Source organism: Delphinus delphis, chromosome 7 (genome assembly GCF_949987515.2).
Source record: "Delphinus delphis chromosome 7, mDelDel1.2, whole genome shotgun sequence".
Classification (NCBI taxonomy): Eukaryota; Metazoa; Chordata; class Mammalia; order Artiodactyla; family Delphinidae; genus Delphinus; species Delphinus delphis.
The window spans coordinates 43,222,084-43,366,262 of NC_082689.1; the positions used below are offsets into that span (position 1 = coordinate 43,222,084).

Below are 144,179 nucleotides of genomic sequence, written 5' to 3' on the forward strand. Positions count from 1 at the left end.
TCATTACATTCAGGAAAATTCTCCACAGCCTCTCTCTCTGGAGAGGATTCCTGGGAAAGAGAAGGGCTCCCTGTGAAGCTATAAAAAAGAGAACCCCTAAAAACCCTGCCTTTGGATGGTGTCCAGAATCACGGTGACCCTAATACCATCAGATGCCATTCTTTTTGGTCCTGCAAGGGAAAACATCTTTCCATTCACACCTGGTGGGGTTCCTGTGTTTGTCCAAAGCATGTTAGAAGCAGAATGCCTAGTTAGTAACCAGTCACCAGCTGGAGCTGTTTTCTACCCAAATGGATGGTTTTTATCTTGAAGCTCCCTGTCCCATTGTTCTTCAGAGCTGTGAAGGGCTTGTAACTTAGCTAACCGCATCTCCCACTTTGTCCTGGGAAACCAAACGCAGATCTGGCTTAAACTTCAAGCAGGCTAGAGGCAAATTTTATTGAGTTTTGTTGCTGTTATTCGTTTTTGAAAGAGGCAGCAGTGGGAGTGGCATTTGAAGTTTGCTTTCAGTGTTTGGGGAAATAGGCACCTATCACTGTAAAAGACATTTTCTTCAAAATGTGAAAGAGCTCCTCACTGTTTCAGCTTAGCTCTTGAAATTGAAGTGTTTAGGGAGAAGTGGATATCTGGTAATAGATGATGATGAACTTAAGGGGGTGAGAGAAGATATGAAAAGTCATCGAATACAATTCCTTGCTTTAATAAGACCACAATCTGTAATTTTCTTTTGAAGTGATGCAGCCTGGAAATAGGTATTGCAGATGAGTCTAGGTCCTTGTACTTCTCTGCTTCTATTTCTTGGAACTGTCATTCACGAATTCTACCCTGCCGTCTCTGAAGATGACTTTTGAATCTGCGGGTGCAGAGGAATTGGCATCAAACAGAGCTGGGTTAAAATCTCAACTTGGCCACTTTACTGCTGACCTTGCATAAATTACTTGCCCACTGTGACTCTCCTGATGAGTCTAATCCAAGTTGATATCTCCCCTGGCTTTAACCTATTACAGTTCATTATTCAGTATTGGTTCTCCTCACCTATAATAATAATAACTATCTTGCAGGGATGATTTTTAAGACTAAATGAGATAATACTATTTCCCCTACTTGGGTAATGCACACAACTCCTTTTAAGTAAAAAATTGTGTGAAATTCAGTATTTACGAAATTATTTTTATCATAAGGTTACTTAAGTCTTGGTGCTGAGCTGTGAATAGTGTCATAGATGCCCATACTTGAGTGGGCTTATGGAACCACACCCCTCTAAAATCCACTGAGAAATCTTCAACAGAGGGGTTATAAGTTAACTGCATCTTATAAAAAGATCACTTTGGCAACCATTTTGAGGATGGCTTGGAGTGGCTGAGAAGTCAGGGGAGGCCAACTGGGCCCTAGAAATACTCCAAACTCATAAGCTTGACACTCAAAACACCACGGCTCTTTCACTGCTTGCTAGCTTTACCCACTTCTGTTTGCCAGTATGAAGCGTCTGCTCCTTCCCCAAACTCACTGTGTTTTCCTGTCTACTTGGCCTTTACTGACACCTTTCTCATCACTTACAACACCTCCCAGTCCTTATCAAGGATCCTAAACCCAACTAGGGTCCTTCTTCTCCACTCAGTCTTCCTTAGTTTGTTCAAATGACCTAATATGAATCACAGGTCACCTTGTACTGAGGTATTTATGTTCAATACTATGATTTGTCTCTTTCAGCAATTGGGATCAAATTTGATGGTAGGGACGAGTCTTTTACAGGTTGGTGTCTCACTTGGCTTTAACCTATTACAGGTCATTGTTCAGTGTTGGTTCTCGGTAACTTACTGAATTAATAATGAATAAATAAGCCACCCACTGACTCATCTTGTAGAGACATCTGTATACAGGTATAAGAAAATTATTTAGTAAATGCCTAAAATCTATTCAAACTGGGTGTTTTACATTAAGTTCATAAGTGAAAAGTGAGAGTTCATTTAAGACATAGAAGCTTGTCAGAGATTTTTAAATGAAGCTTATTTAATGAGCTATTTTACAAAAGAACATGTACAATAATGGAAAGCCACAGAAAGTGGGAGTGACGTAGAAACATGCTTTCGAGAAAAACATTTTACTAATTTCAAGGAAAGTAAAAATAGAAGCAAACAGTGCAAAGACTGAAATAATCTTTTTTCCATATGTTTTATTTTATGTTTCTTTTACTTCTGACCATGACAGAAACAAAGTTGCAGATAAAACAGCACTTTTAGTTGGTAAGAGCAGGGCACTGGTTTGCAATACATAGAAACTATAAAACAGTAAGAAAAAAAGTCAGAAATCTAGGATCTATAGACAAGGCTGGAATGATACTCTACACCGTAAGTTTAAAAAGTCAAAATGAAGCAAAGTCATAATTTAAAAAGCTGTTTTAAGAACTGTTTTTATGAATTTTTGTCCTAGTTTACAACAAATCTTAAAAGTACTTAAGGACTTAGTTACACCTTAGTTGTTATTCTTGGCCACTTTACAATTACTTTGATAATTTTTTAAAATAGAAAAGTCAGTACCGATTAGATCATAATCAAAATGCTCCCCAATGCAGCTGTTCCCATTGGGGAAAAACTTAACGAGCTGTTCATAATTTTTATTTTCTTTACATCTCATAAGGTGCCTTGCAAAAACAAGGCATTTAATAAGCGTTTGGTGAATGAGTGAATGAATGAATGAATAAATGAATGAAGGATGAATAAATAAATAGTACTGCACAAAGCAGTCATCCGCTGACAGCTCTTTGAATGATGGGCAAAGTGTCTCAAAGGAACAAAACCGTCCTCGTTGGTCTGTGGTTGGAAATTCAGTTTTTTAAGGAACAGAAAAAGGCACAACATCTTAGATTAGCTCAATCCCCTTGGTTTTATACCCTGATACAAAGTATGTCACTAGCTGTGGTCTCCAACCCCCCTTACTCCCACCTGGAGACCCAGCCTTGTCATGGCTTCTCAGCTTGGCTGTGTACTCTGCACCACTGGTCCCAGCTCTGACACACACCTATAATTTACCTATTATTTGTCAATAGATTAAAATACTAGATTGGTCTGGGGAAAATGTAGTTCATGTAAAGTCAGTATCTTATTCTAGTCACATCATCCACTGTGGCAATTTTTTCCCTTGCTATAAAAGTTGAGCTTACAGGTCTTTAATTTTTAGAACTAAACCTTTTTCCCTTTTATTACACAATCGTTTTATGTTGGCTCTTTTCCCAGTGTGCGGTCACTTCCTCAGTCCTCCATGAAATGTTAAAGCATAACAGATGTAACTCGGCAAAACTTCAACCAATTCAGCGTGTTCACTGTGAAGTAAGTCATACTCCCTGTAAGTTTGAAGACAGCTTCTTTATAAACAATCTACCATCAGTCTCTTGTTCTCTTTCTGGGGCTCTCTGTCCTTATTTCTAGTCCATAGTGCGGTACTATTTTGATATTCCATCAATCACATTGCTTCTAATAGAAATTCAACTCCAAGTTGCTTAAGGGAATAAAAGGAGTATTCATTTTCTAGGTTAGCCAGGAAGTCCAAAGGTCCACAGCTTTAGATACAACTAGATCCAGAGACATATGTTGGCTTTGTTGAATAACACCTTCCATAGACAGGAGAGGAGGCCACTGAGAGTTCCAGGCTTACATGGTCCTTACCATTCATGATCCTGAAGAGAGAGAGTCAGAGAGATTGAGTGCCCTGACTGGCCATCCTGGGTCCCACCATGAGTCTGAAAACATGCGTGATTCCGAGGAATAAAGCATTGCTGGCTTGAGATTACTGCGTTCTTCACAATAAAGACCAAATTGGAGTAGGAGTCTGACAGCCAATCTGGATAGGCCTAGCCTCCCATCTCCAGATATTATAAAATGCACTTTGAGAATTTGAATTAGCCATATATGTATTCAACATTTGATTGTAAAAAGAAAATACACTCAGGAACAAGATAGACTCTCCAGTTCATAAAAAGAGCAAAGCCTAGGGATGAGAAATCAAGCATTTCAGCTGTGCTATTGAATACATTCAATCAGGTGAATAAATAAGCCGGAAACAATGGCCCTTTCTGAGCCAGAGTTTACACAATACAGTACACAGCAAAGGTGAAAGCCTCTCTAGCCACGAGGGCCCTCGAGGACTTTCCCCCTCGTTGGCCTTGTCCTGTAAAGGTGTTCTCTGCAGTAACCCGACCTTGAGTTTTGCGCAGGCATCATTTACAAGAGTTAATTACATTTCACCAGATACCATTTACTCCACTGGTTATCTCCAAAGAAAAGAGCAGGACTGTGTTGGAAGCTCCCATTTAAGGAATTAAGTAGAGCATGAGCACAGCCGACTAAAACAGATTTGGTGCTCTGTCAGTATTGCCAGAGAAGACAGCACAACGAAGTCAGTGTAGCTCTTACTACTTGGCCCTTTGCCTTAAATAAAGTGTTAGATTCCCTATCTGGGGATTCTGCCCTTGGCTGGAAAGATGAGTTGCCTGGATGATCTAATCATTTTTTCTCCTTTTGCCAACCACTGTATGTAATCCATTGTTATCATTATTAAGCAACACAGAGAGGCTTTCTCTGGGAATGGCATAGGAAGTTAGAAATACAAACACAGGGAATACAGCCTTCCCCTATGATGTCAGCTTCTGTTTTAGTTTAAATATTTTTTAGAGGATCTCCCAGTTAAGCCAGACGTCTTGTTTACAATGGGGCAGTATTACAGAGTGTGAGAGAGAGGACAATACACTTATAGTACAAGTTACCACTATGAAATCATGTCAGAGTTTCATGTTACATCTGGTTAACTGGCTGCTGCCGATACGGCCAAACATGACAAGCTTCTCTGCCCTGAATCTACAGACTGAACGCCATCTAAAAGGGGGTTTGAGTAGCTAGCTAGCTCTTTGGTACATTACCAGGGATCTTAGTATTTATGAGAATGAACATTATTTTTATTAATTAATCTTTGATGTCATAGCAACACTTGATAAAGATGACTACCACCCAAATTTCCCTGTGGATTTTTCTGCCCCTTGTAGCAAATGAGGAAGTGAATGCAGAGGCCTTGCCTTTATATGACAAGTGAATTGGATTATTAGGGAAAGTTCTCTGGAAAAACCAGTGAACCAACAAATAAGCAGTAGTGGCTCTAGAATTTCCATAAAGAGAGAACTTAAAAGTAACACCTTTTCTGGAAAGGACAGCCAAAGAATTTGTCTTGAAGGTGAATTTGCATAGCAAGTACACCATATTTACTTAGATAACGTGTTCTTTGGTGGGTGACGTGGTGAATGTTATGGAAAGGCAAGAGATTCCTGATCTCTTGGCAGTACCGCTCTGGGTAAATTTGAAAAACCCAAGTAAATAAAGTGCAAACAATGATTTTTATCTAAATTGACCAAATTCCTGGCTCAGATCTCACCTAGGCATGAACCTGACAGTGTCACCATTCAGGTATTCAGGTAAAGCCGAGCCAAGAAAAAAGCCCCACCATTCGTTGACCTAAGTATTATTGTTCACATCACCACTGCTCCCCTACACATCCATCCTGGTGTAAAGTACTATCCAATACACTTGCCGTAGAGCAAGTTGCTGGGTCTAGTTTATCAATTCTGTAAACCCTGTGATGTCTCAGGGACAAGGCCGTTATTCAGTCACAGATGACAAAAGCCTAGAGAATAATACTTGTCTCGTTTAAATGTGAAAGGAACTGTTATAGATAAATTCAGAAGAAGCCTCCGTCTTTAGTCGCTCTGTGAGTTGGTTTCCCTGTGAGAATAGTGCCCTCTGGTGTTTCTTTAATGTTCTAGCCTTCAAATTGGCTAGGGAAGAGAAAACCTTTACAACTTGACCAACTGGAACGATTTAGGTAATAGGATTGGCTGTCCTTAAAATAGCACTTTTCCATTAAAGACTGTGTTCTTAATTGTGCCTCAGACTCCCCACCTCCCTTGTTCTGAAATAACATAAAACTAGGAAGGAACTCGGTAGCTGACACAGACAGATCAATGCAGGCAGTAGCCAAGCAGACAAGATATACATTTATTGCAGCTCAGCAGCGCTGATTTGCAAAGTCAAACATTTCTTAAGAGAAAAAAGATAGCAATCCTTCATTTTCAAGATTTAGTTCATTATTTTCACACCCAGTGTAGCTACAGATGGAGGTTCACCATCCGTGGAGACATCTAATTTAGTTTCCTTTAGTTTATATTGGTTTTGGACAGCACAGCCGTTGGTAATTTCTACATATGGAAGAAAAAAAAATGCTATTCCCTTCTCGTGACAGTTTTTCAGAAATCAGATATTTGTTACAGGTGGTTATTTGCTTTAGAGAATTTTTTTTTCTTTCTTTTTTTGCTGGTAGCAAGGAATTCCAAGCTGGTGAAGATGGGATACAGGTTTTTTTCTATAAAGATCTGTTATAACAACTCTCATAATCTCCAGATCTCCAGAGAGGGATACTAGTCTGAAATTTGGGGGGGGGCGAAACTAAATACAAAACTATAGATCCAACCAGTTAAGTCTGCATCTGGTTGCTTCAATCTATTTTTCCGGACGCGCAGGCTCAGCGGCCATGGCTCACAGGCCCAGCCGCTCCGCAGCATGTGGCACCTTCCCGGACCGGGGTACGAACCCGTGTACCCTGCATCGGCAGGCAGATTCTTAACCACTGGGCCAACAGGGAAGTCCCGTTTCCTCGGTTTGGGTTTTTTTTGTGGTACGCGGACCTCTCACTGCCGCGGCCTCTCCCGTTGCGGAGCACAGGCTCCGGACGCGCAGGCCCAGCGGCCATGGCTCACGGGCCCAGCCGCTCCACGGAATGTGGGATCTTCCCGACCCGGGGCACGAACCCGTGTTCCCTGCGTCGGCAGGCGGACCCTCAACCACTGCGCCACCAGGGAAGCCCGCTTCAATCTTTTAAGATCAAGCTGATGAATGAGAGGGGAGAGAAAGGAGCTGTTTGGGTTCATGTCTTCCAAAATACTCACATTCATCCATCTTGCCAAACTGGGTAGTATTTGCCTTGGTTCTCCTCTTCCTCCCTCTTCCCTTTCTCTTTCTTTTTGGGGGAACCCGCAGGAGGTAATATAACTGTGTGTAGAATGATCAGGGCTTGGAAATACTGCTTTAAAACTGAGAAGGCACGCTAGTAGCATTCACGCCTGCAGATGTGTGTTATTTGGTTAGAACAGTGTAAGTCCACACTGTGTATTGTGAGGTGTACCTGTGTGTGCAGGGGGCGGGCTTACACTTTTTTGAATTATGCCAACAGTTGAAATGCAAGAGATTTTTCCTTAAAAATCCGGATTTGCAGCTTCTCCTGAAAGACTTTCCAGAGAAGAAAGATTTTCAGGTATATGTTAGAAAGGTTCTCCACAAGCCCATTATCTTCCTGGCCCAGGAGGCCTTTGAGTTCACAGCACCGGATTTATGGTGGCCATTCCTTTTTTTTTTAATTGAAGTACATCGATTTACAGTGTTGTGTTAATTTCTGCTGTACAACAAAGTGATTCAGTTATACGTATATATACATTCTTTTTAAAAATTCTTTTCCATTGCAGTTTCTCACAGGATATTGATTATAGTTCCCTGTGCTATACAGTAGGACTCTGTTTATCCATTCTATATATAATGGTTTGCATCTGCTAACCCCAAATCGCCAGTCCATCTCTCTCCCACCCGCAGGGCCATTCTTCATTGGTTGCCTTTCTGTTAATATACAGACCATTGGGGCTTGTGTTGAACTCCCGAAGGGTTCTATCAAAATATTCATCCACAGCCCCATCAGCTCCATCTCACTAAACTACTCTGTTCCCTCCAACCATAATACGAAATTTCATGCTTTCCCTTTGCACTCTTTTTTTCCTAGTAGCCCAGGAAAGAAATGCTCATGGTTCAGAGACGATGCACCTTCAAACATCTCCACCTACCTCTCCCCATAGTGGCTCTCACACGGAACCATCTCGGTCAGATGTCCGGAGGTAATTATACTGTGACTACTTAGAAGGAAGGTACCAAAGCTCCCACCCGGAGCCTCAGATGCCCACAACAACCTTAAAATTAGAAAAAGCATCCTTTCCTCTGACAAGATGAGCCCCAGCACTGAGACTTATATCTTGGAAATTAAAACAGTGTAGATTTCAGTCCTCACCTATCCTCCCACCCGGTTCCCCTTGTGCAGTGAACAAACTGAACAACTATTCTCAGAGGCCCTGGTACCAGCTAACTTTGTTTACGATGGCTCTTCCATAGTGTCTTTTTGTTCAGGTTATTTTCTCTGTTGTCCAGAAGGATACCAATCTAAGTCCTGCATCAGCGTCTTACATCTTCAGGCAGGCTGAGCATCACTGTCCCTCCCAGGCCTGAATACAGTTCTTTCATCCTTCACTTTTTCTTGCTAACCATGTCTCCTGGATTTTCTATTTCAGTCCGTTTTGGTCTTTAACTCTTCTGAATTCCTGTGGCATTCATGCCGAGTATTTTAGGTCAACTGAGAATTGATTAGTCTCATATATGCTTATTTTGTCTTCTCTGTCAATCTGATATCTCCTCCTGGAGATCTCTCCCTAAATCATTCTCATTCTGATGAGCACAGTGTAGGAGTTTGGTAAGTATTTCACACAGAAGGGAGTGGATTTCCAAACAAGTATACAGCTCCAGTACCTAAAAGAGTCTATGGGAACTTCTGCTTTGGACATGATGAATTAATAGGGATTAAGGTTGCCAGATAAAATCCAAGAAGCCCCATTAAATTTGAATTTCAGATATAAGTATACTATAAGTGTGGGTTATGATAAAAAGTATTTGTTGTTGGTCTGATATTCAGATTTAACTGAGTCTTGCCTTGCTGAGTTTTGCTACATCTGGCAAATCTTCCAGGAGTGGATTTACCCTCCTGCCTTAAACAACTTTGAAAAAAACTGAAAAATATATGAAACAATGGTTTTCAGACATTGGTGAACAGGCAGTGCAAGAGAATGATCCCTGAGAGAAGTGAAGAAATGAGGCAATTTTTATGATTGCCCTAGCTTACTTTTTGGAAAAAGTTTCCAGGCTGCTGCACAGTAAGAGGGAACTCAAACAGAGCCTGGCAGGCTTGCTGAAGTTGAGAGCTTGGGGAGGCCAAGTTGGCTAGAATCTACAGGACAGAGCACCAGAAAGGAGACTGCAGAAGGCTCCCCTTGATTCTTCAGCTGAGTACTGATCACTACCTGTGTGTGAAGGAACTACCCAAAGTTGGGGGGAAAACCACTAGAAAGGAGAGGGTGGGACAATTTCTGGAGTTCACACAGGGCTAGGCATAGTTCATATTCCCAACAGTCAGAATGGAACAAGCCCATAATACACGACAAAGGCAGAAATTGGCAAACTGGATAAAAAAGCAAGATCCAGTTATAGGCTACCCACAAGAAACCAGCTTCAAATATAAATAAATAAATTAATTAAAAGTAAAATATTAGGGAAATAATATGCCATGCTAACATGAATCAAAGAAAATGGCTATATAAATATAAGATAAATAGACTTCAGAGAAAAAACCATTATCATGGATAAAGAGGGATTTCATAATGATAAAGGGGGAAAGCATCAAGAAGACAAAATAATCCTAAATGCTTATCACTTAATAGTAGCGCTTCTAAATACATGAAACAAAAGACAGAGCAGAGCTGGAAGGAGAAATATACAAATGCAGAATTATAGCTGAAGATTTCAATACTCCTCTGATAATAATAGTTTGAATAAATAGGTAGGAAATCAGAAATGATGTAGAAGACTTGAACAATACTATCAACCAACTTGGCCTAATTGATGTTAATAGAACACTCTACTCAACAGCAAAAGAGACCACCATCCTAAATATTGACCAAGATAAACCATATTCTGTGCTATAAAACAAGAATCAATAAAGTTAAAATAATTCAAATAATTAAAAAGTATAATCTCTAACAACAATGGAAATAAATTCAAAACAGATAACAGAAAGATATCTGGAAAATCTCCACATATTTGGAAACTAAATGACACACTTCTTAAAAAAAACCCATATGTCAAAGAAAGAATCATAAGGAAAATTAGAAAGTATTTTCAACAGAATGAATGAAAATTAAAATACAGTATATCAAAATTTGTGGGATGTAGCTAAAGCAGTGGTAAAGGGGAAATATGTACATGCTTGTATTAGAAAAGAAAGGTCCAATCAATGATCTAAGCATCCACCTTAAGACACGTGAAAAAAGCAAATTGAAACCAAAGTACGCAGAAGAATGGAAATAATAAAAGCAAGAGCAGGGATTAATAAAATAACAGAAAAACAGAGAAACCAATGAAACCAAAAGCTTGTTCTTTGAGATGATCAATAAAATTGATAATCTTCTAGTCAGATTGTCTTGGAAAAAAGAAAGAAAGAAATTACTGGTATCAGGACTGAGAGAGGTGACTTTACTACAGATTCTACAGATGTTAAAAAGAGCAAAAAGGGAACATGAACAACTTTATGTCTATAAATATAACAATTTAATTAAAATGGATACAGTTTTTTAATTGAAGTATAGTTGATTTCTAATATTGTGTTAGTTTCAGGTATATAGTAAAGTGATTTGGATATATATATATAACCAAAAGAATTTTTAAAATATATATTTTATATATAAATAAATATTATATAAAAATATATATTTCCATTATAATTTAGTACAAGATACTGAGTATAGTTCCCTGTACTATACAGTAAATCCTTGTTGTTTATCTATTTGATAGATTGTAGTGTGCATCTGTTAATCCCATGCTCCCAATTTATCCCTCTCCCCCTTCCCCTTTGGTAACCATAAATTTGTTTTCTATGTCTGAGTCTGTTTCTGTTTTGTAAATAAATTCATTTGAACTATTTTTTAGATTCCACATGTAAGTGATATATAATATTTGTCTTTCTCTGCTGACTTACTTCACTTAGTATGATAATCTCTAGGTCCATCGATGTTGCTGCAAGTGGCATTATTTCATTCTTTTTATGGCAGAGTAGTATTCCACTGTATATATGTACCATGCCTTCTTTATCCATTCATCTGTCGAAGGACATTTAGGTTGTCTCCATGTCTTGGCCATTGTAAATGGTGCTGCAATGAATATAGGGGTGCATGTGTCTTTTTGAATTATGGTTTTTTCTGGGTATATGTCCAAGAATGGGATTACTGGATCATACGGTAACTTTATTTTTAGTTTTTTAAGGAAACTCTGTATAGTTTTCCATAGTGGCTGTACCAATTTACATTCCCACCAACAGTGTCGGAGGGTTCCCTTTTCTCCACATCATCTCCAGCACTTATTATTTTTAGACTTTTTAATGATGGCTGTTCTGACCTGTGTAAGGGGATACCCAATTATAGTTTTGATTTGCATTTCTCTAATAGTTAGTAATGATGAGCATCTTTTCATGTGCCCTGTTGGCCCTCTGTAAGTCTTCTTTGGAGAAATGTCTATTTAAGTCTTCTGCCCCTTTTTTGATTGGGTTGTTTCTTTTGTTGTTATTGAGTTGTATGAGCTGTTTGTATATTTTGGAAATTAAGCTCTTGTAGGTCGCATTGCTGGCAAATGTTTTCTCCCAGTCTGTAGGTTGTCTTTTCATTTTGTTTATGGTTTCCTTTGCTTTGCAAAAGCTTATAAGTTTGATTAGGAAAGTTTAGCAAGGTCACAGAATGCAATGTCAATATACTAAAGTTAATTGCAATGAACAAGTAGAAGTGAATTTTTTAAAAAACCATTTATAATCACACCAAAAAAGAAGCAATTTGGCATAAATCTAACAAAAATGTATAGGATTTATATACAAAACACTAATGAAAGAAATCAAAGGCTTAAATAGATGGAAAGATATGCCACACTTTAAAAAATACTCTTTTCATTTCCTTCAATAGTACCACAACAAAAACCATGTTGGTCATTCATGAAGCCTGGAAGGGATGAAGGAGGTGGGCAACAGAGACAAAAAATAACTTGATATAGATTATTAGACATGGGTCATTAGACCTCACTACTCAAAACTTTCCACTGGCCCCCATTTTGAGGCAAGTTTTGTGCCATGTTTTGTTTTCTCTCCCATTCTTTCCCCATCTTCAACTTCCTCTATCTTCCTGTATCTTCCTCTTTCCTTTTCTTTCTTTCTTTCTCTCCTATCTGCTTCATTCTCCCAATTTCTATTTATGTCTTTAAGTGGAGTCCTTTAGCTGTTTTTTTTTCACTTTTTCCTACCACCCAAAACACCTTAACCAATCTTTTCCTAAGTAAAGATTGTGCTCTCCCCAAAATATCTGAATGAGAGAATGAGAGAGAGAGAAATTGAAAGATAACCTACTCTTCCCTCTTTAACTTGGTGTTCAGATAGAATTGATGTACATTAAATCATTATATTAATTTATATAACTATTAATAAATGTATAAATGTGAGATATTATTATACTTTTCAAGTGTAGTGAAAACCGTGGTAGGAATTAAGGGACTCGACAAGAAAAGTCATCAGAAAGAGCCCTTCTCAGGACAGACTATGATAATAGAGCCCTTCATTAGCTCTTCTCTCTGTTCAGTAAACATTCCTTGAATACCTACTCTATGCCAGGCACTGAGCTGGATACTGAAACACAAAGAAAAATAACATTTAGTCCTGACCCCCTAAATATTCTGTCCAGAGAAAGAATTGTATATGAAAAATACACAGAATAGGGTGGTTAAGGGCTATTTAACTGGCCACACAAGCAGAATTTTTTTTTTTTTTTTTGAAGAGTCTACATTCAAATATCCTAGCCTGGAGCTTCCCTGGTGGAGCAGTGATTAAGAATCTGCCTGCCAATGCAGGGGACATGGGTTTAAGCCCTGGTCCGGGAAGATCCCACATGTCGCAGAGCAACTAAGCCTGTGCACCACAACTACTGAGCCTGTGCTCTAGAGCCAGCAAGCCACAACTACTGAGCCCGTGTGCCACAACTACTGAAGCCCTGTGCACCTAGAGCCCATGCTCCACAAAAGAAGCCACCACAATGAGAAGCCCGCACCCCACAACAGAGAGTAGCCCCTGCTCACCACAACTACAGAAAGCCCACACGCAGAAACGAAGACTCAATGCAGCCAAAAATAAATAAATAAAATAGATACAACATTAAAGAAATTAAAAGAAAAAATGTTAAAAGAAAAAAACAACCTAGCCTGCTGTCAAACTTCATTTTCTAATTTGTGGCTCAGCAGAAACAGTCACCTCATGTACAGTATAAACAAGATGCTGTAGAAACACGTCATTTGCTAAATGTTTTGGAACTCTGTTGGCAATGTGTCTACCATCATGATACATCAAGGACTTTTAAATGCATGGCTAGTTGTCCACATGCTCCACAGAAACGCTGGAGAATCAGAGTACATGCATCGTCTCTAACCAATGGACTAGGTAATGAGCCTCTCTATTTTGGAATTTGTTTTTAGATCCTTAAATTTACCTCTTCCATAGCTCTCTGAGCAATTTATTCCTTTTATTATCAGAGTAGATAAGATTTTTAGTAAAGCTGAATGCTTTCAAATGCTGTTTCTGGAGTCAGATAGGCCTGTGTTTGAATCCTAAATCTGCCCCTTACCATCTGATTAACATTGACCAAATCCTCTAGCTTCATTAAGCCAGGTCTCCTTGTCTGTCTTGGAGATAAGAATGATACTTAGTCCTGGCGTGTATTGTGAGGATTAGGTAAAACAATGCATGTGGAGTTCTCAGCACCTTGCCCGCCTTGGAGTTAAAGCTGAAAAAATGCTATTACAAAGGCCCATTTGTAAGTTGCAATGCTGCCTAATGGGCAGTAGAGGGAGCACTGTCATTGGGAACTGGACTTGAGAACTCTTAAAGATAGGTAGTAAGCCCCTGTACAAGACATTGTTTTGGTGGAGCTTGAGTGACCTATACACAGATGAGCTACTAAGACCCACACCAGACCGCCTTGTCCCAATAATCCTGCTGTACCACTCATTTGATACCAGCTACCTTGGAATCCGGTGTATATTTCTGTATGTATTGATAACGTGTTCTGTCAGTCCAGCATCCAACTCTAACTCACTCCAGTTCCCTTGGGACACACAAGAGAGGAAGCTTGGACAGGAGAGGTAAGGTGCCACCACAAAAATAAAAACAAAACAAACAAATGTTTATATTCTTTGTATAAGAATTGGGAGAACGTGGAGCTGGCTTACACCCTGCGGCAGAGAGAGTGATACCTTCTCTTCCAGCCTCACTGCCTCCAAAAAGCAGCTCTACTTAGCACAGCAGAAGAAGCAGTCAGAAGAACTGACTGAATCCTCTCTGCCTCCAATTTACAGGTGTGAACCTGCTTATCTCACTTTACCTCTCTTCATCTCATCTCCATTTGAAACCCCATCTGGACAACGATGGGGAAGGGAAGATGGAGGGTTAACCTAGTGACCTCCAAAGTTTCTTACAACATGGTTATATTTATTACTCTATTAGCAATAGCTGCTGAGCATTTTTCCTTATCTCATTCCTGACATTAGATCTTTGAATCTTCCCAGCAATTTCGTGTGAGCTATAATATCCCCATTTTTACAGGGAGTTTGGGACTCAGAGATTAGGTAGCTTAACCAGCTTGGTACTGCTAGAAAGTGGCAAAATCAGAACTAGAATGTATTTTTCTGAAAATCTATAATCTGGTATTTCCTTCTTAAAATGAGGCAAAAAAAAAAAAAAAATAGCGGTAGGGCTTATAACGAGGGCAATTAGGGGACCATTTAAAGGGGAGAGAGATCCCTGGGTCCTTAGGGCCAGGTCCAGGGTGCCACAGGACTGTCAACCATACCTACTTCCACCTAAATTTAGTAGGCTCTCACAGAAGCTGTTGGTCTGATAATTCAACCTTGTTCTTAATTTGTATATTCTGGATAGTTGTAGTTGTCAGATATATGTACAGGGAATATTTTCTTAACAATGACATTTTTTATAGGTAATCTTTTTTTTTTTTTTTTTTGCGGTACGCGGGCCTCTCACTATTGTGGCCTCTCCCATTGCGGAGCACAGGCTCCTCTGGACGCCCAGGCCCAGCGGCCATGGCTCACAGGCCCAGCCGCTCCGTGGCATGTGGGATCATCCTGGACCGGGGCGCGAACCCGTGTCCCCTGCATCGGCAGGCGGACTCCCAACCACTGTGCCACCAGGGAAGCCCATAGGTAATCTTTTTTTTTAACTTTTTATTTTATATTGGAGTACAGTTGATTAACAATGTGTTAGTTTCAGGTGTACAGCAAGGTGATTCAGTTATACATATACAAGACTTTAAATTTTTTTCATGAAATACAAGTTGTTGGCTTTTTTCCTGTTAGTTTTAGTGTTTTTATGTCCTTTCTAAGAAACATTTGCCTACCCCAAGTCACAAAGATAGTCTTCTGTTTTCTTCTAGAATCTTTATAGTTTTAGCTTTTAAGAACAGTTCTATGATTTAGCCTGAATTAAGTTTTATGAGGCATAAGGTAGGGTTCAAAGTTAATTTTCCTCATGCATTTGTTCAACTGTTCCAGAACTATTTTGTTAATAAAACTTTACTTTCCTTAAATAAATAAAGGGGAGAGAGAAATCTCTGAAGGCCTTTGAGCTTGGGAAACCTTATGAGGATTGCACTTTAGAGTGTTTTTGTTTGTTTTGCTTTGGATTCTTTTGGGGGATATTTTTGGTTTTGGGGTTTTTTTGTTTGGTTTCATTTTGGGGGTTTTTGTTTTGTTTTGTTTTGTTTGTTTTTTGTTTTCTGGCTCTGAGGCACTGATGAGGCCAAGGTCAGTGTAGGGTCAATAAATTGGGAACCTAGCTTTTTAGACTTGATTCTAAGAAAGAGAAGCAAAGTGGATGTAGACATACCCGTTCTTAGAAGCCTGGCTTAGTTCATGAAATAGGAGAGGAAACAGAGGTTAAGCATATGTTTTAACCACGAAAAAGTGTCCATTTGGGTGGAGATTCCCTCATGATCTATACCTCTGGGTGACTGACTACTGTGGACAGGAGATGGTGTGGTGGATGGAACAGGGGTTCTGAAAGTGTTGTCTAAGGACCCCTGAGGATAGTCCCCCAGGTCTTTTCAGGGCGTCCGCCAGGGTAAAGCTATTCTTGTAATAATACTGTTTTGCCTTTTCACTCTGTTGACATTTGCACTGATGGCACCAAAGCAATGATGGGTAACGTTGATGCCTTAGCATGAACCAAGGCAATGGTGCCAAATTATCCTAGTACTCATTGCATTCTTCACTACCACACACTTAAATTTTTCTAAATGCCAGTTTGAGTTAAGAATTTTCAGTGAAGCAGGAAAACGTATTAATTGTATTAGATCTCAGACCTTGAATCCATGTCTCTTAATATTCTGTGTGATGAAATGGCACATACACATATTAATATATGATGGTCATTTCAAGGAAAAGCACTTGTGTGACTGTTTGAGTTGCCCGCCCACTGTCCCGGCCACTTTTACTTGAAAGAATGACTGACAAACTATGGCTATACGGACGTGGGAATTTGGAAGACGTTTTCCTGAAAACGAACAAAGTGAGACTGTCACTTCAAGGAAAACAATTGGCAATATCTGTTGCCAATAACAAAATGGGAGTTTTTAAGCAAAAACTAGAATTTGGGAAGCTTGTATCTGTCATCATGAGTTTAACAGCTTTCAAATACTTAAAATACTTTTCTAATGAGATCAGTGGAGATATTAACTAATGTGATTTTCTGATATTGTATGATGAAGTATGTCAGCATCTGGAAGAGCTGCATAATTCAGTGAGCCAATATTTTCCAAATGGACAGTGTGTGATATTACAAAATTATTAGTGGGTAAGAGTTCAATTCAAAATACAAGGTATACCAATGGATTTTAATGTAACAGTATATATAAAGTTCTGTGATATGGTTTCACATTCCACAGTACAACTAACTCTTAAGGAACTACCACTTTTTGAGTTTTGGTGTGGTATCAAAGAAGAATATCTACATTATCTGAACAGGCTGCTAAAATGCTCTTCCCTTTTCCAATTATATATCTGTGTGAGTCCAGACTTTCTTCAAATACTTCAACCAAAACAATATTTGGCAATAAATTATATGTAGAAGCAGATATAAGAATCCAGCTGTCTTCTCTCAAAGCAGACATCAAAGAGATTTTTTTAAATGTAAATCAATGCTACTCTTCTGTTTTTTTGTGTCTATGTTGGAGAATACGCTTGTTTTCCATTTTTTAAATGTTTAGCACATAATGGGTTTATGACTATAATTTTCGATGAACAGATGTTTTAATTTTTCTCAGATTTAAGTTTAAGTACAATACATTAAAAAATGAATACAGAATAGAAATACACAAAAATTCTTTGGGCTTGTCAACAATTTTTAAGAGTATAAAGTTATCTTGAGACCAAACAGTTTGAGAACTGCTAGGAGTGTCCCAAGGTGAGGTCCTTAAAAGGAAGAAGGGAACAAACTCTCTGCTTCCTACAGCAGTCACTCAACAGTTGAATATAATGATGATAAAGACCTGCAAAACCACTATGACTAATACTATAAGGCAGGAAATGAAAAGTGTTACGTGAGTGGGCTAGGTCTCCACTGTCCAGTATGGTAGCCACTAGCCACATATGGTTACTAAGCACTTGAAATGTGGCTGGTCCTAACTGAGATATCCTTGAACTGCCAAATACACACCAGACATCACAGATTTAGTATGAAATAAGTTTTTTAAATTGAAGTATAGTTTATTTACAATGCTGTGTTCATTTCTGGTGTACAGCAAAGTGATTCAGTTATACATGTATATATATATATTCTTTTTCATATTCTTTCCTATTATGGTTTATTATAGGATATTGAATATAGTTCCCTGTGCTATACAGTAGGACCTTGTTGTTAATCTATGGAATGCTCTCTCTCATTAATAACTTTTTATATTGATTATATGCTGAAATGTTAATATTCTGTATTTTTAATGTGGCTACTAGAAACAAACATATGTGGCTTGCATTTTTTTTCTCTTGGACTGCACTAGTTTGGACGGGAAGTACGATGAGATTTCAGAGCGGGGAAAAGTTGCTTATGGGTTGGGGTCATCAGTGAAATCACTGAGAAGGAGAGGATTTCAATAAGTAGACAAGTTGGGGGAAGAAACTGCAGCTGAAGGGAGCATCAATACTGAAATATGAGAGGTTCACCTAGAGAGCAGAGAAGACTGGTCTTCATCAGATCATAGGCTTTCGTTGCGGGCGTGGGGGGAAGTTTCCAGGAGAGGTTAGGACCAAGTTGTACAGAACTTTGAGTGCCTTGAATCTGGACTTTTTCCCATAGGCGGTGACCTCTTCCCCAGAAGAAACCCAGGCTTTGCCCCATAGCTTACGGAACAGCTCAGAGGAGGCACTTTCTTCAGGTGGGGGCAGATCAAGCGTAAGCCCCTGGAAACCGCCCAGTGAGAGCAAGCGGCCAGGACCATCTCTACCTGACCAGTGAATTTAGAGGGATGACTTTGAATTTAGATGTGTGACTTTGGGGTGGATTGACTTATTTTTTGTGAGTGAGGGAGAGGGGTAGTAAATTTAATCACATGATAATAATGTCTCCTGAAAGAGGAGGAGAATCCTGTGCGATGCTGGTCCCCACGATGGTGAAGCAAGGCCTTTGACCTTGGCAGATGGCTCTAGGCATGTGCATAAGCAGATTGAGTCATTCTTTCTACCTCCTTTTGTCTATCTTCCTTTATTTTTGTCTTTATTTTCCTGAACTTTTGTAGAACTCTTACTGCGTGTCAGGATGTTAACATCTGGCTCCGAAGAGATGAAACGAAAAGAGCACTAAGGAGGGAGTTGAAAGCCCCAGACTCTTACCCAGCCTCTGCAGCTAACTCATTGAGTCACTCTGGTCACCTCTCTGGGCCTCAGTCTTTTCAGATATGAAAGAGGAATCAGAACCAGATGAAGCCAAGGCTCCCTCCAGCTCTGTGATTCTAGGACCAGCCCAAGTCACAATGGGAGAAGGGCCCCAGGTGTGGGGAGGGAAGGAGGATACTGGGCTAGTAAGGGCAGGAGTCCACCTGCACAGGAGACGGCCCAAACCTTTGGGTGAGGTTGTCCTCCTCCTGGCGAGCAGACCCTGCTGGAATCCGGGCACAGTGAAGTCTTCGATTTGCTGTTTTCATCCTGGCGAGGTACCCCTTTCATCCCAGGGGCTGGCTCTTACCAAGATGAGTGGAGTCTGTAAGGAGGAGGCTGGGAAGCCAGGAATGTAGCTCCAGGCAAGTAAGTCTGCAGGGGGTCTCCGATGGTCCGGGGAAACCAGAAGAAAATGACTGTGTGTGACCCCCCTCCCACGCCCCTCCTCCTGACACCCACGGGCCACAGGCAGTGGCCGGAGTGATTGATGGGGATGCGGAAAGGGCGCCCTGCGAAGCGGCTTCAGCCAGACTGTTTCTGGTCTTCAGCTTTTCTAGAAGAGAGAGTGGGTGGGAACGACCCAAGTAAAGTCCCAGACTCTTAACGCTGACGCACAGGAAAGCCTCAAGTGGGAGGAGAAATGCAAATCCCCTACTGACGATGGTGTCAGCGGCTGGGTTCTGGGGAACTTGAAGGGCGATTCCGACTTTGGACTTGAGCACCGCCTGGGACCCGGGCTGAGAGAGCCAGGTAAGGAGGCCGACCACACCTTGGCGTTGCTTCTCCGGAGCAGCGCAGGCCAGGAAATGCTTCTGCAGGACGCTGCGGAGCCTTAGCTGTTCCCTTGCTGTTTTGACAGTTACTTCACGTTAACCTAGCTGAGGATGGGTAGTTTTAAAGAGAAGCGATCGACTCCACGATTCAAAGGTGCGCCGTGGCGGGTCTCTCGGGGAGACTCGGGCGCTCTGCCCCCGAGAATGTGAACGGTGGGTGGGACCGTTGTGGCTGCTGCGGAGGTGTGTCCTGGCGAAGGGCGGAGTGGGCGCTCCCTTCACTTTCTCAGCCGACTTCTCTCAACTGTAATTTCTGACATTAGATTGCGTGCCTCGGTTTCAGCAGACAGCCCCGCAGCTGAGGTAGCTAGTGATTGAGGCTTTGAGGAGAGCAGTGATATTTTAGGGCAGGTCTCCTCCTTTGCACGCTGCGGCTCACCTCACAACTAAAGCGGCACCATTAGCTGCCAGGCGGTGGGACAAAATGCCCGTTTATAGGGATCTTCTAGGACCAGGCATTCAAAGAGACTAGGCAGGCACTCAGTTTTCAAAAGAAATGCTCCATAGTTTTCTTGGGATGGGAGAATTAGCCCGTAGAGAGTGAAAGACGTTTTTAGAATCCTTTAAAGGCATTTCTAGAAGCTGCAACAGAAAAGAATGTCCTAAGACTGTGAACCTATCTTTTCCCTTTTCAGCCTTGAGTTCAGCTCTCTGGAGGATGACTCAGGTCCTAGGAGTGATCTCTCTAACTTCAGGATGGGTTCAGTCCAGTTAATTGTTAGTTAGAAAACAGATTTTCGTCCAAATCATACCAAGGGTTTAACAATAGTAGCAATTACAATTATAAGGCTATTTTCAGCACCTGTTCTCTTGTCATTAACTAGAATAAATTGATAGAGCAGGGCAATGGCAATAGTAACATGGGAACAAATGTTCCAATTTTGGGTGGAATATGGTTACACCCAGCGTCTAGAAAGACGACCATGTCTGGTGTCAGGAGACCTCTGGTTGATCCTGAGGAGCTGTGCACCTTGGGCAAGAGTCGTTTCGCCTATGTGTCCCTCAGATTTTTTACATTTTAAAGCTGGGGTAATACTATCCACCTGTGCTATTCATAGCATCAGGAGTGCCACTCATTCTTCTCTTAATGAGCACTTATTGAGCACTTACAACACACCTAGGATTTTATGTGTAAGTATAAAGTGATAGGAAAGTGAAACATTTCTTTTTCCAGTTGCTTTCTTTAAGCAAAACATTGGCAATAATCTTTTTCTAATACATTTAGATCAGGGAAAAGGTGCCCCCAAATGGTTCCATTTGAAACCTGAGGAATATGTATATGAAATATATGAAATTTATTATCATGATGTTCTGTAGGCAAAAGTAAATCTTAACTTACCTACAAGATAGGTTGAAATACTATCGTGATTGATCACATAAAAGTTTTTTCAGTTTAATCTAGAATTACTGACAAAACAATAAAAATTTTGACTTTGAAAAAAGTAAAATACGGTAATTTCAAGGAGAGATGTCATATTAATTTCCCTGAGTTAAGAAATATGTCTAAAGCTTCTAAACTGGACAGATTAGGGTTATGTTGGGGAAACACATACTTTCATTTTATGACAGGCTGCTAACTATGTATCAAGTGTGGTTTCTTCTTAAGTATCTTGAGGGTTTAACTACTGTCTGATGCATATCAGAGACTAATTAAAAGTAGACTTTAAAAGCTTTGCCTAGCCATAGCGGATCATTACAGAGAGAAAGAAAAATATTTATTTGTCCAGAGGTATTTTGAACTGAAAAATTTAGAGCCCACGAAAGTGTATACATGAAACTCTTCATAAAGATAAGTCTGAATTAGACTAGAAGACTTGGAACATAAGGCTGACTCCAGAAGCCAGACAAATCTGAAATAAAGAAAAAAGGATTAGGCAGTTTTATATAAAAGAAGCTTTTATTGGGTGTTCCTCACACATAAAGCCTTAAGAGGCTCTTAGGACATATACTTGAGTATGTTATTTGCCTTCAAGTTGCTCAAAGCCTAATAGTGTAGAGGCAGCAAGAGATAGGGAAGGAGCTTGTTGAGAATCCAAATCTGTGTACACAGGTGTGGGGTAGGGTGAGGGGTGTTGAGTGGGAGTGAAAGCTTTCTAGAGAAGGCAGAACCAGAGTTTCTGTTAGAACAAAGAAGGACGTGGCTTGGGGGCCGAGAAAGAATCCTGTTTCCTTCACTAGTGATGACGTAGGAAAAAGCTCAGAATTACATTATCTTCGGATTGAAAATGTTTTAGCATTTCTGTTTTCTTTAATTGGGTGACTATAAGAGAATTTTTTTTTACACCTTTATTGGAGTATAATTGCTTTACAATGGTGTGTTAGTTTCTGCTTTATAACAAAGTGAATCAGTTATACATATACATATGTTCCCATATCTCTTCCCTCTTGCGTCTCCCTCCCTCCCACCCACCCTATCCCACCCCTCCAGGCGGTCACAAAGCACCAAGCTGATCTCCCTGTGCTATGCGGCTGCCTCCCACTAGCTTCTATTTTACGTTTGGTAGTGTATATATGTCCATGCCTCTCTCTCGCTTTGTCACAGCTTACCCTTCCCCCTCCCCATATCCTCAAGTCCATTCTCTAGTAGGTCTGTGTTTTTATTCCTGTCTTACCCCTAGGTTCTTCATGACATTTTTTTTTCTTAAATTCCATATATATGTGTTAGCATACGGTATTTGTCTTTCTCTTTCTGACTTACTTCTCTCTGTATGACAGACTCTAGGTCTATCCACCTCATTACAAATAGCTCAATTTCATTTCTTTTTATGGCTGAGTAATATTCCATTGTATATATGTGCCACATCTTCTTTATCCATTCATCCGATGATGGACACTTAGGTTGTTTCCATCTCCGGGCTATTGTAAATAGAGCTGCAATGAACATTTCGGTACACGACTCTTTTTGAATTATGGTTTTCTCAGGGTATATGCCCAGTAGTGGGATTGCTGGGTCATATGGTAGTTCTATTTGTAGTTTTTTAAGGAACCTCCATACTGTTCTCCACAGTGACTGTATCAATTTACATTCCCACCAACAGTGCAAGAGTGTTCCCTTTTCTCCACACCCTCTCCAGCATTTATTGTTTCTAGATTTTTTGATGATGGCCAGACTGTCTTGATTACTGTAGCTTTGTAGTATAGTCTGAAGTCAGGGAGCCTGATTCCTCCAGCTCCATTTTTCGTTCTCAAGATTGCTTTGGCTATTCGGGGTCTTTTGTGTTTCCATACAAATTGTGAAATTTTTTGTTCTAGTTCTGTGAAAAATACCAGTGGTAGTTTGATAGGGATTGCATTGAATCTGTAGATTGCTTTGGGTAGTAGAGTCATTTTCACAATGTTGATTCTTCCAATCCAAGAACATGGTATATCTCTCCATCTATTTGTATCGTCTTTAATTTCTTTCATCAGTGTCTTATAATTTTCTGCATACAGGTCTTTTGTCTCCTTAGGTAGGTTTATTCCTAGATATTTTATTTTTTTTATTGCAATGGTAAATGGGAGTGTTTTCTTGATTTCACTTTCAGATTTTTCACCATTAGTGTATAGGAATGCCAGAGATTTCTATGCATTAATTTTGTATCCTGCTACTTTACCAAATTCATTGATTAGCTCTAGTAGTTTTCTGGTAGCATCTTTAGGATTCTCTATGTATAGTATCATGTCATCTGCAAACAGTGACAGCTTTACTTCTTCTTTTCTGATTTGGATTCCCTTTATTTCCTTTTCTTCTCTGATTGCTGTGGCTAAAACTTCCAAAACTATGTTGAATAAGAGTGGTGAGAGTGGGCAACCTGTCTTGTTCCTGATCATAGTGGAAATGCTTTCAGTTTTTCACCATTGAGGATGATGTTGGCTGTGGGTTTGTCATATATGGCCTTTATTATGTTGAGGAAAGTTCCCTCTATGCCTACTTTCTGGAGGGTTTTCATCATAAATTGGTGTTGAATTTTGTCGAAAGCTTTCTCTGCATCTATTGAGATGATCATATGGTTTTTCTCCTTCAATTTGTTAATATGGTTTATCACATTGATTGTTTTGCGTATATTGAAGAATCCTTGCATTCCTGGAATAAACCCCACTTGATCATGGTGTATGATCCTTTTAATGTGCTGTTGGATTCTGTTTGCTAGTATTTTGTTGAGGATTTTTGCATCTATGTTCATCAGTGATATTGGCCTGTAGTTTTCTTTCTTTGTGACATCCTTGTCTGGTTTTGGTATCAAGGTGATGGTGGCCTCGTAGAATGAGTTTGGGAGTGTTCCTCCCTCTGCTATATTTTGGAAGAGTTTGAGAAGGATAGGTGTTAGCTCATCTCTAAATTTTGATAGAATTCGCCTGTGAAGCCATCTGGTCCTGGGCTTTTGTTTGTTGGAAGATTTTTAATCACAGTCTCAATTTCAGTGCTTGTGATTGGTCTGTTCATATTTTCTATTTCTTCCTGATTCAGTGTTGGCAGGTTGTGCATTTCTAAGAATTTGTCCATTTCTTCCAGGTTGTCCATTTTATTGGCATAGAATTGCTTGTAGTAATCTCTCATGATCTTTTGTATTTCTGCAGTGTCAGTTGTTACTTCTCCTTTTTCATTTCTAATTCTATTGATTTGAGTCTTCTCCCTTTTTTTCTTGATGAGTCTGGCTAATGGTTTATCAATTTTATTTACCTTCTCAAAGAACCAGCTTTTAGTTTTATTGATCTTTGCTATTGTTTCCTTCATTTCTTTATCATTTATTTCTGATCTGATTTTTATGATTTCTTTCCTTCTGCTAACTTTGGGGGTTTTTTGTTCTTTCTAATTGCTTTAGGTGCAAGGTTAGGTTGTTTATTCGAGATGTTTCCTGTTTCTTAAGGTAGGATTATATTGCTATAAATTTCACTCTTAGAACTGCTTTTACTGCATCCCATAGATTTTGGGTCATCGTGTCTCCGTTGTCATTTGTTTCTAGGTATTTTTGATTTCCTCTTTGATTTCTTCAGTGATCACTTCGTTATTAAATAGTGTATTGTTTAGCCTCCATGTGTTTGTATTTTTTAGAGATCTTTTCCTGTAATTGATATCTAGTCTCATAGCGTTGTGGTCGGAAAAGATACTTGAAACAATTTCAATTTTCTTAAATTTACCAAGGCTTGACTTGTGACCCAAGATATGATCTATCCTGGAGAATGTTCCATGAGCACTTGAGAAAAACGTGTATTCTGTTGTTTTTGGATGGAATGTCCTATAAATATCAATTAAGTCCATCTTGTTTAATGTATCATTTAAAGCTTGTGTTTCCTTATTTATTTTCATTTTGGATGATCTGTCCATTGGTGAAAGTGGGGTGTTAAAGTCCCCTACTATGAATGTGTTACTGTCGATTTCCCCTTTTATGGCTGTTAGTATTTGCCTTATGTATTGAGGGGCTCCTATGTTGGGTGCATAAATATTTACAATTGTTATATCTTCTTCTTGGATCGATCCCTTGATCATTATGTAGTGTCCTTCCTTGTCTCTTATAACATTCTTTATTTTAAAGTCTATTTTGTCTGATACGAGAATTGCTACTCCAGCTTTCTTTTGGTTTCCATTTGCATGAAATATCTTTTTCCATCCCCTTACTTTCAGTCTGTATGTGTCTCTAGGTCTGAAGTGGGTCTCTTTTAGACAGCAAATATATGGGTCTTGTTTTTGTATCCATTCAGCCAATCTGTGTCTTTTGGTGGGAACATTTAGTCCATTTACATTTAAGGTAATTATCGATATGTATGTTCCTATTCCCATTTTCTTAATTGTTTTGGGTTTGTTATTGTAGATCTTTTCCTTATCTTGTGTTTCTTGCCTAGAGAAGTCCATTTAGCAGTTGTTGTAAAGCTGGTTTGGTGGTGCTGAACTCTCTCAGCTTTTGCTTGTCCGTAAAGGTTTTAATTTCTCCATCAAATCTGAATGAGATCCTCGCTGGGTAGAGTAATCTTGGTTGCAGGTTTTTCTCCTTCATCACTTTAAATATGTCCTGCCAGTCCCTTCTGGCTTGCAGAGTTTCTGCTGAAAGATCAGCTGTTAACCTTATGGGGATTCCCTTGTGTGTTATTTGTTGTTGTTCCCTTGCTGCTTTTAATATGCTTTCTTTGTATTTAATTTTTGACAGTTTGAGTAATATGTGTCTTGGCATATTTCTCCTTGGATTTATCGTGTATGGGACTCTCTGTGCTTCCTGGACTTGAATAACTATTTCCTTTCCCATATTAGGGAAGTTTTCAACTATAATCTCTTCAAATAGTTTCACAGTCCCTTTCTTTTTCTCTTCTTCCTCTGGAACCCCTATAATTCGAATGTTGGTGAGTTTAATGTTGTCCCAGAAGTCTCTGAGACTGTTCTCAGTTCTTTTCATTCTTTTTTCTTTATTCTGTTCTGCAGTAGTTATTTCCACTATTTTATCTTCCAGGTCACTTATCCGTTCTTCTGCCTCAGTTATTCTGCTATTGATCCCATCTAGAGTATTTTTCATTTCATTTATTGTGTTGTTCATCGTTGTTTGTTTCATCTTTAGTTCTTCTAGGTCCTTGTTAAATGTTTCTTGCATTTTGTCCATTCTATTTCCAAGATTTTGGATCATCTTTACTATCATTATTCTGAATTCTTTTTCAGGTAGACTGCCTATTTCCTCTTCACTTGTTAGGTCTGGTGTGTTTTTATCTTGCTCCTTCATCTGCTGTATGTTTTTCTGTCTTCTCATTTTGCTTATCTTACTGTGTTTGGGGTCTCCTTTTTGCAGGCTGCAGGTTCGTAGTTCCCATTGTTTTTGGTGTCTGTCCCCAGTGGCTAAGGTTGGTTCAGTGGGTTGTGTAGGCTTCCTGGTGGAGGGGACTAGTGCCTGTGTTCTGGTGGATGAGGCTGAATCTTATCTTTCTGGTGGGCAGGTCCACGCCTGGTGGTGTGTTTTGGCGTGTCTGTGGACTTATTATGATTTTAGGCAGCCTCTCTGCTAATGGGTGGGGTTGTGTTCCTGTCTTGCTAGTTGTTTGGCATAGGATGTCCAGCACTGTAGCTTGCTGGTCCTTGAGTGAAGCTGGGTGCTGGTGTTGACATGGAGATCTCTGGGGGATTTTCACCGTTTGATATTACGTGGAGCTGGGAGGTCTCTTGTGGACCAGTGTCCTGAAGTTGGCTCTCCCACCTCAGAGGCACAGCACTGACTCCTGACTGCAGCACCAAGAGCCGCTTATCCACATGGCTCAGAATAAAAGGGAGAAAAAGTAGAAAGAAAGAATTAGTAGAAGTAGAAAGAAAGAAAGAAAGAAGGGAGGGTGGGAGGAACAAAGGAAGGAAGGAGGGAAGGAAGGAAAAAAAGAAAGAAGATAAGGTAAAATAAAATAAAGTAAGATAAAATAAAAAAATAACTATTAAGAAAAAAATGGACGGATAGCACCCTAGGACAAATGGTGGAAGCAAAGCTATACAGAGAAAATCTCACACAGATGCATACACATACACACTCACAAAAAGAGGAAAAGGGGAAAAAAATCATAGATCTTGCTCTCAAAGCCCACCTCCTCAATTTGGGATGATTCGTTGTCTATTCATATATTCCACAGACATCAAGTTGATTGTGGAGCTTTAATCCACTGCTCCTGAGGCTGCTGGAGAGATTTCCCTTTCTCTTCTTTGTTCTCACAGCTCCCAGGGGCTCAGCTTTGGATTTGGCCCCGCCTCTGCGTGTAGGTCGCTGGAGGGCGTCTGTTCTTCGCTCAGACAGGACGGGGTTAAAGGAGCCGCTGATTCGGGGGCTCTGGCTCACTCAGGCCGGGGGGTGGGAGGGGCACGGAGTGCGGGGCGAGCCTGCGGCGGCAGAGGCCGGCGTGACGTTGCACCAGCCTGAGGCGCGCCGTGCGTTCTCCCGGAGGAGTCCCTGGATCCCGGGACCTCGGCAGTGGCGGGCTGCACAGACTCCCCGGAAGGGGGGTGTGGAGAGTGACCTGTGCTCGCACACAGGCTTCTTGGTGGCGGCAGTAGCAGCCTTAGCGTCTCCCGCCAGTCTCTGGGGTCCGCGCTTTTAGCCGCGGCTCGCGCCTGTCTCTGGAGCTCCTTTAAGCAGCGCTCTTAATCCCCTCTCCTCGCGCACCAGGAAACAGAGGCAAGAAAAAGTCTCTTGCCTCTTCGGCAGGTGCAGACTTTTCCCCGGACTCCCTCCCGGCCAGCCGTGGCGCACTAACCCCCTGCAGGCTGTATTCACGCCGCCAACCCCAATCCTCTCCCTGTGCTCCGACCGAAGCCCGAGCCTCAGCTCCCAGCCCCGCCCACCCCGGCGGGTGAGCAGACAAGCCTCTCAGGCTGGTGAGTGCCGGTCGGCCCTGATCCTCCCGCATCCCTGTGCTCTCCTCCGCGGCTCCGAAGCTTTCCCCCTCTGCCACCCGCAGTCTCCGCCCATGAAGGGGCTTCCTAGTGTGTGGAAACATTTCCTCCTTCACAGCTCCCTCCCACTGGTGCAGGTCCCGTCCCTAACCTTTTGTCTCTGTTTTTTCTTTTCTCTTTTGCCCTACCCAGGTACGTGGGGGGTTTCTTGCCTTTTGGGAGGTCTGAGGTCTTCTGCCAGTGTTCAGTAGGTGTTCTGTAGGAGTTGTTCCACGTGTAGATGTATTTCTGGTGTATCTGTGGGGAGGAAGGTGATCTCAGCGTCTTACTCTTCCGCCATATTCCCGGAAGCCCCTCTCTTGAATAACTAGGCTTTAAAATGCTTAGGCCCTGGATTCTGCCTCACCCAGTTTCTGACTAAAACTGAAGTGGATTTAGCCCCTACCTGGCTTCTGAATAACTAGGCTTTAAAATGCTTAGGCCCTGGATTCTACCTCAGCAAGTTTCTGCCTAAAACTCTATAAGAGAAATTTTTTTCTCCGGTTACTTGATGGACAACATTGTCTTTGTCCGAAATCCAAGAAAAAAAGAAAACATGTACCATAGTTATTAATTAACATTATTTTTAAACTCTAATTTTCCCTCTTCTTTGTAGTATGACTCAGTGGAATCAAGTCCAACAGTTAGAAATAAAATTTTTGGAGCAAGTTGATCAATTCTATGATGACAACTTTCCTATGGAAATTCGGCATCTGTTGGCCCAGTGGATTGAAAATCAAGACTGGTAGGATCAAACGTTATTGTATTTTCCCTAGAGGTTGATGCACAAATGCTTTATGCTCTATCCACGTGGATTTATTCTATGGTCCACTTTTGATTCAGTTGATACATTCTTACCAGGTAAAGAACTTTCCTTGAGGATTTGGAAAGCTTCCTTAACGGAGGAGAATCATTGTCCTTTCTGGTTTCATCCACTGTAGGTGAAAAAATGGCTCTAGTGCTTTGTTTTTTAATAAGCTAAACTCCAACGATTTCTAAGTATTAAAAAGACAAGAAGTAAATCTCTTGTTTATATCAATTCTCTATCATAGACTCAATATAAATATTTTTCTTAACATGTTTTACAAACGTTTTTTAAAGCTCTATTCACCTTGTACAATTAAAAACATATTTTGCTTTAAATAGTTGTCTTAAAATTTTTCTTTTGATAAAATATACATAACATAAAATTTACCATTTTAACCATTTGTTAGGTATACAGTTTAGTGGCATTAAGTATATTCACACTGTTGTGCATGCATCTCCAGAACTTTTTCATCTTCCCAAACTGAACCTGTGTACTTATTAAATAATAATTCCTCATTCTCTCCACCCCGGCCCCTGGCAACCATTATTCTGTTTTCTGTCTCTGAATTCAACTAGTCCAGGTACTTCATGCAAGTGTAATCACACAATATTCGTTATTTTGTGACTGACATTTTACTTAGCACATTCTTTCAAGGTTCATTCATATGAGCAGCATGTATCAGAATTTCCTTCTCTTTTAAGGCTGAATAATATTCTATTGTATGTATCTACTACATTTTATTTATTCATGCATCCTTCAGTGGACATCTGAGTTGTTTCCACCTTTCAGCTATTGTGAATAAAGCTGATATAAATGTTGATGTCAAGTATCTACTCAAGTCCCTGCTTTCAATTCTTTTAAGTATCTACCCAGACGTGAAATTGTATATAATTTTTTGTTTTTAATTTGAGGAATCTCCATACTGTCTTATACGGTGGCTGTACCATTTTCCATTGCCACCAGCAATATATAAGGGTTCCAGTTTTACATCCTCACCAAAACTTATTTTGCGTTTTCAATAATAGCCATCCTAATAGGTGTGAAGTGGTATCTTATGGTTTGATTTGCATTTCCCTAACGATTAGTGATGTTGAATGTACTTTCATGTGTACAATTTAATTTTTAAAAACCAGTAAATGCTTATCACTGCGGGGTATATTTATCACTTTAAAATGATTATGGTTAAAAAAAAAAAAGTAGACATTTTACTAAGTTGTTTCCTGCTGTGTAATAGCACTTTTGTTTTTTAGGGAGGCAGCATCTAACAATGAATCCATGGCAACAATTCTTCTTCAAAACTTGTTAATACAACTGGATGAACAGTTAGGTCGCGTTTCCAAAGAGAAAAATCTGCTTTTAATACACAACCTAAAAAGAATCAGGAAAGTCCTTCAGGTGAGAATTCATTCTACTTTTTAAAAATATTTGGATTTACAAGTCCTAAATTTAGCAAAAACAAAAATGTAGCCTCATCTTAGTTCCAAACCAGATTTAAGAGGGAAAAAGCTGAATTCTCTTACTATTTTAAATTTTGTGCTCAATTTTATTTCATTACCCAATGTTTGTTTTGCACCAACTTTTGAATCTAAAATACACTACAACTGGGAGGGTATGTGATTTACATGTGACTGCTTACTAGGTATGATCAAATTGAGAATGTGGATCAGGTATTTGAAAGATGCTAGGTTCATGGCTATCTCTCCATCCTCCCTTGCCTTTGTCTCTTATGTAACAATTTAGACTTGGTATTGTTCTCATTCATAGGTGGAGGCATTATGGTTGTATGTGTCCTTCCAGATTTGGCTCAAACTTCACCTCCTTCAAAAGCATTCTGTGGTGCCCTGTAGCTTCCTATTCCAAAAGTTCACCCAGGCAAAGCCCATCTCTCTGTGTTCCCATAACACCTCCAACACATCTGTACCACAGCATTTAGTATATTCTACATTAGTGTTATTTCTAAGTTTTTCTTCTCCCTCAAATTGTGGGTTACTTGAGGCAAGGACGTTATATTCAGCTTTGAATTCCCAGTGCCCACCACACAGCTGGATATATAGTAGGTGTGTAATATTCATTGATTAAAGGGATGAATGAATGAAGTAAGTGAAACAGAGATCTAAAGAATTAAGGGCAGACTAATAATGACCTAAACCCAGAGATGCTTATGAAACAAACTCTGAACGTGGACAGCTCTAATATTTACTGAGTGCCTATACAACGTATTAGAGAACATGAAATATACATATGTCGTTTCTCAGTGAGGCTTCTTTAGAATCTCAAACTTACAATTAATGCATTTTTACAAAAATTTTCCTAGACTATAATAGAAATGTGCTTGATGTTACTAACACTTGTGAGAGGGACATAGGTATTAATTTTTTATTGTTGTTTGGATTGTTGTTTTTAATTGTTGTTATTGTTTTATTGTTGTTTGGATTGGATTTTTTTCATTGCTGTTTTACTGTTACATTTGCCCTTATAATCCCCTACAAATTTGCAAGACACTTGGCTGGGGGTAGGAAATGAACTTGTTGCCAACAAAACGGGATTTTTCACAGTGTAAAGCAAACTATCTGTTCCAGAGGTAAGACATTTAACCTTGGCTTCGTTAGTTAGTGCTCTAATCAATAAACCTAAAACAGGGGTTTGGTATACTGCTACCCGCAAGTCAAATGTGGTCGCTGCCTGTTCTTGTACGGTCCATGACTGAGAATGGCTTTTACATTAAGTGGTTGAAAAAGAATAAAAGTAAAATAAATAAGTGGCATGAAAATTATAGGAAATTCAAATTTCTGTATTTTAGTGGAATGCAGCTTGGTTAGTCAGTTACGTATTGACTCCGGCTGCTTTTGCACTGCAGTGGCACCGTTGAGTAGTTGTGACAGAGACTGTATGGCTCCAAAGCCTAAAATAAAAATGTGTATATGTGTATTGTGTGTGTGTGTGTGTGTGTGCGTGCGTGCGTGCGCGTGTATGTCTGTATTAAGCATATTTATCTGGCCATTTATAGGAAAGGTTGCTGACCCTTGGTCTTTGCTAGAGGGACATGGGTGGGTAAAATAGGTGATGCATGGTCTTTGGAAATTCTGATTCTCAAAATGTGGCCTTGGGCAAGTCACTTAATTTTTCTAAATTCCTATATCTTTTCATGTAAATGAGGATGATTATTATCTACCTTTTGGGATTGTAAGAAAGACTGAAGCTTTTATTTTGGCAAAAAAAAAATAGGCTTTCAAAAAACAGACATTTTTGTTGATAGGGAAAGTAGCAGGATCTTCTCTGTAAATCAAGGGTAAGTGTCCAGCCCATCATTTTTCTGAGTGGAGATAAGATTGTGAGGGAGCCTAAGAACCCAACGGTAATTCCCAGTCACATTTCAGCTCAAGCACAAATGTCTCTGCTTAGGTCATGGGCCTTCCAGCATCTTGTCTCTGTCGACCTTTTCCAATAAACTGCCCCAAGCTCCTCAACATTCCTGCCCCAGAAAAATAGATCTACTCCTTGTTCCTGAGCACAACCAGCTCACTCTTGAATGACTCTGGGCCTTTGTCCATGACAGTCTCATGGCCAGGAATGCTCTGCCATCTCTCTTCCTCCAGTCCAGCTCCCATTCATCCCTAGAGGAGCTGTGGAGGTCCCAGAGCAGTAAGGGAGCCTTCACCGGTGCTTTACCCCTTATTCTCATTCCTCACGGAGCATGGGCTGCAAGACAAGCAGTATCTCATCTGTGCTAGATGTGTCTAAGCAGGTCACGAGCTCTTTGAAGTTAAAAGTCTGAGTTCCTTTTGTGACCTTCCTCTTCCCTCCAGTACCCAGCATGGTCCTACTACGAACTAGAGACTCCCAAAACAGTTTGATTGGTTAGGATATTTTGTATTTATTTTTATTTATTTATTTTTGGCCGTGCTGTGAGGCTTGTGGGATCTTAGTTCCCCGACCAGGAATTGAACCCGTGCCCCCTGCAGTGGAAGCTCAGAGTCCTAACCACTGGACCGCCAGGGAATTCCCTGGTTAGGATATTTTGAGTGGACAAAAACATTTGTTCTTTCCTTTGATTTATAAACTATACTTATTGGGTATTTATATTGATTCAGAACATTGCCAATTATGTTAAGACAAGTCTTTTTGATAAAACAAGATCCCCCTCCCCTCAAAAGAAAAAAAAAACACCTCCTGCTGAAAGAATAGTGACACTGTTCTTACCTGAAAATGTTTGAACATTTTCATCCTCTGGCATTTTAAATACAACCCATCATAACTATTATAGCATAAAAGAGCAAACAGTATTGTATCAGGGGAGCTAAGCAGGTATAAGGTAAATTTATTTTAGCTCTTGACAGAGCAACTGGGATCTCCAGTTTCAATATTTTAATTTACTATTTATATCCCACCTACTTCTGATAAGAATTTGGAATGGCTTGTTATAAAAGACAAACAAAACCATTGAACCAAGAGTCAAGGCAATCTCCGTGGTGGAAGCAGTGAACACTAATGTCCAGGTCGCCTTAGTCCCTCTAAGGGGAGGTAGCCTCAGGTGAAGGCCAGGAGCAAGGACTATGTTGGGTTGAATCCTGACTCTGTGACTTCCTTGCTGTGTGGCTCAGGGCAAGATGTTTATACTCTCTCGCCTCAGTTTCCTCAGCGGTGTGAGTGGAATCACAATGGTACCTACTCCACAGGGATGTTAGGAGCATTAAAAAAAATTGTAAAGCATGTGGTAAGGACTGTATTAAGGTTTGCTAAAAATAAATATCTGTCCCAGATATTTCAAGAATGCTTCACCCTGTTCTTAGGACTTTTTTAAAAAAAACAATAGACTTTATTTTTTTAGAGCAGCTTTAGGTTCGCAGAAAAATTGAGCAGAAAGTACAGAAAGCTCCCATATTCTCCCTCTCCACCTGCCTCTCCCCAGTTTCCCATATTATTATCTGGCATTGGTTTTGTACATTTGTTTCAGCTGATGAACGTATCGTGGTACATTATTATTAACTTAAAGTCCAAGATTGCATTAGGGTTTACTCTTTGTGTTGTACAAGTCTATAGGTTTTGACAATGCGTTATGTCATGTATTCACCATTTCAGTTTCACTGCCCTAAAAATGTCCTCTACTCCACCAATTCATTTGTCCGTCCCTCCCCCACTCCCTAACTCCTGGCAACCACTAATCTTTTTACTCTATAGTTTTAGCTTTTCCAGAATGTCATATAGTTGAAATCCTACAGTATGTAAACTTTTCAGATTGGCTTTCCTCACTTAGTAATATGCTTTTAAGTTTCCTCCGTGTCTTTTTGTAGCGTGATAGCTCTTTTTAGCGCTGAATGATATTCCTTTTTATGGCAGTTGTACAGTTTGTTTATCCGTGTTGGGGATTGATAAACAAAGCTGATATTAACACTTATGTGTAGGTTTTTGTGTGCATACGAGTTTTCAATATATTTGGGTAAATACCTTGGAGTTTGATTGCTGGATCTTTGTTCTTGGACTTTCTAGTGAGAATCTATTTTCCTTATTCGTCTTCCTGTCTGTGTCTTAGTCTGTTCTGGATGCTATAACAAAAGTACAATTGATTGGGTGGATTTTAAATAAAAGACATTTATTTTTCACAGTTCTGGATAGGAAGCCCAAGGTCAAAGTGCTGGCACATTCAATGTCTGATTCAGCTTTCTGGTTCATGGATGGCTGTCTTTTCCCTGTAACCTCACAGGGAAGCTCTCTAGGTTCTCTTTTAAAAGAACACTAATCCCATTCAAGAGGGCTCTGCCCTTATGACCTAATCACTTATAAGAGGCTCCACCTCCTAATACCATCACATCAGGGGTTAGGATTTCAACATATGAATTGGGGAGACACAAATATTCAGCCTCTAACAACCCTTCTCTCTCTTTGTCCCTCAGAATGACTAAAAAAATTAAAATGGTGCATATTCATAACTTTAAAAATTGAAGCAATACAAAAATATGCAAAGAAAATATGAAATAATCCAAAATCTACTCCCCAGATATAACCATATTAATATTTCATGAACATCATTCCTAACATACATATATAAATATATGTGTATATATATATATGAAGCAATACAAAAATATGCAAAGAAAATATGAAATAATCCAAAATCTACTCCCCAGATATAACCATATTAATATTTCATGAACATCATTCCTAACATACATATATAAATATATGTGTGTGTATATATATATATATATATATATATATATATATATATACACACATATATATATGCAGATAGTAGGGCAAGCTGCTATTGACATTTTTTTTTTTTTTTTTTTTTTTTTTTTTTTTTTGCTATTGACATTTTATACTCAGTTGCTATCAGTGTCTTTGTAGCCTCCTGTGCCCCAACCCCCATCTCAACTCTGCTCTCTTCCCACCTGCAGTAACCACTCATCTAAATTTTAAGTTATAGAACCAAAAAAAATTTTAAACTGTAAAACAGAACTGTGAGTAGGAGCTGACCTTGTGGCTGTCATATATTCTTAGATTCTAGAAATACAGGCCCCAAGCATCATAAATAAAAAGAAACTGCAGGACACCAGAGAGGAAGAAAAGGTCCAAAAAGTAGCAAGGGAATCCAAATCTATTACCTACGTAAAAATGAGAGATAAACTGAAAGCCAAATTTAAAACAGTATTAAGTGAGAGACGAGTGGAATAAACTCTTCACCGAGCTGGAATACAATACCCATCAACTTAGACTTCTATACCCAGCTCAATTATTATACAAAATTAAAAGTTCACTACAAAGGTATGCTCACAGAAGGAGTTACGAAAGGGAATCAGACACAGATGTTAAGCGCACATGCTAAAATTTCAAAAGTATCATTACAAAAAGTGAAAATAGAGTGCATGAAAGATTGAAAGCACCCAATAAGATATCAGAAAATAATATCCATTATGTGGACAAAACTTAGCAATTCTAAGACAAACTGTAGTTTTTTCAAGGATGTATCTAAAACATGAAATAACAAAGTGATGAGATCAAAGAGGTTAGCTGGGCTGTCTTGTATAGAAGCTTGTGGGCCTTGGTCAGGAATCTGAGTCTTATACTGAGTGTGATGGGAAACCATTGAGAGGTTTGAGCAGAGGTGTGACATGAACTGATTTCTGTTTTTTAAGCTTACTCTGACAAATGAATTGTAGTTAGTCAAGGAACAATCAGGGAGATCTGTTAGAAAATTCCATTGATTTTTTTAAAGCAACATACTGAAGTCAATCTTTTTCTATCACTGTGGGTTTATCAACTCTCCTAAGCTTCTAGAAGTTTTTGCTTTGTGTATTTGTTACTATGTTGTGAGGAGCATAAGTACAAGATAATATTGGTGAATGCAACTTTTAAAAAAATCAATGTAAAATATCCTTTTTGACCCATTTATTAAGTTTGCATTTTACTGTGTGGCTTTCTTTTTGTTACCATTTGCTAATAGGCACATAAGTCCATCTCTTCATTTTCATACCTTGTCTGTCACTTTATACTGAGTCTTTTATAAATATCACGTAACCAATCTTATTATCTAGTCAACAAATATTTAATAAGTTCTTATGTTATCAGTCACATATTAAGCACTAGGAATACAATTGGAGGAAATCATGAAGCTTACAGTCTAAAAAATTCACACCTCCTGCATTTTTGTTTTTAACTGATGGGAACTTCTATGGCTATCCCTCACAAATTACTGTTAGGGAAGTAAGGGGAAACAGGCAACAGCAAAGTTGTCTGAAAGTAGAAAAAAACTCCATCTATTAGAAGGCTGAGTTCAGGGTTTTGGTGTTAAGTCTGTGGTTAGTAACCCCACCACCTACAGAGCATTTTTCACCCACCAGGGTAATGAGTCTGTTAGTGAGAGTTTTAGACTCTGTGTGTGAGGGGGGAGTGGGCAAGGGCAACCCACACCTAGCATGTTCTATTCTCTGTACCCCCACGGCCTCTTTCTCAGAGTTGTTTGGATTTGCCTGAACAAAAATACATGTTGGAGTTGAAAGCTCCTCAGAAGTTGGGCAAACAGTGTTTCCTTCCTGTCCTGTCTGTAAAAATCCTATTGTTGGTTCTGAGTATCAGGTGATATGAGATTTTTTTGTGTGTGTGGTATGCGGGCCTCTCACTGTTGTGGCCTCTCCCGTTGTGGAGCACAGGCTCCGGACGCGCAGGCTCAGTGGCCATGGCTCACGGGCCTAGCCGCTCCGCGGCATGTGGGATCTTCCCGGACCAGGGCACGGACCCGTGTCCCCTGCATCGGCAGGCGGACTCTCAACCACTGCGCCACCAGGGAGGCCCATGATATGAGATTTTTTACATGACAAAGTGAAGAATAGGAGACACTATTTTGCGATATGGGGGAGAAAAAAGTTGCTTTAACTGCTGAGCAGCTCTGAGTCTGCCAGATTGTATCCTCTAATTCATGCTGCTTTCTCAGTTCACTCCTCTTCCTTCCTCTCTGCACCACATTGCAAGAGACGCCACCTCAACCTCCAACCTGAACAGAGCCTGGTGTGGCCACTCGGTGTTAACTCTGAAAGAGCTGAATGGAGGGTTCAATCTTTCAGGTCATTTTCTGCACATGGGTGGCAGCCAGTGTGTCATTTTCAGGCCACAGTTATTTCCCCAAGTCCTCAGCACACACCCCCAAAATCTGTTTTCCTCTGAGAAAATTACCTGATGCCAATATCACAGTGCTCATATTTCAAAGGCTAAGAGACCTGCATGTCATGCCATCTAAGATGAAATGTGAGTTAGCTGTCAAGATTTTGTTTGCTGTATAATCTGGGACAGCCAACAGAAGGTAGATGGTGTGCATCACAATCCTTGTCCTGTGCACATCGAACTACACTAGAAGTCCAGAGTGATCAACTCAAGATCCCACCCACCTGAAACTTTCTTCATGGATCATTTTGTGCATATTCACCCAAGCCTTCATCTTAACCAAACCTAGATTGCGCTCCCTCCTTATTAAGTTTTTTCTCACAGTTTATTACTTGTCTATAACAATTTGTCCTTTCCTTCTTTGTGAAACAATTACTTTGTCTATAGTGCACATGTTTTTAAATTCCAAATGATAGTTCGGATTTCTTAAAGTAGGGCTCATATAATTTGTTTAGTAGGTATACTAAGTACCTACTTCACAGACATTTGTTGATCGAATATTGGTTTCATCACATGGATTTTTTTTTCTTTCTTTTTTTTTTTTTTTTTGCGGTACGCAGGCCTCTCACTGTTGTGGCCTCTCCCATTGCGGAGCGCAGGCTCAGCGGCCATGGCTCACGGGCCCAGCTGCTCCGCGGCATGTGGGATCTTTCCGGACCGGGGCACGAGCCCTGCCGGGAGAGGCCACCAACCAACCATAGAATGGCATTCCATGCCATTAAATATTCTTTTTCAGCATCATTTGTATTCACCTATTAATTGGACATTTATTACTTGTTCCTGTTTTTTACCAATATAAACCAGTGAAGAACACATACCTATTGTCAAAATTTCATTAATATTTATGATTATTCTGTTAGAATGGTGGGTTTTAACTCTATGCATCAAAATCGCTTATAGAGTTGTTTTTAATATACCCACTATTGACATGTGTAAACTGATATTAATGAGAATAACACTAGTTACTGTACTAAATAAACTATCAGACAATAGGATTTTATTTATCATGCACATAACAGTTTAATATTGGTTACTCTGTAGATAAAGTGGGTGGCTTTCCTTTTCGTTGCAATTCAGGGATCCAAGTTTCTTCCACAGTGTGGCTTGGCTATTGCAAAGGGATGTCTTTGGAGATAGACAGGAGCTAGAGAAAGAGCATGAAGTCGCAGCCACATCTAAGATTCCTTGGCCTAGTAATGACACACTGTGTATGCATCCCATTAGCAAGAACTAGTTACAAGCCTTCCACACCATGCAAGGAATGCTAGGCAGTGTAATCTCTGAATGGGCTGCCGCTTTCCACCTCAAAGGACTTACTGCATCCTATCACAGAGGAAGCAGGAATTTGAGGGGACAGGTAGGTATGTCTGCCACATTTAGTAAAACCATTTTGGAAAGCAGTTTGTCAATATCAAAGTTTAGTGCAACTCATGAATTCCATTTCTGGATATTTATCCTACAGAAATTCTCACACAGGTAAAAAGAAGGATATCCATACAATGATGTTTTTTGTTTTGTTATTTATGATAACAAAATGTGAAAATGATCTCAGATGTCCATCTTTAAATGATCTCAATGGTTAAATAAATTGAATTATTTACATCCATAAACAGCTATTAAAATATTAGATTTGAATATACTGAAATAGAATAATAACTATAATATATGTTATAGAGTGAAAAAATGCAGAACAACATGTTCTCTGTGATTACCCACAGGGAGTGAGGGGAGGAAGTGGAGGATGGGGAAGGATTTTAACTTTTTTAACTTTTTAAACTTTTTTTTAACTTTTTAAAAACTTTTTTAACTTTCAGCAATTTTAACTTTTTTATTACCTGAAATTAAAAAAAAAAAAAGCCCAAATGACAACAGTATTTTCAAAACCCATGTTCCCAGACCTTGCCCCAAATCCACAGAATCAGAATCTCCAGGGAGTGGGGCCCAGAAATGTAGTTCATAAAAGCTTCACAAGGGATTCTGATAAATTGCCAAGGTGGAGACCACAGCCTTAGGATGAATTTCTAAAAGTGGAATTACTATGTCAAAGGGTATGAAAAATGTCAAGGCTCTTGATAAGAATTGCCAAATTGTCCTTTAGTCACATACCAATTCACATTACCACCAGCAGCGTGTAAAAGCTCGTTCCACCATCAACACTGAGTGGTGCAAAGTGTTTTCATCTTTGCCAGTTTGAATAATGAAAAATGGTACCTCTGATTGATTTCGACAGAAGCGCTCGTTTGTTGTGTCTGGTTCTCTTTCGGAGACATTCTGTCCCATCTGTCTTCCTCTTAAATTTTGTAGAGAGATTCATCACCCTAAGTTAGCATTTCGTTATAAAAATCCCTTGGGGAACTTGTTAAAAGTGTAGATTTCTAGCCCCCGCTTCCAATTCTGATCGAACAGGTTGAAGATGTGGTTTGGGACTATGAAGAGGAGGGGTAGGATTCAGAGAGTTTACAAAGGAGAGATGCATCCCAGGCAGAAGCAACAGAAGAAGAAATGAGCAGTGGTGGATTTAGTTTATGGGTATTTCATATCCCTAGAATAGATGCTTTGCTCATGATTTGCCAGGCCCTCTGCCCAGGACCCAATTCCCCTTTCCTCCCAGCATTCATTCACCAGCCCAAGACCTATCTCCATGTCATTAAAATCCGCATTGATTTCTCCCTCCTCTGCACTCCCCCAGCCCTTAGTGTCTGAACAACTCATCCTGACACTTAATCACATGCTGCAATTACTTTAGATAGATGAGAATCGACTTACAGTAATAAAGATATAGTCTAATGAAAGTTGTAGAAGTATTACTTCAGGACAAGAAGAAATGCCCCAGGGTAGTCTGGAAAATAATCCTGCAATAAATTACTTTTGTGTTGACACTAAATTAGAAGCAATGGCATCTCTATAGAAGACGAAAATTGAAGTCAGGCAGCCTTAAAGAATTGGAAACGAGTGCTTCTCTGTCAAAACAAAATAGAGGTCACTTTTTACAATATCTTCCAAACTGGCAAAGATTAAAAACCCTTGATGACACTCGGGACTGGGCGGTATTGTGGACTGAGCAACCCAGGTGATTCTTATGATCAGACAAGTTTGGGAAAGAGTGCCTCTCAGTCAGTATTCTCAACATTGCCTGCTTATTAGAATCATCAGAAACACATTTAAAAATTAGCCATGCTCAGCTCCATCCCAGAGATTCTGTTTCAACTGGGATTTTTTAAAGCTCCTCAGTTGATTACAATGTGGAGCCAAGGTTGAGATACCTTGCCCAAGGCAATGCAAAACAAAAATCATGTGTAGATGGCACATATAATGTATCTTATTATTTTTTGCCACTTTACATGGAGGGGATAAATGAGTTGCTTTTCTAGTGGAAATGATGGATTCCCAAGGATTTATTTAGTATCTCCCTCAAATCCATTGTCATTTGTGAGACGTTTGAGTAAGTTTACTTTTATTCATTCATTCATTCATCCAACAAGTATATGCATTGAGGAAGTTGTCTGTCAGGAGCATGGCTGATGTTGGGGGTATTGACTTCATGGTGTGTATAATCTACCAGAGCAGATGGAAATTTAAGTAATTGCAAGGAATTACATTGGAGCTGAATCTGTGGCTAGGCTTTAGTGATGTTCTACTTTAGCCAAGAAAGTTAACCGTTATGGACCATTCCCAAAATATGCCACCTTTGTCTTAATTGAATGCATTGTGTTTAAAAAAAAGCTTTTCTAATTCTTTTAGGTTATTTCTTCTAATTTTTTTTGTAAATCTACAGTTATTTTGGGCTTCCCTGGTGGCGCAGTGGTTGAGAGTCCGCCTGCCGATGCAGGGGACACGGGTTCGTGCCCCGGTCCGGGAAGATCCCACATGCCGCGGAGCGGCTGGGCCCGTGAGCCATGGCCACTGAGCCTGTGCGTCCAGAGCCTGTGCTCCGCAACGGGAGAGGCCGCAGCAGTGAGAGGCTCGCGTACCAAAAAAAAAAAAAAAAAAAAATCTACAGTTATTTTATTAGAAGATAATTTTCTATGGTACTCAGGGTTATTTCTTTCTAACCTGAAATAACATTTCTCAACTTTCATTAGGCTATTTTTTTTTATTATGACTAAACTGATTCTTCTTTATCTAAACTTTATATTGCAAAGTAAATTGTATACCAACAAGACCAGCTGACCAGGGCATGAGTCCAGGTTGGAGTGTAGTGGCCAATAGGATCCTGTAGAGAAGGGGGTTACCAGATGGTAGGTCTAAAAGCATTGCATTATCAAACTGTTTCCCTCTTGTCGACATCAGTGGACAAAGGGTACATGTGATGTTTGTCTCATGTTGGGAACTGGAAACAATGGAAGGAGCCATCAAGATTTCCATCTGTCAGTCATGACCTTTACCCAAAGTATTTCATGTTATAAGCAGAGCACATTCCAAGTAAATGCAGTTTTTCTGACAATTCAACATCATTCAAAGTTTTTCTCATGATCATAAGGTTCATTTGAACCATAGGTTCCATGACCATAGGTTCATTAATCCCATTTGACTAATCCCTTACTCCTGCAAGAATTAAGCACTACTATATAATAGACACAATCTTATCTGGCCTTTTCACGTAGCCCTGCTTGAAAACAACAAAGGACCTAATATGTAGAATCAGAGTACATTTTTGGACCCCCAAGAATTGATATATATTGATTACTATAGTCCTGATATAAAGTACGTAAGATGATACCTAATTTATTAAGGAATTCTTCACTGTGCATTGGTAGGGAGTCATTATTTCCAAGGACCAGGCTGGACCCCCAAATACTTAAATGTAGCCCAAGATCCTCATTGGAAACATGGAGCTGGAAGCTATTGCAAGTTTGCTACAGCGGGGGCATCATTCTGTCCAGTTGTGTGCAGATGAATAAGGACCCTAATGAGACACAATAAAAATGCTGCATAGGCTTTTGGGGAGTCTGATAAAGTAGCATTAAGCACAAGACCAATGCAGATGTTTTCAAAACAGTAGAGCTTTCAACGTCTTGAAGTATGGTTGACAGGCTATGACCTGCACAGATGTGCTAGGCTGGGGGAAAAGAGAGGACCCCTGTTATGAAGCTGTGTGTCCTGGTGTGAGACTGCCTAGGTTGCTTTATTGCAAGTCACATTAAGTTGTCCTAGGGCCCAACAGCTGTTTTGGTTTTCTTTGTTTTTTTTTAACTTTTTTTTTTTTTTTTTTGGCCTTGCCACATGGCTTGCGGGATATTAGTCCCCCGACCAGGGATCCAACCCAGGCCCACAGTAGTGAAGTGCCGAGTCCTAATGCTTTTCTTTTCTTTAATTTCCTATCTGCCTATGAGCCCTGGCCCTTCCTCAGCTGAGACACATCCAGTTTCTTGTCCTCTGGGGTTGGCATTGTTTATGAACCTGACAGCGTGAGGCAAGACATGACCGCCAGCTAGAAGGGAGAGCCCAGTGTGTGCACAACTACTTCAGGAGCAGTTGAGGTGTATTACTGAGGTCAGGACTTACCAGCCCATCCAATTTCAGGCCTGTATATGCTTAACTAAGAAATTATGGAGCTGGGAGAATGGAGTTGCTCTTTTTGCTTCAGTGAGGCTGTGTGAGTGAGAAGGCTGTGTTCAAATACCTCTAAAAAAATGATACAAATGAACTTATTTACAAAACAGAAACAGACTCACAGGTTTAGAGAATGAATTTACAGTTACAGGTGGGGGGGAGGGGTGGGGGGAGGGATAGATTGAGAGTTTGGAATTGACATGTACACACTGCTATATTTAAAATAAAATGCCTTTCCATTAAAAAAAAAAGAATTCTTATAAACACAAGGTGAAAGTACATAAGTAAAAGGAAGACCCCCTCCTTGTGCTTAGTTTGGACCAAAGCCTAGAGTTCAAACTAGCCTTTGAAAAACATACCCTTTCTATCATCCTGCTTGACTTCATGAAGAAAAACTAAAGGACACAATACAGATTAAATCCAGCTCCTCCTTAAGAGTACAGATCAAATCACACTTTCTCATTGGATTGATCTCTAACCCCAAAGAAGAATTATTTTCTTCTCTGGGCTTTGAACAGCAACTTTGTTCACACCATTGATAAAGCAGACATGTCATGGCTGTTTACATATCCGTTTTCTATTAGATTGTGAGTTTTTGAGAGCAAACAGCCAGGAATCACTTTGGCAAATGGGCTTTTAGTGAACGGATTTTTGACGAATTGACCTGGTGGTAGAATTATATTTTATTCAACTTTCCCTATTACAGAGCACAATCTCTGGCACATAGCAGATGTTCCATAAGTGTTGGTGGAATTGAAAAACAGATAACATTTTTTTTTCTGTTTATAAAAGTAATGCACTTCCATGCTTGTCAAAAAAAAATGTGGAATGTAGAGGGAAATATCAACAAATTTAACTTTTGAGCACACAAACTAGTTTTGAGAACCAAAAACTAATAGTAGCAATCAATGATGACAACACAGAAACCAAGAAATATGAAACGTTGCCATTGAAAGCGGGACTATATCTTCCCCTGACCCAACAAAACACTGGTTGGCTGCTAAATTGAATTGGAAGCAGACCTCTGTCCTCTTCCATTTTCATATGTGCTGTCTCCCCCTCAAAGGAATCCTCTAATCTCTCTACCCCTCAAGGGGCACGGTCAACAGCACTGACCCTATGGCAGGTGAGATATTTTGGTAGGAGAGCCCCAGTGCTTTGATTGCGATGAAGGTGACGTCACATGTTATAAGTTGTGTCATGATGGTGTTCTCACTAGAAGTGACTTCATATTTCTAATAAATGCTCAGCTGAAAAATACACAGAGGATGGAAAACACAAATTATGCAACTGAGAACTGTGACTTCCTGTTGCACTTTGTGGAGGAGGTGAGAATAGAACAGTAAGAGAGAAACTATTCTTGAATGCTTCTTTTTTGACATATTGTTTCTTCTTTTGCTTTTCCCGCTATCTATACTATACAGAGAGAACACTACATTATCTGTTTATTACACTATATGTATAAGCATCCTAGAAAAATAACATTTTAGATACGGAAAGGACCTTAGAAATAATGAACATCTATGCAACAAATAACCAGCAAAACGTTTTTTTTGTTGTTGTTGTCGTTTTGGTTTATTTTTAGAGAAAGGAACATTGTCTTGATATGTGGTCTCATTATCATGACTTTGATAAGACTTCAGGCTATAAATCTTTTTTAAGTTTTATGTCTTGTTCAGCTTTAAAAATGCTATTAGCAGCTTAGCATTGCATACAGCAACACTTAAGCCTTGAGGTTTTTCATTAATTTCATTGATAATTATTCCCCTGTCTCTATGACAATTCAGTTGCTTAAACTAAGTCTAAAAAGCTACCTACATTGTAAAACAGTTGTGGCCCAGACTAAATTCTAACAGCAGCTTCCTGTATATCACACTTTGCTCAGACCACAGCTTTCTTAAGAAACAGTGTATTTTAAACTCAGATTTGATCAACCATAAACTCTAGGGGAGCCTCCTGTCTGTGGTAGTTTTGAGCAGAAGAGAGAGAGGCAAAAAATACATATGAAAACATTTTCTCTATATAAATCACTTTCTCTATTTTAAAAACCTATAACGTTCATACAACATTCTCTGCTGCTCTTGGGGAGAACTTCCTCTGTGAAAAAGCTGCTTTTAAAAAAATTTAAAATTTCCACAGATTTTCATTATACTGCTTTCTGTAATTATTTTTCCTTGATACTATTTCCCTGGTCCTTTTGCTGAAACTCCCACTTGAAGCACTCTCTAAATTTTACCTTTAAGCTATTTAATCCCTCTTTCAAGTGACAAAAGGTGGTGAAAGTTGGCCCTGGTGGCACCTAGTTGCCTTCCTACATCTCCCTGAGAGGCCAAAAGTTTCCTAGAGTGTCTTAAACCACTTCAGCCTTGTTCAAGTTTGGCTACCTTGTGTGAGTTTCTGAACATTATTTACATCAAACTTTTTTATTATATCATTTCAACACTTTCCCTTCTCTTAAATTAATAAATTTTAAATAAGAGTTTGTCTCCCACATCTCAAGCCCTGTACCATGCACCTGCCATAGCTCTGAAGGTTAAAGGAACGACTACAATATAGGCACTAAGAATGAAGGTCAGATTCAAAGAAGGGGAATATGGAGGAGGTGATGCTTCTTTGGTGTGGTTTTCTCAGCACCCAGATCAGTGCCTGGCAGTAATTGTTGTTCAATACAAATTTGTGGAATGAATGAAGGAATAAGTGGCATCAGTAATGTCTGCAAGCACTGGCAGAATCTTTATAGTCAGAGGTGTGAGCAGGTGTCACAGGTGGACAAAACTATGTATGCAAAGGCACAGAGGTAGGAAAGCAATGTGAGGAGACATAGGAACCTGGACCAGGCAATTTGTGGGCACCCTTGGCCCATGCACTTGTCATGGGAAGATGGATCAGAGCAATGGAGAACTGTGGGGATGCCCTTCACGTGATGGAGCACAGTGAACTGGCATGGGGTGCAGGGCAGAAAATCCTTTTCCTTAATACTGGGTTGGCCAAAAAGTTCGTTCGGGTTTTTCTGCAACATCTTATGGAAAAACCCAAACGAACTTTTTGACCAACTCAATATTTGCTCTCCAAAAACGTATATATAGACATAGGACTACAAATTGTCTATTTAATCTGAGTCACAGAATACTTATTAACTACTTTTGAGAAATGACCTTGAATTTTCTTCCTATGGTTTGTCCAAAGAGCCCTAGACCTGAAGTCAGAGTGTCTGTGTTCCACTCGTTAGCTGGATGACTTACCCTCCTTCTGTTTCAGTTTTCTTACCTGCAGAATGTGGGTAATATTAGGACTTACCTCACATTGCTGTTAAAACTAAGATGATGTTTGGGAAAATAATAATAACAGAAGTTTCATTTTTCATAGATTGATTCATTGCTGCTTTGGGGTTCATCACTATCCTATATTATACATAGATTGTGCCACAATATCTGCTTGTATGAAATATGTACATGCATACACATAGGCGTACATATTCATACATGTGCATGAATAATGGCACATGCTTAGTATACTCCAATGTCTAATTTCATTAGCTCATTTAATCCTCACAACAACTCTGTGAGGTAGCTACTGTTATTTCCCCCACTTTACAGGTGAGAGAACTAAGGCTTAGAAAGGTCACACAGCTAGGAGGTGAGAGAACTAAGATACAATCTCAGTTTTTCTGAATCTAGAGCCTGTGTCCAAAATATTATACACATGTAGGTACTTTCCCCAGTTTTTTCTTTATATTTCTCCGAAAAAATATAGTTTATGATAATTTCAATAAGTTATTGAGTTATAATGATGTACAATAAACACATATTTAAAGTGTACAATTTGAGAAGTTCTGACACAAGTATCCACCCATGAAGCCATTACCACAATCAAGATAATGAACATACCCATCACCTCTAAAAGCTTCCTTGGGTCCTCCCTTCTATGCCTGCCTGCCCTGGGTCCCTTCCACAGGCAACCACTGATCTCCTTTTGCTTACTAAAGATTAGTTTGCATTTTCTCGAGTTTTTATATCAATAGAACCACACCTTGTACTGTCCTTTTAACTGGCATCTTTAACTCAGCATAATTATTTTGAGTTTATTACTTTTTGTTGCTGAGTAGTACTCCATTGTATGTATGTACTGTAACAAGTTTGTTTATGATCATTTTTAATAATTCCCTATACCCTGCAAGAAGTATAGAAGAATGTGCAAGAAGTAAAAAATCACATCAGATTCTTAAACGTGGTGAGAGTCCGTTCCCCTTAATTTATATTTCTTTTAATACTTAGTATCATGTTTCCCTGAAACGTTAAGTAAATGTCTAAACTGAAAAAGAATGAGATAGGGAGTTAAGAGAGAAGAGAACAGAGGATGGATAAGATTTGTCTCCCAGATGTAATATCACTCTGGTCTTTCAAAGCCATGTTAATTTTGAAATTTTACCCTCACAGGCATGCATATAAAATCTATATTTTTGTATTCTCTATATAAAGTTCTACATTTGGAATATTATGTTTACAATTAAATTAATCCAATTTGGTGCTATAAACTATGGAAACTCACTCCATGATACAGTGCTTCAATTGTATCAGTTGAAATTCATACTTCTTTTCTTTGGTGATACAGTTGTAAGTGACCAATAAATTTTCCCACTTTAGATACACTTATACCATGAAAAAACACTTTAAAGAAAGACTAATGACTCTTTTTTCAGAGTTGCAGATTGAAATCAACATGACACCTGGCTCCAGATGATATAGTAGAAAGACCCATGGATCTTAGGCTGGGATGTGGCTTCCCTTCTCCTCAGTTTCCCTGTTTGTAAAACAAGAACAATAGCTCTCTTGAAGGGCTGCACTGGGCTTTAAGTAAGAAGGTGTTTGAGAGCCTATGACACATGGAAGATATTTATAAATGGTATTTCCTCTCCCTGCCCTTCCCGAGTCCTTTTTCCTAGAGACTTCCTTAGGCTCCCAGGGAACTTAAGACTTAAGGACTCCTTTTACCATTCCTGTTTTAGCACGTTTCATATACTTGCTTCCCAACATGTATCACAGAGGCAGGCACATAGCTGGTGCTGGAATATTTGTTGAATGAAGGCCTGAAGGGGACCTTTTTATCCTAGCACTGGGCATCAAACCAAATCCATGGTTGTGCAGACTGAAGAATGGGAGAGATTGTTCTGCGGCCTGTTCCCGTGAAAGGCATGAAGCAGTGTCTCTCTGGGGGAACTGAGGCCATTGTGTGGTTGGCATTTGCTGCGGGGCCTTGTAGATTGTGCTGTCGGTTGTTGGATCTTGGGTGGGAGGTGACAGCTCAGATTGGAAACCAGGGGTTTGCTAATTGTGGTCTTTCTTTGTGCATGAGGCCACCTGGGAAATGTAACAGCTTATCAAGGGCCGTTTCGCACAGCTGGAGTGTTGGCACACCCTCAAAGCCAGTGATTAATAAACCAAGTACCTTGCCATTGTGCGAAGTGCAAATATTAGTTTACAGGGAGACAATCAAGAGACCCTTGTGAGACTTTAAATGCTTAGAAACTTGGGCATGTTGAGTGAGAAAGAGAAAATGACAGAATTGTTGCCAACGTCAATAGGTTTGCTTAGACAGTGTTTCTGGGTCTGCAGTTAGGCCTTTTTCCACCAGTGGTTTGTTCTGTGTGTTCTGAGCCTCCATCCTCTGTATTCGTTCCTACTCCAAAAAAGAAAGCCAGAGTTGAACTCTAAATGACCACATAAAACCAACAGTGGGGTTGTTTGGAGGGATAGAGTGGGACATGAGAAATAAAATGTTCTCAAAAACATTTTTGAAACCACTGGAATCAGAGAAATTCAATGCAATGTAAAACTTAAAGAAAAATGGCTAACCTGTGTAACTTTCTCCCTCCACTATTATAGAAAGACTTCTGGAGGGGCAGGAAAATTTGGTCTGAATTTCAAGCCGGCCTCTAACAAGGTCAATGACTCCAAGGAAGCCACTTCACTTTGAGAATGCTCATTTCCCCCATTTGTGAACTAGTGATTCATGGCATCTATCCTACCGAACTGCTTAGAAGAGGACAGACAAATGCAAGCAAATTGAGGACAGACAAACTGAACACAGGACTTAGCACAGTGTTCAATAGATCTTTGTTGCATGAATGCCTGAAGGAGGCCTCCTCCTCTTAGCTATACAAATGGAAAACATCCTTCTGGCTTCCCCCCTTCTCTTTAAAAATATTTCATCATATTTTGTAAGTTTCTCTGAAAAGCTGAATTTTCATCAGAACTGATAGAGTTTCCTTTCTGCCTCTGTTCTGGTATCTGTAAAATGGGGATAAATCCATCTGCCTCCTAAGGTGTGTGTGAGAACCACAGGAAATCAGCGAAAGTGCTTAATGCACACCCAGCGCACCGCCGCTCAACAAGCATCTAAAAACGCTGCTTTTCTCCGGAGCAGAAACACACGGCTGTTTGCTAATACTTGTCAGTATCTGAAACCATTCAGATAGGGGGAGAGTCTCTTTGATAAATAGGAAAGTAAATAAAGCTAATATTTTGCAATTTTCCATTAGAAACCAAGAGGTTTCTGTTTTTGCCAAATGGAAAAAGATTTGTCACGCATGCAGTTTTAATTTTCAGGTAGTTTAGTAGACATGGAAAATTCAATTAAGAAAAGCTATTTTGTTAGTGAATCTCTATCAAATTTTTTAAGGGCATGTACCCAGAGTTTTAGGGGAGTTTCCATTAGTGAATAGCACTTGTTTTGGCTGTGACCTTTTGGCTGGTTTAAACCTGTCAGGTCCAACCACAGAATCATGGTCCCAGGGCACAAACTTGTTTTCTCCTTTTAACCTATTCACCACCCCTGTTTTGCTGATGCTGACCAAAAGGTTTCCTTTTCTAAGTAAGAAAAATGCATCTGCTTAGCTTCGTATAACTTGTATGCATAAATTGAAGTGAAATAAGCAATATTTCATCTGTCCCTTTTCTTCTTCCCCCACCGCCTCCTCCACTTCATTTCATATTTGACTTATTTGTCCTGAACATGCCAAAATCAGTTTCTGAATCTGTTTCTCAGAGCATCACTGCGTGTAAGTGAAAAAGTATCTGTTTCCAAAAGAATATTCATCTAGAACAATACTGTAACTATCATTACATTTATATATAAATAAGTTCCCTTTTTTTTCCTGTTACATCTCCATAAGTTAAACAATGGATAATCTCTTTATTTCATCCTTGGTATGCTTCATAAATTACATAATAGTTTTCAGAGATCATAGAAACTACCTCTCTTTGTAAAATGTGGGCACTGATCAAGTAAGAAACATTCTATAGAAATTGGGGCCCTTCAGCCTATAGAAAATTTGGGACTTCCCCACATAATAAATACTTGATGAAAAACTAGAGCTATCATTGAGATTCTCTTTCTGTGACCAGACATTAAAACAGCAGGAAGGGGTAATAATAATCCAGATTGAAACAATGTAAAACAAAGAATTATACCTTGAATATTTCCACTTAGCCTAGGTAAACCGAAGCCATACTCACTGACCTGCTAACACATGTATATGGAATCTAAAAAAAAAAAAAAATGGTTCTGAAGAACCTAGGGGCAGGACAGGAATAAAGACGCAGACGTAGAGAATGGACTCGAGGACACGGGGAGGTGGAAGGGTAAGCTGGGACACAGTGAGAGAGTGGCATTGACATATATGTACTACCAAATGTAAAATAGATAGCTAGTGGGAAGCAGCCACATAGCACAGGGAGATCAGCTCGGTGCTTTGTGACCACCTAGTGGGGTGGGATAGGGAGGGTGGGAAGGAGACACAAGAGGGAGGAGATATGGGGATATATGTACGTATAGCTGATTCACTTTGTTATACAGAAGAAACTAACACAACATTGTAAAGCAATTATACTCCAATAAAGATGTTAAAAAACACACACACACATTAAAACTAAAAAGTGGAAACAATTTAAAAACAATAGCATAATGTTTAAGTGCGCATGCATTCATGAATCAGACTACCCGGGTTGACTCCTGGTTCTGATTTACTAGCTATGTGACCTTTGACAAGTTACTCAATCCCTCTGCACCTCACTATCCTTATCTTTCCTATAAAATGGGGAGAGCAGTAGTGCTATGCCCATTATCATAGGGCTGTTATGGACTAGATGACATAATTCATGTAAAGAGCTTAGCATGGTGCCTGGTACTCAAAAAGCCCTCAATACATGTTATTTTATAAATATTACCATATCTAGAACTGAGTGTAAATGACATGTTTCTTTAAGACTGGTAACAGGACAATTACAAAAAAGAAATAAGGATGATTTGGAGAATTTCAGCTCATAAACATGCTTGCAGTACATACAGAGGTCATCACACTAGGTTTGACCTTGGGGATAAAAGGATGACTATCACACCATAGATCTCACAGAACAAGAAGGCTAATCTCTGAAACTTTTAAGCACTTTTCATCTTACTAACTTCCCTGGACACTGCATTAAAAAAAGAAACCTATATTTATTCCGTGCAATCACAAGTTTCTGCTGATGGTAAGTGTGTAGAAGTACTTGAATTCAGCAGCTATGCAGATCAGCAGATCAGTATCAAATGCAATATCACTTGACTGACACACTAGTTATATCACCAAACACTAAACATGTCACCTCTTCAGACAGCAACATCCTTGTGTAGTTTACTTTACCTAGAGGATTCCAGGAATGCTCTCTCATAAAACTGAGGTTTCTCCACATACTGTAATATTCCTAATGGGATCTGGCCTCATTCTAATGCTGGGCATAGACATATGCCGTCACAGGGATACAGTCTTGCTCTACCCCTAAAGGATGTATGTTTGCTTTAACTAAAATGATTTGATGAATCACACACATTTTATTTTTCCGAAAGCTCCTTAAATTGGACACATTTTTATTTTTTTCCTACACAGCCACTAAACCGTGAAACTTAAACAGAATTAGGCCTGTGTTTTGACTTGTCTCCTGCTTTGCCAAGTTGGAAAGTTCCCAGTACCGAGTGATCTGTTTGCCAGCAAAGCCACGAAAGTACAAATGAGACCCCAAGGGTTACAAGTTCTTTTGTAATATCTGTGTTCTAATGGATGGCTAATTATTTTTGGCTTGAGACCCATTAATAACAAAACAAAAATTAGGGGAGCTGGAATTCTAACACCATTTAATCCAACTCTTAATGTTACTGATGATTCAATTGAGGCCATAATGACCTGACCAGAATTCCTCAGTGACAGAAAAGCTGACCGGGGATCTTTCTCCTGCTCATTCTCCTGCAGTCCTCACAGCAAATCCCAGTGATACACCCATAGTCTTAGGCTATCGTAAGCCTCTAGGCTGATGCTAACACTATCCCACTCCAGAAGTTAAGGGTTAGCTATTTTCCGTTCATATGTGTTAGCAAGGATAGCAAATACTATATTTAAAAATCAGGAACAACCTGAATGTTCATAACAGGGTACTCGTTCCATAACTGTGGCCTAGCCAAATAATTCAGTGACACACATTTATTTAGCATCATGTTTTTGAAGGCTGTTTAATGCCATGGAAAAATTATCTTGATGTGTTATTTACTAAGTGAAAACTATGGAATACAAATTTTCATCTCAGTTTATATCATACTATATATACATATTAGGAAAAAATAATTTTAAAAACCTGGAAGTAAATTACATAAAAATGTTACCAATGGGGGCTTCCCCGGTGGCGCAGTGGTTGAGAGTCCGCCTGCCGATGCAGGGGACACGGGTTTGTGCCCCGGTCCGGGTAGATCCCACATACCGCGGAGCGACTTGGGCCTGTGAGCCATGGCTGCTGAGCCTGCGCGTCCGGAGCCTGTGCTCCGCAACGGGAGAGGCCACAACAGTGAGAGGCCCGCGTACAGCAAAAAAAAAAAAAAAAAAAGAGTTACCGATGCTTATCTTTAGTGAGTAAAATTCGGCATGATTTTAATTTTTTATGTATAATTTTCTTGTGTTTTATATATTTTATACAGTAGATATGGATTATATTTATAATCTGAAAGACAAAGATTGTTATTTTAAACAATCCAGTGTATTCATAATCAACTAGAAGAGAGGTGTAGGGACTAGAAGAGCTGTAGGGACCATCCCCTTTTTAAAGTAAGATGTCAGCATGAATATGATGCATGATGTACGTGCCATGAACTCATGACTTTGGCTTGACTAGGACAGTGTAAAGACTGTGGCTTTTATTTTGAAATGAGAAACCACTGGAAGGTTTTGGTAGAGGAGTGGCATGATCCAACTTAGATTTTAACAAGATCACTCTGGCTTCCATGTTTAGCCAGGTTGAACAAGGATGGTCGTGGTAGAGGCGGTGAGAAGGTTTGAATTCCAACTAGTTATCCATCACAATGTTAGGTTTTGAAATCTATTTTCCTACAACCTATCATTTATTATATGGGGATTTATATTTTTTTATACCTTTATTGGAGTATAATTGCTTTACAATGTTGCGTTAGTTTCTGCTGTACAACAAAGTGAATCAGTTATATGTATACATATATCCCCATGTCCTCTCCCTCGTGAGCCTCCCTCCCACCCTCCCTATCCCACCCCTCTAGGTGGTCACAAAGCATCGAGCTGATCTCGCTGTGCTATGCTATATGGGGGTTTAAATATGTATTTTATATATTTTTTTATCAGTAGAACTTGTGATGAACTGACAAAGCATTGGATCTTCTCCATAAAAATAATACCAAGTCTGATTTTTCCTTTCCTTCTCAAACATCTGCTTCTATACCAACAGTTACTCTGTCTCTATGGAGCCAGGTAAGATGGGCCTTTGGGACTTCTCTGTCCAATCACCAGAAGAACCAAGTCTTAGTCCAGGGGGCATCAAGCACCAGCCAGGGCCCATCCTTAATAAAATTTTCACCAGTCAGCAGCAAAATAAGAAAATTTGCAAAGCCAAATTTATTCCTTTTAAAGGATTTTTTAAAAAAATTCTATAACATTGTGTATCCTTTCCAGTCATTTGGGATAGGAATGTTCTGTTTTTTTGAAATGATGATGATATGCATGGAAATGTTTGTGGAGCTTTCCTTATATACTTATTTAAGCAGAATAAAAAGTTGACAACTTTATATCAGTCACCAAAACTTCTACTATTTTCTGGTCCACGAAATCCTCACATCTGGAAAACACAGCATTAGTCTGTATGGCAAAATCTTCTTCACATGTGCCTACTGTGAATGTCTTTTTGTTTGTTTGTTTGTTTTTGGTAACTGAATGAGAAATGACCCCTAATTCTACAATTTTGTATCCACAATCTACTTTTGTCCTTTCCCAGAAAACAAATGTTAGTTGGAACTGAACATGGGAAAAACATAATTCATTGGTTTAATTCCTTCATCATTAACGCTTTGTTCAGTTAGAACAGAGTGGGTTTTTCTTTGATTATATAAGTAATGCATATTAATTATAGGAAATTTGGAAAATAAAGGCAAAAAGAAGATAATTATCCATAATTCTACCATCCAGATTTCTACCATGGTTGATACTTTAATATATTTTTTCTTATCATTTAAAATGTATTATAGATGGATGCATACACTTTTTCACAAAATGGAGATTATATGGTTGTTTCTTTACTATATTACATCAAAAAGCATTCACAGAGGCTCTGATACCTAGAAAGCTTAGCAACCCATTACTCATAGTCTCAAACCTTATTTGCTATCAGAAATGTACAAATGAAATTACATATATTTGAAAGGCTGGGGTGATGAAAAACATAGGCAAACTAGGGAAAAACTACAGATTCCCCAAAGTCTGTGAAACTTCCTTCATGTTAAAATAGAGATTAATAGACATTAAAGACATATTAGCATCTCAGTGAGACTAATATGGTAAAAATAGTGACAGCCATTTTTTAAAAATCAAATTATGCTTCAGCTTGAATAGAACCAACCCTATGAGCAAGAGAAATAGGGCTTTCTAGTTTTGCTATTAGGAACTCTGACAAGAGATTAAATTTTAGCACATCCCTAAAGATGTCTTTTTCAGTCTACCATAGTGCCTGGAAATCATACCTTTGACTTTGGTAACAAAGACTTCAAATTTACAATTGTATATAAAAATCTCTCCAAGCTTTTAGATAAAATACATAAGAGGAAAAAAAGACAAATACATACAACATTAAAACCTAAAATGACTGGACAGTTAAATACCAGAACATGAGTGAAATCTATACCAGTATGAGACAAATAAAACTAAATCAGGAAAATCAACCCCACATTCATCCATTGAAACATTGCCTAAAGATACATGCCCAGGACTTATGAAAAAATCCTGATAACAAAAGACTGGCAAGCTCAAATTGATGTATTGAAAAACCAGCACACTTCTGAAAATGATCTACTCCAAAATATGAAGAGTTTTTTGGAAATCATCTGAATAAAATAGGAACAGAAATCTAAAAGAGGCAAATAGGTTTAAATGAAAATTTCAAACAGATAATATGAAAAGAGGGAGATGATAACTAAGATAGGAAGTGATTTTAAGAGGGAAAAAGAGAAACAGGATTAAATCCATGTTGGACACAGGAAAGGATAGAATTGATACTATGGAGAATAAATAAGTGATGTGGGATGTACGCTTGAAGCACCCAATGTAGTGAAGTGAAGGAAAATGGCATATGGAAATCAGAGACAGAAGGGCCAACACACGTATAATTGGTGAAGAGACCAAAACAAATGGAACAAAAATAACAATTGAAAATATATTCTAGAAGAATACTTTCTTGGGATGACAAAGAAACGACTTAGACATGGAAAGTATGCTAAATTCCTTATTTTGACGTGGGAATTTCAAAGCTTAACTTTTACTCCAGATACTTAAAATGAGGCTTCAATGGCAGTGTCATACAGCCATGGCATCTTGTGACTGGTGCAAGAGAAAATGGCAGAATTAGAGATGGTGCAACTGGGAATTGTACATAATCCACAGCCCATTCTATTAATGTGGCGGTGCACAGAGGAGTATGTGGTGAATGTGAGGTTATCCACCAGGTGACTGTGGTGAAAACTAAGCTGTGAACTATTGGGTGCAAAAAACAGTTTTGATAAATTCAATGATAATTGCTATAAGTATGTAAAACTGTATTTATATCTTCCAAAATAGTGGAGAGAGTGACAGAAAAGATGTATAGACTATATAGCAAAAGACAGGCAAAGGAAAGAGAAAACTGGTGACGAAGTAAAACCAAACATATTAAATATGGCAGTGAATGCAAGTGGATTGAGCTCTCTTCTTAAAAATAAGAAGATTCTCACTTAGAATCAAAACAGAAAATTCAATGACATGCTATTTACAAACAACCCCTAAAATGAGGTATAAGAAAAGCTGAAAGTAAAAGGTTGGGCAAAGGTATATCAGGCAAATGGAGAGAAAAAGGAAGTATGGTCACTATATATTGTTATAATAACAATAATAAAATAGAAATGAGATATAATAGCTGACATTTATTTAGTGCTCAGGACATGTAACATCTCATTTAACCCTCATGGTGGCTCTGAGGTTGTTAGACAATGTCAAATTCCAGTTCAAAATTCCAGTTCAGAAGCAATAATCAGGACAAATATTGTATTATTATCAGAGACAATTTCAAATGAAAGTATAACTTTCACAGATCAATATGCACCAAACATATTGAATCAAAATATAAAGTAAAAATTATAAGTACAAGAAGAAATGAGAGGGCTTCCCTGGTGGCACAGTGGTTAAGAATCTTCCTGCCAATGCAGGGAACACGGGTTCGAGCCCTGGTCTGGGAAGATCCCACATGCCGTGGAACAACTAAGCCAGTGTACCACAACTACTGAGCCTGCGCTCTAGAGCCCGTGAGCTACAACTACTGAAGCCTGCGCGCCCTAGAGCCTGTGCTCTGCAACAAGAGAAGCCACTGTGATGAGAAGCCCGTGCACCACCACGAAGAGTAGCCCCCTCTCCCCACAACTAGAGAAAGCCCGCACACAGCAGCAAAGACCCAATGCAGCTAAAAATAAATAAATAGATTTAAAAAAATAAAATAAAAAAGAAAGAGAAAGCAAGTAGTAGTGGGACACTTTAATAAACTTTTCTTAGTTTCTGACATATCAAGTAGGCAAAACCATAAATGAACAAGATCTAAATACTGTAATTTAATGAGGTTGGTTTAATCAAGAATATATAATATCACAGCATTTTAATGGTGAAAATTTATAAATAATCTAAATGCCAACAGTGGAGAATTTATTCAGTAAATCAGAGTAAGGCTAAATTAACCATTCAACAGCTATTAAAAATGATATTGTAGATGTTTTAATAACATTGTGATTTAATTATCAATTAAATGGAAAAGCAGATATATAATAATATATAAAGTGTGCTCTAAATTTTATTTTTTTTAATGTCTGTAAATATGTGTACATTTGCACATGGAGAAAATAAACTAAATGGGCACATTAAATGTTAACATCAGTTATCTCCAGATCTTGTGATTATGGGTGTCTTTTATTAGTGATTTTTGCATTTAAAAATTTCTCTTCAGAGGATATTTTTGCTTCTGCAATCTAAGCAAAACATAATTGACCTTTGCTTAATGATTGACTCTGATCTTACGAACATCCCACTTGATTCTCACAACTTAAGAGAGAAAGGCAGGGTACAGATTTTATAGGGGAGGAAATCAAAGCTCAGAGACGTAAAGTGGCTTTTTCTTTTTAATGTCATAGTTAATGGCAGGGCTGGGGTAAAACCCTGACTCTAACCTCAAATCCTGAGGACTTTCCGGTGACTTCTGTGTAAACCATGTCTCCACAAAGGCCTGGCTCAGCATGGCAAGTGGTCCAGGCCCTCAGGTAATAAAATATATATAAACCCATGTATATTGTATAAACCCTTACAGCTTAATAGGATTTTTCATCCAAGATGATAGGAGAAAGAGGCAACTACATCTGATTATAGGCTCTATATGAGCAAGAAGTGTGGGAAGGAGACGAATACATTTTGATTGAAGCTGACAGTACAAATAGCCCTGAACGCCAGAGCTGGTCATCTTAAAAGGCTCAGGCACCTGAGGGATGAATTTCACATGGTTAGCGTCTTTTCTAGCGTGGCCTTGAGAGAAAATGTCCCTTTAAATATAAACATGTTAGTGTGACTTGCATTTTAAGCCTGAAGACCACTTTGAAGTGTCACGCTGGGTATCTGTAAACCAACATTAGGATTCCCAGTTTTAGAACTAGCTCTGAGACCTAGCCCCATGGTCACAGTTGAGTAATAGGTCATTTGGGCACTCACTTTCCATTTTCATGAGCTATTAGCAACCCTTCAGTTTCCATTTCTCTCAGTAGCTGAATGGTATTAATACCTCCACTACAATTCAAATAGATTTCAGATTTCTGTTCAATGGAAAATGTACAGGAACACTTTGAGAATTGCTTCGTAAATGTCGATGATCTTCAGAGAATGGTTTTATTTCTTCCGGTTGGAATGATTTTTCCACTTCTAGATTTAGGAGTTCTAATTTGTGCACAATATGTAAATTAATCAAAAAAGTTTTTACTATGGTCTTTTTATTTGAATTAAAAATGAAACTGCTTTATTATCAAATCTTTTCATTTGCAGCTCTTAAAGCATTCAATACATAGGAAAATAATTTCAATAAACACATTTTATAATAAAAAAATGTCAGAAACTGTTAAAATTTCAAGATCAAAGAGAGTCAATGATACAATTGGAAGAGACTAATATGTTCTAATATATGTACTATGGTCTTTTTTGATAGGATGAAAATAGCTTTCTAGTTTTCCCCCAATTGCTTAAATAACACAAATCTTTGTAAAAATTCAAACAATAGTGAAAAGTCTAAGAAGAAACTAAAAATCCCCTAAAATTCCACCAAAATAAAATAACCACCATTATCATTTTTGTCTCTATCTTTTCATGTTTTTACTGCACACTCACATATAATTTACCATAAATTAGACATAAAACATGCTGCTTTTTTATTACAAACTTTTTTTCCTTTCTTTTTCCCTTACCTCCATCCACACCGTCACCCCCAAAGGCATCAGTGTTAACAATCAATGGGCACTCTTCCATACCTAGATCTGATTTATAAATAAAATGGGAACATGTATAATTTATCCCCATGCATATTGTGTGTGTTTGTTTTTTATTTATGTTATTTTTGGCTGCGTTGAGTCTTCGTTGCTGTGCGTGGGCTTTCTCTAGTTGTGGGGAGAGGGGGCTACTGTTCGTTGCGGTGTGCAGGCTTCTCATTGCGGTGGCTTGTCACGGAGCACAGGCTCTAGGCATGCAGGCTTCAGTAGTTGTGGTGTGTGGGCTCAGTAGTTGTAGCTCACGGGCTCTTGAGCGCAGGCTCAGTTGTTGTGGCTCACAGGCTTAGTTGCTCCGCGGCATGTGGGATCTTCCCAGACCAGGGCTCGAACCCATGTCCCCTGCATCGGAGGTGGATTCTTAACCACTGCGCCACCAGGAAGTCCCTATTGTGTGTGTTTTTACGGAATTTTGTAAATGAGAAGTTTTGTTAATTTCTCTGCTTTCCAAACTTTATATCACAGAAATCTCTGGATGTTAATGGTAGCAAATGGTCCATGGAGTGGATGTACCATAATTTATTGAGCCATTCCCATTAGTGGAGAAAGCACTTTAATTCCAGTTTTCTCTACCATACTGTTGTAACAAACAACCTTGTGGGTGTGTTCATATGGGCTAGTGCTCTTATTTTTATGGGATAGATTCCTAGAAATGTATTTACTAGTCAAAGGTATTGATATAAGTATTTTAAATTTTAATAGGTATTGTCAAGATTGCTTTCCAAATAGGTTGTAAAATTCACATTTCCATCAGCAAAGTATATGAAGACCCTCTTTCCCATAACTCCATTAATAGCAGGTATTTTCATTCCTTTTCATTTTTGCCTACCTGATTGTTAGGAAATAGTATCTCTTTTTACTTTGCTTTTCTCTGACTACATGTAAGGCAGGGCATTCTTTTTCACATTTATTGGTTACTTGGATGTGCACTTTGTCAATTCCCCATTCACTTTCTTCTATTGAGCTCTCTCAACAATTTCGAAGGGTTCTTTATATATTAAAATGTTACTTTAAAAATATTTTTTATGGTAAATAACTCTTTCATATGAGTTACTAATATTTACCTCAATCTATCTATAAGTCTTTTGGCTTTATGACACCTTTTCCATACAAAAAAATCTTTAAATGTGGTGAAAAATCCACATTTTTGTATAGTTTCGAGGAATCTAGCCTTGGTTAAACGTCTCCCAACTCTTAAATTATACATGTTTTCCTGAATTTTATTCTAACTTTTCTTTAAAAATTGTCTTTCATCTACATAGAATTCTTTCTATAGAGATCCAACTTTTTCTTCTGGATTGATAGACAATTATACTAGCAAGATTCTTTAAATAATCATTTTTTCCCAACTGAACTGAAATGCCATCTTTTTGCATGTTAATTTTCTCATGTAATAATTCTCCACCACCCTCTGTTATGCTCCGCTAGTCTAGTTACATGTCAAAATTATTGATTATAATGTAAGTTATATATTTATACCTTATAAATAAATATACGACACTTTGCAGTATATTTCAGGATCTTGTATGGCAAGTCCTCCTCCCCTTAACTTGGAGACAATGACCTTGTGGCTAATTGGTTGAAAGCACACACTCTGTAGTCAAATTGAATCTTGGCTTCAAGTTGCTTCACATCTTTCTATCTCAGCATACCTATCTGTAAAATCAGATGATAGTACTGATCACAAACAGTTGCTGTGAAGATTAAATGAAATAAAACATAGAACACTTGGAAAATTCCCTGATGTATTTTAAGCACTGAAAAATTAATTAGCTTTTGTAATTTTCTTAACTGTTGTGCAACATTTCTTTCATATGAACTTTATTGCCTCTTTCTTTCAATCCAAGTCCTCCAAAAGCAACTCTTGGAAGTCTAACTTCAATTGCATTAAATATATGTATTCATTTTGGGATAATTAACATTTTTAGGATAAAGTCCCACATCCTAAAATTCTGTTATGCTTATTCTATGTTGTGTTTTTAGTTTATGCCATCTCAGATCTTGTTTAAAGTCTTTAGTATGACCCTAGTTTAATTGATGTAAAATGTGTACCTTTCTTGTTAAATTTATTCCTAAGTTTTAAAAATACTTTCCTTACTATTTTGAATGCAACATTATCCCCATTGTCAGTCTGAGATGATTATTGCCAGTCTAGAAAAAAAGTGTCATCTTGCGGCGGGCCGTTTCCGACCAGCAGAACAACGAGCCGCCACACGCAAGATTCTTCTCGTATCACACTTTATTGGAGCACAGCTTGGTTGAAGAAAGATGGAAGGAAGACCCCGCAATCCTATAGCAGTCTGCTTATATAGGGATTAAGAACATGTGTCGCTCTGTGATTGGCTTTCGCCGATGGTGCGGTGCAATGGCAACAAGGCCTCTCTGTGCAAGGGCAATCATTTCGAATTATTCAGGGCGGAGAGCCAGGCTGCGGGAGAATCTCCTTCATTAATAGCCAGAAGTGCCTGAGTGAGCAGGACCCTATCTCGATGTGCCCTGATGCGCACACGACAGACCAACCAGAGACACAGCATAATCCCAAATACACAGCAGACTCCAAAGATTCCTACCCCCACCCACTCCCCAAAGAAGGAAAAGGCAGAAGAGAGCCAAGAGGCAAAATCTCCAAAGGCAACGGGCTCCAGCCCGGCAGCACTCAGTTGCACAATCTGAATAATCCTTTGTGGAATTCCAACTAATACAAAGACTTCGATTAAGAATCATCAGGAACATCCAACTCAGCATCTTCTCCGAAGTTTTCTTCAACAATTCTCGTCAGTCTTGATGGCACCCAGATCGGATCTTGATCCTGTGGGGAGACACTAGAGATCCCCTGGATCGAGTAATAACACGATCCGGGCCCTTCCATTGATTGGCATCATTTAAATGTAAAAAATTTATGGTAAATAAGGCAAGTGAAAGTCTCTGTCTAGGGGTACAGTTCTCTGCGATTCCCCCTTTTTGTTTTATTAAGAGTTCTTTAAGCTGATCTGCCTCATTGACAAACCCTGTCGTTCACAATAGGCTTTCATTAGTTTACTAAATGGTGTATGCCTCTTAATCTTAAACTGCACCACAGAACCATCCTGCCCCGCCACCTTCAAATTAATATGATCGTTGTTCTCAGTCTTGACTCCTTCCTTGGGCTTTTCGTCGGCCATGGCCTTGTGGATTATAGGGCAAGCCTGTAATATGAATCACCTGCATTTTTTGACAAAAAAGAGCAAAGCTTTTGGAATGCCTCTGGGGTTAACCCCAGTCTTTTGGGTAACAACTCTTCACAATATTCCTAGCCAAAGCTCTGGTAATGTTAAATTTTTTTTTCTTAAGACTGTAGATGAAGCTTATGAAACTCTTGAGCCTGTGTCGTAGAGTCTAGCGCTGTTAGAGCGCGTGTGGATCCAAACAGGTTGAGAATCATCACAGCGTTCTAATTGTGCATTTGTAATAGCTTGTTCTACCTTTTGAAGTGCCTGATGGGCTTCTGGGGTCAATTGGCGTGGGGAATTAAGATCAGGATTTCCCTCTAATACACTAAACAAAGGTTTTAGATCCAAGCGGGTTAAACTTAAATATGGCCGAATCCAATTCACATCTCCAAGCAACCTCCAAAAATCATTCAATGCTTCTAAGCAATTAGTCCCAATCTCAATTTCTTGAGGTACTATCTTATTCCCATGTACAGCAGCTCCTAAAAAATTTACAACATCTCCCTTCTGTATTCCCTCGGGAGCAAGAAACAATCCCCCATTCCCTAAATATTTAATCAAAACGCCTAAGGCCTGTTACCGCTCTTGTTCATATGCCGCAGCCGCTCCTTCTAAATCTTCCTCCTCTCTAGGATTTAATTCATCTTGAAACAAATATAATTCCTTAAACTCATCTAGGATTGGATATAATCCTGGCACCGTTTCTTGCTTTTCCTTTTGTTTTCTTTTTTCTCTTTTCATAATTTCAGGCCTATCTACCGTAGTCCCTGTTTGTTCATTCTCTGATGCACTATCTTGAAAACATACCTGACTGGACTACTCACCGACGGTTCACTCCGTGTGTCGAGTTCTGAATCGGTCCTCCATGCAGGGCGCGAAGTTCCCGGGTTTCGGCACCAAATGCGGCGGGCCGTTTCCGACCAGCAGAATAACGAGCCGCCACACGCAAGATTCTTCTCGTATCACACTTTATTGGAGCACAGCTTGGTTGAAGAAAGATGGAAGGAAGACCCCGCAATCCTATAGCAGTCTGCTTATATAGGGATTAAGAACATGTGTCGCTCTGTGATTGGCTTTCGCCGATGGTGCGACTTGTGAGCCAGCATCGGATAGGTCGCTACTTTAAAACCTCATTAGTATACTTAGCGCAAGCGCAGTGGCCACAGGAAGGATGACTCAGCTTATTTCAGCTTCCTGCCGCGTAGCAGTTAGCTGACCGCGCCCTACATCATCTTGTTTATTCATTCTAGAATTTTTTATTAGTCTCTTGTTTTTTCTAGATATACACTTACATCCTCAACAAGAGAGATGTGTGTATACCTTCTTTATCAATATTTACATTTAGGATTCCATTTTCTTGTCTTTATACTCTCGTCTAAATATTCTTCGATTATAATGGTGATGTATCCTTGTTATCATGAGAGCAAGGGTGAAAGGGTGACTGAAGGATCCTACTAGACATAAGCAAAGGACATTGATTCTTTTACTATCAGTAAAGGATGTGTCTTACCATACAGAGAGCAGGAGACTCAGAGCATCATCCCCGCTGTTCACATCTCCCAAAGGCAGCCTCACTACCAGTGACAGTGGTCAACCAGGGTGAGGATACCATCAGGTCTTTGAGAAGCAAAGTTGCCATCTCCAGGAATATTTCATACCTTGCTGTCCTCTTCCAACTAATCTCAAGACTCTTTTATATCTTCCTGGCTACTAGGGTTAGGTGACTAATAAAAACTCGAGAAGGATTTAAAGACATCATCTTTACCAACACTGTGATTGAATAATATGCTTTTTCTATTTTTTCTCAGTTAGGAAGGAATTATTGTAATTTATTTATCTTCTCATTTGATTATTCAACAAGCATTTATGAGGTTCCTATAAGGTAACAGCTACTTCAAGTTCCATCTTGAAGAAGACCAGTTCCTGATTTTGAAAGATGCTGAGTGTAGATGGGGAATAAGACATAGAAATAAATAATGGAAATGCTATGTGATAAGTTTTATGATACAAATTGGTATCGAGACGTGTGCAAGATCTAGAATTTTACCTTCCTCTCAAACTAGCAAATGAGCTTGTTATTGTTTCATGGGTGCCAGATAAAACATGAGACTTCCGGATCAGTGGCAAAGACTTTATTATTCACAGCAAAAGTAGTAGTCAGAGCTTCATGCCCATTTGCATTGGTTTCCCATGTGCCCCAGGTCCTACAGGGGTGACACAGATCCAGCACACTCAGTGGGTTGTGTAACAGGAGAGGAACAATTAGCTTGAGGAATTCACTGCTTTTATAGCTAGGGGAAGCAAGCCTGCTCTTTAGCTGGGGGGAGACGTTAGCTCATCACTTAAGGTTGCTTGCTGCAAATACAACCCCAAAAATGAGACGAGTGATGAGTGGTCAGGACTTTGTATTCTTGGCATACCAGCAAGATCACACAGGGACACTCAGGGGCCATGTCAGATTGCCTCTACAAATAGCAAGTATAACTGCCAGAGGTTATTAAGACCTAAGTCATCTCAGGAAAAGTGATTTAATAATTTTACAATCAAACACATGGTAATTTTCTGTTGGTTGGTTTAACCACTGCAACTATCTTGAGGTTCCATAAAGAAAGGTTAATCCTTGAACAGATTTGTCATAGGAAATACTATAAAGATAATTTCCAGGAAAAATAAAGTTAAATGCACCTGTGGCTGTAGGGGTCCAGATAAATAAACAAGGAATGCATTTTTTATAAAGCAGTAGTGATTTGGAAAGGTCATAGTTTGTGGAATGAGATACATCTGGTTTTTGAAGAGCTCCTTCACCTTAGCTTCTGAATTCTGTGACTTTTCACAAATGACATGACCTCTGGGCTTCCTAATATGTACCTTGCAGGCTATTGTCAGCTTTTATATATAAAATATATATAAAGCATATAATAGGTATTCAGTAAATGACAGGTTCTGTTATTGTTATGTTCAAACATATAAATGATAGAGTTTGTTAGCATCTACCTTGTTCTCTTCCTGTCATTTTGAATTAAGCAATTTATTTATCTCAATTACAAGACTCTGAGTTCCCCAAAAGCATTGAATTTTAGTCAGCATAATGATCTAACTAGGTTCCGACTCTCCTTTTTTTTTTTTTTTTTTTTTTTTTTTTGCGGTACGCGGGCCTCTCGCTGTTGTGGCCTCTCCCGTTGCGGAGCACAGGCTCCGGACGCGCAGGCTCAGCGGCCATGGCTCACGGGCCCAGTCGCTCCGCGGCATGTGGGATCTTCCCGGACCGGGGCACGAACCCGTGTCCCCTGCATCGGCAGGCGGACTCTCAACCACTGCGCCACCAGGGAAGCCCCTAAGAAGTATTTTCTTTTAATTTAAAAAATAGACCAAGACAAACTATACCTGCAGTTAATTTTTAGTTAGTTTGTTTTAAGATGGATGTATTATTATTAGCATAAATAGAAATGGGGCATTAATTATTTGTATCCATGGAGAATCTATACCTCACTTCTCTTTTATCAAGAAAATCTTTGTGGTGATGAGAGAATTTAAAACTAACTGAACAAGAGAGGCAGGCAACTCTAGTTATTTGAATTTGTTCATTCCTGGCAAAAGGAATAGCACAAAGATATGTGAGAACTGTGACTTCAGAATGACAATTTTTAAGAATAGGCTTAATTTTTTTTTTTTTTTTTTTTAGAGCTGTCTCAGTTTACAGAATAATTGAGTGGAAAGTACGGAGAGTTCCCATATACTCCCTTAGCCTCTCCCCCCAACCCCTGGCAGAGACTTCCCCCTATTATTAACATCTTGAATTATTAGTGTTGTACATTTGTTATAATTGATGAACCAATAATACATTATTATTAAAGTTCATAGTTTACATTAGGGTTCATTCTTTGTGTTACACAGTTCTTTGAGTTCTAACAAATGCCTAATGTCATATATCCACCATCACAGTAGCATACAGAATAGTTTCACTGCCCTGAAAATCCCCTGTGCTCCCCTCAGCCCTCCATCCCTCCCCTCAAACCTTTGGCAGCCACTGATCTTTTTACTGTCTCCATAGTTTTGCCTTACAGTATTCCCGTAGCAATATGTTTTCAAGTTTCCTCCATGTCTTTGTGTAGCTTGACAGCTCATTTCTTTTTTATCACTGAATAATACTGCGTCATAGAAATCTACACAGTTTGCTTATCCATTCACCCATTCAAGGACATCTTGGTTGCTTCCAAGTTTTGATGATTATGAATAAGGTTGCTATAAATATTTGTATGCTGATTTTTATGTGAACATAAGCTTTTAATTCATTTGGGTAAATATGAGATTTGAGATTAGGAGCATGTTTGCTGGTTTGTATGATAAGAGTATTTTTAGCTTTGTGAGAAAATGCCAAACTGTCTTCCAAAGTGGCTGTACCATTTAATAGCTCCTGTTGCACCATATCCTCACCAGCATTTGGTGAGGTCAGCGTTCTGAATTTTAACCTAATAGATGTGGAGTGGTACCTTATTATTATTTTAATTATCATGAAAGAAAATTGCTTTTTAAATCTATTAGACTGACCATTCTACAAATAAATCAGTCTTAAGACAACTGGATTAGCTCTTCTTCAATTTAGTAGTTTTTTTTTCACTGTAAACATATCCTTATGATTCTAGTGAGGAAATCTTAGGAAGAAGCCATTAAGAAAAATCGTGTGCTCAGAACAAAGGGAAGGAAACAATAAGAGGCTGAAGCTGAGAGCGTGTTGTCATGGCCAGTGTGTTTGACACTGGTAAGGAGCAAGGCTGAACATGATTTAACAGCAGTACTTGGGATGATAAAAGGGGAGAGAGTGAGCTGGCAGCCAGAAGTGTGCAGTGGATTCCAGATTGCCAATAAAAACATGAATGGAAACATTTTACTCTGTAATTGGAGACAACTGCTTCATATCTCAGAGGTACCATAAAAGAAGAAATATCAACATTTGAGTGTAGTATGGTTGTAGGTAGTTTAAAAAATGAGAAGTCAAAAATTTCTCGGGCTTCCCTGGTGGCGCAGTGGTTGAGAGTCCGCCTGCCGGTGCAGGGGACATGGGTTCGTGCCCCGGTCCGGGAAGATCCCACATGCCGTGGAGCGGCTGGGCCCGTGAGCCATGGCCGCTGAGCCTGCGCATCCGGAGCCTGTGCTCCGCAGCGGGAGAGGCCACAACAGTGAGAGGCCCATGTACCGCAAAAAAAAAAAAAAATTCTCAAAATGAGGTTAGGAGGAGAGCTGGAATAGCAGACTGCCCTGCCCATATCCCTTGGACCTTATCATTTTAGTTCAATCAGGTGGACTTAAAAATGCCAGCATCTGTGTCTTTTTGCTTTAGAGCTAATAACGACAAGAGCTGATGTAAAAATACTCCAGTTCCCAAAGGCCTTGGGTAGATAACTCTAAGGCACATGTTCTACCCTATTCCCAGGGTTCCCAGCCAATCTTAGCCAATGGCTGGATAACACACCCTTTACTGGATGCCTTCTCTCCCTCCTCTCACTTACCCGCTCCCATAACTGTGTGTTTTGGGATGAACTCCCATTTATATTTCTTGCACTGGAATCTTTATCTCAGGGTTAACTTCTAGAGAAATCTAGGCTCAGACAGTTTTTGGCTACATATTTCTTCAGAATCCTACTTCCCCTTTGGTTACTGTTGCCTTCCTCTTTCAAGGCTCTCCTGAAACTTCTTTTATTTGTCCTGGGACCCATTACTCTCAACCTGCAGGTGCCAGGTCACTGCAGCCAGAGAGCACATCTGATAAATCCTTAACAATGCAGAAGAAATTAATTAAATGTAGTGTTAACTCTCCCTCATATCTTTGCATTCTAAAGGGGATCCTGGGGGAAGAAACTCAAAAGAGTGAAAGTCTAGTTGTGAAATCTCAAATTTTGTGCCACCTGAATGGAGGAGGTTATTTTGAGCAGCCTTATCACTTCCTTTACCTCTGACTCTGGTACTCCTTGGACCACCTGGGGGGAAAAAAGTAGATGAACTAGTCATTCTTTAGTGACAAGTCAAATTTAGAAATTAGATGGAAGGTAGTAGAATTTGAAGGAAAGCCAAGGAATTTAGCATAAAGCAGAAAAAATCATAAAATAGCACATTTGTTGATTCTAAGACACCTTTTTTCTGCATTTTATCATCTCTGAAATCAAAACGCATCTTATATTCGATAGCATCTCTTAATTGCTATTGTCAGGTAGCAATCACAATGGCATTGCCATTTCCTGTGATGTAAAATTGGGTCATAGCTATTCATGTTGTTGTCACTTCAGTTGAATTATGTGCACAGTTGGTACAACACATTGAATTTAATTGCTGTTTAAGTGTCGTCAGTATAATACTGTGATTTAGGAATGAAACAAATAGTTTTCATGTATGCAGAATGGGACAGGAACAAATCAGCAGGGCATAATTTGATATTTGTTAAGCAAGTTAATAGTCACTGGATGGTTGGTCCTAAATTCCATATTTTCTTAGAAAGCAACAATAAAGTGCTTTGCAGGATATAAGAAAGGAAGGAAGATGTCCACTAGTAGAAGCTGTATTATATTTTATTATTGAGACTCATGCAAAAGGATTGCCTATCATACACACAGCAACAGTGACAAGAGAAATCAGCAAATTCCTCACAATAGATGAATAAAATCTCAGCACAATAGCAGGCTGGAGTAAATGAATCATGCATTGCACAGGATGATCATTAAGATGTACAATATCCATTTATCAGAAACTTCCTGCTGATTTTGAACAGAATGCACTTAACTTCCAGCATGATGCCATTGAGGAAAAATTAAAATATGTGTTTAATCAAATAGGTAATGCTGGGAATTGGGGGTGGTTTTCTTTGACAAGACAAAATTACACTGTCAATGCAAAAGGATTTTTTTAAATTTTATTATTTTTTTTTAATTGGAATATAGTTGCTTTACAGTGTTGTGTTAGTTTCTGCTGTACAGCAAAGCAAATCAGTTATACGTATACATATATCCACTCTTCTTTAGATTTCCTTCCCATTTAGGTCACCACAGATCATTGAGTAGAGTTCCCGGTGCTATAATAGGTTCTCATTAGTTATCTATTTTATACATAGTAGTGTATATATGCCAATCCCAATCTTCTACTTCATCCCACCCTCCCCTTCCCCCCTTGGTAATCATAAGTTTGTTCTCTACATCTGTGACTCTATTTCTGCTTTGCAAATAAGGTCATTTGTACCATTTTTCTAGATTGTACATATAAGCAATATTATACAATACTTATTTTTCTCTTTCTGACTTATCTCACTCTGTATGACAGTCTCTAGGTCTATCCACATCTCTGCCAATGCCACTGTTTCATTCCTTTTTATGGCTGAGTAATATTCCATTGTATATATGCACCACATCTTCTTTATCTGTTCCTGTACTGATGGACATTTAGGTTGCTTCCATGTCCTGGCTATTGTAAATAGCGCTGCAGTGAACATTAGGGTGCATGCACCCTTTCAAATTATGGTTTTCTCGAGATGTATGCCCAGGAGTGAGATTGCTGGGTTGTATGATAGCTCTATTTTTAGTTTTTTAAGGTTTTTTAGGGTTTTTTAACCCTAACCGTAACTTCCATACTGTTATCCATAGTGGCTATACCAATTTATATTCCCACCAAAAGTGTAAGAGGGTTCCCCAAAAGGATCTTTAAAAGGATCAAGAGTACGAGTTTGGATTATGAAAAGCAGTGTATCACTGTAATCTTATGCCTAACTGACAACTGCTGAAGGTACCACCATATTTAATTTAAACTGTAAACAATGTCTACGAATAAGAACTTCTTCAAAGATGTTATTAGGAGTGAACCAAAAGAGTACAGGTGGTAGTTGAGCTGATAGAGTATTGGTTAGACATCTTCTGGAACAGACATCTAGGAACCTGCTATATAGTCTAGTTCTCAGTGACTTCATGGACATGTATCTGAACAGTTGCCTAATCATTTCATGTAAAAGTATAATGGTTGTGAATCATGATGGCATGACTAGGCCACTACAACCCTCAATGCTTCAGTCATCAAATCATTTCAAGACCATTTGCAGAAGGAATGTGAGTGAGTCCTGGTTCTTGTCTGAAAACTTTCTGTTGAAAACTTCTGGTAAGATCAAGGAGGTGCCAGCATCGAAACTCACAGAATGTAGGTAATAGTGGTGCACATTGAAAGAGATGCTGCATCACTGACTTTCCTGGTGGCCCAGAGGACATTATTTTATGGGAAAAAACATGAACGCCAATGAATCTAGTTTGAAAAGAGATTCAGAAAAGTTGAATTGTAAATATGCAAAGAAGTTTTATGAATACATAACCAATTTATTTCATGTATATTTACTCTTTTATATAGGTATGTGAATATGTGATATTAAATATCTATATGTTTAAGTAAATCAAGAATTCTTTCAATAGGATGAAATAAAAATTCTAAGTGATAATAAGTATTATGTCATAGTTTATATTTTTGTTTCAAGGCAAAAAGCATTCTTAACAATAAAGGTCGGTTCATAGTATTGAAAGATTTGACTCACTAGTAATACATAACAAGTCTGAATGTGTATGAAAGAACCACAAGAAGAAAAATTCACAAACTAGATTTTAACATGCCTCTCAATATGTGATAAAATTAATGAGGCAAAAAAATCAGCAAGGATTTTTTGAACAAAACAATTAACAAAGTTGGGTTAATAAACTTTTGTGTAAGACATTTGCACCCAACAACTGCAGAATTCACATTTTTTACAAGCTCACATGGAATATTTACAAAAAGTCCATATGCTGGGCCACAAAGCAAGTTTCAATAAATTTTAAGTGACTGAAGTCATTCAGAACATCTATTCTGATCAGAATTTTAAAATCTATAACAATCAATAAAAAGGATAATAGAAAATCCCTATCTTTGGAAATTAACCAATACATTTCTAAATAAATCATAGTATGAAGGTGAAGTTCTGACTGATATTAGATAAATGAAAAGGGGAAAAATATTATCAATACTCATACAAGATGTGATTTGTATTTGCAGAAAATCCAAAACAATCTACAGATGAATTTTTAGACTTGGTAATAGATATTACAAGTACATTATTAGAATTATTAAGAGTTTAGCAAAGTTGTTGGATTTAAAGTCAATATATAAAAGCCAAATATATTTCTACATACCGGTGAAAACAATTAGGAAAGAAAGATACTATCCATTATGAAAAATACCAGCTACATAGAAATAAACCTAGCAAAAAATGTATAAGATCTCTGTGGAAAATTATAATGCTTAATAGAGAGACATTAAAGAAGACTTAACTAAATAGATTAGAACACAAAGATGCCAAGTATCTAAAGATTTAGTGCCATTCAAATTCTCAACTTGTGTGTGTGTGTATGTGTGTTCGTATCTTGACAAGGTGATTCCAAAATTTATGTGAAAAATGCAAAGAAAAGCTATTCTACTTGACGTCAAAAAACTTATTATACAACTCTAGTAATTAAGACGGTCTGTTGATAAAGCAGATAGAACCATAAGATGGGATGGAGTCAGAAGCAAACCATCCATATATGGGCACTTGAGTTATGACAGTTGGCCCAGCAGAGCAGTGGTAAAAGAAGAGAATGTTCAATAAATATTGTTGGAACTGATATTCATAAAGAAAAAAGTGAAAGGGACCTCTCATTATTAAGAAGCTCCAAGTGAATTACAATTAATGGCAAAATTCTAACAGCTTAATATATATATATATATATATATATATATATATATATATATATATATATATATATATATAGGAATAAACCTCCATGGCTGTAGATTAGGGAAAGATTTCTTAAGTCATAAAAAGCACTAACCATAAACAGAAGAGTTAATAAATTTGACTTCACTAAAAAACTTCTATTTATTGACACTAAGAGATAGTGAAAAGAGAGCCACAGAGTAGAAGATATTTGCAGTACCTACACATAAGAGAGACAGACTCACACTAGAAAAAGGGCAATTTCTCTTCCGTCCTTCCTCCCACCAACACACACTTAGGGGTGGGTTTTCTTTTGTTATTTCTGTTTTTCTGTTTGTGCTTTTTTTTCTGGGGGGGGGGTGTCCATGGTCCATATACATGGTAACTACTGAAAGGTGAACATAACTACATCTTTGATAACGAAAATTTTAAATGCTAATTTGAGACTCACAGACATAGAAAACAAACTTATGGTTACCAAAAGGGAAAGTGGAGAGGGGTTGATAAACTAGAAGTCTGGGATTAACAGATACACACTACTATCTATAAAATAGATAAACAACAAGGTCCTACTGTATAGTACAGGGAACTATATTCAATATTTTGTAATAACCTATAATGGAAAAGAATTATACATATATGGCTGAATCACTTTGCTGTACACCTGAAACTAACACAACATTGTAAATCAACTATACTTCAATAAGAAATAAATTTTAAAAGCCTGATCATTAAAAAAAGTGCTACTTTGGTTTTTGAATCTATAGCGGTCAATTTTCCATAAGATGTTTTCATCTCATACATTTAAGTGAGAGCTAAGTTAGGAAAAATGCAAAAAGAAAGTGAAAAAATAGCCTGGATAAAAACAATAGTGATTCTTTACTCTTAACAAAGGAGAAAAAATGAATAATTTAACCTCACAAGACATAGGGGGAAACCAAATCTGAAAGGGAAGGTAGAAGAAATTCAAGCAGGAAAGAAAAATGAAAAAGTATAGACAAAGGAGCTGAGAAATGCTGAAAGATAGGATCTGGATAATCAACAATGAAGAACTCCTGTAACGGTGAGAAAAACAAAGACAAATAGTGGTGATTCTTGGGATCTTAGAGGAACTCCTGATCTTGGATAGGAAAAGCTTTCAACGTTACATAAATGGCAGTCTCCAAATTAGCCCTGGGAGAAACCCTTTATTTTCATCAGTGGAATATTTTAAAAATAAAGGCAAAATGAGCAAACATAGCTTTTCTTGGTGAGTTAAATGGAAGGTATATGGGAAAACAAATCAATGGGAAATTTTAAAAACAAGAACAAATTCAAACTAGGGAGAATCTGAAATTGTCAGCATGCAGGAATCAGAAATTTGGTATCCCTGCTTAATGAATAGGATAATTTTAATTTCTTTACCTTAAGAGTTTCTGTCAATTCATTTTTGTTTTTTTCTTTCGGAGTGTTCTCATTTGAAGGGGAAAAATGTTTTAAAAGCTATAGAATATGGAAAAGCAGGAAACCAGATACTTGGTGTTTACCCTGGTTTTACAAATAGAAATGCTAATTAGAATGCATCATCTAATAAAATTGTGGCCATGGTCAAGGCCTTAAAAATGTTTACAACCAATAACCTCATTTCTTTCCAAGAAAGACCCTTTGGTTTACTAGTCTGTATAATCTACTTTTGATTATTAATTTTCCACTTTTATCTTTTCTGCTATTGCCCTTTGGCCATTTCATGGATAAGTAGCACCTCCTTCAGACAGGAGGGCAGAGGGAAACTAAATAAAGGCATCTGTCTACATTTATTGTGTTTCCTGTTAATCCTGCCATGGAAGGGTCTAGTAACAAAGAAGTTTAACACTACTGACTAAAATGATGGTGTTTTTCAAATTAATCCTGCAAACCAAGAAAACCTATAGGTGCCTGGCAGGTAAAATAAATGAGTGCCTAGGTCACTCAGTGCTGGATACTATGGAAACTATGGGTAGTACATGTTCCCCTGAAGGGATTACAATATTTCAATTTACACAACATACCTTATGGCTGAATTAGACCCACAGGTTGCCAGTTTACAATATCTGAACCATTAGCATCGGTAATAAAAAAATGTATATACTTAGATGTCATAAAAATATTGTTGCTAAAATGTGTGTGATAGAGTTTCTCTCTAGCATACCGATATAGTTATGAGCTAATTGACATGAAGAGCACCAAACAGGGACCAAAAGAAATGCGTTAGGCACACCATGTAGTGCAGAGTTAACAAATGAACAGCTGGGACCACCCTAGTTCATAATAATTTACAAAGAAGTAACGCTTGTAAAACTTATCCTAAGCCCAAAGTAAACTGATCCTCCTGAGTGTGTGTTCAGGGTCTTTCCTACAGAGATGCTCAAGAACTATTTTTAATTATTAAAAATAACTTTTAGAGACAGAGCAATATGCTGCCTAGGCATCTACATTCATAATATTAGTTTCTGTGGCTTTATAATAGAATAGGTTGTTGAAACAAATCCCAAATAATTTCACATATTTATTTGGAGATTATTTTTGATTTGCAAATAATGATGTATATATTGAAGATTTTGTGTTGTTTTTCTCTTTTTTTCAGGGAAAATTTCATGGAAATCCGATGCATGTGTCTGTGGTTATTTCAAATTGTTTAAGGGAAGAGAGGAGAATATTGGCTGCAGCCAACATGCCTGTTCAGGTAACATTTTCTTCCATTGTAATCTTGTTATCACCTGGAACTCAATTTTTCTGAAACAGAAATTCTAGTCTTCTTTCCAGCCATCTTCTTCTACCTATGTTGATGGTCCCGTCATCCTTCCAGTCACTTGGAATCAAGGTCTTGGGATTATCTTTGAATAGTTCCTTTTCTCTGCCTCCTTATTGAGATAACTACCAAGTCTTTCCAGAGTTTGTTTCTGGAATCCTATCTATACATCCTTTTCTGTTTCCACTGCTCACACTCTGGTCCGTGGTCTTACTATATCAGTTGAGGAATAGAGTAACCACCTCCGGGCTGAATTCCTAACTACCATTTAGGCTCTGTTTCTCTCAGCATGTTTATCCTCAGGGATTGATCTTGCGCAAACCCTTCATAGTTCCCAATTTCCTACCCGACAAGTCCAAACTACTCCACAAGCAGGAATTTTGTCTTACAGAAACTCCATAAATATTTGCTTGTTTATTGTTTCAGTGTGCTTTGCCTTGCCAATAATATTTTAGATTATATTTTATCCCACTGTGCTGAATGAACTCAGAGCCCCCATCAAAGATAAGTAGAGGAATATGAAGTCCCTGGGCATACTTTTTCAGTTAATCCTTTTGAAAAGGAAAGAGCGTGTGAATAATCAACTTTCCACATGTCACACTCTATAAGTTAGTAAATCACACTAGTGTATTTATTTTTGAAGATCCAAGAAAAGTATCTTTTTTCAACTATTAAAAATTCTCAGATTTAGTTGCTGTCAGGTTATGGTTGTTTTTAGAGAAGTATGAAGCTTTAACAACTTACTCTTATTTTTTAGATGATAAAGAAGAATGGTATCACCTTTATTTAATTTAAAATCTAAAGTTAGTGAGTTTCTAAAGTAAATATAGTTTGATTCAGTGCTTTTTGGGTGAACATTGAGATGCTGTTACTAATATATGATATTTTCATATATATTCTGAGCTGTCCTTTTTCGTAGCCCTCTTATCTCTAGTCATTTTGTCTGTGTGTGTGTGTTGTTGTTGTTCTCTTCATATGTCAGGTATCAGGCAAATTAGAAACACTTATTTGAATAGATGCTCATCAAAACATTCCACAAATAATCTGCTAGTGCTACATACTACCACAAAAGAAACACTAGTTTGTAAATTTTGAACAGTAGACAAATATAGGGAGATACACACACACACACACACACACACACACACACACACAAATACAAATAATGGGGGCCAAAATGAGAGTGAATTTTACAAAGGCTTTACCCATCTGAAGAATGTGATGTAGTTGAAAAAACACTTGATTGACAGTCAAGGACCTGGGTTCCACTTGAGATTCTGCCACTGATTTGCTATAGATCTTAGTCAAGTCATCATCCTTTCTAACCATACGTCCCCATCCAACTGTAAGGTGAAGGGTTTACTGACATTCTAACTCAACTCTAGATATCTACGTAAACGTTATATCTATGGAACTTAATGCCAGATTATTAGAGTGGCCAAGAAATGGGGCTTGCGGTTCCTAACGGCGCAGACTGGTAGTGGTCCGTGGCCCTGGCGTTGGGGACCCCTGCTGTAAACCATCCTCTCCTTTGGGGTGAAGTGGGGAGAATAAGGGGGAAGAGAAAGGGTTGCTTCTTCATTTACCTGCCTGGGACATAGAGGCTTCTCCCCCACTAGGGAAAGTAAAGCATAAATGAAGCTAGATCACATTTGGAGCCCAAAGTGGTTAGCACCAGAGTTTGGACTTTACTGTAGTTGGTGGTGAGCAAAATGGGAGAGCCTTGACATCTCCAGACTTGCCTTAGAAGTTTGGTAAAGGGCGAAGGAGAAGGATGGGGCTGGAGACCAGGAAACCTGAACTCAGGTGGTGGGAAGGATGTGCAGAATGTCACACATGAGAATAAATCAAAGAGAAAGCTACTCTTAGAATTTAGAAAAGGAATTTAGGATCCTCAGATGAACACATTACTGTTAAAAAGTTCTTTGAAAAGAAGGAAACAATATTGTCCTTCTGTGCAGCCAACAGAAACATTTCACAACATTCCACTGACCTTACAGCTTCGAACATAATGAATACAGCTGTTAAAAATCATGATTTTCATATATATTTAATCACACAGAAAGCTGTTTACAATGTGTTACAGAATGAAAAATAAAGATATAAAATCATACTTAATATGAAAAAAAAAAAGAAATGGGGCTTGGAGTAGCTGGTTAGCCTTTCTATTTAGCCAGCCTAACATTTTTACATATTCTTTAGCAAACTCCCTTTGTTCCAAATGTAAATAAATCTCATCCTGACAGATTCACCATCCCTAATTCTGAATTTAAGTCCAACTTAATGTAGTTTCACTATACTAATTTTTAAATTACATGTATTCAAAAAAAATTACATGTATTCATTTTATAGAATTTCAAAAGCAATATGGGTCTGTTATAGAAAATTAGGGGAAAAAAATTTAACCATAAAATCATCTGTAATTTTACTGCTCAAAGATAGCACATGATAATATTTTGGGATGTGTGTGCTTCAGGTCACATGTACTTGAGTTTACATGTCTATACATATATCCAGATTTTTGTAAATAAATAAATAAGTATAAATATATATACATATACAAGCAACAGAGATCACAGACATATGGTGTCTTATAATTTGCTCTATTTCTTAACAATTTAACACTACTTGTATGTCATTAAATATTTTTCTACAGCATGTTTTTTAATGGCTGTAGAGTATTTCATATCATACTCATCCATACCTCAGTTCAAAGTATATTACATATACTACATTCTTCATAAACCTGTTTTATCAACATCATCGAAATTTCAAGACATTGTTTTTCCAGGGACCTCTGGAGAAATCCTTACAAAGTTCTTCAGTTTCAGAAAGACAGAGGAATGTGGAGCACAAAGTGGCTGCCATTAAAAATAGTGTGCAGGTGAGTGATCTCTTACAGACACCAGGAAAGTCTAGCTGTTGTCACCATACTATGCATCTTTCTCTTGTGTGCCCAAAGTTAGTGCGTACAGAAATCATAGGGTAATTTGTTATAAGATAAGTATCTCTCACACACTACGTTCATATTAGAAAAAATTTATTTGTGGGAAGCTTTTAACTTCAATTTACCGGAAATTAGGGTTTCCACACCAGACTCCATCAGTGAGAAGCCATGTGACCTTAGGCGAGTAAGCTGCTTCACACCTCTAAACCTCTGCTTCTTCATCTGTAAAAGTGAGGATAACCACCGTAACAGGATTGTTGTGAGGACTACGTGAGATAATACTATATGAAAAGCCTTTAGCTCAGATCTTGACACCGTTATATCTGAGCAGAAAAACGTCACCAGGTTTGGAGAAGAGTAAAAGTAAAAATCTCAAAGACAGAAATGAACAGGAGACACAGAGGAGCCACAGATATTTTTTTTCTAAGAGGTAGAGAGGAAAAAAATTTAGACTCAATTGTCATAAACTATATCATTTGAGAATGGAGATTTTAAGCAAAAAGATAGTTGGTACGTTAATACAGAGTTGTATGGAGCTAAAATGAAAAAAGTATCCATACTTTCCGATAAAAAAGATATTAGTTGCATCATTTGGAATTAACTGAGAAATGAGAGGCAAGATGCTGAAATTTGCAAACACTCAGGAAGAGAAAATGGAAGAGCAACTTCAGTCTGGTTCTTCTAGGGCTATTCAACGTTCACGGGCATTAGCTCTTTAGAAATGTAGATTCTGTATAGTTAGTCTGGGATATTACTGGGGATTGCAAGCACCAAACTGTGTATTTTGAAATACTGATGATGGATGATGTTGTTGCATTGACGTGCTTAATTGTAACAACAGAGTATGTTTTCTTTGTAAAAAGATGACAGAACAAGACACCAAATATTTAGAAGATCTGCAAGATGAATTTGACTACAGGTATAAAACAATTCAGACAATGGGTAAGTTTTTGTTTTGTCTATAATTCCACATAGGGACATAAAGGCAATGTGACTAGGGTTTCGTCTTTGCTGCAGAGTTGATAAATTGATCCCTTTTTTTGAAGAGAGTGTGCAGGAGAAGTTAATTTATTTTGCTTCCTCCTTTTCTCTCCATATCAATATATCTTTTTACCCATGATTCAAAGTAAATTATAAAGCTCATGAGAAATCACCCCTATTTCAGGATGCATCTCCAAAAAGTAAGAACATTCTCCTATAGAATCAAAATATCATTATCACAACTAAGAAAAATAATAATAATTGTCTAATATGATCTGGAAATTACTAATATTATCTCTAGGTGAGTCTTTTAATATAATTTTTAAAAATTAAAAGTAGAAATGTGACTCTGTAGGAAATTTAGAAAGTAGAAAAAAGTATTACAAAATTAAAAACCACACAAAATTCTGCTATCTAGATATAAACACTGTCAAAATGTTAGTATATTTTCTTCCAGCCTTTTTCCTGCACGTTCAAATACATACATATCTATTTATTTATGAAAAACTTGAAATCATCTTGTACATAGTTTTTTGTATAGCATTTTAAGCTAAAGTTTTATTTTATGTATTTCCTCATATAAAAAAATCTTCAAAACATAATATCAATAATTGTGTAAATACCAAAATGTAAGGACACTGAAATTTATTTGACTATTTCATTGTGGTTAAATATTGAGGTTGTTTACAATTTGATGTTTTTTAAGAAATATAAGGAAAGAATGATAAAATTTATAAAATCTAAGATTTACAAGTAATAACATTTAGAGTGTGTTGCAATTAGTGGAACAATTGGAGAAATCTCATTAGTTCTAGATTAGTTAATAGGATTGTGCCAGTGTTAATCTTCTGGCTTTGAACATTGTACTATGCTTATCTAAGACACTAGAAGAAGCTGGATGAAGGATATATGGGAACTCTGTACTATTTTCGTAACTTTTTTGAAATTCTAAAATAATTTTGAAAAACACATTAAATATAAATTCTTTGTACAGATGATTTACAGAATCATCCTTAACTACTGAAATGTTAGCTTAAAATTTATCTGGGGGCTTCCCTGGTGGCGCAGCGGTTGAGGGTCCGCCTGCCGATGCAGGGGACGCAGGTTCGTGCCCCGGTCCGGGAGGATCCCACATGCCGCGGAGCGGCTGGGCCCGTGGGCCATGGCCGCTGACCGGCGCGTCCGGAGCCTGTGCTCTGCAACGGGAGAGGCCACAGCGGTGAGAGGCCCGCGGACCGCAAAAAAAAAAAAAGAAAAAATTTATCTGGAAGGAAGTAGTATGGGTGATTGTGATCAAATTCTTTGTTAACTTTCCATCTAAGATTTAAAAGAGAGGATATTCATTTTTCCTGGCATAAGTGAGATGTGACATGTCCTTCTGGCACCTTCAGGATGTCTTGACTCCCATGAAATGTTATTGAATATATTCATAATTGTATGTACAATGTTTTTTCCTTTGGAAGAAATGACACAAGCACAGGTTTCATCAGCTTATCAAAGGGGTCCATGATTCTTAAAAGGTTTAGAACAACTGCACATTTAATCAAGCATTACAATTCATTGAAAGCAGCCTCAGCCTAAATTTCATATGTGAACCATGAATTTTATGAAATAGAATATACATTAAAATATACTGTTTTACATTAAAACAGTAAAATTATTTTGAACTTAGTATATTACAATTAGAGTTACTTTAGTATCTTACAGTGCTTCATAAGCATTATGAAGAATAAAAATGATTATTACTTAATCAACAAATATTTTGTTGATTATAAGTGAAAGGAAATGTTTTAAGGGAAATGAAAGATACATGGGAAACAAGTTATATCTTTGCTGGTGAAGACTGGAAAGTATTAGCTAGTGAAGTTTTGAAATGATAAAATGCCATATCAGCAGGATTTTGCTACATATGGGATCTAGGAATTCGTGAATTTGTGCATTAATACAACCAGAAATGACTTCTTGGAAATCAGTGCTATTTTGTTGAGGACTTTGCCACAGCATTGTTTGGGGGCCTCTTTTCACAATAACACAATTCAGATCAGCATTCCAAAACTTCATTTATTATAGAGATGAGCAGTTGGTATAAGCAGTCACTTACTATATACCAATAAAGTTTTAGTTCAAATTAAATAATACGATGTTTATTGTACATCTGTCATTTAAGAGGATAAATCATTTTGGGTTTTGTTCAGTCAGAGATTTTTCTTAATTTGCAACTCTTTCCCACTTCTTCTGGTTTTACTGTGAGGCTAGCCTGTTTTGCAAAGAAAAAGAGAAAGCAAAGGATTTAGTCTTTATTAGTTAATGAGACTATGTACTATAAAACGGCAACTCTTCCAGGAGATCGAGTAAAGGCATCAGGAGGGGTCAAATATGATTTAATCATAGGCACAAAGAAGGGCCCCTTTTCTTTGTTACACATCCCAACCAACCAAGGTCATTATAAATGTAGAGATGATCTAATAAAGAATCCGTTATAAAAACATTTATATTCTCCTCTCTCCCTGCCCCCAAAAGGAACATTGTGTGAAGAATGGTGTTCTCTCAAGGTCTGTAAGATAGAGAGCTCATCTCTGGCATGCTTGGATGTAATCCTTCCTGGCAGCCAGGGATTTACTTCTAAGCTCATCACTAATGGCCCCATTTAGGCTCTTGCATCATGGGATCTTAGGATGGCAGGTTACAGCTGGCTTTGGCTTTCAGGACAGAGAGCTTTGCCTTGGAGAGGACTCTAAGTCTGATCTCTTTTCCTTCACAGATCAGGGTGACAAGAACAGCGCCCTAATGAATCAGGAAGTTTTGACTCTGCAGGAAATGCTGAACAGCCTGGACTTCAAAAGAAAGGCTAGTGAAGAACTTTAATTGGGCCTTTTGCCTATTTTTCTCCTTTTTCTACATCTAGTTCTACTAGATTAAGCTCTGAAATTAAGTTCTTTGATTTTATCAGTTCCATTTATGCTGAATGAATAAAAGGCAGTGTTTCTAGGAAGAGTATCATACTGTTTGCCATGCTTCTTCACCTAAGTTTACAAAGCAGAACCCTTCTAGAGTCTATTTATCCTGCTTATGTGGTACATGTACTGTAGCTACCATTAATTTCAAGGTGAACATTTTACCCAGTTTTTTTTTGCCACTATTTCAGACATGACTGTTTTAGTTGCTATACTTAATATGCTGGGATGGGTTCTACTGCACATGTATAATTAAAATATTACTTGACGACTACTAAAACTTTGTTACAGAAATAAGTGTCCCAGTTTCTATTCTGAAAAATGACATTGTGCAAAATAATTCTGTAGGTTTCAGGAGAGTCCATTGAGACCTGAACATGTTCAATCTAACCTCTTCCCAAGGAGAGGAAGAAAATTTTCTGGCTCAATAAAATATTTTGAAAGAGGAGAAATATCTCTCAATTCTAACTCTCCTTGAAAATAGACACATTGAAATTTAACCAGTCACTGAAATCAATAGTTTATTTCTAAAAGTTTGGCTTCATCTTTTTGTGCAGGAATTTGTGTAAGCACAAATAAATGTAAAATTTATTTTCACCCTAAATTAATTATAAACAGTTATATATCAGATTGTAAATATTTAACCCAAGATTAACTTAATGCTTTTATGCATAATAAATCTATGCTATACATTTTATGCATGCCATCTTATTCTACTTTGAATAAGATTTTAAGGAGAGGGGGAATCTTAGAAATAATTCAGTCCATTCACCTGACTGTATAGAGAAGAAGATCAAGTCCCAACAAAGATAAATGGCTTGTCCAAATTCACATAGCTGTGGCAAAGCCAGGGTAGAAATTCACATCTTCTAATCCCTAGGCCTTTGAAAGTTATATTTTCCCACTATGCTTCCCCAAACCCAGATAAAGTGGTACTAAAAACTAACACAGAAAGGCTTAAATTCTAGTCAGTACATTTAAAAATAAATGCATAAACATAATTATAAGAATATAAGTTCAATTTATAAATGGCTTTTTAAGAAGCAGATATATGGCTTTTATGACTACAGGATTCAATATTGTCACAGGAGTTACAAATTCAACCTACTTATAGTAAATGATATTATGAGAGTATTATGTGCTATTATGAGAGTGTTAACTATGGTCATGCTTCTTTCTTCATGACATTATTGAATTGCAATAATTTAATTATTTGAAAAGGCAGTGCTATGGCAGATAGAAGGTAGTATTTGGTAAAATATTTGGTCAAAATTTTAACCAAGGCTTTATCTCCCAGATCAGACAAATTATTTTATAGGTTAAATTATGAGTAACTTTGGTTGTGTGTCATAAGAATCTTCTCAGTAGTCACTTTTGTCTTCAGGAAGCCCTCAGTAAGATGACACAAATAGTGAATGAGACGGACTTGTTAATGAACAGCACCCTGGTGGAGGAGCTGCAAGACTGGAAGAGGCGGCAGCAAGTCGCCTGCATCGGAGGTCCACTCCACAATGGGCTCGACCAGCTCCAAAACTGGTAAAATGAACTGAATTTAGTTTCTAGTGAAAACCACAGGAAGTACACAACAGTGTCGCTTAGCCAGAGAATACAGGCTTAGACCCAAATGTCAATTCATTCAGCTTATTGATGGCTTATTAGCAGCTGGAACTCTACCGTTGAAAACAAATGGATGTAATTGTCTGAGTGTTCTTAATTTCCATCCCTTTGGGGAGAAAAATAAAGCATCTATAGAAATCTATAGAATGCATAAGAATTGCTTATTTTCTTATCTAATATATCAATCTTAAAAGACTCAAATGAACTTTTTCAAATCAGCAATAAATACACTTTCTTGAAGGGCATGAGAAGCCCTGGCTTCAAACACTGTATCTCATTTTTAAAATGTGTATCTTAAGGTGTCAGAATTAAATACTAGTTTTGTGTTTTCAACAAAGTGATTTATTTTTGTATTTAAATGAAAAAATCTCAAATGGCTAATACAACATGGCATCCCCTGCCTGTGTACACATGCATACATGCAATTATGTACAGATATTATCCTTTGTATTAAAAAAATGTTTCTTGGTTTTCCCCTTCATCAATGTAAAAGAAAACTATGTGAGTGAAAGAACAATTAGAAAATATAATGAAAAAGAAGGAAAATTTTCAGTTGAAATCTAAAATTGCTTTCCAAGGGTACAATCCAATACAATGAAAAAGCACAGTAACTGGGCACACTTGCACTAAAAAGTCTGCACTGCCAGGCCTACTTCTCAGGAAAAGTAACTGGGCTCTTTTTTAAATTTATTGATTTTCCTTGGGGAGATACTTTGATTCTCTAACCTCACTGTACTCTGTTGTTGTGAAAACAAGATAAACAACAAAGGGAGCATAGCAGATAATGGTGCTCATACCAAATTCAGTAGGGGGTTTGCAGTTCTTTCTACAATGTTATGTGGGGAATAAACTTTCAGTAGAAAGAGCTGCTGTCAGGGCACATGGACTTGCAAGTCTCATGAGACTTCTGCCTCCTCTTAGTTGGAGGCCTCTTCTGTGTGCCTTTCAATCTCCCTCCTTCCCAGACTTCCAGCCCAAGCTGCCACCTCTGTTTCTAAGGTAAGATCCAAGGTAAAACTCTAAGCAGATACCTTTCTCCAGGAAGATCCACTGATAATTTTTTGGCTAATACTTAGGACCTGTAAAAAATATATATGGGGGGGTCATACTGTTTTTTTCTTCAGTACTCTTACACATAACATTCTTCATATCATGTATTTTTAAAGTTTTAAATTTGCTCTCTTTAGTGAGTGCAATATTTTTTAAATATATGTGTTTAACAGACTTTTTAAAAAGGATAATTAAAAGGGATTTCGTTCCAGACGTTGACAAAATTTCCTAAATGATTTCTTATCTATAACTGAAGGTAAAAATTTTAAAACATTGAAAACAGTTAACATCTATCATGCATTTTAGCAAAAAGCTGGGTTAGGAAAATAAACATTAAAATAAAAACTGTCACTAACCTTTAATGGAATTAAGTGACTAATTTAATTAATTTAATAATTATTTAGTAATATTTGCTAAATATGGTTAATAGTTAAAATGGTAGATTGTTAAGTGGAAAACTATCTGCGTTTTTCATTTGCTGTTCGATAGCTTTACACTGTTGGCAGAAAGTCTGTTCCAACTCAGAAGGCAGTTGGAGAAATTAGAGGAGCAGTCTACCAAAATGACCTATGAAGGGGATCCCATCCCACTGCAAAGAACACATCTGCTAGAAAGAGTCACCTTCTTGATCTGCACCCTTTTTAAGAAGTAAGTCAACACTTTGCTATACACCTGAAACTAAAACAACATTGTACATCAACTATACTTCAATTAAAAAAAAAAAAAAGGAGTAAGTCAAATGTTATCCATTTAAATGCCTCTTGGGAGCCTCAGTCCTGTGGAGTTGGGAGGACACCCTGGCTGGGGTTTTGGTGTTCAGGTGAAGGAGTGGGAGGGAAGTGTTAAACAGTGAGCCTCAGGGTGCAGTGAATAAAGCTCCAGACAGTTCCAGAAACATTTCTACTCTTCACTGTTTATTCATCAACACTTCTCCCACCACCTAACTCGGTTTTTCATGAGCCACCACATCACCCACCCAAAGTTCATTTTTCATCTTTTAGAAAAGAAGATTTCAAGGATTTCTTCTCAAGTACGTATCCAAGAAATGAAGGGTGGAGAACATGTTTATGTTTATAAGCTCATCTAAAGGGAAAAAAAAAATACTAGTATGTACCAGAAATCCTAATGTCTAGCTCAAAAATGGCATGAAATTAACTTTCTACTTGATGTTTAGTATGATAAAAATAGACTGGGGCTTTTATTCTTGACCCAATTATAACAATCAAGAGTTATTTACTGTTGTTACTTAGGGACAGTCTTTAGGTATTTCCCATCTCCTGGTATTTATTTATGAGAAGTCTTGGAAAGATTTGAGCTTAACAAGGGTTTGAATGCCTTCTAAGTGTAGAAAATTTGGATTTTATAAGAGGACAGCATCCTGTTACTCTGTGGTTTTCAGCCCGTCAATGTTTCCAGTGTTTTCAAATGACGCGCTTTATTTCCTTTGAACCCAGCTCATTTGTGGTTGAACGACAGCCATGCATGCCAACCCACCCTCAGAGGCCGATGGTACTTAAAACTCTCATTCAGTTTACTGTGAAGCTAAGGTAGGCAGAATGTATTCTATCATTTCATATTTATGATGCCATAGCCACTGTGTGATTAAGGCTAGTTGCTCTCATTGTGTCTTTCATTCAACTATTCTTTACTGAGCACCTCCTGCATACCCAGCACTCAACTATGGTAAGTACCCACAGAAATGTTAAGGTGAGAGCCCTGCTTGTAAAGATTAGAACAATGAAGATGAGGACATGAGAGTTATTAGCATGAAATCACAATATCGGACAACATGGGATTAATTGCTCAAAAGGCTGACTTGAGAGAAAACTGGGGAGCCTGGAGAATGCCTTGTGGTCACTGAGGAAAGACCTTGAGGGAAGAGCAGGGGCGTGGGAGAGTGAGACTATAGAAATAATGACTTCCTGGGTCTGTTTTGTAAGCATGGGGAGCAGGGAGAGAGAGAATTGAGTAGATAGATTGGAGACAGATTATGGAAGGGTTTGACTATCCTATCCAGGAAATATAGTGGAACGTTCTTCACCTGTGAAGAACACCCAGCAACTAGCTTATTGGATGGTCCATGAAAAATCTCAACACCACGATTTTCAGTACATCCTTATTATGTACCTGATTTAAAGAGAAATGATTATGTTGTTGCCGCTTTATCTATGTATCTGATCCTTTTCATTTGCATGACCAAACTAAAGCATACAGTTTTCCCTAATGACACTCTTAAAATAATGAGTTTGACTTCAAACTTTCAAAGATTTTCATCATGCCTCAATCTCTTGAGTCCCAAAGCTTTACATTTCTAATCACTAGGTCACCTCTGGAAAGCTGAAATTCCAGACTAGTACTAGAGGTGGTGATGCCATGATAGATGGTGATTTAGGATCCCAAGATAGCATCCCTGATCACAGATCACTATTGAACCCCATTTTAAGTTTAGTTTAGTTTCATTTTATTGAGATATAATTGACACACAACACTGTATAATTTTAAGCATAATGACTTGACATACATAAGCTGCAAAATGATTACTACAATAAGTTTAGTTGACATCTATCACCTAGGAACTTCATTTTTAAAAGGAAGGCATTTGTCTTTCGTTTGCATTTCAGAAACCCATCTTGAAATTCTTAATCATTTCCTTTGTGTGAATTTGCACCAAGACTTTAAGAAGCAACAAAAAAAGGCAGAGACCAGGTTCCTTTTTAAAATTTTATGATTTTCAGAAGGTGTTCCTTCCTCATCCCCACATCTCTATGTAGCCCAGAAAATTGTAACACTAAAAGGAAATAGAAGGGTGGTATATATGCTGCTTTTCCTTGAGACACCCCCATAGATGTTATGTTCAGTCTAAGATGCTCTGTGGGACGAAGGGGAAGATGATTAGGGACTGCTCAGCAAAGAGTTCTGAGTGGAAGAGGTCCCTGAATGGCGTGGTGTTTGAACTGATTGCCAGAGGCACAGACCATTAGTCCCTGGCTTAGGTGTTCTGCCTTCCTCTTCCATCTAACTGTTCGATCCCCATCCTTCTTCTCTGTACACTGTCCTCCACTGTCTTGATAGATGATCCTTTACTTAGTATTCAAGATTTTCCCTAAAACCCCTCTCTACCATAGCATTCCATCTTCCTGTTTCAAAGGAAGGGGGTGACATGGGACTCCCTTTTGTCGTCAGCATCCTACAGTGAATGAGATCCTTCCTGAAATAGGATAGAGAGAAATGCAGAGGGGAAAAACATCTTGTCTTACTTCATATGACCTCCTCACCCCTCACTACCAACAGCTGTACACTTATTATATCCCAAGCTCTGAAACCAATCCTGGCAGGATTTTTAAGGAACCTTTGCTACATTATTTTTGTTTTGTTTGGGCTGTCTGTTATCTATGACTGTATTTCTCTAATGCCATTCAGTTGCTTATTACCATTCTCTATATTCCAGCTCTTTGGCTAGACTTCTTCCTTTGATGTATAGCCATGTCTACTCTCCTCCTTCCCTAATCTTCACTTTGCCAGTTTCCCAGTGCCTGGGGCTGTACAGGGTCTATATGAGGAGTTCAATACATGCTGAGTGAATGAACAAGGTTTGGGCTGAGTGCATAAATGAATGAGTGAGTGAGTGACTGAATGAATGTCTCTGAAACTGAACTGAACCTGCAGAGGTAGTATGTCAGAGGGTACAGCTCGGAAGAGTTGGGAAAAGCTAAGGAGTGAAGGAGGGCTGACACAAGAAGGAATTAAAGGAATTGTTATTCTGACCTTTGATCATTTGTTTGTTTGAAGTTAGGTCTTTTTTTAGTTATGACCATTTTTGCTGTTACTTAAATATAGTGTCTTTAAAGACTGCAAATGCATTTGAAGTGGAATTTTCCTTATTCTACAGAGTCCTAGTCTTTATCAGTATTTTACCATAAAACACTTATCAAACCATTTAGTCTTACTAAGCTTACAATTTTTTTATAATATGAGAATAAAATGGAGCCACATTAATAGACTTGCAAAATTTTTTTTTATACATTTAACCCAAATAGCTATTTTTCTGACCTAGCCAATGTGTTATCCAACACACATCAACTGAAATAATATGGAAACACTTTCCAAGTATGTGTTATATTAAGTGGCTGATGTCAATATTAGTAACATGGCAAAGTAAAGAGGAATTGGACATTTTAAAAACACACTAACATATGACTGGAAATAATGTGAGTTTGATTTATATGTACTTACAGTAAATATATTTAAATCTTTAAATATAAAAAGGCTTTTAGCCATTAAAATTTTTATCTTTAATTCTTTATTTATGTGTCTTTCCAGACTACTGATAAAATTACCAGAACTAAACTATCAGGTAAAGGTGAAAGCATCGATTGACAAGTAAGTTTCTAATTTCATTTTGAAACATGAAAATGTAAGACTTTTTAAAAACAACTATCCTTATTTTATAGAATAATTTTAAACTTTTATATTTACTTCTCTAACGTTACATATCAATATACTTCAAATATTTGACTTTGAAGTTCAAACATTTAACAGAACGCCAAGGAAGACTTATTTTAAAAATTTTACTGTAAAGACTTGAAATGAAATTTTATATACTATCCCCTAAAGTGTCATAGAAAAATTGTTATTAGATCTATTAAATAACTCATTTTAAAGAATCTTCTTGGTTTTACAGGAATGTTTCAACTCTAAGGTAAGACATTTACTTTAGAATTTTCGGCTGTTCTCATAAATATATTTTACCTGAGACCATGTAAATAGCCAAGATTTTCTCTCTAGCAATCGAAGATTTGTGCTTTGTGGAACTCACGTCAAAGCCATGTCCATTGAAGAATCTTCCAGTGGGAGTCTCTCTGTAGAATTTCGGCATTTGGTGAGTTTGGCAGTAAAATTACGCAAGCATTTTTTCTCCTCCAAATCAGACACATTTAAACTAATAGGCTTTATAATTTAATGTGTTTTGTTCTTTAGTGTTTCTTATGCGAATTAAGGGCCATATTGAGAAATAAAACATGCCATCATTGAAGAATTTTAAATGGTAAAAAGAACTCTGAACCTTAACTCTGAAGGTGTGAGTTCTCAACAACGGTGATGTTGTACCTAAATATATGTCTTAATTAGTTAAAATATTTTGGTAATACTGACAGAGATAATCTGTCTTACAGTCGATAGGCATCCCTGGTTTCATTTTTTAAATCTCCCAAATGATACCAATAATGACATGTCTGGCTAAAGGCTCTTTCATTTTAGGAGGATTAGCTTGGGGAAATATGATGTTTCTGGGTGTGAGTTGCAGTTTGCCTTGGCATTTCTAGAAAGCTTCTGACCCAGCCTCATCCTGTTACTTCTTGCTCTTACCACTTCCTCCTAACCTAGAGTTCTCTTCCTGCTTTCTTTCTAATTCTTTGCATAGTTCTTAGATTCCCAAAGACCCCGCTTGTCTTGCCAGAAACATGTTGTTCATCTGGTTTATCAGCATTTGGGAGGTACCTCACCTGAATGTTGGGGCACCACTGAAGCAGTCTCTAAAAGTCTGCTTCCTTAAAGATAAAATTTCTGGTAACAGAAAGATATCTGCATACATAAATTTATGCTGGTTTTCATTTTTTATTTTGTTTTTGTTTAGTCTTCAGTATTGAAGAGTACATTTCTTTGTAACTGAATCTCTCTATATGACACTGCTAAATCAATAAAATGTAATGAGGAGTGATGACATATACATCCTTATAACTAGAACTCTTTTTGCTTAAGTTCAATTCCTATTTTCAAGGAACTTTCAATAATGGCCAATGTTTGCTAATAAGTGAAGCCGTAAGAGGCCCTTCTGTCTCCCAAGAGTCACTTGGAAAAGGAAGGACAAGGAACAAACCAAAAAGTGATGGGTCTCTATTCCAGCAGAGATAATATATAAAATAACAAAACCTTAGTTTTCATGGTGCTTTTCTAGTTGCTAAGCATTTTCACGTATATTATCTTTTACATAATACTTTAATCACTTTTTAATACAAAAGTAAATATAGAAAATCAGAGAAAAAATTAAAAACCACCTATGATCCCAACACCTTGACATAACATACTTATTTTTACATTTTCATTCATATATATATATATTCTTTTTGTTAAGTGGGATCAGATTGTACACACTAATTTGTTTTCTGTCCTTTTTTTCCCATTAAGTAATCTATGTCATGAACATTTTTGTATCTCCTGCTCTCATGGCATTTAGTAGCTCACTGTGCCATGTGGCACGCTGCCCCATTGTCTGTTTCCCCAGGCCTGTGTGTTAGACTTGATTTCGTAGGCTTTGAGAATCATCACGGCTGAGCTCAGATGATACTTGTCAGGTACAAAGGAGTGCTGAATAGATTCTAAAACATCCCAGCATGATTTCCTCTTTCCAAAATGTGACTGAAAAATACAGTCTTATGCCAGCTTGCTCCCTTATCTCAGCGACAGTTCCTAAAGTGGCATACCTTGAGATGAAACAGGAAGCTCCTTTCTGTTGAATCCGGGCAGCTATGTCACATCAGGTTTCAGTGAGTTAGAAAACATCTCGGTTACTGTTCTAGAAGTCAAAATTATGGGCCAAGAAAACCCCAACTTGATATTTAGCTGATAATGCTTCTCCATCTAAATACTGTTGTTTTCTTTTACAAAGCAACCAAAGGAATTGAAGTCTAGTACTGGAAACAAAGGAAATGAGGTAGGAAATATTTTCTCCAAAAGAATCTTTCTAGGTAATAATCCTATAATGTCTTATTTTTACAAAGCTCTTAAACTGCCCTTTATATTTTTATATAAAGTCAAATTCATGTTTCTCTAGTTATACATGTAAAGCTCAATAAATTGCAGACAGTATAAGAAATTTTGTTATTAAAATAGAAAATGCATGTAACACCCTCCTAAGAAAATGACTATTAATATTTTGGTTCACATCATTCTAGACTTTTATCTTTTATCTAGACTTTTATACTTTGAAAGTATATATACACATTGTTTCATAACCTGCTTTTTTTTTTTTATCACATAGCAATGTGAGGTGAACAGCTTTCCATAAACTTAAATACTCTTGGAGAACATGATTTAAAGTGGTTGCATTATATTGCTATAATTTCTTTAGTCAGTCCTTTATTATAAAATATCTTAAAATCACTCATTTTCCACAGATAAGAGGTAAGTCTTGAACATCATGACCCAGTATGTGAAAATCACAAGTGAAAAACAGTTCTATTACTTTATGGTATCAATGACTTTGCTCCTATATTAAAGTTGGCATTTCACTAGATGAATTGATTAAAAGAACAAACTGGTGCAGCCCAAGTGTTCAAGTTTGAGTCGATCAATAATAGAGTGGTCAAATCCTGGATTGGAAGTGACTTTGGGGATCAGCTGTTTAGTTGACCTGGATACCAGGGCATATGTTTATGCCCTACGTATTTGGAATTAGAAAACCTGGGTTTGAGTCCATTCTGACAGTGACCAAAAATGTGATCCTTGGCAAATCATCTGATGGAAAAATATTGCGTTTTTTCCCTCTAAGAGATCAGAGTAGTAATTCCCAGTGCTCCCTGCTCAGAGAAACTGCATATGTAAGACCACCTACATGATGCAGTTCTAAAGCAGTGAGGCTTGTTTCTAGTACGGTTGGCATGGATCCAATCTCCTGGCTTTATAGTCACAGCTCCTATGAGAAATCCCTTTGAATTATTTGGAAGAAAAAAAGCACTTTATAAATCCAGCCTTCAACTGCAGTCAATCTAGCGCACTCCACAAAACCACAAAGGTCCATCACAACAGGTTTTATGCTCTACATTTTCCCTTCCAAGAATTCTTCATTCCCTTAATCGTATCTTAAAGATATGATTTGCCAAATATCACAGCCTCACCGAGGATGAGCTAAGCTTTCCTCCCAGGGTAGAACCTTGGCTTAGGGCAGAGCATCAGACAGGTTTCTCAGCCCAGATATCACAGGAGCAAAGCTTTTGAGTTTAAGGATATTCTAATAAACCAAACAAGTAGGAGTTATTCTTCTCACCTGATAGAAATCCATAAAGGTTTTCCAAACTTCCTAGTTGAAACATTAGCTCGTTATAAATAAAAGCCCATTTCATGATTATCCCTGGAATTTTGGCCAGAGTTGCAAACAATATTTCATGCAGTGACCTTCCTGAATAGTATTTACTAAGTCTGAATAGACTGAGCACAATGCTTCTAAACTCTTCTTAAGGAAAACAAATCAAATGGGAATAAATCTAAATCCCTGAACTCTTTAGTACCTTGTCATCTTTGTGAATGTAAAATCGAAATCTTTACTTGGATTTCTCTAGAGCCAGAAATCTAAGTAAATCATCTTCTACTATAGAAAAACAACAGCCTACTTATCTCTCTTTGAATTTATTTCCTCTCATTTTCTGATTAATAACAAAATCATATGGTTATATCAGAATGATTTTATTTCTTCCTTTTCTTTTTTTTCCAAGTTTGCTGGAGCTGGATAATTTTATTTTAAGCTATTCTTTGAGCTCCCCCTGTTGACAAAATTTTAATATGACTCCTACGTACATTTAAAACAAACCATAGACTTGAATGCTATTTTACGAGCTACAGGAACAATTGAAAAGTCACACAATATATGACGTGGACTCAGAAAGATGAGCCTGGGGAATCAGGGACTTGGCTAGGCAGTAGGGGTGACGAAAGGAAAGTCAGGAAAGAGTGGAGGAAGATCTGATGATAAAATGGGCTTCATAAATTAATGGGGCCAGGGATTGAAGTAACCAAACTTTAGGGAGAACAGGAAGCTAGGATGTTATAACCTCATTTTCGAATTTCAGACAGTGGCTGTCGCTTATCGCTTATCTGTGGGCACCTGAAGCAGGAGTTCACAGCCTGATAAGAACTTATTTGACAAATCCTCGTGCGGCATTTACTATATGTCGGGCACTGTCTAAGAGCTTCACTGGCATTGATTTACGTAGCTCTTGCAGAAGCCTATGAAGTAGATACCGTTAGTGTCATACTTATTTTGGCTAGGGAAACTGAGTCACAGAGTGGTGCAGCTAAGATGATTCAAACCATAGCAGTCTGGCTCCCATGTCCATGCTCTTGGCCGCTGTGCTGTGCTCCCTCTGTAGTCATGAAACTTTCCCTTGGAGAGGCTGCCCTAGTTGGCCCTCCTCTTTGACCCCTGCTGCCCCTTTATCTCATCCCAGCCCGCCATTTGCTGAGATTCCTATAAGGGAGATCTTTTTTTTTCCTTTAGGTTTATGGTATGAAATTTATTTTTCTGATTCTTTGAAAAGAAAATTTAAACGATATATAATTTTATGCTTCTGTACTTTTATTGTTGCCTAGTATTACCTAATTTTTCTTTAAATGAAATACATGAGGCAAATAACTTGTGGGAGAAATTTGTTATGGTCTGGCAGCTCAATCTGCTTGAATGCTTTTTACATCTTTATTGGAGTATAATTGCTTTACAATGGTGTGTTAGTTTCTGCTGTATAACAAAGTGAATCAGTTATATATATACATATGTCCCAATATCTCTTCCCTCTTGCGTCTCCCTCCCTCCCGCCCTCCCATTCCCACCCCTCTAGGTGGTCACAAAGCACCGATAAGGGAGATCTTTGCAGGTTTGCGAACAGCATCTCATCCTTTCCTCTCTGTTCCAGCTGCTGCTGTCGTTGTCCTCACTTTACCCACCTGCTCAGAAATCACATAGCTACCTCACACCGGAATCCTTACGAAGGGTAGAAGGAATTTAAACTAATGCTTCCTGAGAAAACGTTGACTTCTCCCTTATCTCCTGCGTGCATCGGTGTGGTGGTGGAAACAGCACTGCCCACAGCTCTGCCTCTTACAGGCAGCTGACCTTGCGCTAGCTGTTTTACCTCACTAACTCCTTAACTATAAAGTTGCATGTTAACCTGCACTTCATAGGGCTGTCGTGAGGACCACACGAGATGGCGTGTGTGAGAGTCAATTGCCGTGTGCTGTGCGGATGTCTGCCATGGGCTTCCTGATCAGCCCTCCAGGCTGCCCCCTCTATAAAGAGCAGGTGGGGAAATGGCTCTAAAGGTGGTACCTGGCCTAGGATAAACCACTAATCCTTATCCTTCCTCTTCTGTCCACCTGCTAGGTGCTCTGCTGGAAACATTCCCTTTCAAGGGCCAGTGAGCATGGCTTTCTGGCTCCAGGTCCATGCAACCTCAGACCACCCCATATATAGGCCCCTTTTATAGGACTGCACGTCTACCTGCTGCCCACCGCATCACCACACCCCACAGCTTAGGGTCCCTCAGTTCTATGTTTGTGGTTGTGAGAGCTTAGACTGAATACTCATTAAATGATCATGGACACACCATGACAGTTTCCCCAGGATTGCCAATCCAAAGCTCCTTAGAATTGCAGCACCCCATGTCTGTTTGACTCTGAGATTAGCCAGGAAGAGGTGACCTGTCAGGATGTGCATGGGCGCCTGGCTGTAGCATTGGGTGAAGGGAGGATGTTGACGTTGCCCTAGACTCATGCTGTCCCCAGAAGGCCAGGGAGAACAATGGTGCCACCTCCTTGGTTGGGGGCTGGTGAAGGGTGGAGCTCTGGGTCCCCCACCCCTGTTTCAATCAGTCAGCTCTACTTTAAATATTTTACAGATTGGGACCCAGGTGGGAAATTTACTTTTAAGAACATGCTCCGGGCTTCCCTGGTGGCGCAGTGGTTGGGAGTCCGCCTGCCGATGCAGGGGACGCGGGTTCGTGCCCCGGTCCGGGAGGATCACACGTGCCGCGGAGAGGCTGGGCCCGTGAGCCATGGCCGCTGGGCCTGCACGTCCGGAGGCTGTGCTCCGCGGCGGGAGAGGCCACAGCAGTGAGAGGCCCGCGTACCACAAAAAAAAAAAAAAAAAAAAAAAGAACATGCTCCAGGGTTAAAAAAGATTTGAAAACTGTTGGACTAGTCAATCTCTAAGTTCCTTTGAATGAGATTCTGTAATCCTCAGAAGTACAACAGAGGGTAGGGTCATTTTTTTCAAAATGAATTTGATTTTGAGAATCTGCTTTGAAATGAGGAATCTGTAGACATGCTATCTACAGATTCCCAGGAAGCAAGCTTTCCCAGAGGTCCTTAGAGCCAGCTAGAGAGTGATTGTTCAAGTGCAGAAATTGTTTGAACAGGGAGGCTGGAATTGCAGTGTCTCGAGTTTGCTCTGTCAGTAGGCTTTAACTGATAAATGACAGTTTTAGTCACAGACTGAGGTGCTAAGTAATTTTGTTTATGTGGTGGAAAGTCATGAAACACAAAGAAGCTATTAGTAAAGCCTGGGTGACTTGAGTTTTGTTTAACAAAATAGCCAGAAACGTTCTTTCAAGGTTCAGTGTTCTCAAACACAGAGCCACCACTCACACTCCAACTAGCTTGAGCATCTTCACAGGAAGTTGATTTCCTTCTGAACTAGTTTAAGTAGTTGCAATGCTTTCTTAAGACAAACGTTGGTACCAGAATAACACTAAAAACGTAGACTTTTTCTGCAACACCCTCCATACGATCCCCTTACATTATGGGCTGAGAATTTGTTGTCACTTTACATTCGTTTCCTATGATTCTGTGATTAAGGGCTGTCTCTCATGTGACTGTACCATTATTTCCCCTCTTACTGTTTCCCAGCATCTAGGCCAGTGGTCTCCACATGATAGGGACTCAACAAATACTCATTAAGCAAATGGATTATTGCAGTTGTTTTCTATTCCACATAGTTTTCCATGTGCGGCATTATCATAGAGTATGGCTTGTTAAGAGACGAGCAAGATAAACAATAAGGTCCTACTGTATAGCATAGGAAACTGTATTCAATATCTTGTAATAAACCATAATGGAAAAGAATATGAAAGAATTTGTATATATATGTATTACTGGATCACTTTGCTATACACCAGAAACTAACACAACATTGTAAATTAACTATACTTCAATTAAAAAAATACCAAAAAATAAAAAAAGATGAGCAAGAAATTTAGATGAAAATCATCCTTATCCCAGTCATATTTTCTTAACAGAGGTTGTCTTTCAAGTCAAAATCCAAAAGCCATAGCCACTTGTTAACATATTCTAGGTTTTCAGGGTGTGCTGTTAGACACTGAGCAGAGGTAACATAAAAGAATATGGTGACATCTATACCTACCTTTCATCAGTTTGTGTATTTTTTTCCAGGTGGAGCCCTGGTCAGGTTGTTCAGCCAATTTTCTAGTTTCTTAGCAGATTATCCAGTGGGTACAATACAGTCAATCCAGTTATAATATCAATGTCATATAATATAAATATCATAAATATGGATATTTTAAATCTCTAACCATCTCAGATGGTTAAAATGGCTTTTAATACAGACATTAATGGTACATCTTATTTTGACATTTTGCCAGTCAGTGTGTAAGGAATGGACTCTGGGAACGTGAGATTGAATAGTGTCTCTGGCTTGGACTGCACTGATAAAATAATAAAGACTGGGCTTCCCTGGTGGCACAGTGGTTGAGAGTCCGCCTGCCGATGCGGGGGACATGGGTTCGTGTCCTGGTCCAGGAAGATCCCACATGCCACGGAGCGGCTGGGCCCGTGAGCCATGGCCGCTGAGCGTGTGTGTCCGGAGCCTGTGCTCCGCAACGGGAGAGGCCACAACAGTGAGAGGCCCGCATACCGCAAAAAAAAAAAAAAACCAACAAAATAATAAAGACTGTGATTGATGGCATTCAAGCTTTGAAAATTAATGACACTTTCTTCTGTCAGAACTGCTCGTCTCCAGTCATGTGTATTGTCCGTCAGCTTCCTTGTTGGATTTCATTCTAAATGTGCCTCACAGTTGCATCAGGGGTTTTAAGTAAACATTAGAAATTAGTTTGAATCACTGAGAAAACCTCTCACCACCCACATTACAGTTTAATAAAGTAATATTTAACGTACAAAGTCTTCTTCCAAAGTTAATGGACAACCCTGTGTGTCATTGCTCTGTCTGTGGAGTCCTGCCATTTGGACAGTGAGCACACAACTGCCATAACCCAAATATCTGAGGGAATTATCCATAGTGAATTATCTTATCATATATATATGTACACATTTAATCATATAAATTAAACTATAGAGGCTAGAATGGGGGAGGGATAAGCACTCAGAAGGCTCCCTTTGGCTGCCCCTCCAGCTGTGGCCCTTCCCTACAGAGAAAGATGTCTGAGCGGTCGAGGCTATGTGCTCACCCAGAGCCTAGGGCTGCAGAATTCCCAGCCCCAAAGACCTCAAGCCCACTTCCAGGGCTTGTACAGACCTCTTCCCCAGGTATGCTCTTTCAAGCACAGATGACACCATCAATGCAAACATTTCTAGGCACAAGGAGAGACCTAGGGGCCACACTAGTCAAAGTAAGCCCCTCACAGAGGTAGAAGGGAGGGGGATGGGCCACGGTCCAGGATGGCCACGCTCTCCCCAGGCCAGCATGTTTGTGGCACTTTGAGGAGTTAAAACCTGGCCAGTTAGGTCAGGTGAAAGCTTAGCTGTCAAGGCAGGAGACGAGACCATATTTTAACAGTTTGATCACTTGCTTTGTAACAGCTAGATAGTTAGACATACGGTATGTGGTCTCCATCTGCGTGCTTGCCTCAGGCTTCTAAATGTGCTGCCCAGGCTTGTGTCCTGTCCGCCACTGAACTCAGTGAGAATGTGAGCACCCCCCACCCCCACCCCGTTAGTGAACGTGGACTTGTGGATTCTTCACTTGTCTCAGTGCTTTGCATAGCGTAAACACTTCCTCCCCATAGGGCAGTGGGATTTTCTGTTGTTTAAAAAAATGTGGTTTTTGTTCACCCTGGTGCCTGAACACAGTCAACTACTTCACGTCATGCTCAATCAAAGGAAGAGCAATTTATTTATTTCAACATGTAAGGGGATGTCAGGGGAGGGGGCTGGCTGTTTGGTGTGTTTGGAGTAATTTTAGGGGTGGTCTAAGGGAATTTTCAAGAGGAATTTTCAGGATCATAACTTTCTACTAATCCAGTAAGAAGCAATCTCACCAGGTCAGTCTAGGTTACTCCAGGCAGTATAAGGGACCACAATGATCTAACCCAAGGGCGAGAGGAGTTTTTAATTTTCTATTTCCTTCTCAGGAACAAATTCTATTTTAATGTGCCTCATTGTCACCAAAGTCTTCCCTCATGTAGTTGTTATTCCTATCATCATATTAGAACTATTTTTATTTTTTGAAATTTAATACCGATGGATTCCAGCTTATTATCAACATATATTCAGCGGTAGATGTCCCTTTCCCTCAGGGCTGACTCAGCCACCCCCAACCCCACCCTGACTTTCCTAACCTAGATAATTCCACTTCTGTTCATATGTTCCCCCAGGGCTTGTTTTTAAAATCGTTTTGGCTTTCTGTATCATCTGTAAATTTTCCACATCCCTTTTGAGATGAAACACAATGTGGATACATCGCATTGAGAATAACTGCCTCATAAATTCCACCCGGGGTTTTTGTTAAAATGCAGAATCTGGTTCAGTAGGCCTGGGATGAGGCCAGAAATCCTGTTTTTCTAACAAGCTTTTAGATGATGACAGTACTGCTGGTCCTGGGCACATAGCAAGTTGCTGTCAGATTTCATCATGGAAAAACAGCAATTTCTCTCCCACTACTTCCCGCTCCAAACCCACTCCCCAGAGATGACCATTTTTTGAGCTATAAATATCATGCTAATATCATACTGATACTTCCTGATTTTTTTATTTTATACACTTAACTCCTGAATTATTTCTATAAAAGATTAAGCTGTGGCTCTCTTTTTAAACTTTTTATTTTACATTGGAGAATAGTTTCTAAACTTTTTATTTTACATTGGAGAATAGTTGATTAACAATGTTGTGTTAGTTTCAGGTGTACAGCAAAGTGATTCAGTTATACATATAAATGTATCTATTCCTTCTCAAATTCTTTTCCCATTTAGGTTGTTACATAATATTGAGCAGAGTTTGCTGCGCTATACAGTAGTACCTTGATGGTTACCCATTTTAAATTAAGCTATGGCTCTCTTATACCAGCTCTTCATGCATATTAATTTCACCCATCTTCACAATATTATCATATAATGTGTTTTGGTTAGTTAATATATTCAATGTTTACATTACTATGATTATATAAAAATCGTTAACAGCTGAACCATATAACATAGTATGATTATATTTCCATTCTTGTATTATTTTAGTTTTCCCTGGATTTATTAGTTGCCTCAGATTTTTTATTTAATCAATTTATTTTATGTACCTGTTACTAATGTAGCCCCAAACTTTCCTTCAGAACTTGAAAGGTCCTTAAAATATAGTCATACAGGTCCATCTGAATTTCTGTCTTTTTCTTTCTTTTTGGCAACATCCCTCTGGGAACCCTCCATCCCTTGCTGCAATCTGGGCTGATTGCCCTCTGATCCTGTTGCACAATCGTGTTTTGTTTTTTTGTTTCCTGGTTTTTATAAACTTACTCTCACCATCATCCTGGGGAGTGAGTGCATCTCCTACTTTACTAGGTATTGAGACATTATTCTCAAAAAGTGATTGTACCAACTCCCATCAGAATGTATAAGAGTTACCATTGGGTTATGCCTTTGATAGTTCCTCTACTCCATTTCCTCTGTTCTCTTTCTGGAACTTCTGTTTGTTGTTTTGAGTTTGTTGATTCTTTATTTGTTATCTTTTCTATCCTATTTTTTATTTCTTTGGGTTTTTTTTGTTTTTTTGGTTTTACTTTCTGGGATATTTCCTCAGCCCTACTTTCAGCTCTTCTGTTGTTTTGTCTGTTTCTCTTATTATATTTTTAATTGTTCATCATTCTTTTCTGAATGTTCCTTTTGGTAGTATACTATTCTCCTTTCATGGATGTAATGTATTGGTTACATCTGTAAGGATGTAACATCTGAAGTCTTTTAAACATCTTTAAGAACTTTTTAATGAACAAAACATATATGTATATACAACTGTATACTAAAGTATATAGAGAAATACAATGAACCTTCATTTTTACATCACCCAGCTTCAACAATAATTAACATTTTCTCTGTCTTAGTTAATCTATTTTCCCCATAAACACACATATTTTTCCTGGAGTACTTAAATTCCAGATAGTATAGCATCTTACTCATTGATATTTTGGTAGGTATCTCTTATCTAGAAGATAACATTTTTAAAAAACCTAACCACAATACACTTATCATAAAAAAACCAAAAATAGCATTTACTTAAAATCTTTCCTTAATAAAACTCCCTTATTTGTTCAAATTTCTCCACTGTCTTGAAAAGATCTTCTTACAGCTGGTTTGTGCAAATCAGTATCCAAGCAAGGTTCACCCATTACAGTGGTTGATTTGCCCCTTTCCTATGCCATTTATTTGTTGAGCTAATGTATAAAACTGAGCCTGATATACTTTTTTTATTATAATATTTTTTAGTATAGTTTTTTTAAACTTTCCGTTTGCTTTTTGCATTCTCTCTTTTTTTCTGAGTTCTTGGTTGTTGATTTTTGTATCTGCATTTCATGTGAGAGGCTTTGTCAAATGTTGGATGAACATTAGTTTACTGTTTAAGCGCACTAAAAAACTGGAAGTTCTGTGTGCATGGTAGGGATTTAGACTTAAGAGTGATTATTAGGACCTGGCTATCTCACTGGGGGGTCCCTAAAGGCAGTATCTGTAAGTTGTTTCTCCCTTGGTCTGGTTACCTCCCAGATATCTCTCCTGGAGGTGTCAAGCAGAGACAGGGGCATGGGCTTCCCCTAGATTTGACAGGATCCTCCCGTACAATACCTCACCCTGCCCTCATCTTGGCCTTGTATCCAAAATGCAGAGAGCCTCTCTAGTTCCTCTGATACATCCGCTCCAGAGAGTAAACTTCCTGTCTCCCACCAGTGACGGGGAATGTTGGGAACCTCGTTGCAAGGGCTGGGGCTAGTAACTGCTCCTCCTGTTCAGCCCTCACTCCGGACTCAGGGGGCCCAGTGTTTCCAACCCCTGGTTCTGAGACACACTACCCCTATTGCCACCCTCGCTCCACACTCCCCTACCTCTCATTTTGAGACCTAGATTACAGCTTTATTTTCCTGGAAAGTAAATAAAACCCTAGCTATTACTTTACTGAAGTTTCTGGAAGGAGCTGGGGAAAGTACTCGTTTTACACCTACCATGTTTAACCAGAAGGAAATCTTGCTTTTTTAAAAAAAAAAAATCCATTATGACATTGACTTGTTTCTTTTATAGCTACACACATATGGCTTGCTTTTATTAATGGTTGGTAAGTCAAAAGGACTAACTTCCAAAATTAAAAATAAGGAAAAACTTGTCTGAATTCAACTGATGAAAATATACTGGAATTGTAAAAACTAGAAATTATATTGTTTTGGAGACTTAAAATCATTCTGTTTGTGGAAATGAAGATTTCTCAAACTCTGTATATACTTTAAATAACCTTTTAAATAATAAGAAGGAATGTTCCATAATAGGAGGTGTTTGAGGGTATTTACTTTAAGAATTTACTAATGTTTATAAAAGCATGCCTAATAATAGATAACAACTATGTATTTGTAAGATAGCAATTTCTTTCTCCCCTTAGGGCTGTCACATGGTGACTGAGGAGCTTCATTCCATAACATTTGAGACACAGATCTGCCTCTACGGCCTCACCATAGATTTGGAGGTAGGTATTTCAAGGAATATCTACTATTTACTAATAACATTTTCAGGAACTGGTCATCATTTGAAGATGAAAGCTCAGTATTTTCTAGGTTTTAGTACACTCCTTATTCATCATTTTTGTTTTAATTTAGGAAATCAGTATGTCAAATATTCACTGATTCGTCAACATATATTATTCTGGTTAAATATAAATGATAAAATCTCACAGTCATTATAATTCAAGACTTATGGAATAATTTGTTGCCCAGACTGTTTTTTTGTCTGTTTGTTTGTTTTCTGGGATTCCCTGAGTCATGGATACTCAGAGGAAAGCCTAAAGAGAAATAAGTATACTTGAACCATGTCATGTATGATATATTTTCAAAATTTTAACGTGTACGTAAAAATCCCTCAGAAGAAAGGTTTTCATAGTATAGTGAGCAAAGACCAATGATAGGAACATTAACGGTACATTGTTTTGATCCTCTTATAACTGTTACTATTGAACTCAAAGAAGGAATAAGGAAACTGGGGATTAAGTTGAACATGATTGACAATGAGCTCTTGAAGGCAGGACATTACACCTTTATCCCTCCATTACCTGTGCCTAGCACAATGCCTAGCACATAATAGATGCTCAACATTTGTTGAATAAATGAATGAGTGCATGAATGAACAAACACAATTTCACATGATTGAATATGGTCCGATTTGTAGGATATGTTTTTTTAGAGTTCTGCCTTTGCTCTTTTATCTTAACGAATGTAAACATGTTTATAAAATTTTCCATGGATTCTTTCCTCATCTCTTTTCCTTAAATGTCTGTTTCCATGAGCTATTAAGTTCCTCAGGTGGGTACTTCACTGTCTACAAGCAACCTAACCTCCGTTAATGGGAAGGGGCTAATGTAAGTTGGTTAGAATCCCAGACTAGTCTGTGAAGCCTGTTTATTCCATAAGGTTGAAAACTTCAGCACGAAAGTACTAAGTTGGGCGCCATGACAACAGATGAGGCAGCTCTATCTCCCATAATGCTTTGTTTTCCAAGATCGCTTGCCTCTCCATCTTCTACAATTAAAACTCCCATATCTGATACTGACATCAATTAGATGTTAGATCATAATTTGAATATATTAATCCATTCCAGAGATAAGTTTTAAATTAGATTCTTAATGTAATTTATTAAGAGGAAATTTGCTAAGTCAATACAGGCTCTAATTAGTTACATTTTAGGCAGTACATGACATAAGAAAGTAAAAATACCTCCACAATGTCAAGGAAGATATTGGAGCTGACTGACCAAGCACTCTGAAAGGATTCCTATTTGTATAGCTCCTTTCCTCCCTGTACCTTGACTCATATATGCTCAGAAGGTTCCAGTGCCTTCATGAATCATTTTAGTGACCAAGGCAGTATAGACACCACTGCCTTGGAGGAGTGGGGTTGGCTTGAGATGACCCTTTAGGGAAGAGGGCCAAGTGTAAAATCAGTGTAAGGTACTACTACCTGTAATAACTGTGCTATTTTTCTTTTTAACCAGACCTGCTCATTACCTGTGGTGATGATTTCCAATGTCAGTCAGTTACCTAACGCTTGGGCATCCATCATTTGGTACAACGTGTCAACCAATGATTCCCAGGTACAGTCTCTCTCTATTCCTGTTTCTCCTCCTTTAATTCTATTTGATTTGTTTTATTGTTAACAAAACCCATCTGCCCCAAAAGATGTGTGTGTGTGTGTGTGTGTGTGTGTGTGTGTGTGTGTGTGTGTGTGTGTGTATAAATTTTGGCATGTCTTTGTGGGTTGTTTATTCCAAAATTCCAATATATTCAGTTGTATGATTCCTCCCTCATGTCATATTTAAAGTAATATGTTCTGATGTACTTGGACCCTGAGAGAGTTCTGGCTAGCAGAAGTGACAGACAGGTATTCTTTATTTCTGACAGTCTGGTCAGTTCCCAACTCTGTACATCACAGAGAGTTCTAGGGCCATCCTGTGGCTCTGTTAACTAGGCTCTGGGGAGACTCCTCTCTCCAGAATTTGATGTCTGACTGTTGTGTTTACCTCCTCAACTACTTCTGGCCACACCTTACCCACACAGGCTCTTCCACAAAGGTAGAGAATTGGTTTCAAATAAGTGACTAGAATATTCATCAATCTCGCCTAACGACACTATACAAATTTTCAAGTTGATTATAGATTTAATCCATTCTAGGCTCAAATTTGGTTTTAATGCCATCTGGTGGTTATTTAAGATATGGAACAAAAATTGGCCTCAAGTTTCAAAGCAAGCAGAGAATAGAAGCTCTTCTTAACAGAAGGCCAAGGAAGGGTGTGGCAAAAAAGATGAGTCAGCATTTCCCCTTGCTCCCTCTTACAAAACCCCAGTGTGTTGTCCTGGAAACCACCAAGGTCTAGAGAAAATAGGTCAGATGTAAATATTTCTTCTTGATTCAAAGCAAGTGTTTCTTCCAAAGGGAAGAGTTCTTTTACCTCAGGTCCTAGCAATAGGAATAGTCATGATGAGTAGCTCCAAGTTCCTTCGCTTTTGTTTTAATGTGCCTCATAAGGAAACAGCATGGAAAATGACTCAGCCCTGTTCCTTCTCATCCTCTGGTGCCCTGGCATCTGAGGGAGATTAACTGCAGAAAGGAACGCTGTACAGAGTGCCCTGTGCCTTACTTCCTCTCAGCCTGCAGTGAGAACAGAACTCACTAGAAAGGTTACCTGGTCTGTAAAGCCAAGAACAGCCAACACTTCTGAGATTTAATGTCATTCCCCATTAGGAGCTACACATTTGGAGCTTTTCATCCAATTTCAGGATGTAGGAAGGAAGATGGGATACTCCTCTGTCCTCCAGCCTCAGAGTGCTGTGCTGCTACACTTAGCTTTCTTCAGCATCCTTCTTCTATAAGAAAGCCACCAAAGTTGTCACACTAACCGTCTCAGATTCTGCTCTAGTCTTGGATGAGGAATCTGGAGATGTATTTCATATACAGCTCCTAACACATATATGCACAGCCTACATACAGAGTTCAGCAGAACAAGTAACTCTGGTTTCTCTTCCTAACTCTATTCTGCTTCAAAACCTAAGCTCCTAGACCTTGATTATGTTCTATGCTTTTTGGTCATTTGTCCAGACATAATCCTTAGGTTCAAGGAAAACTGCCCCTCTAGAAATTCTTTCTCTCCATTCCTCTCCTACCTATTTCTCACTCCTTCTTGGATGCTGTGTCCTCTTTTATTGCCACCTTCTGAAGTCTCTTGAATTGGTTCCTTTTCTTGCTGCCCAGCTTAGTTCAGGTTCGCCAAAGGCCTTCTCCCCATACTGCAATGGATTTCTTAATTCCTCCCCCCACCCTTCCTTTCTTAAAACATCTTTCTCGGCTTTCACACCTTCTGCTTTCCAGTAATCTGAGGTGAAGTCTTCTGTTCCACCACCGTTGACCCATTTTGTGGTACAAACAATCTTACTTGCAGTTGATCATACCAAAGATCCTCTTGTCTAGAGCAAAATAAGAAAAGACTACAGTCCTATCCATAAAACAGGAGTCCCAGGTTAATTATGATTCATATTGTAGGGTCCCCTTCCTTAGCCTGGGACTTAACTGTCTTTGTGCTTTGGGATGCTTTGTTTGGTCAAGGTATAACTTGTACCAATCCATGATAAACCAATTAAATAACATGATATAGGTTTTGTTTAAGATTAATATTATTTCAGAAGAGAGTATTTGTCTAACTTGTTGAACAGTGTTCAGTACTTGTATGAGTTCGTTGATAGACTATAGTCTAGGGAAAGTTAAAGAGCTACACAGTGATTCTTTCAAGGATAAGATAGAGCCATATATTATATTAGACTCAAAGAACAAGGGACTCTTTAGGAAAAGGCAAAATCAGTCTTACTATAAAAGCACAACAGAGATGAGACAATAGTTCTGTATTATTAACTGAGGCTGGCCTAAGGAGTTTAAATCAGGAATCCTATTAGTTGAACTACAGTGGGTTCAATGTGATTAATACATATAATCATCACTACAACTCTGTTTCAGAACTTGGTTTTCTTTAATAACCCTCCATCTGCCACTTTGAGTCAACTCCTGGAAGTGATGAGCTGGCAGTTTTCATCATATGTTGGCCGTGGCCTGAACTCAGATCAACTCAATATGCTGGTTGAAAAACTTACAGGTAAGATCTGGTAGATGTGGAGGACTTGCCCCTGTTTTTGGTACTCAACCGTTTTAAAGAATGAGGGTGAGATTACTATTAATAATAATAATGATCATCACAATTTATTGAGTGCCTACTACATCGCTGGGCATAGGGCTAAATGCTATAGTATCTTTCTCACAAAATTTCCTTAAGGCAGAATATTGAGGATAATTCTTCATTCTATCCATTTTATACATGGGGATACTTAAGTTCAGAGGTTAAGTGACTTGCCACAGCTAGTACATACTAGAGCCAAGATGCAGGCCAGGGCTGTCCAGTTCTAAAGCCCCTTCCTTTCCACTCCACACTCCAGCCTCCAGGGTGTTCTTATGCCATTTCCACTGAATGTACTGTGAAGCCTTAATGGTGCCTTGATCTTCATATTAATATTGCAATGGTCATTAACCAACTGGAAAACAGCTGATCCCAGGATCAGGAAATTTATTATAAATTTAAAAACTATCCAGGTAATACTTAATTCTTCATATCGAGAAAATTTCAGTTTTGACTGATATTTCTAAAGTTTGCAAAATAGTCACTGGTGCTCCATGTAGTGACTACAGTGTAAGCTTTTTATAAAAGAATTTTAAAAGACGTGTATATTTTGACAAGTATGGGGTGAACACATTTGGCACCAAGAAAAGAGTTAAAATTGAACTTGTATACATTTCTGGTTAAAGTAGAGCCAAAGATGATTTTGAGCAGCAGTAGTAGAATCGTGTGTGTTTGGTTAAATTTGACTTACAAGTGATGCTGGGTCACCCTTGTACTTACTATCCGATCAATTAGTGTTTAAATAAATTGGAAATATTACAAAATTTACTTAATGTAAATATCCTTTTTGATCCTTATTTAATTCATAAACCACAAGAGTAGGCATTCAATAAGTATTTGTTACTGAGTGAAAAAATCTTTTAAATATATACAGTATAAATAGCAGCCATATCCTTTCGGGTCTTCATCAAATTTTTCTCATAATTTCCTTAAATTTTAGATAGAACCTCTTTTTTCATTGTCCTGGATCAAAACAGTCAGTGGAAAAAAAAAAAACAAAAAAAACAGTCAGTGGTTCCTTATCGCCAAGTGGATCTCTAGTTCATTCTTTTCATGACAGTATTCAAGACTTCTGGCATTCTGGCTTTCACAAATTCATTTTATAATGTTTATTTGCCAACATTAGGCTGCACTTCCTTTCTCCTATATAAGCTGTGTTCATATCCACTACACCTCATCCTACATTATTCTTGCTACTGGAGTGGCCTCTTCCTTCTCCTCTGACAATTTATATCCTATCCATTCATGGAGGTCTTGTTCTAGACACCCACCCACTTCCTAAGGCTATCTTTAGCTCCTCCATTGAAAAGAATTCTTTCCTAGATAAAAAAATTTCATGATATCTTTTATTTTTACTGTTTCTAGCATTAAATGCACTGTAAACCCATAGCACGTGCTTAGGAAATGCTTAGCAGTGGTAGGGGGGGAGATCTAAATTGAGCACCAAATTGAGGAGTCTAATTGTTTAATAAAAATCTCATTCTTTTCTTTCATTTTAGTCCAGTCTAGCTACGGTGATGGTCATCTCACGTGGGCCAAGTTCTGCAAGGTACAAACAGGGGGAGGGGTAGCATCATTTCGATTTTTTTTTTAGTATTCCTTTTTAAGCCTCCATATTATAATTTGGGATTTCGAGGATTTCCTGGATAAGGTTATTTTAAGAAGAAATTCGAAACTGTTTTTTCATTTAAAGGAAATATTTCATTGAAAAAAGGAACTTGAGTTACCATACTAACATTACTATTGAAATAATCATTGTCCTAACATGTTTGTTTATTCCAATAGGAGCACTTACCTGGTAAATCATTTACCTTTTGGACATGGCTTGAAGCAATATTAGACCTAATTAAGAAACACATTCTTCCCCTTTGGATTGATGGGTGAGTTACAGCCTATATTTTCTATATGAACTCATTAGGTTCTTATTTTTATGCTGTCAATTTTTTTCCCTTTTTAAAAACATTGAAGTATAGTTGATTTACAATATTGTGTTAGTTTCAGGTATACAGCACAGTGATTCAGTTATACATACATATACATATATATGTGTATATATATATATTCCTTTTTAGATCCTTTTACCTTATAGGTTATTAAAAAGTATTGCGTATAGTTTCCTGTGCTATACAGTAGGTCCTTGTTGGTTATCTATTTTATATACAGTAGTGTGTATATGTTAATCCCAACATAAATCCTAATTTATCCCTCCCTCCAACCCCCATTCCCCTTTGGTAACCATTAGTTTGTTTTCTATGTCTGAGAGTCTGTTTCTGTTTTGTAAATAAATTCATTTGTATTATTTTTTAGATTCCACATATTAGTGATATCATATAATATTTGTCTTTCTCTGTCTGACTTCACTTAGTATGTGAATATCCTCTAGGTCAATCTATGTTGCTGCAAATGGCAATATTTCATTCTTTTTTATGGCTAAGCTTCCATTGTGTATATATACTACATCTTCTTAAGCCAATTATCAGTTGATGGACACTTAGGTTGCTTCCATACCTTGCCTGTTGTAAATAGGGCTGCTATGAACATTAATAATAAATGCTGGAGAGGGTATGGAGAAACGGGAACCCTTGTACACTATTGGTAGGCATGTAAATTGGTGCAGCCACTATGGAGAACAGTACAGAGGTTCTTTAAAAAAAAAAAAGAGTTACCATATGATCCAGCAATCCCACTCCTGGGCATATATCCAGAAAAGATAAAAACTCTAATTTGAAAAGACACATCACCCCAATGTTCATAACTGCATTATTTATAGTAGTCCCTTTTTCTTTTCTTTCCTTTTTAAGCATATCTAGTGTCATAGTGTGGAAAGTAGTTGCAGTTTCTTACACTTTATAGAGTATTAATACTTACTTTAATCTGTATAAGAGTATTTCAGGCACTACTGACTTTTGATTATATCACAAAAAATTCAGGTCTGTTCTTTGTGAAAGCAATAAATGCAAATGCAGTAAATTATAATCTTGGATCAGATAAAACTATGCATGTTCTATTTTTAGGTATGTCATGGGCTTTGTTAGCAAAGAGAAGGAACGACTCTTGCTAAAGGATAAAATGCCGGGAACCTTTTTGTTAAGATTCAGTGAAAGCCACCTTGGAGGAATAACTTTCACCTGGGTGGACCATTCTGAAAATGGTACATGCTCACTATTATGTATTCATGTGAAATTAGTATTGTGTTTGGTTACTGGTCTTTCCATCTTCAGAAGTGTGTGGCTTGCTGTTCTGTCTTTTATGTGTTCAGTGGGCTTGAATATTAGTTGTTACAGTTGTTTCAGAGGAGGGTAGCATGAATTTCTCACAGCCTATGTGGGTGTCCTGTATCACGTGGCAATCTGTACTGTCCACATGCAGAGAAGGGCTGGCATTGTTTTACAACAAGTGACATGAAGATAACGTGGGCAGGAAGAATGGCCACAAAGAATGCCTGCAGGAACCTGAATATTCTCTCTGTTTTCTCTTTTTCCAGGAGAAGTGAGATTCCACTCTGTAGAGCCCTACAACAAAGGCCGGTTGTCTGCTCTGCCATTTGCTGACATCCTTCGAGACTACAAGGTTATTATGGCTGAAAACATTCCTGAAAACCCTCTGAAGTACCTCTATCCTGATATTCCCAAAGACAAAGCCTTCGGTAAACACTACAGCTGCCAGCCATGTGAAGGTTAGGTTCTTTCCGTTTGCTTTGCTTCTTAAGATTTTGGAAAATAATCTCAGATTGGAGTAAAGTAAATGAAGTTCTTCCCTTTATGTTTACTTTTATCGTTATAAGATCTAAGAGGTATGTGGAGGTCAAAGCCTTAGAAATGAAGTGGTGTGTCAGCAGTTCCTGAAAAGGAACAGCTGGGGCTGTCCAGCTAGCAGAGCACTTAGTAATCAGTAGCTGTAGACGGACTTCACCAGGGCCATGGGAGCCTCTCAGCCACTGGTAGAGTTTCGGTTTTCTCCTTTCTAATAGGAGTGGCACCAACTTCACCTCTATGCCTGGGGAGAGGAAAAGAAAGAGGAGGTAATGATTAGAAAGCTGTTAAAAGTTAGGCAAGGCTGTTTTTTACAAAAGAAGCTCAGGGTTGATAAGCTTTATATTTTTTACTTACTGTAGTCTCACAACTCAGAAAGTATCGTTCATTTACCAGGGAGGGGACAAGGGGGTCTGTGCTTCATACCCTTCCTCGCAGCCTATCAATAACAAGTCTTGACATACCTGCCTTTTCTGGTTGTATCCTAAGGGTCTAAAATGATACCTGGCCAAAACAGGTATTTGGTAAATATTTGTTGAATACATGAAAAGAACATTCATGAAATAGCTATGTAATTGTAATATAAGTTCACTATTCTGTTTCTTTAAATCGAAGTATATACAATCCATTACAATATTTCATCTGTAGCAACTAAATACATGAGCATCATCATGTGGAATATCGTACAGCTGTCACTCACAGGTGGTGACTTTCTGCCACCCTCCTTCACCCCCCTCTGAAGCAAACAAAAGACAACAACTACCACAAAAACCTGTGGCTTTTAAGTGTTACTACATCTGACTGAATGAAATAACAAATGTCAATGCAACAAATTACAGCTGAAGAATTACGGTTGGTCCTTACTATTGGATCACACACAAGTTCAACGTAGTATACCAGAGAAATCTGGGGGGGTTTCCAAGGTGAGGTTTGCACATGACTGTTACTACAGCGCAGCAGTGCTTTTAGTAACACTGATGTCTGTGACTCAAAACTTTGTGTAATTATAAGATTATGATTGGTGTCAGTTTTAATGAAAAGAATTGCGTTACTATAAATCCCCAATCCATGAATAAATCTGTCCTTATAATTAAACTTAAATGTAACGTGGAAGACAGGTAATATAGTTGATTCCCAATTTTTCTCACACAGTTTAGAGCATTAATATGTAAAGTCAGGTTAGGCCTGCCAAGAGGTTTGTTTCTCTCTTCTTGCACATTTTATGCTCATCTAAAATGCTGTTTCATCTATTCAACTAAAAAAATTTGTGAATCACTAGACAATTGTATTATCTCTTCTTTTTAGTATCACTTATACTTTTTTAGACTTTTTTTCTAATTTTGTCAATAATAATAACATTTTTCCCCAACATACCTTTCTTTTCCAGTTTCAAGACCAACAGAAAGGGGAGACAAAGGTTATGTCCCTTCTGTATTTATCCCCATCTCAACAATGTAAGTAATCTTAGTCACATGTAAAATAGTTCTTATTGAACTTATCCAAAAAAAGCTGGAAATTTAAGAGTAGAGCAGGGTACATATAACGGAGAATAAAGCATTTTAATGCTCAATGTCCCATTACCTTTAACACATAAAGCTAGTCTTCAGGATGCACCACGAAGCCCATCACGAAGGAATTCTAAAGTTGCCCTTTTATATGCCTTATATTCCATAGCAGGCTGAAAGCTCTGATTTCAAATGATGAATTAGGCATCTCAGTGTCACAAATAGATGAAGTCCTAGAAATGAGTTCTGTTGGGGAGATGGAAATTTCCCCCTCTACCCCTTCCAGTTCTTATGGCTGGACTAATAATAAAATTGACACAAGGTAGATTAACAGGATAAAAGGAACAAATTTTAAGTCGTGTGCATAGAAGTCTCATAGAAATGACTGAAGAAATGGCCAAAACAGGCAGCTTTTATTCTTTTTTGGGCAAAAGGTCAATAAATTTGTGAGGAATCGACAGGAAAAAGATACTTAGGCTTTGGGTGCTTAAGTCGTGAAGAATCTAAACAGAGTTTGGGCCTGAGGTATTAAATTAAAGAAGTAACAAGGTTCATTTGTACAGGCTTCTCAGCCCCGAATGAATCCCCTGTCTCTGGCAAGAAGGATGTTCTTCCACCTCCAGATGCAAGGAGGGCACCTCTCACGGAAGAGATTTATTTCCTGCTTTCAGGGAGGCAAAGAGGAGGGTCAGAGTGTCCCTCCTGCGTTGGTTCTTTCTTAAGTAACTTAAGTCATTTAATTCAAAATAATCGATATGCCACTGAGGCACATTTTGGAGTGGCCTGCCCTGAGCCCTAACAGTTCCTAACACAGTAAGTCACTACAAGCTATTATTTTTAATCCCTTTCCATATTTACCCTGTGATCTCTTTAAGCCGAAGTGATTCAACGGAGACACATTCTCCAACAGACCTTCTTCCCATGTCACCAAGTGTGTACGCAGTGCTGAGAGAAAACCTGAGTCCCACAACAATTGAAACTGCGGTATGTCCCCTTTCTTTCCATTGCTGTCAAGGGCATTTCTGAGGAAGCGAAGGTGGTGTGTGAATCAACGAGGGGTGAAGATCTGCAGTGAGAAAACACATTTGTTGGAACAAATCCATGAGCATAACACAAGGGGTGTACGTCTGTATGGTGCTGCGTGTTGCTGATGTTAGGGGCATTGGAAGCAGATACCTACACTGACTTGAACTGCTTTGAGGTCTTTCCATCAAAAGCCATCCAAGGGCAAAATATCTCTGTATCCTCCTACTCAAGTACACTTCATCCCTACTTCCACCATCAGCCCCACCAATCTCCACCACTCTCCCCACTGTAGCAGACAATACTTATATGTCATTATATGCAAATCTAGTTTAATATTTTATTTTAGCAATTCAAGCACCACAAATTCCAATTTTTCTTGATTATTGGTTCTATCCTGGGAGCTTCTTCAAGTAGTATATGAACAACAATCAATAGCAGTATAATAATACTCTTTTGAGAACTGAGTCATAATCTTATATGCTACTATGTGCTTTAGGATGCATTCTATCTAGTATTATTCCCCAATATTGTCAAACAGTTCAAAACCCCAATTACATTAGGATGCATGTACATCAGAATAATAGATTCTTGGAGGGACCCTGAGCTCCAAGAGATTAGTGTCTGGCTGTAAATCAAGTGGTTTTTAGTCCTTCTCTTGAAGATTTCCAGGGATAGAAAAACTTATTCCAATGTTAATTGTCCTTAAATCATTTAGTTGTAAGAGGACTTTTGCTACATTTTACACCCATTTCTTCATTACGTTTTTATGGGATGAATAGGCCTCCTTAAAATCGTTTTTATTTATTTTAAAGTTGCGTTTTATTTTAGATTGATCAACCTTAGTTACTTTTGTAAGTACTGTACTTAGTAGTTAATTGGTAGAAAGATTATGAAGTAAAGTATGTATTTAGTAGACAAGAGAATGTTTACCTAAGAAATGGTGACTTACTTGCAAAACAATAGTTTGCTCAAAGGTCATTTTCATTTTCCAATTTTAGATGAAGTCTCCCTATTCTGCTGAATGACACGATAAGCTCTTGACACTCAAAAGAAGGAAGCAAATGAAAAAGTTTAAAGACTGATCTTTGCCAACAATCACATCTTGTTTCTTCAGCTTTGTATATACCGATTTCCAGGAAATGGTTAAGTTCGAAGCTTTCCTCTCACTGGTATGACACCCCCAAATGGGAATGTCATGATTGAAATGCTAAAAACCAAAGCTTCAGATAAAACACTTTAAGAAACCAATGTTAATATAATATTAACAAAAGACTCATTTGTATGTATTTGTTTCATTTCTGATTCTGTTTCTCTTGTGTTACTTATGATTTTGGCTCTAGCAGGTTTAAGTGTTAAGATTTCACAACAGGTCAAAAATAACAAAGTCACACGTACATTACTCAAAAACCATCAGGATGGCCTAATGGAAAAGCCTAATAAGCTAATGTCCTGAGTTCTAGCAAGTAAGAGTCATCACACTAGATACAAGATGGAAGTAATGACAGGGCATTAACAGCAGCAATTCACACGGTGTGTGTCCAGGGGTGAATTAGGAAGCCTCTTGGTTGCTATGTCAACATTGTCCTAACTTCAGAATTCACAGCTGCTGGTACCACAGCCAGGGACACCTCTCCTATTAGGGAGAGAGATCCAGAGTCATTCCTGGTGGTACCTCAGGCAAACCGCGCTAAAAGCAGACACATGGGTAAAAATCTCATGAAATGAGGACCTGGAGGAAGATAACAACACTGGCCTTGGGTGAGTGATTTGATCCCTGGCTTGTGTGTTCTTCCTCTCTAGAAGAGGTTAGGCTAGGTGGGCTATGGTCCTTTCCAGCTCTAAGAGTCTCTGGTCCCATGAATCCAACCTGAGCCAGGGGAAAGGAATTTAGGATGAGAAGTTCCATCCCTGGTGATGCAGGAGGGGAGGTGGTTCACCGAATGGCAATGCATGTATACGGGCTGCAGGTCTACTTTGATCCTTCCCTTGCCCGGACTGAATGCTTAGTGGTGCCATTGAACAGCTGCTGCCCTTAGCAATAGTGTGGGATCTCCCAGTGCCCAAGCCCTGGGGAGCTCTCCATGTCTCCAGGCCCTAGAGAAGCTGCTGAGCCAGGTGAGGAAGTCATGATGCTGAGGCATCTGCCATGACCAGCCACAAAATGTCCTGAGGCTGATGTCCAAGGTAAGCCCTGACTGCAGAGTCAGAGATGGCAGTCCCCTGTGAGGTGTTCCTCACTAACTTCTTTAATCCATTTCCCATCTTCCAGGTAGGTCAAACAAGGAGAAGCTAATGTTTGATGGAAAAGATTTCAAAGAAAAAAAAAAAAAGCTTTTAATGTAACCTGCCTTCTCCCTTAGAGAGATTCCATCCTATCCATCTCATCCTTTATACCCACCCACATGATCCTAGATTGTTCCTATGGGACAAACTCTGCACCTGTCCCAAGGCCAATTCCCTTACTCCTTTGCAAGCTCTTGACAGTATTCTTTGGGTGAAGGTGTCTGTTCAATGTAGGACCACAGGCTAACTCAAGGTGCATTTTCCCAGTCTCCACTTCTCTTCATCAGCCCAATTTTCTTGAAATTCAAATATATGAATTGGCAGCAGAAGCAATAATTTTAAACTTGGTTTAAGGAGGTAATTTCCTCCCAGCAAATACTCATAAACAATTGGATTTAGATACCAAAAAATGTTGCAGAAGCTTTTTTTATTTTTATTTTTTTATTTTTGGCTGTGTTGGGTCTTCGTTGCGCATGGGTTTTCTCTAGTTGCGTCAAGCGGGGGCTGCTCTTTGTCCGGGTGTGCGGGCTTCTCACTGCGGTGGCTTCTCTTGTTGCGGAGCACGGGCTCTAGGCACGTGGGCTCAGTAGTTGTGGCCTGCGAGCTCTAGAGTGCAGGCTCTGTAGTTGTGGTGCACGGGCTTAGTTGCTCCACAGCATGTGGGATCTTCCTGGACCAGGGCTCGAACCCATGTCCCCTGCATTGGCAGGTGGATTCTTAACCACTGTGCCACCAGGGAAATCCTGCAGAAGCTTTTTATTCCCTGGAAAATATGAAAAGTATGATGGACTCTCACTTATTTCAGAAGAATTTTGAAAAGCTTGTAAATATAGAGCCTGGCAGAAGAATGTCAAGGTTTCATATATGTGATCACAGCCATCTTTGTTATTTGGAGGTAGACAGTACAAGGACATTTGTAGTTTACTCCCTATAATAGAGGCAGAGGCCTCAGTAAGAGTAAGAGTTCAGTAAGCGGCTATTTTTTATTTAGATTCAGAAAATCAAAATCAAGTTCTTGATCCCAGGGTAAAGAGTTATTTCCAGCGGTGTGAGTCTTGCATTCCAGAAACCATCTTTGTGGGGGTAATGGGATTTTGTCAGGAGATTCTTGGGGATACCTGTTTAGATCAGGATAAGGTGTGCTGCATGAGATGGAAATACGATGGGAAGGGAATTTAGACCACATTTCCACCAAATCCTACCCCAGAATATTTTTTTTCTGCCAACTAATAGCAAATAAGCAGCATTTAATGAAGCAAAATGGAAATTTATTTTCAAAATATTAATCACCTTTTCACTTCTCCCTCCAACCATCCAAGACCAATCAGAGATGCCCATTTTGCTAATTCCTTTTCAAATTCTTTTTAATGTAAAGACTCACTTTGACCAATTGTACTGAATACCAATGTCTTTATCTGGAATAAGTGGTGAAAGAAGGCAGCTGCCAGTGGATTTCCTCAAAGTCGTAAGGTAACAAGAAAGGCTCCCCAAAGAACCAGGAACGGGGAGGATACTTGTGGCAAAGCTGAGGGAGTTTTCTGTACCTCAAATGGTTCAGGAGGCCCATGTACTCCCTGCAGTAGCAGGAAGAGAATCAGGGGTCAAAGCATCCTAGTGCTGTGTTCCAACAGCAGGAAATTATAGTCCGAACTGGGCAAACTGGTCTCGCTGTGCACACATTCCAATTTCTGACAGACAAGTTTTCCTTTTTTTCAAGTTGACCGTGAACATTGATTGATTTGACTGCACTTCTAAAAGTCTGGCTTATCGAAGCATAATTTACACATAATAAAATTCATCCTTTTCCAACAAACCCATACAGTTGTGTAACCACCACTGTAAGACATAGAACATTTCCACCAGCGTCCTCACAAAGAGGACACTATGAAAACATGATGAAGGACATTCTCCACAATATCCTTAGAGTAAATACAGCAAACTATTCCATGTGGCCTCTTATGTAGACAGAAGGCTCTATTTAAAATAAATGGGATCATTTTACTCCCTGCTTAAAATCTTCAAAGGGCTCATGGTGCTGTGGATTGGCCCTCCTCAGCTGGGGTATGTGGACAGAATTCTGGAGAGTCATGAGTTTGAATGGCAGAAGTTAAAGCTTTATTTTCACAAACTTCTAACTGAAACTTAGAGTTTCCTTCAATTAGGAATAAAGGTAACAAACCGTAAACCACACCACGTTTTTGTCACATTACAGTTGGTACACTTATCTCAAAATATTGCTTATGCTAAGCATGACTTTGAAATTGCATTCATCCGACCCACTGCTAGATCTTACTTAATGCCATTAATGAAGAAGCACTTATATTACTCGATCACAAAGTTGGTTTTACTATTTTGATCTCTGTATTTCAATGTAATTGGTTTCCTATTTAATCTTATGCATTTTAGTTTATTCAACAAAAAAAATTAATCTTTGAAAGAGCTCATAGGTTCATCAGACTGCCGAAGGGGTCCATGGCACAAAACATAGTTAAGAATCCCACCTCTGCATGAAGACTCTAATTCTCAACAGATCTTTCCAAAGTCATATATTATTTAGTCTTCAACTCATTTCTCAACACTTCTCCCCAACAATAGCTTCTCTTCCTCCAGAATATACACAAGACTGAATTACTTTCAGTTTCTTTCACGGCCCATGCTCACTCTCGCCTCCCTCGGCTGTATCCTCTCAGGTCTCCAACCCCAGCCCACCTACCCTCTCACCTCAATAACATTCACACATCCTTCAGGCTCTGGAAAGCCTTCCTGCCCAACACACACACACACACACACACACGCACACACACACGCGCACACACGCACACACACGCACATGTGTGGGGCTCAGGTCACATCATGCCTCCTCCGTATCCTCTACATTACCCAGCACCGTTCTTATCACCTTGGTTATAAATGCGTGTCATCCGTCTTCATTAGACTCTAAGCAAGCTCTGTAGGTACAGGGACAAAGAAGCCCTTGTTCACAGTTATATCCCTAAAATCTAGCACAGTCTGCCTCTTAATAAATACTAGTTAATGATCTAGTGTTTGAACTAAAGGACATACAGGACAGTAGTTAGTTCCTTTCTTTCCTTTGCTCCTTGATCTGCCTGCAAGACAAGGCTAGAATTCCCTTTATAACCCTCCAAACTCTAAAATTGTGGAACAGTCCCCGATATTTTACTTCAAACTGATTAACCAAAACACACTTGCTATTGCTCAAAAACCATAAGACGTTTCCTCTACTTCACCTCACTCATGACATCCAAACACTATAGAAATGCTCTGGAATTAGACTGTCCGTTAGCTCTAACTTCCCTTTAATTTAGCTTTCTCATGTGTGCGTAGCATCCCAGGCATCTGTCCACCCACAGATGAATCAAGTGTTCCTGAAATTTCCCCTTAATTCCCCGTGATTAAACTCATTGCCTTTATTACTCCCGCCCCTGGTAAAAGTCCCACACAACTCTCTTACTTAGGCTGGACAGTCATCCACTGAGGTGTCTCACTGGCTGCTGCAGATCGAAAGAACCCTAGAGGCCCTCCAGACAGGGTGGAGATGGGGGAAAGGTTGGAGGCGTGTGGAGGAATGGTGCTCTCACTGAAGTTTTTTGGAATACACCTGTTCTTATTCGTCCTCCCCCTCAATTCTAGCTCAATAGGCTAGAGCCTGTGCTGAGGTCTGAATGGTTGATTTGACCTCTGATACCTTATCCCAGGGTTATTCATTCAAAAATATTTTTGAGACTATGTATCAGGCATTGCCTTTTTCAACCGGGGTTTCCTATCTGAACCACAAAACACAGAAAGTGATTTGCTTGACTATTTTCTCAGTTCTCCCAAGGATGGTACATAGTGCCATTCTAGATAAACAGGAGAGAAGGTAATTAATACACAGATGCCCCGGGCATTAGGCTTAATTCTCTCGTGGAACCTGAGATGAGACAGGCTGTAACACAGCACAAAGTTCCTCCTGTTGTGAGGAGAGATGAAAACGGACAAGCACATAATAAAGGACAGATTTAGTAAGTGCTATGAAGAATATAAATGTGACATAGAGAACTGGAAGAAATGGTCATTGAAGGTCTCTCTGGGGAGATGACATTTGAGCTGAGACCTAAAGAATGAGAAGAAGCAAGTCCATGCCACAGCTGGGAACACAGCATCCTAAAGGAAGAACATACACATGCATAGAACCCAGGCAGGTAAAAGCTGGGGGTACTTGAGGAACAGAAAGAGTCCACAGGGTGGGGAGTGTAGAAGAGCATGGAGAGAGTGGGACAAGATGTGTAGGAGAGGGAGACAAGATCAGATGGTGTAGGGCTCTGCTGGGAGAGTGGAAGGCTCTGGATTTTATTGCAAATGCTTTAGGAAAGAGTGGTGTTATACTTCATTTCTTCATTATATCCAAGTTTTCATTTGTTTTAAGTAAACATGTAACAAGGTTTCTATAGAACTCTCCCCTCCCTCCAATTCCCCTACTAGGGACCTCATGGGTATGCAATGTGTGCATCTGTAAAGGGCAGAACAGTCAGAGGCTCCACACTTCGTTTAGTGCTCTGCCTTTGCCTTCTTGAAATTCTTAATAAGTTTGAATAAGGGGCCTCCTGTTTTCATTTTGCACTGGGCCTGCAAATTATATAGCGCGTCCTGTCCTCTCCTAACGGGAAAGTAGATGCCCCTTTGCATTCTGGGAATTATGTAAAGTGCCCTTGCAGCCCTGGGGACTGGTGCTCACTGTCATGAGGCCAGAAGCTGTGGTCCAGTAAGGTGGGGCCCATCACACACTGGAGGTCTTAGGTTGGTCCCCAGGTCACCTTAAGTAGATAGAGCCTTTTACAGAATGGTTGAGCAGAGCCCAAAGAAACGCTGTCCATGCCTCCTAGAACCATTCAGTAAATAACACACATAGCAAGTGGGGCCAAAATGATTTTCTCTGGTCCTGCCAAACTTTCAAAATCATGGTCCGGTGACTAAATTATTCGTCTCCATTATACTTCTTCCCCACTCCCTCTAGTATAATCACCATGAGCGAGAAGGTGGGGATTGGGGGTGGGAAGTGGGAGCGACGAAAAGACGCCAGAAAAAGGAGAAAAGTCCCATCTGCAGATCTAGAAAAAGACAGCTGAAGAAACAGCCAACCTTCCACTCTTATCTCTGGATTAAGGGCAGTCAGGCCAGCCGGGTGAGGGTTAGAACTAGAAAAACTAATGAGATCTGAGTTAGCATGCGTGCAGATTGTGTAGATACAGAAGTGAGGGGGAAAAAGGGACGTCTCCAGGCCACGGGAAGAAAGAAAAGATGGAAGAGAATGAGAAAGGTTTCCAGCACATTAAGCAATTAAAAACGTCCCCAGTCCTCCCTCCAAAGTTAAGAGGCACCCAGGTCCCCGCCGCTGCCTTTCATCGTGTTCCGGGCCACTATTCTCGGACTTGCGTAGGGAGGGCGCCGGCCAGCTACGCCGGGCTCGGGCGAGCGTGCGGATCCCGCCCTCGCAGAGGCTGTGGGAGGGAACCGGCGGCTGGGCGGGCGGTCAGCTGGAAAGCCCCGGGCCTGCGCCTGCGTACTGCTCCGTCCATCTCTACTTTCGCTTTTCGGTTTCTTGTCAATCCTGCTTCTTCTCGCTCCCAGACTATTTCCCCGAAAGCACGTGGGGCGGCTCTTCTGAGCAGCCGCGTCCCTCCCGCCACGCGCGGGGCCAGCTATTTTGGAAACTTACCAGACAGCCTGACAGACTGCACCTCCCCGAGTGTACCTCATCCTGGGCGGGCCTGGGCTGCTCTTCTGAAAGTACAGGACTAAAAAAGGTGCTCGTAATGGTGTTTGGTCTACGACTGTAATACTGCTCGTAATAGACATTAAAAAAAAAAAAAGAAAAGTAAAGAAAATTATAAGAAGTAACTCACCACCCTGGAACATGTTAGGGACATTCTGTAGAGGGCCCAGACTAGCAGGCAAAGTTTGTGTTTATCATAAATGCAATGAGAGTTGTCAAGACTTTTGAGCAGGGAATGACTATATAAATAAGGTGTTTTAGAGAATTTAATGTGGCAAATACAGTCGAGGGGGAAGGGACAGAAAAAGGTAGTGTAACTGGCATCTACTGTAGCATTCCAGTTCTGAACTGATGAAGGCCTACAGTGGGGTATTATCAATGATGGGAAAACTAAGGCAGATAAAGGCATTAGGGAAGGAAGCATCCACAGAACTTGATGACAATCAGAATGTGGAGAGCCAAAGAAAAACATCCTATTTGCAGCTGTTAAGATAATTTAATTTCCCTGTCAATACTGAAGCTAGTCTCTGTGCAAATTTTACAGTACCAGAAAAAAATATGTTTAACATATTATCTACCTTTCGTAGAGCTTTTCTCAGACATTGTCTGGGCCCTTAGTACAGGGAGTTAGTAGAAGGGGAAGGACTTTTTTTGGTGTCCTGGCACCTTTTTTCACAGAAGGCTGCTACTCTGGTACCAAGGGTCATTGCTATCAGTACCGGCTTTGTGAGGGTGAATATGTGACAAGAGGAAGGAGCATATAGATGTAAGAAGGGAAAAAACGATAATAGATACACATATAAGCATACCTCTGGGAAATTATTTAGAGCCTTTTCCTACCCAAAATTGCCTTATTATTCTAGGCTTGATTCAAGTCCCACCTACTTAGAGGAACCAATTGATTTTCTGTGCACGCATTCCAAGAAGATCTAGTCAAGGCTGGCCTCAGGGATGCCTACCTGGGGAAGTGACATTTAAGCTTAGATTTTAGCTAAGATATAAAAGGTGAGTTAGCCCGCAAAGAACTTGGGGGAGGGGGACATTGGCTCAAGGGGCTTTCCAGATGGAGAACTACCAGTGAGAAGGCCCTGAGTGTGTGGAAAGAGCTTATTGGAAGAACAAAAATGCTGAAGTAAGGAAAGAGTGGCACAAGATGGGGTTAAAGAAAGTGATGGGGAAACCAGGGCTTTATAGGTTACATTAAGAAATTTGGATTTTATAAGAAAAGCCATCAGAGGATTTTCAGGTTGGCAAACACATGATCTGCTTTGCAATTAAAAGACAAACCACTCAAACTGCTGTAGGGAATATGGATTAAACGGGAGTTAAGAACTGAAGTGAGGCAGCCATTTGGGGAATCTACTGCGAGGATCCAAATGAGAGAAAAGGAGGGATGGTGTGGGAGATGGCAAGAAGCGATGAGACTTGAGAAATATTTAGGTGGAAGCATCAACAAGGCTTGAGGACTGGTGGGGGTGAGAAGGCAATGTCAAAGGTGGCTCCTAGTTTTCTGGCATGCACCAGTTCTAGAAAAAGGGCAGCTTTCAGGAGAAAGATGATGAGTTGGTTCTGAACACAACTAGTTTTTAGAGCTTACCAGACATCCAAGTGGAGAGTCAAGTGTGGGCTGTACACGTGGGTGTGGAGCTCAGAGGAGACGTGTGGACAGGGTACGCGTGTAGAAGTTCTACATATCTAGAAGGACATTGAAGCTGTGGATGAGGTCATCACAGGACAGCCTGAGAACTGTAGGTAAAGTAGACCAAGATCCGGACACTGACCACACTTAACATTGAACGGTTTGGTGGCAGAGGAGGAGCAGAGGATGGAGAAAGGATAGCAGGGAGGTAGGAAGAAGCAAGCAAAGTGTGTCGGCATCATGGCCCAGGAAGAAGTGTTAAAGGGTGGTGTCAACTGCGCAGGTTTCTGAGTGGTCAAGTAAGGTGAGGACAGAAAAGCGTCCCCTGGGTTTAGCAACATGGAGGTCAGCTGCTAAGCGGAGCATCTAGAATGACAACGTCTCCACCTGTGTCCTCTGCCTCGAATTCTCAGGTTTGGGGCTGATATAAGGATTTCCAAGTTTGGGCCTCTGCAAACACATAACTTCCTTTTAGTTGTTCTCTAAAACATGTGTAAACATAACCCGCAACTTGCAACACAGAGCTGAGCTTCACCTCTTCCCGTTGGAGGCCCTCCCCAAATTCTAAGGAAAGATCCAGCGGGCTGGCAGAGCAGTAGCCCTGGGGGGGAGACGGCGCGAGCTCGGAACAGCCGCGTCCGATTGGCCGAGAGCGGCAGCAACCCGGTGATTGGCGGGAGTGGAAGGAGGCGGGGCGTCTGGCACTACCATTTCTCTCGGTGGTACTTTCGCTTTGCTGCGCTGAGTTTGTGGCGAGACATAGTCGCACCCGGGTCGACGCCGGTCTAGACCCCGGAAAGAGCAGAGGAGACCCGGCGCGCCCGGGAGAGGCAGCACGGCCGCGCCCTCGCCTACCTCTGCCGGATCCGGAGCGCAGAGTGAGTGGGCGTGAGGTTTCGGGTGCCGGGGTGGGACGTTCCTGGACCGCAGTCGTCGGGCCCCAGTTGCCGGATACCCGGCGAGGGCGGGCTTTAAAGTGCTGACAGGTATATCCGTTATCCGGGGAAGAACGCGTATCCCAGGTGGTGTTTTCGGTGATGGCATGGTTGCCCCAGCCAGTTGTGCTCTGGTAGTAAAAAAAAAAAAAATGTCTTGTGAAATAGAATCCTGCGCCCCTCCCCCGCCGAAAATACTGCATTTACCCTCATTTTTCTCTCTTTTCCGCCCCTTCCACCAGAGTCATGTTTTCTTCTCTCCGCAGAAAGTTTTCATTTGCCGTGTGCCACCCCCAGAGAGCCGTTATACGCTCGCACCCTGTGCATGCAAACCCAGCAGTCTTGGCATCTGACGTGCTGTGTGTAGCTGCTGCTTGTGTTGAATCCCCAGCCCTTCGCTGGGGCACAAGGTGACAGGTTAGTAAAATGTTCACGGAAACGAATGAATATGTGACTTTGGAACTTAATTATATGTCTGTATTTAAGGATAAAAGAGCTTAATGTGCTCCTGGAATGTAAAAGTGATAATTAGTTCCTGCAGACCCCTAAATAATATAATTAGTCTTTAAAACAAATTCTGACTAGTACCAAAGAGTTTGGGGAAGGAAAAACAGGTGTGTGATTACGCTTTAAATGTTGTTTGTATAAGCTGGATAGTTTGTTTTTAATGGGATAGAAATAAGACGAGTCTCCAGCACAATCCAGTTTGCGGTTTAACGCAGGACTCAAACTTGTTGGACCATAATATGGTTTGCCCTTTACTTTCTAATTCAATCTGAAATCTACTAGATTTCAATTCAACAGACTACTATTGAGTACATAATATGTGCAGGACACTGTCCACAGTGCAGACGATGTTTAAAGAAAAGACAGTCCCAGCAACTCTGAAGCTTACATGCTGCAGGGGAGACATCATAGAGCTTTTTAAGGAAGACAGGGACTGATGCTCTAATAGGGATACAAAATGCAATGAGGCGCACGTTAATGAAAGCTTAATTGTTTCTGGGTGAGTCTCAGAGAGCTTATGGAAGAAGGTCTATTCGTACCTACCTTTGAATGCTGGTAGAATTTAGAGAGGCAGAATGTGGAAAAGCTGTTTTCAAGGGTGAGTGACAGCTGGAGCAGTGCAGAAAAAAAAGTAGGTAATTTGGTGACTGGGTTGCTTTGTTAATGGATGAAAATAGGGTCAGAGTGGAAATCAGCCTGGTAATGGGCAAACTGTAGCAATTTTGAACTAGAGAATGATGTGGTCAAAACCCATGTGCAGCAGAAAGCCAGATTGGGAAAGAGTGTTGGAGGCAAGGTGGTTGGAGGTCTTGGGACTGGAGAGGAAGAAGTCAGGTGACTGGGGGTTGGTCTTGCCACTCCCTGTGCTGGTAACAAGTTTTGTGAGAAGAGGGAATGGATTCTGGATTTGTTGGCATGGATTTATTGATCGCCTGCTTTGTGCCAGGTGCTGTATCTGTATTAGGTCGTTCAGTCTTAAACAGTCACCCTGTTGAGAGGGAAGTGAGTCACTTGAGGTCACTCACCTAAAAAGAGGTGTTGCAGTCCCTGCTGGTTGACACTCTGGCCAGCATATTTGCTTTAGGCATATCCTTATTAGACACCTAGTAGGGAGGGAGAGCGCCAAAGATTTAGTCTTCCACTCAGGTGAAATAAATTCAAAGTGAAAAATCAAATTGCTACAGCAAGTCTAGTAAAGGTGTGGACTTGGGTCCATTCGTACTGGTATTTGTGATGGTGACTAGCTTTGTAGCCTCACCACATCTTTACCTTCCTTTGGAAGGAGATTTGTGGAGTAGACATGACTTCATGCCTGCACAGGTATGCTTGCCAACAAGCATGCATACGCTTTTCCACGCTCTGCTTGAAAATCCAGACCTCTTCCTCAGGGCTGGTAGGACAAGATTCACATATATCTACTCTGAACGTTGTCAGCTGTGCGCTGATGTAAATCCTAATTTACGCTATGGTGAAGAGAGGCTTTTTATTTTCCTAATGGATGTTCGGACTTAAATCAGGTATTTTAATTTTTAATCTTCAGAACTGCTATGTAAAAGTTGACTTGCTGTTGTCCAAAGAAATAGTATTATTTTATCCTTTCAGATTACATTTAACAATGTTGTTTCAGTCTTTAAAAATTATTACTTAGGTTTAAGAATTTTTGTGCAGACTTATTGTTTGCAGTAGGCAAAGAGGAAAATATATCTCTTTTAAAAGATATATAACCTGGGAATTCCTTGGCGGTCCAGTAGCTAGGACTCTTCGATTCCACTGCAGGGTTCACGGTTTTGATCCCAGGTTGGGGAACTAAGATCCTGCATGCCGTGCAGTGTGGCCAAAAAAAAAAAAGAAGATATATATCAAAAATAATTCATTTTAATCACGTGAATCATAAAATATAAAACACCAATTTAAAATTCTTTGGGTTAAATTACAAATGTTCTATAATTTATAAGAGCAATTTCAGGGAGAGTTCTTACGATTTGTCCTAAAGCAAATCTAAGTAGTGTTTTCCATTGATTTATTTGATAAAAGTGCAGATTCATTTTAAAGGCGTATGAACACCTACTGTATGCCCAGCACTGTTCTGAAGATACAGCGGTGAACAACCCCCCCCCCACTCCCAAATCCTTCCCTTCATGCGGGGAAAACAGACACTAATCAAAATAAAAAAAATATGTGGTAGGTCAGATGGTGGTAAGTGCGATAGAGAAGAATACATCAGGAAGGAGGGATAGTGTTTTCCAAGGTGAGAGGTGGTGTCAATTTAAATAAGGTGGCCAGAAGAGGCTTCTTTGAGATGCTGGCATTTGAGCAAAGACCTGAAGATGCGTTTTTTGGAGAAGAAAAAAACTTTGACCCAAAACTCAATTAAAAAACAGGCTTTGAAACATAGGCACCATTTTAAAAGTATATTTCAAAGACAAATTATGTTTTTAATTAAGCAAGATATTTAGAAGAAGCACAATGCTAGACAGGCTTTTTTTGGAGCTGTGGGCTTCCATTTGTGATCTGTATTCTGTTTCCCTATAGGATGTCCCAGTGGTATGAGCTTCAGCAGCTTGACTCCAAATTCCTGGAGCAGGTTCACCAGCTCTATGACGACAGTTTTCCCATGGAAATCAGACAGTATCTGGCACAGTGGCTAGAAAAGCAAGACTGGTAAGGAAAACTCACTTGACAGAAGAAGGAGTTTTTCTACACTTTTAAAATAACTTGTTGATTAAGTGGCTTGGAACTACGTTGACTGGAAGATGAATCTCATCAGTAGCCATTGGGATTACCTGTTTCAGAAAAGAGTGTTGCCTTGAAAAATGGCATGTGTCTCTAGAAAGCTAAATGCATTAGTCATTAATTTTATGTATTTGTCGATTTAATTATACATCCTTCTAAATGCTTTGCACAAGTTAGATAATGCTGACACCAATTATTTCCAAGTTAGGATCCAGGTTATAGAAAGAAGTAAGTTAAAAGTAATAATTAAAGCCAAGTTTTGGTAGAACACTGATTAGAAGTATGAAGAAAGTAAAGAAAAATTAAGGAAATATCTCTTAAAACTGGTATATGTTCTATTTTACGATTTATTGTTTGCTCATTGCAAATATTTCAAATGTTATGAAAGTATTTGACGTAGAAAGTGAAGGCCCCTGTTGATTTTTTGCCTCCAGAGATAATCGCCATTAACAGTTTGGTGCACAGTCTTGGAGTGCTAGAATTTTTTTTTTTTTTTTTGCGGTACGCAGGCCTCCCACTGCTGTGGTCTCTCCCGTTGCGGAGCACAGGCTCCGGACGCGCAGGCTCAGCGGCCATGGCTCACGGGCCCAGCTGCTCCGCGGCATGTGGGATCCTCCTGGACCGGGGCACGAACCCGCATCCCCTGCATTGGCAGGCGGACTCTCAACCCCTGCGTCACCAGGGAAGCCCGAATTTTTCATGCTAATTGTATATAATAAAAACATTGTACAAACTGCTGCTAATAGCAATGGCAGTTTCAAAAGAAGGAAATAAAACCCAAGAAAACACTTTAAATTATTTTTAGTCATTTCAACATGGAAAGCAGTGTTTATTTTGTCGTTTTAAAGTAGTATCTAAACGAAATGTGTAAATTTTGTATCTCCTAGGGAGCATGCCGCCAATGATGTTTCATTTGCTACCATCCGTTTTCACGACCTCCTGTCGCAGCTGGATGATCAATACAGTCGCTTTTCTTTGGAGAATAATTTTTTGTTGCAGCATAACATAAGGAAAAGCAAGCGTAATCTTCAGGTATGACATGGTTTTTGCGTTTAAGTTGAAATGTTTCCATGTTTACGTAAGAATTTTTTTCATTCAGCAAATACTATTGAGCACAAACTCATTGGTATTTAGAAAAGTACAGACACTATAAATAAACTACCGTTATGTAGCTAATATTTTATAGCAGAAGTAAAATATCAATTCGTTTTGTAAACACATAAGGAGTATTCAGGCTGAAGGTTATCACTTAGACGTAAGTAATTCTGAGAGAAATTCAATGCTATGATCTTGTCTTATTAAAAGCCGTTGATTTTTTTTTTTTTTTTTTCTTGCGGTATGCGGACCTCTCACTGTTGTGGCCTCTCCCGTTGCGGAGCACAGGCTCCGGATGCGCAGGCTCAGCGGCCATGACTCATGGGCCCAGCCGCTCCGCGGCATGTAGGATCTTCCCGGACCGGGGCACGAACCCGTGTCCCCTGCATCGGCAGCAGACTCTCAACCACTGCGCCACCAGGGAAGCCCTACATAAGCTATTTCTGATAAAATCAAACTATTCTTTTTAAGAACTATGACAAAAGCTGCTTTAACTGTCCAATTAAGCGCAGGTACCTAAATTATTTCTTGATTAAAAAAACAAGTGGGGCTTCCCTGGTGGCGCAGTGGTTGAGAGTCCGCCTGCCGATGCAGGGGACACAGGTTCGTGCCCCCGTCCGGGAAGACCCCACATGCCGCGGAGCGGCTGGGCCCATGAGTCATGGCCGCTGAGCCTGCGCATCCGGAGCCTGTGCTCCGCAACGGGAGAGGCCACAACAGTGAGAGTCCCGCGTACCACAAAAAAAAAAAAAAAAAAGCTTATGTAGAACTTAATAAGTTCAGGATGAGCTTTCCTTTTCTTTTTTTTCCTTTAAAGCTGGTATTTATTTTATTGAACTCAGTAAGTACATAAAACTTAAAGACTCCACATTGTCATATATGCAGCTATTTCCTTTCACTACTAAAGATAATTAAAGTATAGTCACTGCCTTTGGAAATGTACCAACTCACTGCAGAGCATAAAAGTATATAATAAACTAGTACATGTTGGTTAAAGGGGAGATTGCATTCTTTTTTTTTTGAAGTTTTGAATTTTATTTATTTTTTTATACAGCAGGTTCTAATTAGTCATCAGTTTTATACACATCGGTGTATACATGTCAATCCCAATCACCCAGTTCATCACACCACCATCCCCACCCCCCCGCAGCTTTACCCCCTTGGTGTCCATACGTTTGTTCTCTACATCTGTGTCTCAACTTCTGCCCTGCAAACCGGTTCATCTGTACCATTTTTCTGGGTTCCACATGCATGCGTTAATATACGATATTTGTTTTTCTCTTTCTGACTTACTTCACTCTGTATGACAGTCTCTAGATTCATCCACATCTCTACAAATGACCCAATTTCGTTTCTTTTCCTGGCTGAGTGTTCCATTGTATATGTGTACCACATCTTCTTTATCCATTTGTCTGTCGATGGGCATTTAGGTTGCTTCCATGACCTGGCTATTGTAAATAGTGCTGCAATGAACATTGGGGTGCATGTGTCTTTTTGTAATATGGTTTTCTCTGGGTATGTGCCCAGTAGTGGGATTGCTGGATCATATGGTAATTCTATTTTTAGTTTTTTAAGGAACCTCCATACTGTTCTCCATAGTGACTGTATCAATTTGTATTCCCACCAACAGTGCAAGAGGGTTCCCTTTTCTCTACACCCTCTGTTGTTTGTAGATTTTCTGATGATGCCCATTCTAACTGGTATGAGGTAATACCTCATTGTAGTTTTGATTTGCATTTCTCTAATAATTAGTGATGTTGAGCAGCTTTTCATGTGTTTCTTGGCCATCTGTATGTCTCCTTTGGAGAAATGTCTATTTAGGTCTTCTGCCCATTTCTGGATTGGCTTGTTTATTTCTTTAATATTGAGCTGCGTGAGCTGTTTATATATTTTGGAGATTAATCCTTTGTCCGTTGATTCATTTGCAAATATTTTCTCCCATTCTGAGGGTTGTCTTTTCGTCTTGTTTATGGTTTCCTTTGCTGTGCAATAGCTTTTAAGTTTCATTAGGTCCCATTTGTTTATTTTTGTTTTTATTTCCATTACTCTAGGAGGTGAATCAAAAAAGATCTTGCTGTGATTTATGTCAAAGAGTGTTCTTCCTATGTTTTCCTCTAAGAGTTTTATAGTGTCCAGTCTTACATTTAGGTCTCGAATCCATTTTGAGTTTATTTTTGTGTATTGTGTTAGGGAGGGTTCTAATTTCACTCTTTTACATGTAACTGTCCAGTTTTCCCATCACCACTTATTGAAGAGACTGTCTTTTCTCCATTGTATATCCTTGCCTCCTTTGTCATAGATTAGTTGACCATAGGTGTGTGGGTTTATATCTGGGCTTTCTGTCCTGTTCTATTGATCTATATTTCTGTTTTTGTGCCAGTACCGTATTATCTTCATTACTGTAGCTTTGTAGTATAGTCTGAAGTCAGGGAGTCTGATTCCTCCAGCTCCGCTTTTTTCCCTCAAGACTGCTTTAGCTATTTGGGGTCTTTTGTGTCTCCATACAAATTTTAAGATTTTTTGTTCTAGTTCTGTAAAAAATGCCATTGGTAATTTGATAGGGATTGCATTGTATCTGTAGATTGCTTTGGGTAGTAGAGTCATTTTCACAATATTCTTCCAATCCAAGAACATGGAATATCTCTCCATCTGTTTGTATCATCTTTAATTTCTTTCATCAGTATCTTATAGTTTTCTGCATACAGGTCTTTTGTCTCCCTAGGTAGGTATATTCCTAGGTATTTTATTCTTTTTGCTGCAATGGTAAATGGGAGTGTTTCCTTCAGATTTTTCATCATTAGTGTATAGGAATGCAAGAGATTTCTGTGCATTAATTTTGTATCCTGCAACTTTACCAAATTAATTGATTAGCTCTAGTAGTTTTCTGGTGGCATCTTTACGATTCTTTATGTATAGTATCATGTCATTTGCAAACAGTGACAGTGTTACTTCTTCTTTTCCAATTTCTATTCCTTTTATTTCTTTTTCTCCTCTGATTGCTGTGGCTAGGGCTTCCAAAACTATGTTGAATAATAGCGGTGAGAGTGGACCTCCTTGTCTTGTTCCTGATCTTAGAGGAAATGCTTTCAGTTTTTCACCATTGAGAATGATGTTTGCTGTGTGTTTGTCATATATGGCCTTTATTATGTTGAGGTCGGTTTCCTCTATGCCCACTTTCTGGAGAGTTTGTTTTTTGTTTTTTGTTTTTTGCAGTACGTGGGCCTCTCACTGCCGTGGCCTCTCCCGTTGCGGAGCACAGGCTCCGGATGTGCAGGCTCAGCGGCCATGGCTCACGGGCCCAGCCGCTCCGTGGCATGTGGGATCTTCCCGGACTGGGGCACGAACCCGTGTCCCCTGCATCGGCAGGCGGACTCTCAACCACTGCGCCACCAGGGAAGCCCTGGAGAGTTTTTTATCATAAATCGGTGTTGAATTTTGTCAAAAGCTTTTTCTGCATCTATTGAGATCATCATATGGTTTTTATTCTTCAGTTTGTTAATATGGTGTATCACATTGATTGATTTGCATATATTTAAAAATCCTTACATCCCTGGGATAAATCCCACTTGATCATGGTGTATGATCCTTTTACTGTGCTGTTGGATTCTGTTTGCTAGTATTTTGTTGAGGATTTTTGCATCTATATTCATCAGTGATATTGGTCTGTAATTTTCTTTTTGTAGTATCTTTGTCTGGTTTTGGTATCAGGGTGATGGTGGCCTCATAGAATGAGTTTGGGAGTGTTCCTTCCTCTGCAGTTTTTTGGAAGAGTTTGAGAAGGATGGGTGTTAACTCTTGTCTAAATGTTTGATGGAATTCACCTGTGAAGCCATCTGGTCCTGGACTTTTGTTTGTTGGAAGATCTTTAATCACAGTTTCAACTTCATTACTTGTGATTGGTCTGTTCATATTTTCTATTTCTTCTTGGTTCAGTCTTGGAAGGTTATACCTTTCTAAGAATTTGTGCATTTCTTGCAGGTTATCCATTTTACTGGCATAGAGCTTGTAGTAGTCTCTTAGGATGCTGTGTATTTCGGCGGTGTCTGTTGTAACTTCTCCTTTTTCATTTCCAATTCTATTGATTTGAGTCCTCTCCCTCTTTTTCTTGATGAGTCTGGCTAATGGTTTATCAGTTTTGTTTACCTTCTCAAAGAACCAGCTTTTAGTTTTATTGATCTTTGCTATTGTTTTCTTTGTTTTATTTCATTTATTTCTGCTCTGATCTTAATGATTTCTTTCCTTCTGCTAACTATGGGTTTTGTTTGTTCTTCTTTCTCTAGTTCCTTTAGGTGTAAGGTTAGATTGTTTATTTGAGATGTTTGTTGTTTCTTGAGGTAGGCTTGTATAGCTATAAACTTACCTCTTAGAACTGCTTTTGCTGCATCCCATAGGTTTTGGATCATCATGTTTTCATTGTCATTTGTCTCTAGGTATTTTTTGATTTCCTCTTTGATTTCTTCAGTGATCTCTTGGTTATATAGTACCATACTGTTTAGCCTCCATGTGTTTGTATTTTTTACAGTTTTTTCACTGTAATTCATTTCTAATCTCATAACGTTGTGGTCAGAAAAGATGCTTGATATGATTTCAGTTTTCTTAAATTTAGTGAGGCTTGATTTGTGACCCAAGATGTGATCTATCCTGGAGAATGTTCCATGCACACTTGAGAACAAACTGTAATCTGCGGTTTTTGGATGGAATGTCCTATAAATATCAATTAAATCTATCTGGTCTGTTGTGTTATTTAAAGTTTCTGTTTCCTTATTTATTTTCATTTTGGATGATCTGTCCATTGGTGTAAGTGAGGTGTTAAAATCCCCCACTGTTATTGTGTTACTGTTGATTTCCTCTTTTATAGCTGTTAGCAGTTGCCTTATGTATTGAGGTGCTCCTATGTTGGGTGCATATATATTTATAATTGTTATATCTTCTTCTTGGATTGATCCTTTGATCATTTTGTAGTGTCCTTCCTTGTCTCTTGTAACATTCTTTATTTTAAAGTCTATTTTATCTGATATGAGTATTGCTACTCCAGCTTTCTTTTGATTTCCATTTGCATGGAATATCTTTTTCCATCCCCTCACTTGCAGTCTGTATGTGTCCCTAGGTCTGAAGTGGGTCTCTTGTAGACAGCATATATATGGGTCTTGTTTTTGTATCCATCCAGCGAGCCTGTCTTTTGGTTGGAGCATTTAATCCATTCACGTTTAAGGTAATTATCGATATGTATGTTCCTATGACCATTTTATGAATTGTTTTGGGTTTGTTTTGGTAGGTCCTTTTCTTCTGTTGTATCCCACTTAGAGAAGTTCCTTTAGCATTTGTTGTAGAGCTGGTTTGGTGGTGCTGAATTCTCTTAGCTTTTGTTTCTCTGTAAAACTTTTGATTTCTCCATTGAATCTGAATGAGATCCTTGCTGGGTAGAGTAATCTTGGTTGTAGGTTCTTCCCTTTCATCACTTTACGTATATCATGCCACTCCCTTCTGGCTTGTAGAGTTTCTGCTGAGAAATCAGCTGTTAACCTTATGGGAGTTCCCTCGTATGTTATTTGTTGTTTTTCCCTTGCTGCTTTCAATAATTTTTCTTTGTCTTTAATTTTTGCCAACTTGATTACTATGTGTCTCAGCATGTTTCTCCTTGGGTTTATCCTGTATGGGACTCTCTGCGCTTCCTGGACTTGGGTGGCTATTTCCTTTCCCATGTTAGGGAAGTTTTGGGCTATAATCTGTTCAAATGTTTTCTCTGGTCATTTCTCTCTCTCTTCTCCTTCTGGGACCCCTATAATGCGAATGTTGTTGCATTTAATGTTGTCCCAGAGGTCTCTCAGGCTGTCTTCATTTCTTTTCATTCTTTTTTCTTTATTCTGTTCTGCAGCAGTGAATTCCACCATTCTGTCTTCCAGGTCACTTATGCGTTCTTCTGCCTCAGTTATTCTCCTATTGATTCCTTCTGGTGTAGTTTTCATTTCAGTTATTGTATTGTTCCTCTCTGTTTGTTTGTTCTTTAATTCTTCTAGATCTTTGTTGAATATTTCTTGCATCTTCTCAATCTTTGCCTCCATTCTTTTTCCGAGGTCCTGGATCATCTTCACTATCATTATTCTGAATTCTTTTTCTGGAAGGTTGCCTATCTCCATTTCATTTAGTTGTTTTTCTGGGGTTTTATCTTGTTCCTTCATCTGGTACATAGCCCTCTGCCTTTTCATCTTGTCTATCTTTCTGTGAATGTGGTTTTTGTTCCATAGGCTGCAGGATTGTAGTTCTTCCTGCTTCTGCTGTCTGCCCTCTGGTGGATGAGCCATCTAAGAGGCTTGTGTAAGTTTCCTGATGGGAGGGACTGGTGGTGGGCAGAGCTGACTAGGGTGAGGTTTCTTAATGGATATGAACAAACTCATTTCAATGTATAATACACAATGGTTTAAACATTCTGAAATTTAATTTATTTTTATTCTAACAACCCATTGTCTAGGATAATTTTCAGGAAGACCCAATACAGATGTCTATGATCATCTGTAACTGTCTGAAGGAGGAAAGAAAGATCTTGGAAAATGCCCAGAGATTCAATCAGGTACTTTTTTCCTAATTGAACACAAAGGATAATAAAGAAATAAAAACTCATTCATTCATCCAGCATGTACTACTGAGGCCCTGTTTCAGGGCAATGGTGACTGGCCCTCTGATTTTTTAGCCCCAAGAAGTGGGGGAAAACAGATGTAGAGATTTTGAAAGGACCCCAATCTAATGGAAGTCATCCTAGTGAGGGAGGGAGACAACACAAAACAAAATCTTTTCAGATAGTGATTGTTGCTATGAAGATAGTAAAGCAGGATACTGTGTGGACAGTAGTGGAGTGTCAGGTTGTTTCTTTAGATCAGGGTCAGGGACACCTCTGGGGTGCTGGGGCAGGAAAGGAAGCAGAAGACAGTGGGCTCTTGCAGCAGACTGAAGGAGCGGAGGGGAAGTACCTGAGGTAGAGGTGCAGTCAGTGGAGGTGGGAAGAAGTGGACAGATTCCGTTATGCTGTGGATGTGGTACCAGTAGGGCTTATACTGAAGGATCAGATGTGAGAGTGAGAAGGAGCCAAGAGTAGAGGGTGAGTCTGATTTGTGACTTGCGTTTCTTAGAGATACTGTTTACTGAGCTGGGGAAGACAGGGAAGGGACAGGAGTAAGGCTTTTGCAGGGCACAATAGTTTTTGGAGAAGAATGGGTTGATGGGAAAATCAGCAGCTTTGTTTTCAATAGGACCGAGATACCTATTAGATATCTGAGACAACCAAACAGTGAATGAGTCAGAGTTATACTAGTACCAAGGCTTTTTTATCATGACTTTACTAATCCTAATACAGACCGTCCTGGTGATTAGGGTTCAGCAGTTTTTTGAAGTTGCCATGGCATTGATTCATGCCTTTCATTGATGGGGTGGTGGGAGCTACCCAGCAGGCAGACGGTTGTGAAACCACTACGGTATGAGTTACTCTGGCTGAGACCATTCCAGTATGACAGGGAAAAGGCCAGAGTACTCAGTGGAATGCGTCCTATGTGCATTTCTCTAACGAATAGCTAACAAAGTGTGCTGTGAGATTGGGAGGTGGGGGGTGGAGAAAGAATTTAAGTAGTGGCACTGAATGCCATTTTCCGTGCACTTTCTGAGCATTTGCCCCAGTCCTTGTGAATCTGCTGCTTCCCTGGGCATTTAGTTCCTGTCTCCCTGTCACGCTGAAAGCACCTTGCTGCACTGAGCACTTAAAGATACATATTATTTGTTCTAAACTCAGACTGGCTAGTTCATCCTGGACCCAGCCTAGCGAGCAAAGGTGTCTGTCAGGAGGAAAAGCTGGCTGCATTGGCTCCTCTGAGAGGGGTGTGCCTTCTTCAGTATGGCATGCACCTGGGAGACTTTCAGCAGGAAATTTTGACTATCCTGTGGGATTTTCATCTTACCAGCATTATGCAAGGGGCTGCTCCTGTATCTCAGATAGACTTGGGAGGACAGTCAAGAGCAGAGATGGGCAGAAGAGTGAACTGTCCACCTTGCTACCTAAGCATTTCTCTCCTCATTTGGCCCGGAGTCAGTACTGGGAGGCACAGGAGGTGATTTCTGCTCTCCCAGATCAGCCCCATCTCCTGCGGGTGCTTTGGTCTCAAAGGCATGTCAGCTTTTGACCTCCTTTTAAAAATGTGAAGTTCCTGGGGAGAGGTTCATTTTAAGCCTCTCAGAGGGCACCTGACTTATCGGTGAACCCCTGGAACGAGGTTAGTGGACTGCCCAGCTGCAAGCAAGAGAAAGAAGACCTTCCTGGGATTTGAGGGAAGGTCCTGGATGTCTGGGGGTATCGAAAAGATGCTGAAAAGGATGACAAAATCGAACACTCATCCCTGATTTTTAAAAATTCAATAAACTAGGAGCTGATGGATACCTCCTTAACATTAAAATATACATCTCCTGCTTCTAAAACAGTATCTTACTTCACGGACAAAACATCAGTAAGTCAGAACCACGGCAAGGATGTCCACTGTTTCCACTGCTGCTTAGCATTGTATTAGTGGTATTGCAGTTGACAAGAGGAAGCCATTAGAAGCATAAGAATTAAAAACGACATCATAAATATATCGGCTTTCCCTCAGTTAATTCATAATTTTAATGTGATCCCGATAAAAATAACAAATTGTTTTCTGGCTGTCAAGGATGAAGACTAACTCTACCCACTGCATCTGGGATGGTATTCATTATTACTTTATAGGAGCAGATATTCATTGAAGTCCTTAATGGCAGTACTGTTCAATTTTTTAATGTTTTTTAAAAATTAATTTTTATTTAAATATAGTTGATTTACAATGTGTTAGTTTAAGTGTTCAAGTGTACAGCAAAGTGATTCAGTTATGTACACACACACACACACGCACACACACACTTACTTTTTTAGATTCTTCTCCATTATAGGTTATTACAAGGTATTGAGTATAATTCCCTGTGTTATACATTTAGGTACTTGCTTGTTATCTGTTTTAAATATAGTTATATATGTTAATCCCATACTCCTAATTTACCCCTCCCCCGACCTTTCCCCTTTGGTAACCATAAATTTGCTTTCTATGTCTGTGAGTCTATTTCTGTTTTGTAAATAAGTTCATTTGCATCATTATTTTAGATTCTACATACAAGCGATATCATATGATATTTGTCTTTTTCTGTACTGTTCAATTTTGATATACCTCTGCATTATCTGGAATCTTGTCAAAATGGGGTTTCTGATTCAGTAATCAGATTAGGACCTGAAATTCTGCATTTCCGACAAGCTCCCGGGTGGTAAGATGCTGCTTGTCTGGGGACCACACTGAATTGCATGGCTTTGAGACAAATGAGTACAGGGCTAATAAGAATAATGTTGTCTACAGAATTTGAGAAACTAAAATAACTTCCTGTGTGGTCCCATGCAACTGTATGAACTAATGGAAAATTCCAGAAATACTATTTATTTTAGGCATGAACTGAACCTGGTCTTTCTGTAGGCTTGTTAACAGTTCGCCAGTATTTTCCGGGGCCTTGGGAACTGAGCTTTTCTTGTGCACACTCATGTGGGAGGCCTGCAGGAGGTTTTGGAAGGTCCGGGAGTTAGGTGGGGCACGGGGTAGACTTGACTTTGGAGCATAACCAGCAGGTAAATAGGACAGAGGAAGTAATGGCTGTTAACTGTGTACCTTCCATTACAGGCTCAGGCAGGGAATATTCAGACCACTGTAATGTTAGACAAACAGCAGGAGCTTGACAGCAGAGTCAGAAATGTGAAGGACAAAGTTATGGTGAGTATTTAGTAAATGTATACATCTTCTTTGTAACTTTTTGTAGAGGAAAAAAGGTTTCAATTGCTCTAGTGTAAGCATTGTGACTGATTTCAGGCTTTTAAGTAGTTGAGAAGAAAAGTTTCGCTCAAGTTCGAAACCCTAAGTAAACAAATTGGTGAAACCAATGAGCAGATAGACATTTTTGGCCCCTGTTACAACTTGCAAACATTGAGCTTATCTTTTCCTTCCTTGCAAGATTGTGCAGTAACTGTTGACTTTGCCCTATCACCCAGTAAACTAGTTGTTGCTGCTCTAAATAGCCCTTTATGTCTGTACCTTTCAAATGGGGGTGTGTCTGGGGTTACATAGAGTCCTAGGATAAACATGGTCTTCCTCAAGCACCTGTTTTATTCTAAGACTTGGAAGGGGAACAAAAACATCTCAAACAAGGAAATTCTGATGTATTTCTGATTAGAATAAAATATCCACAATAACTTTAAGATAAAACTTCCCAGACATTTATGGAGGTGGTGCCCTTGGTGGTATGTGTTCACTCCCTTCCACTGTGGGTGCTGTTTGGGGGAAAGGGTGAGGAGTCCAGCCTTGCCCTGGGCCCGTATCTGTGGAAACGGCCTTTCTGCTGAGGGGCCGGCTCTCCTGTGGGCCTCTGGGTCACACCAGCGCGGCCTTGACTTTGTGCTTCAGACGGCATGTTGCCAGACTCCAGGTCTACTTCATTAAAGTAGACATCAAGTGGCCCAGTCCAGAAATAGCTATATATTTTCTTTCATAAAAAGGTTATTATATACTAGCTAAGGAGATATAAATTATTTCATACGTGTGATTAGGATTTTGCAAGTCTAATCCATCTTTGAGGGAGCAGGATTGCATCCATGGTTTTCTGGGTCCTATAGTACCAGTAATCTGTCTCCTAAAGTCTTTGTCCTAAGTATGGTGGAAAACTTGTTTCTGTCTTTACTTGTAGTGTATAGAGCATGAAATCAAGACCCTAGAAGATTTACAGGATGAATATGACTTTAAATGTAAAACCTTGCAGAACAGAGGTAAGAGTTAACATTTAAAGCAGTGTCCATTGCCTGTAATTTTTTCTACCTACACTAGATAACAAAGGCAGATACTCCTTCATATTTTCCAAACATTTTAAGACTCTGAATTGCTAGTCTTGGCTTCTTGGTGACCCAGGCCAGGGTTTTTCAACCTCAGTACTATTGACATTTTGGGGCCGATAACTGTTTGGGGGGTTGTCCTGTGCATTGTAGGATGTTTAGCAGCATCCGTGACTTCTGCCCACCAGGTGGCAGTAGAACTATCCCCGGTGGTGGTCCCCAGTGGTGACAACCAAAACTGTCTCCAAACATTGCCAAACGATCCCTGGGGGGCAAAATCGCCCCCAGTTAATACATCCTGGTTACGTGCTATTCACTCTACTTACTGTGCCTAGCCCACTGATGGACATAGACGGATATGTGTGTGGAGTTCCCCTGCCCTAATAACTGAAGTTCCTCCAAATATTCCAGCTCCATTTGTATACTCCACAGGGGAAGTTCAGCATTTTTCACATGTTTTAAAGCAGTTTCGCTCGGATTTTGTTGTTGTTGCTCGTTTTTAAAGATGACAGGACGTCACTGAAAATAATCCAGAAGTGTGCATTGTGTAGAACAAGCAGGGTGCTGCTGGAACCCTAGCAATCATTTGGAGGATACCATGATAGAATGGAGAGATTATTAGTAAGAATTTGAATAAAAGTATGAGAGAAAGAAACCTCAATTACAGTTTCCTAATTGTCTGCTTCAAGCCACAGAGATGCTTTGTATCAATTATTTTTTAACTGAGGTTGTGAATTTTGTCACTTATATTCATTTAGGTAATATTCTGACAGTGCCTTAAGAACCAGACAGTACTGTTTCCCGTTTATGTGAGTCATTGTAAACAAGGACTTTGTTTCAGTGTATCCGGTTTTTGTACTTAGGCCATTTTTACCGTTTTGTTCAACAATGATTGAAGAAAAACCAAGCTTTGACGTATCTCCAGATAGTGTTTGGATCGTATTTTTCCTAAATGGATGTAAATCTTGGCTTCAGTTGGTTTTGTCTTCTTTTATATTTATATTTATCTGCTGTCTCTCCCAATTCACAGAACATGAAACCAATGGTGTGGCAAAGAATGATCAGAAACAGGAACAGATGTTACTCCAGAAGATGTATTTAATGCTTGACAATAAGAGAAAGGTAGTGATTCACTTTCCAGAATAACATGTCGCTTTTGTCACAGACTGTAAATAATGGACTTGAAGTTTGGAATAGAGGCAAAATTATTTTTATAACCATTTCACTTAGAGCAACCCAGTTGAGATGAAAGAATAAAATTCAGTGATTAAAGATGAGTTTATTTCGCTTTGTCTCTTTCTCTCCCTTTAGGAAGTAGTTCACAAAATAATAGAGTTGTTGAATGCCACCGAACTTACCCAGAAAGCCCTGATTAATGATGAACTTGTGGAATGGAAGCGAAGACAGCAGAGTGCCTGTATCGGGGGACCCCCCAATGCTTGCCTTGATCAGCTGCAGAACTGGTAAGATTCTCCGAAGCAGAACACTGGCAGCTGACTGGCTAACCATATAAACTCGTAAAGTGCACGTTCCAGCTGTGTTAGTTGAATGGACTCTGTCAAACCTTTGGTTTAGAGTTTGATGTAGTCCAACTGCTTCTTGCCCTGGAAACACTTGAAAAGCACAGTGTTAATCACACCTGTGGCCACGTTCAGCCACATTCTGCATGGTTTGGAGGACTCCTCTCCCTGCTGTATGTGTACCGTGGGACATGTCATTTGTGCCAACACACCAGTGACATGGTCATCACACAACACAGTTAACAACTTGAGTCCCAAGGTTTTAAAAACAAAAGGGCATTTTACAGGCTTATGTGAAATAATAGTTTGTGGGCCATACATTTCAGGCATCCGTCTAGTAAATACTTATGAAATGCTGTATGCCAGGCACTGGGCTAGGACCTGGGACACAAGGTGAATGATTCTTGGTCGTTGCCAGTAAGGAGCTCTCAGTGTGGAGGCGGGAGATGGGCGTGGTAATAACTGTTCAGTGAAAGGTTGCCAGGGCTCCAACGGAGACCGTCCAGAGTTCATGGAGGATGAAGGAAGGAGTCACCAGGAAAGATTAATGAGACAAAGTGGTCTTGCACGGATTCGAGAGTGAATAGGAAAACTTCATGTAGACCAGGAAGGAGAAGAGTGTGGACGGGGCAGAGGGGAGGGGAGGCTGGCGTGAGCTGGGGCCCGCAGTTCTCATGTTGGATGGCTAGAGAGTCGGGTGCCAGAGAGGGAAGGAAGAAAGTGGAGCTGGCAAGAGGCTGGAGCCTGGTCACGGAGGTTCCCATACTGTGCTGGGAACTCCGGGATTTTACCCAGTGGATACTGGTGAGCCGGGCAGGCCTTTTATTTAAGTGGAGGTTCATTTCTCTGATTTTTTATTTAGGTCACTCTGGCTGAAGCCTGAGGATAGAATAGAGACAGAAAGGCCAGTTGGTCTGCTCTGAGTTTATTAGCGTAGTCCAGGGGAGGGCTGACAGAACTGAGCAGAGGGGATGGAAGCAGTAGAATCAGTGGGTAGGAGCGGGGGGTGGCCTGGAACAGTTCTGAAGGGCCCAAGGACCAGAGACCTCATGAGATTACTTTCTGGATTGCTGTTTTTAAAAATTCACAATAGTCAGCCATTTATTTTTATTCTGTGAGTTGCCATTCCATATCCCAGTTTTTTGTGGATAGGAATGGAGCTCCCCGGCCCAGTGTGTCCCCGTGAGCCTTGTGAGATGCTGACCTCCGAGCCCCCCGCTGTCTGGGGCCCCCATGGTCACCTTAGGCCACAAGGAGCCTCCTGCAGAGATGTGAACACCCCTCAGGACCCCCAGCTGTGCGGTACAAGGATTGTTGGCATTTTCCTGTGTGTCGTGGCCTGAACGAGGTTGGGAATCACCGGGTTAGAATCCCTCTGGAACTCACCCACCCACCGTTCCCCTGCCTCTCATTTCATGGCCATGGGCTGTGCTCCTGGTGCTTCGAACTGGATTCAAGGAATGGAAACACCGAGTGAAGGAGATGTTTCTCACTGGGGCACAGAGGTTCTTCTGTCATTCCTCCAGGCCAGTAAAATGAACTTCCACAGCCTGACGCGGCTCGGAGGCTGCATCGCCTTTGGTGGTTTCCTGTCAGGACGGAGGAACCTGAAAGCAGTCACTAGGTTTTCTCCTTAGTTTATGCATATATTTTGAGTGTCTAGGTTGCGCACATTGCCTTCTCCTTTCAGTTCAGTGACACAGTCACCTCTGTTCCCTCGTCTCCTCCTAACCCGGCCTGCATCCCCTCTTGGCCTTGCTTCCTCAGCGTCCAGGCTGCTCTCTTGCTCCTCTCTGCACAGTGTCACTGCCCTGATAGAAAGATCTGCAGGGGCCCCTCACTGCTCCACACATCACTGCCCACAGCATCTGCCTTGTCGTGTCCCCTGCCTCTGTCCCCCCTGCACCTTTGCCCTGTCCCTTTAGGTCCCAATTATCTCGCAGCTCAATTGAAGTCACAGATTCCCTAGCAGCCTCCACCCCTACCCATCTCTCCTTAGGGCCATCTCAGTGGGATGCAGGTTTTAATCTGGGCTGTAATCATTCATGCATATTAGTTTTTTCACACAAATCAGGTTTGTTCTGTTTCTCCCTGCACTTCAGAGCTGGGCAGATAACGTCGTGTGTTGTCTGTAAAAAGTACTTGTTGGTTTCCGTGATTCTGTTTAATCCAGGCTGCTTTCTGATGGAGACCCCTGTGGCTTGTACCTTCCCAGGTTCACCATAGTGGCAGAGAGTCTGCAGCAGGTTCGTCAGCAGCTTAAAAAGCTTGAGGAGTTGGAACAGAAATACACCTATGAACATGACCCTATCACAAAAAACAAACAAGCCTTATGGGACCGCACCTTCAGCCTCTTCCAGCAGCTCATTCAGAGGTAACTTGAGGGAGATGTTTTTGCACTTTTTGCAATTATTTTACCCAGAGGAAAATTTTTCTGGTAATTCAGATAATTTAGAAGGGTTTAATAGGTTATGTAAAATTTTTTATGGCTTCCCCGAATCAGGTCTTCCCGAATTCCTTGCTTATGTCGTTGGCCTGTCATTCTTGTGACCGTTTAGACGGGTTACCAGTCTCCTTCCCCATGGCCAGTCTGTGACGAGACCTGTCTAGTCTAACCTGATGATATTTGTCCTCTCTTTCCTATTCCATGGTCTCATCACATTTCAAGCTCTCAAATCCTCTCTATAGACCTGTTGGCATGGTAGCCTCCCAAATGGTCCCTCCCAAGCCCCTTCCTCCCTGTCCCTGTGACCCTGTGCTCTCCCAGAGCACAGTTCAATCAGGTTTTTTGCCACCTGCTGATCTCAGGGGAGCCCCGCATCCGGTCACCCAAGCCGCACCTGCACAGCCTGGCCCTCACTAGCCACTCCAGAATTAGCTTCTATACATGCCTCATTTCCAGGCAGACTTGACTTCATGCCTACCCTGGATATTTGCTTCTCTGTTCCTCTCCCAACAGTATTTTCTCTGCCTCAGAGCTTTCTTCTCTTGTACCTCATTTCGAAACTGCATCCTGAACGTTTCACCTTATATCTCATCGTGAAATCTTCCCAGAGTTCCCAGGCAGATGTTGTCTCCCTTCCAGATCTGCATAGTTCATTCTTTATTTTTCTCCCATTCTGGATTTTATTATATCATTGTCTGTGTATTTCTGTTTTCTTTGTTGTAAATTGAAAGGTCCTAGTAGACAGAGATGTGCCTTTGTCATCTTCTTCCCCCACCAGGGCCTTACATAGTACCTTGCCCATGGGTAGGTGTTTCAGATATGCTTAGTAGGTAAACAAATGGCACTAAGTAGAATTCATATTGTAAATTTTTTTTTTTTTTTTGCGGTCCACGGGCCTCTCACTGTTGTGGCCTCTCCCGTTGCGGAGCACAGGCTCCGGACGCGCAGGCTCAGCGGCCATGGCTCACGGGCCCAGCCGCTCCATGGCATGTTGGATCTTCCCGGACTGGGGCACGAACCCGTGTCCCCTGCATCGGCAGGCGGACTCTCAACCACTGTGCCACCAGGGAAGAAGCCCCATATTGCAATTTTTTAAATGCTAATGTAATTAAAATGTCTTTGGTTCCCTGTGGCTAATGTCCAAACAGGAATGCCTAGATGTGGATTTTGAAATAATCGAGGACATTTACTTGGGTTTTAGAATGCAAATTTCATTTTTTTTTTAAATTAAATTTAATGTTTGGAAATGTTTATTAGATAATAAATATTACTAAACAATTTTAAAATCAGTTTTCCAAAGGATGTTAAAATGTCAGTCTCAAATTATGGTGGTAAGCAATATGGTACATAGTTCACTTTCAACTGTAGTAAAATTTATTTTTATCTTGTTTTTATTTTTTTATTTATTTATTTTTGGCCATGCCACGAGGCATGTGGAATCTTAGCTCCCTGACCTGGGATTGAACCCATGCCCCCTGCAGTGGAAGCACGGAGTCCTAACCACTGGACCACCAGGGACTTCCCTATTTTTATTTTTAAATTGAGAT

General features: G+C 39.2%; 2 protein-coding genes across 3 annotated transcripts in view; both read left to right on the plus strand.

The window, feature by feature from the left end:
* Window positions 1-19,596: 19,596 nt before the first annotated feature.
* Window positions 19,597-114,039, plus strand: STAT4 (signal transducer and activator of transcription 4). The gene is made up of 24 exons (XM_060016396.1): window positions 19,597-19,673; window positions 28,738-28,866; window positions 30,180-30,324; window positions 74,831-74,929; window positions 77,787-77,879; window positions 78,806-78,884; window positions 81,685-81,770; window positions 83,262-83,413; window positions 85,034-85,192; window positions 85,999-86,091; window positions 88,865-88,924; window positions 89,226-89,243; window positions 89,330-89,423; window positions 91,209-91,253; window positions 102,182-102,265; window positions 103,783-103,881; window positions 106,293-106,428; window positions 108,006-108,055; window positions 108,292-108,386; window positions 109,521-109,657; window positions 109,991-110,182; window positions 111,646-111,712; window positions 112,639-112,747; window positions 113,788-114,039. Exons 2-24 carry the CDS (start codon window positions 28,739-28,741, stop codon window positions 113,812-113,814), a joined length of 2,247 nt encoding a protein of 748 aa, XP_059872379.1. The 5' UTR covers window positions 19,597-19,673; window position 28,738; the 3' UTR covers window positions 113,815-114,039.
* A 9,178-nt stretch (window positions 114,040-123,217) lies between these two features.
* STAT1 (signal transducer and activator of transcription 1) overlaps window positions 123,218-144,179 on the plus strand; it is a 42,333-nt gene continuing 21,371 nt past the window's right edge. Inside the window, exons 1-10 of one of the 2 annotated variants that reach the window (XM_060016394.1) lie at window positions 123,218-123,362; window positions 123,686-123,836; window positions 126,459-126,587; window positions 127,547-127,691; window positions 134,224-134,322; window positions 137,468-137,557; window positions 138,525-138,603; window positions 139,697-139,788; window positions 139,978-140,129; window positions 142,402-142,560. In XM_060016394.1, coding sequence (XP_059872377.1) covers window positions 126,460-126,587; window positions 127,547-127,691; window positions 134,224-134,322; window positions 137,468-137,557; window positions 138,525-138,603; window positions 139,697-139,788; window positions 139,978-140,129; window positions 142,402-142,560 — 944 coding nt within the window. In that variant the 5' untranslated portion in view covers window positions 123,218-123,362; window positions 123,686-123,836; window position 126,459. The remainder of the gene's footprint in view (window positions 123,363-123,685; window positions 123,837-126,458; window positions 126,588-127,546; window positions 127,692-134,223; window positions 134,323-137,467; window positions 137,558-138,524; window positions 138,604-139,696; window positions 139,789-139,977; window positions 140,130-142,401; window positions 142,561-144,179) is intronic. The other variant, XM_060016395.1, reaches the window with a different exon arrangement.

Excerpts from the sequence above, each read along its gene's own strand:
- STAT4 (XM_060016396.1), top strand. The coding sequence starts at position 28,739 with ATGACTCAGTGGAATCAAGTCCAACAGTTAGAAATAAAATTTTTGGAG. Across the intron at positions 83,414-85,033 it reads CTCGACCAGCTCCAAAACTG|CTTTACACTGTTGGCAGAAA; the intron begins GTAAAATGAACT and ends GCTGTTCGATAG. Across the intron at positions 85,193-85,998 it reads ATCTGCACCCTTTTTAAGAA|CTCATTTGTGGTTGAACGAC; the intron begins GTAAGTCAACAC and ends CTTTGAACCCAG.